The following is a 144,179-nucleotide window of genomic DNA, read 5'->3' on the forward strand; positions in this document are numbered from 1 at the left end:
TAGAATATAGGTTTTTCTTATGCAGGTTTTGCCAAATATTTGCTATGCACTATAAAATTCTTGTGGATTTTGACACAAATGAGTGGTATAAATACATTTATAGATCAATAGGTTCTCTTAATTCAAATTTTTATTTAGTAGCAAAGTCTCAATTTCTCATAGTGCCAAGATCATTGTCGGGCGAGTTGTAAGTGTGACAACTACATTTTAGCGAAGGGTAAGTAACTTAGACCCTTATCTATCTATTATATATAATTTTAGTTTGTTCTTATATGTAGTATATACAAGTTAGACTATTAGTGGTCAAATATCAATTGGGACCAATACAGTAACCAGGGAGACTTAGGACATCTATATTTTAATGTGTAGGTCATGCAACCAATGAACACTATTTAGATAAATATATGTAATAACTTATAGTCAATTGTCAATTTTTGAATAACATGAATTTTATTGAAGCCTATATTTCTTTGGAGATGTCGAACATGAACAAGGGTAAGAGTCCTACATGTGGTGGAAGTCAAAAAAGGCCAGCCAAGTGCACTCTCACCTTGGCATCATATTTTGGTGGCAAAAATTAGGAAACAACATCATCACAAGTGCATTTACAATATTCTCAACCACTACCACTACCAATTTCACTAGCACATATTGAAGAAGTTGGAAAACCTAATATATCTAATCATGATTAACTTGATGAAGATATTTAGATAAATAGCCACAATAGCCAACATCTATAGGTGAATACCAAAAGTAGCCAAAATAATATAATAGACTTTGATGATAATTCCAAAGATGGTGATGGTGCATGGCCAAGGGAGGGAAAAAGGAAATACAATGCAAAAACTAGTGTGAAATTCAACAAAAATTGGCATTTGGATATATCAGTCAAGAATTTTCAAATAGAACAGGCCTCAAAGTATCCATTCATTGAACTTGTAGGCAATCCAAAAGAAGGTGATCCTCCAGTAGAATGTAGATGTACAATATGCTCAAGGATAGATAAAAAAGAAAAGAGGTTGCATCTAAAAATTGACACCATAGAAAAGCATATGGGTAAATTCTATGAGAAGCATTGAATCATAGATGGAATGGAAAAATTAGTTATGAGATGGAAAACCAAGGAGGAATGTCAACATAGTAAGAATGAAAAAATCTTAGAATTCAGGAGAAAATACAAAAAAAACCTATTGAAGTAAAAGGATCAATGGAATCTCTTATTGGAAAATAAATGGAAGTTTAACAAATGGGTGAAGTTTTTTAGTTAAGTGTTGTCTTCTATATTTTAAGAAAAGGATGTGTCATGATAGACTACCCATCATTGAGTAATTTATTACACTTTGCAAAAGTTTGTTATTATGTGAGGAGTCACTAGTTAGTAAACAATAGATGGGAATGGGCAAGTTATCTTGCTGAGGTTGAAAAGGAAGATATCAAAACAAAAATTAAAGAGTCAAATTTCATTGCATTATCTTTAGATGAGGTGACAACAATAGACAATACCTCCTAGGTATGCATGCATGTTTATGTTGTACACAATTTTGTCTGCCAACCCAACAAGTAAGTGAAGGATAATTCAATGGTGGAAAACATATTTGAACTAATAAAGAGTTCCCTAATTGAATATGGAGGTATAGATGAAATGATGATTTCCCAAAAGTTGGTGTATGTTGGAGCAGATGGAGCTTTAGTAATGCAAGGCCACAAGAATGGTATTGTCACAAAGTTAAAAGAATTTTTTGCATGTTATGTTGTTGGCATTTACTACATGGCCCATAGAATGAATCTATCTTTTGGAATTGTCTACAACTCTCGACAAATATACAGAGTTGAATTTTTAGTCAAAGATAGCTATAAGCACTTTTGTCAAAGTCCTTAACAATTTAGGAAATTTCAAAATTTTTTTGAGGGCCTAACTAATGGAAGAAATCTTCTTAAGGATAATGAGACTTGATGGATCTCATTGGATGGACCATCTCATCGAGTTTTTTTTGAATATCCATCATTGCTTGGTACAATGGAATCAACTAATGATGATCATGGAGGTCAACAAAAATATGGTGATCTACTTGAAAGGTTAAGTAATGTAGAGATAATCTTAACATTAGCAGCCATTCTCCTCATGCTAGAGGAAATGATAAATATAGTGAAGAAGATCCAACAAAGATATATGTATATTGCATAGTATAATATGCTATGTAAAATGACATGCACAACCCTCAATAATCTCCATAGAAATTCAGATTCATTTTCTATGGATGAAAAACTTTTAGTGTGGATGAGAATCATAGATTTGGATAATCCTGATAATACTTTAAAGATTGATGCAAAGGGGGAATTATGTGCCAATATATGGGGTTTTTAGATACCAATGCATTACTATGAAATGCCCATGTCCATGAGAAAAGGAAAGAAACTCAGACAACAAAAAATAACTATTACAAAGGAAGTGTTTGAACAGATTGTTGAGTCTGTAATGAACTCTATGAAGGATATTTCTTATAATCTTTCCTCAAAAATTATAGAAATATTTCCTCAACACAAATTTCTCGAATCAATGTGTGTTTTGTTTCCCCATTACTAGAGTTTAAGAAGTGCTAAAGATTTTGTAGATAAGTTAATGGTTTTATTAGATCAATTTTGCAAAAGAAAAGAACTCAATGGGGTCACAATAAATGGAGTTTTAGATGAATCTCATTTGAGAGAGCAGTTGAATAATTTTTCATATACAATGATGGAACCATATGATCTTATGTGGAACCATAGAGAATAAGGATTAGTAACCAAACTTTAGACAAATCTATCTCAGAGCGAAGTGTTTTGATTAAGTAAAAATAGGTTTTAAAGGACCCAAAACCTTTACATCAATATAAGTCTAAGAGAAAATAACATCAAAGAAAGGAAGCACATAACAACATCAAATAGACCTCAAAAAAAAACATTCATGAGGTCACACAAGACAGAGCTAGAAAAAATAGCAAAAGAACAACAACTAACCAGCTAAGAAGTCTTTATCAGGTCAACAACCTGATCCACCAGAGTTTGCATATTTTTAGTAGCAACCTTTACCTTTTCCTTCTTACTGACTTCCTCATTCTTTTTAGAGTGAGAATGGGTACATTTTATTGTTCCTTGAGTCTTTACCCCCAATGGGGAGTCCTGGCCCTGATCACACTCATTCCTCTTCAAGAGGTTACTCACATTGTCTACCAACTATTTGAACAGTTTATCCAAATTACCCAGCTTGGTTTCCAATTTTGACACTTTCTCCTGGATGCTCCTAATATCTTTATCCATGACCCTTTGTTTTGCTTCAAGCATTGGTATCTTATGCATGAGATTTTTAATTCTTATGCATTCTCACTAACCTTCAAAAGTTTGTCAATATGTTGGCCCAATGTTCACTCCCCTTTGGAAGTTTTTCTGAGTTGCTCCATTTCCTTACCTAGTAGCTGCATTTGTAACTTGAGGATACCAATCTCCTTTAGAATTGAACTTGGGTTGAAAAATAAGACCTTGGAAGACCCAAGCCCACCTTCGGCTTTATCACCCAAATCTAACATATGCCCCTATTCTCTATCATCCTCATTGTCTGATTCCCCATCCTTCTTAGTTTTATAACCATCTTCTTGCCACCTTAAGAATTTTCTTTTCCTCTCCAACCATTGAGCTAGAGGTTCATCATTAGGAGGATAGACCTGATCTTCATGATAGCCTTTACTCTTTCCTTTGCCTCCACTCCTCTTATTGTAATGGTCTCTCACAATTTCCTCCATGAAGTCACTTTTTCAGTCCCGGTTAGAGTCATCTCAGAGTGAAGTGTTACAAGATTCAATATCAAAGTTTTTCAAGCTTTCTAAATTATGTTTGACCATGATATTGGGGTATATGGAGGATGAGAGATTTTTCAATTCTTTGGGGTTCCTAAAATTAAAGATAAAAAATAAACTAGACAAGAATTTGGAAAATTTTCTAAGCTTATATATATCTAGATATGAAATCAATACTTTTATTTATGAAAGGGCACTAAAATTGTGGATGAAGAAATGCCAAAGAAGAGGTTTGGGAAACATTTCAAACAATGAGATTGGTAAGTGGTGTTGGTAGTGGTAGAATTGATGTTGAAGCTGAGGATTGCCATCAGGATGATAAACATATACCTGTTGGAGAAAACATGGAGCATGATGGACTATTTGAAGTTGATGCCAATGAATCAAAAGATTCAGATGATGAGATGATTTAGCAAGTTTAATAGTTATAGTGTGATGTGTCAATTCTAAATTATTATCTGAATCTAATCATGACTCATCTATCATGCATAATAAGTTATATCATTTTTTAAATGTCTAATGTCAAACAAACAAGTATATTTTAAGTTAGATGATGTCATGGTTCATGAATCAAGATTCATTCAAATTTTCTAGTACTATTATTTTTTATTTGCAACATTATGCTTGAATATGATATGTTGTTATGGTACAATGAAAATCCTTGATGATTTTTGTGAAAATAAAGCAATTCAAATGATAAAATTCAGTGAATTCAATTTGAAAAAGTTAATTTTGAATGCCCAATTTCATAATCATGAGTTAAAAGTACTAAATTTACAACTATAAGATTTAGAAAATGAACTTGAATTCCCTTCTATACAAACATAGAAATAAGGGAGCAACAACAACTTCAAGTTGTTTTGCCTCATGGGAAGAGTCTTAGACTAGCATCAAATTCAATATTAGAAACATTTTTTGCCTTTGCATTTGATAGCCCTGGCAAGCAAAATAACATTTTAATTTTTCTACATTTATCTTGTTCAAGAAATAAAATTCAAACTTTAAAATCATATCAAACAATTACAAATAGAAATAGAGTAAATACTAAAAAAGATGATTAAAATCACTTTCCAAGTGTCACATACTTTGATGCCTGATGGATGTCTTATAATATGAGTAAAGATTTGGTCAATTCTTTTAGGATGTTGAAATCTACTTTGTTTGGTGTTTTAACATTTGTTATGTTATAGTAGGGGTAAAAGCACAAACCTATGTCACCCTTTTGTAAAGGAAAAGACTAACAAAAGTATTAGTCTTCACCTTTAATGACATAAAACTAGTATTATTATTTAATTTTGAAAATGAAGTAAACTAATTAAATGTGTAGAAATGGATGAAGCTTACGATCATAATTTTTAATAATTATTTGGAATAAGAATTGATATATTTTCCTAATTTTTATAGATAATTTTTTAGTTGCTGAAAAATGTTGAAAATTAGGGGTTTAGTTCCCACCACAAAATTATATGGAAATAAACTTATTTCTATTTGAACTCAAACTATGTTATAGATAACATATATAGCTAGAAGAAAAAAAAAGAAAATGACTTTATACATATATTTTCTTTGTTATAATGATTCAAATTTCAACTCACCTAAAATCAATAGTTTTCATCTCCCATCACATTTTTCAAAAAAAATCTACTCTAACTAGAAGAAAAATTATACATTCTAGAAGAGGATTCTCTCCTCTAGAACATCATTAGTTTTTAAATTTTTTGATATGATTTAATATTGTTTGCTTTCTCAAAATTGATATCTTTTTGAGTGTTAAAATACGTGTTTGTAGAATCTTTTAATTAAAATACACTATATCTAACTAAAACACTATAATTCTATATGAGAATATTCTTGACTTTGAGCTATATAAAATGGTGCTTATATCATACTAAAATAATATCATAAAAAATAGTAAGAGTTATTGAAATGTCAATTTTTTGAAATAGTTTAAATTCTTTAGTAATTGGATACAAACTAGCATAAAACATGCATTTAATAGACATTTTCAATTGGAAAAGTGTGAGACCATATATAACTTAGCTAGAATAAATTTATCTAGATCAAATGTTTTAACAAAATAAATTTTTGGATAGAAATACTCAAATTCAGTCATTCTAATATGATAGCCTAAAAGGTGATATAGCTTTGTACTTTTACTCATAGATGACCTTTAACTTCGTCAAACTTCCATATTTGGAAGATTTAATTGAAAGCAATGCTATATCCAATAGTGCATTCAGATTCACCAATCTTGAGGAAACTTGACTACTTCAGACATCATTTTGGCCTCCAACTCTTTTTGGTAAGCTTCCCTACCAATGAATGTCATTGATGAATTACTAGAGCAAGGAGTAGGTGAACAAGACTTATCATTGTTTTTTCTCTATCACCCATCTTGGTGATTTTTCTCCCAATTGAGTTCAAATATTCCTCTCCTTCCCTTATACTCTAATATTTTTGAATGATAGCTAATGACTTTACTGATGCATTAATACAATAATGAACTCCTTGGCTACCCAAATACCTGTCACTTGTGTGCTGATTATGTGTATAATCTATCTTGTAGTCCTCTCAAGCTTAAAAAGGTCATTGTTCTTCTCAATCTGCTCTTTGATACTCCCACAAACAACTCAAAAACTTTGATGCAATTCAAACCAATCACACAACCTATCAGTATTTGCCATAATTTACCTCCACAATTATTCTTTAATTTGCTTGACTGAATTTTTTTTTATTATTATTTGAGTCAAACAAGTTTTTCTTGAAGGTTTTGATTGTTTTATTAGCCTTTTGTACCTCTTGCACCATTTGTGACAACTAATTTTCACTTTGTTTCTTTATTTCCTCTGCTTTCTCTTCCCACTATTTTTCTTTTTCCTTCTCATTGTCCGATTCCTTATTTATGTTACTAATTTTATGTCCACTAGACTCCAACCTTTTGAAAATATCTACTATAGATTCTCTTTCATCATCAAGTTTTTTATTTGGTTCTTGCAATTTTTCCATGAGTTCTTGGAGTTTTTCATTGACTTCCATACTAACATGGTTCAGAGTATCAATAAGTTTTTTATTGCTCTATTCCAATTATTACTTCAACATCTATAGTTTTGCTTCTCTCTCTACATTTACATTAGATAGCTTTTTATTTCTTTCTTCCAATTGTTCCTTCAGAATTTTTATTGTTGCCTCCATATTTTTTGGCTGAGATTGTGCACTTAGTCTTTGAGAGGAAGCACTTGTAATCCTTTTCTCTATTTATTTGTACCATCTATCTAGTGCTTTCTCCTTTTCCTTTTCATTTCTCAAGTCTACTTTTAACATTTCAATTGCCTTCTCCAACCCTTTTTTCTCTCTCTCCACCTTGAATAGTGAACTATAGACCACAAAGTTGGTCTTTTTTGCCACACTCACTTTGTCCACATTTTGTACTTAGGAGAAGTCCATAGATAGTGTGCTAACATGAAAATATGATGGCTTTATCTCATCCTATAGTGGATTATTATCTAGTTGTGGGGGAAAAATAATCATAAACTCCGTCATTTCTTTATTGGTGTTATATGTTGTAAATATCCTACTCAATGCATGTTCTTGAGAATGAACCACCTCTAGTACATCCTTCTTGAATGCCTAATTTTTTTTATTCATCTTTGTGGTTTCTTGAAAATTTGATACAAAATTATTGAATTCAAAATTTGGGTCTACTGATAAAATATGATGCTTGAAAGGAGAAAGAGTACTTGCAACATTGTACTTGTCTTGAGACTCTCCACCAATGCCTGAGTTTGTAATAATTGCACTTTGAGGATTACCAATACCAACAGCATCACCCCTTCTTAAACCTACCCCACTACCACTAACAAGTGGAGTTTTTGGACTATTCTAAAGGTTTTTTGTTAAGGGAGTTGAGACTGACATTGTATCAGTATCAATGTCTAAAACCTTTTGCTTCTTTGCTCCATGACCTTCAACTCTAAGGGTAGGGATCTTGTCAAATTTCAGTTGCATCATAACTTTTCTAGAGGAAACAAATTGGGAGGTTATATATCCACCTTGGATGAAAAATTTCTTGGGTTCACCTTTTTTGAACTTGATGGGTCATCTGACTCATCTTCAAATTTTGGTTTATGATCATGTTTTGGTACATCTAGTACTAGGAGTGGATACCAATTTCCTTGATTTGTTATGCCAAGCACACCATCACCTAGATAACTCAATTCTCTATCAAATTTTCCCATACGCCATATTTTTCCCTTGTCTATTGATTAAGTACAACATATTCTCCAATTTAATTAAATGTACTACTACTTGGAGGAGTGGATTTAGTGGAACCAGTGGCAATAGATATGGTTATGGATGAAGGATCCTTACAAACCTCATACTGATTGAGGGGTAAAAGTACAAATTTGTGTCACCTTTCAAGTTGACTTATCAAAACAACTAAATTTTAGTATTTCTATCTAGAAATATATTTTCTTCAAACATATAATCTTGATAAATTTATCATAATTAAGCTATATATGGTCTCACACTTTTCCAATTGGAAATGTCTATTAAATGTATGTTTTATACTAGTTAGTATCCAATTACTAAAGAAATAAAATTATTTTAAAAAACTAGCATTTCAATAACTCTTATTGTTTTTATGATAGATTTTTAATAACATACAAACCCCATTTTATAGAGCTCAAATTCAAGAATATTCTTTAATAGAGTTCATAGAGTTTTAAATAGATATAGTATATTGTAATTAAAAAATTCTACAAGTATGTATTTTAATACTTGAGAAGATGCCAATTTTGAGAAAGAAAAAAATATTATATCAAATTAAAAAAATGTAAAAATTATCTAGGATGTTCTAGTGGAGAGAATCCTCTTCTAGAATGTATAATTTTTCTTTTGGTTGGAATAGATTTAATTTTAAAAGTGTGGTGGGAGATGAAAACTATTGATTTGAGGTGAGTTCAAAATTGAATCATTATAGAAGAAAAAATATAGGTTTAAAGCCTATTTTTTAAATTTTTTTGCTAGATACATATGTTATCTATAACATTATCTAAGATCTAAGGGAAATAAGTTTGTTGCCATGTAGTTTTGTGGCGGGAACTAGACCCCTAATTTTCAGCATTTTTTATCAACAATAAAATTATTTTTTAAAAATAAGAAATTATATCATTTCTAATTCCAAATGATTATTAAAAATTATAATCCCAAACTTCATCCATTTCTACACATTTCATTAATTTACTTCATTTTCAAATTCTAAATAATAATACCAATTTTATGACATTGAAGGTGAACAGTTATACTTTTGTTAGCATTTTCCTTTGTAATAGGGTGATATAGGTTTGTGCTTTTACCCTAGCATCTTCATCAGTTGCATCACATTGTGTGACTTCTACATCTGGATGTCGATTATCCCATAATTTGCTAAATGTTTCATCTATTGGAATGTTCAAAATGGGAAGAGTACTTTTGAGGGGGGGTGGAGGGGTGGGGGGAGAGGGGGTGAATCAAAAGTATCTGGTTTTTCCTTTTTAAACCCTCATTAACACATAACTGAAAGTAAATTACATGCATGTAATAATATAAGCAAACATGAAATGAAAGCATGCATCAACACATGACACAAGAGATTCGGTAACCCAGAAACCCTCTAGGATTAAGAAGGTAAAATTGGGCAGGGGATGACACCTACAAAAATTACTATAGCAATAAATGTTCAACCACTTTTGATGGTTTTCCCTGTTAAAGACCTGCCCTATTAAAGGCTTTACACTGTGCCAATAGTGACCTGATTAGAGGATTTACAAACACTTTACATGAAGTGCCACCCTGTTAAAGGATTTATAATAGGTTGTTAAACCAACCTAATTCAATAGGATTTTCATCGCCTTCTCCAAAGGTTTTCCCACCTAGCTATTAAGCTAACCTATCAATATAGGATTTTCATCATCTAATACAATGGTAAGAAAGTATTAGAACATTTGACGCGATAGAGTGCAATCTTTATTTGTTGGGTTTAGGTACTAGATCTACTCTTCTTTTTCTAATCCTTGCTTGATCTGATCTCTGTATGTGTCCCCTATTCTATTCTAATCAACTAGATATGTAATTTCTTCTCATTTCACTAAGTCCTTTACACCCCTACTAATTGCTCTATTCTACAACAATCTCTTGGCAACTTGATAACTTCAACAACCTCAACATTATGGTGTCCAAGTATTCTTATAAAGACATTGTGGACTTAGGGATAGGTATGGATCTACGATCCATATTAAATCTCAAATTCCAACTCATACCTTGCATTTTTCTCATTGGTAGCATGCCTTCTCAATTTTTCTGATTGACTGCATGCAGATCAAATAGGGAATGTAATAGATTCATCCTTATCCTTTTTCTCATTCAAAATCTCTCTATGTCGCCTCAAAAAATTGTTTACATCTAAGTTTATGAGGGCACAAACTCATATGTTGATTCTGTGTTACTCAACACATATTATATTACTAGTGCTTGGCACATGAATTTTCTTGTATTGCTTGACACATGTTACATTTTTTGATTTCTCAACACCTATTACACTTTGTGTTGCTTGGCATCTATTACATGTTTGGTAAGCACTTGTTAAGATTCTAACTCAAAAACTACTATAACTCACTTGGCATACATAGTGTACTTGGCATGTATGGTGGAATTGGTTAAGTGTGTTGACACTCGAATGTCAAGACCATACTAAGACCAACAATCTCCCCCTTTGACATGAGTGTCAAAAACACTTAGCTATGCATTAATGAACTTATCTGATTGAGTACATTCTTTATTCTTGCTTGGCATACATGCAAAATTTCAGCAACAATATACCTTATGACTCCCCCTAAGTTGATTTTTCTTAGTCCATTCTTGAAACTAAAATTTTGTGATAATGTGCATGATTCTCTTTTTCCTTTCTATTCATGTTCCCTATGCCTATATACTATATCTAATCTACTTTCCACATGCTTGAAAAAAATTTGCATCTCCCCCTCACTTTATCTTATTTCTTGTCTCCCCCTTTTTGGCTATCTACAAATTTTCCACTTTATTATAAAAATGAATGAAAGAATGTAATCAAAATTATCAAAATTTTGTATTCTCCATGTTTCTTCATATATCTCCATATATCTCCATATATCTCCACATAATGTATATATCTCCCATATATACATATCTCCCCCTAATGTATATATTTTCCCCTTTTTGATACCAATGTCAAAGGGTTCTACGGACTAATACCATACTTAGCCAAAGATGTACTATTTACCTCCAGGAGTATCTTCAAAGCTACATCCCAATTCTCCAATGCAATGTTCAGTGACTTGTGTTGGATGGTAGTCTCTGCAGCAAGGTGTACAAGTCCATCTAGGGTAAAAAGATTTGGATCTTTCTTTAGGATTGTTTCTACATATGCTTGCTCCTTGTGGAGGACCTCTAAGTGTGGGGTTATGGACGACTAGATTTCCATCAATTTTTCCTTTTTCTTTTCCTCCTCTACTATTAATATAGCTAATTCCCTTTGTGTGTGAAGCATCTATGCAAAATGCTTCTCAATCTAGGCTAGTTTTTTTGGAAGTTGCATGCTAGAAATCTTGAGATTTCTTTCCAAGCTCATTATTCTTTGGCTAGTCTCTTGTGTGAAGTTGGAAAAATCACACAATTTGTTGTATAATGAGAAAATGTTCCCAAGTACAATTTTCACTCTTTCTAGTTTCTTAGCCAATTCAACTTGTGCTAATGCTATATCATTTAATATTTTCTCATTTACTTTTTCTTGGAATTTTCTTTCTAAATATTCCATTAATTTTAAATTTGTATCATGGTCTACATTAGCCACTTGGTCAACTATATCTAATAGTTGTTCTATTATAGGCCTTGTTTCATCTAGTGACTACAAAATGAAGGCATCCATGAAGATGTCCTTTATCTTGTTCAATGCTTGCCTATACCCATATTCTCTTCTCAATACTTCTTGTTTCTTTATCCTATCCAGTGCACCTTATATTTTATTTATCATTTCTATGGTGAGGGTGTTGGATTCATAGGAGGGAATGATGATCTCTTCATCAAGTTAAGGATCTACATAGTGAAGTATCCTAGCTACATTTCTAGAGCTTGAGCCTACTGTTTGAACTTGTATTGATATCATATTAGTGCTCAGCTTCTGAAGAGTCTGATTGGGAGTACTAGTTTTTGGTAATTCAACTAATCTTTGTATTGTAGGTTCCTCCTCATCTCTTGTTTCTTCCTTCTTTTCTTCTAATTTCCCTTTATCACTAACAATTGATGGGGGTGAACCTATTGACTATTCTTTTTTTTTTTTAATCTTCTCCTATTGCTACACTCAACATCTAAAGTGCATCACTTGGTGGAGATGGTGGTGGAAGTAGTAGGATTTTAGTATCATCAAAGGTTGAAGATGGTTCTTGTGTTTTCACCTTGACTTCTTTGGGATCTAATACTACCTTGTTTAACTCATCAACACTGATCAACACTAGTTTTGTACATAGGTGATCTTGTTGTGTAGATTGATCAAGGATCTTTGAAAGATCCTCTGTAGTTAAAGGATTAATGTTTTGACATGAAGTGTCAATAACATCCTTTATTTTTATGATCACTGTAGGTGTGATGGTGGCATGAGGAGGGCTAGGAGGTGGCATTTGTGTGTCTTGCACACTTTTTTCTTCCTATTAATCTAATGCCTTTTCCTCTCCTTTAGCTGTATTCTCTTCTTCTTCCTCCTTATTTACTTCCTCTTCTACTCTTCCTTCCTCACCTTTCTTGTCCTCTTCATCTTTCTTCTCTTCTACTTTCTCTATTGTCTCTTTTGCTTCTTTTCTCCTTGAGCTAGCCTCTACCTTATATTCCTCATCAAATACATCATCAATTGACTTGTATATTGACTTCCACAATTTTGTGCAATTATTTACAACATCCTCTATTTTATTTTGGAGGATGCAAAATGCTCTATTTTTAAGAGAAATTTTGTTATTATGACTTTTATATGCCTTAGATATTTGACCTTTAGTTAGGTCTAGAAGCACTCTAGCTAGGGTTGATTCTCTTATCTCCTTTTTAATTTGTAAACAAAAATGCCACTTATCTTCAACTATCTTGTATAGCTCCTAAGGCATTGTACTATCTAATTCTAGAGGTGTGTGTTTGTATTCGACCATCATTACATACACTAATTCCTCTATTTTATTTTGCTCTTCTTTTCAGAGCTTATTAAAGTCTATAGTCTTTAAACCATTCAAGTTTTCTTTTCTAATATTTACACATAACTTGTCAATGGCAGACTTGGAGGGATGACTTACCACTCTAAACTAGCTCTTGACATCTAACTCTATTCTTTCTTCATCTGAATCTAGATGGGAAACATATTTCCTTCTCTTCCTTGGTTCTTCACTAGTCTTCTTTGTGACTTTATTCTTCTCTTTGGCTTCATCTTTTTCCTTTTGCATTGTAGCCTTGGTGGTAGCCCTTGTAGTAGCCTTCTTTGTTTTGACTACAATGGACTTTTTCCCTTTCTTTACTTGGGTTGGGATGTAGGTTGAGTTTTGACTTTCCTTTTGGTGTCTTTGGCTAGAATGGGTGCTTCCTCAACACCTTCTTCTTTGTCCTCTCCTAAGCTCTGTGTCAATTCTAATGGCCCTTGCCTTGGTTCATCTTCTTCTTGTTCACTCTCATCTTCATTTTCATCTACTTCTTCTTCTACTGTAGTGCTTGTTGCTTCTATATCAGCTCCAAGTCTTTTCTTGAGCTTTCTTATCATTTTGTCCTTCTTCTTCATTGTAGAGGCTGTCTTCAAATCATTTACCACCTTGGATTTTACAATATCATAAGTCCCAAAGGGTTTTGTAGCCTTGTCTATCTCCTCTACAAGTAAAGTAGTGATTACAACTAAATATTGGTCTACATCAAGCTCATATCCAAGTGGCCTAAGCCATCTTAATATGGGTACCACGGCTTGGATATAGGTGTAATCTATGTCAACCAAGAAACAAATGTCATTTACACGCTTTTCAACCAGTGATACTGGTATCCTCATCCTTTGTTTCATGGACTTCTTGAAGTCCTCAAAGTACCTTGTCATCTAAGCATCAAAATTATCTCTCATCTACTCAATAAACTCATTGACTTGTGTGACAATTGTCTTGGTAGGTTCTCAATTTACCTTTCCAACTGATGGAAATTCTTTCATGACATAGAAAAATATGCAAACCAACACTAATCCAATTTTGCATTGAGCTCCTTTAGATTTACTTATGGCTCACAAATTTTCATTGATTTATTGTAGCATGAGCTTTACTAAATCATAAGTGTGGTCCTTCTTCACAAGTTTGTATGCAACATCTACTAATATACATGGCACACTATTCAATCTACTTGATTGATAGAATTTGTGAGATATGACTCTAATGGTGAAATCAAGTAGGGGTTTAGTGATGGTGTCAATGGTCATTCCCCTATTGTTCCATTTGGCACTAGTGTTTTTCTCTATGGCCTCCCTTTTGTCACTTCTCAGGGTCTTAGGTCAATCTAGGATTGGGAATCTAGTAATCCTATGAACAATTTTCTTTGTGATCTTTACTGGCCCTATCTTTAACCACAATGATCCATCATGAATTTGGATCAACACTATATGAATCCATTTAGTCTTAAATATAATGGGGAAAACTAGGGCTTTAGTTAAACCCTTCTTCTCAACTACTAAGAACTCATCCTTGAATATACCTTTGTCACACATCTTTTCAAAGACATTAAAAATTTATAGGTCACCTATTGCTCCAATCTTTTAGTTATAACATTTCTTGACATCTTGGACCATTACTACTTTGTTTGGAATGACTGACAAAGCACTAGCTGGGTCATTTTTATACATGACCTCAGGAATGGAATTAAATTTTGGTTGCTTAACCTCATTACTGACAAATTGAACTTCATGCCTATCCTTTCCCTTTGTGGTTTTAGACCCAAATGCCATCTTAATCAAAATAGGGTTTAATATTTAAAAAAAAATTCAAATACTGTGTAGCTCAGAACTTGATGAAATACCATTGAATCAAAGAGTTCGAGTTGAATTTTTGTTGAGATTAGTGCAAATCACTACTAAATCATTGTTTGATTGCTTCTTCACTCTTCTCATTTTTTCTTTGTGTTTGAATGGATTGAAAATGAGTGATTTTCAACTTTATTAGGCTCAAAACCTAGCATTTATTGCTAGTACTCATAGTTATAAACTCAACATCCACTATGTTATGTTTACTCAGCAACCACTAACATATCTCATTCAACATCAACTAGACTTTCCAGCTCAACATATACTGGAGTTTCACTCAGCATCCAAGATTTTCAATTTTTAACTTGACATCTTTTCTCATGTAGATTTCTTCTTGGTAGCACTTCTTTGTTCTTTTGGTTGATGTATGATACATCTTTATATATAGTAGCCCTGTGTACTTGTCTTGTGCTTAATTAGATGAGTTGTGATCACTTGACCTCTTGGGTGAAGTGGTCTCTCCATTGGATGTACTTGATCCATCTCTTCTTTGCCATATCTTTTTCATTTCTACCCTAATGTGTTCCACATCAACTTTTTATTTACCCTTGTTGACTTTTGACTTGGGTGCCTTGGCCTTTGTTGGGCAATACCTACTGACATGTCTTGTCTTCAAGCAACTAAAACATGTGGTTTGTCTTAACCACCTACTATAATTTCCCTTGAAGTGTGTTCTTATGCAATTTTGAGGAACACAACCATATTCCTAATAGTAGTTACAACTTTTCTTGGTATTGTAATCCCAATTGTAGTGGTGTGTATAGTTGTTTCTCCTTGTAGGCTAATTAGGTGTCCACATAGGCTTTGATCTACACTCAAAAGCTCTATGTCCATACTTTTTATAGTTGTAGCAATGACCATCAAATCTTGGTGTCCTCATGGTCTTGGTTCTGTAATCTTGTGTTGAGTGTCCTTGCATGTTATACTTGTGACAAAAACCTTTATTTTTGGATATACCCTATTGATTGGTCTTTCTACTCCTACAAACATTAGCAGTGTGCCCCTTTTTATTACAGAAATGACAAGTGGGTTTATAGTTCTTACCTTTTTCACTCCCGTGCTTAGCACTCTTTGATGTTTTACCTTCCTTAGTACTGGTGAATCCTAGTCCTGAAATGTCATTGCTTGATCTAGTGGTTTTAGCAACTTCTCAAAGTGTTGGATGGCTTCACTTGACTTGTTCAAGCTCTTTTCTATCTCTTTTTCTCTTTTCAAATTATTTTTCAATTATTCATTCTACATTTTCAAGGTGGAGATCTCAATGTCCTTCATGTTTAGCTCATGATGAGTATTCATCATTTCACTAAGTGTATTTAGTTGCATGTTGGAGATATTTGTGATTTCTATGGACTTCTCCTCAAGTCTACTTTCAAGGTTTCTTTTGTCATCCTCAAGCATGGCTCTATCCTTAATTGCTCTCTTCTTTTGTTCAATTATTTCAGATAGCACCATGGCTTGTGATTCTTGTCTCTTCTGCTTGAGCTCTATTTTTTTTCCATCAATTATGCTATTGCTGCATCAAAATCCTTGGAATCTCCATTGACAAACACTTGTGCCATATCAATCTCCTTTTAGTGTGTGTCATTCTCAGTTATAGCTATGTCCTTTCCTCTTTTCAAGGATTTTCTTAGTTCTTCTCTGGCTTCCTCTACCTTGTGTGGAGTGATGTGCACATCAATCACTTGATTTTCAATAATCTTCTTGAGTTTGAAGACTTCCATCTTTAGACCTTTTCTCTAAGTTGTTAGGCTTCTCCTTGTGAGAACCAAAAGCTCTGATACCAATTGTTGGAATGTTCAAAATGGGAAGAGTACTTCTAAGGGGTGGGTGACTTAGAAGTATCTAGTTTTTCCTTTTTAAACCCTCATTAACACATAACTAAAAGTAAAGTACATGCATGTAAACATATAAGAAAACATGAAATGAAGGCATGCACCAACACATGACACAAGAGATTTGGTAACCCAAAAGCCCTCCAGGAATAAGAAGGTAAAATTAGGGTGGGGATGACACCCACAAAAATTACTGTATCAATAAATTTTCAACCACTTCTGATGGTCTGCCCTGTTAAAGAGTTTCCCTATTAAAGGCTTTACACTATGTCAATAGTGACTTGGTTAGAGGATTTACAAACACTTTACATGAAATGTCACCCTATTAAATGATTTACAATAGTTTTTTAAACCCATCTAATTCAATAGGATTTTCATCACCTTCTCCAAAGGTTTTCCCACCAAGATATTAAGCTAACCTACCAATATAGGATTTTCATCATCTAATACAATGGTAAGAAAGTATTAGAACATTTGATTTGATAGAGTACAATCTTCAATTGTTGGGTTTAGGTACTAGATCTACTCTTCCTATTCTAATCCTTGCTTGATTTGATCTTTGTATGTGTCCCTTCTTCTTTTCTAATCAACTGGATATGTAATTACTAGTCCTTTCACTAAGTCCTTGAAAACCCTTGCTGATTTCTCTATTCTACAACAATCTCTTGGCAACTTGATAACTTCAACAACCTTGACATTATGGTGTCCAAGTCTCCTTATAAATACATTGTTGAATTAGGGTTATGTATGGATCTACAATCCATATTGAATCTCAAATTCTCGCTCATACCTTGCATTTTTCTCATTGGTTGCATACCTTCTCCATTTTTCTAATTGGTTGCATTTAGATAAAATAGGGAATGTAAAATATTCATCCTTATCCTTTTTCTCCTTTAAAATCTCTCTATGCTGGCTCCAAAAACTATTTACATATGAGTTTTTGAGGGTACAAACTCATATTCTGATTCTGTGTTACTCAGCACATATTATATTACTAGTGCTCGACACATGAATATTCCTATATTGCTTGGCACATGTTACATTTCTAGATTTCTTAGCACCTATTACACTCTATGTTGTTTGGCATCTATTACTTGCTCAACATCTATTACTTTCTCAGCACCTGAAGTCACTCAGCACTTGTTAAGATTTTGACTCGACAACAACTATAATGCACTCGGCATACATAATGTACTTGGAATATATGGTGGAATTGGTTAAGTGTGTTGACACTCGAATGTCAAGACAATTCTATGATCAACATCATCCTTAACCAATTCTTCAAAATTTGTAGATGTGTTTGGTTCATTGAGATTCTTCCTCATCTACCAAATGCATTATCTTTTGATTGATATCAATTTCCAACTACACAATAATGATTTATGACATTTGGAAGATGCTTTTTACTTGGATGATCTACTTTCTAGTAGAAATTGTAGGATGTCACAAGTCGCACTTTTTCTTTCTATTTGTGCAATTCTTTAATTTGTGCTAACAACTCTTGTATTGAAATATTTTTTTTTACTAGAGCATTTTTCCATCTCTATTTTGACCTCTTCCGTTGAGTCCATATTTTTAAATCCTTTAGTCAATGGCACACTCTCATGTTGAAATTTTCTTGTGGAGTTCCCTTTATGTACAAACTTTATACAAATTATGTTTAGTGGGTCATACTACTAGTGCTTGGAAACATCAAATTTAAATATTGCAAAAAAATATTGTACCACATTGAATGCTTTTCTCTTAAATGTGAACCCTTTGCATCTGACAAGCAAGGAAGGAAAAATGGTTTTCTTTTGCTAACCATGAAATAATACATTTGTGGTTTCCATCTATCATACATATTGCAATGTAAATACCCTCTCTATCACATGTGTAGGAATTTTTTAGGGTTCTACAACTAAACCATAAAATATTAATACAATGTACTCTTTCGTAAGGTACTAATCAACCAATTAAATTTGACTTCCCAGTTGAATTAATCATTTACAAGACACAAACAATATTGACATTGAAGTGGCTCTAATTTTATGATAAATTTATTCCAAAAAGTGTTGGTCCTTAAATAGTTTTGACATTTGAGTGTGAACACACTTAATCACTTTCTACATTAAAGCCAAGTACACTATGTATGCTAAGCCACAGTGTGAGCCGAGTCAATATTTCAACAAGTTCTAAGTGACTTCAAGTACTAAGAAGTAAATAAGTACCAAGTGACATGTAGGTGCTGAGTAAGTCAAAATGTTTCATAAGCTAAGTGAACCAGAATCATATATGTGCCAAGTGAGATAGAGTGTAATTGGTGCCAAGCAATCCATGATAGTATATGTATTGAGTATCAGTAGTCCAGTATGTGTCGAGTAATACAAAAACAACATATGAGTTTGTGCCCTCACAAACTCAGATGTAAACCATTTTTCAAATAACATAGAAGGATTGTGAAGGAGAAAAAGGATAAGATTAAACCTTTTATGTTTCTTATGTGATCAACATGCATCTAATTAGAAAAATGGAGAAGGCATGCAACCAATGATAAAAATGCAAGGAATGAGCGGGAACTTGAGATTCAATATGGATTGTAGATCCATACCTAACCATAAGTCTTCACAAATATTTAAAAGGAGATCAAAAACCCATTGCAAATGTGGATGAGAATAGCGTATGGGAGATTATAGTGAAATTTAGTGTGAAGAAAGAAAGACTTAGAGGAATAGAGCAACAATAGCATACTCAATTGATTAGAATAGCACAAGGAACAAGGGACGTGACCAAGATATCAGATCTCAAAGGATCGAGGTTGGAGAGAGCAGATCAAGTGCCTAAATCTAGAAATAAAAGATTGCATACTATTAGGTTCATTGTTTTAATACTTTCTTGCCATTGTATTAGAAGCTTAAAATCCTATGTAGATAGGTTAGCTTAATAGCTAGGTAGGAGAACCTTTGGAGAAGGTGATTGAAAATCCTATTGTATAAGGTGGGTATAATAGACTATTGCAAATCCTTTAATATGGTGAAACTTCATGTAAAGTGTTTGTAAATCCTCTAATCAAGTCATTATTGATATAGTGTAAAGCCTTTAATAAGGTTGGCCTTTCACAGGGTAGACCATTAGAAGTGGTTGAACATTTATTTTTGTAGTAATTTTTGTTGGTATCATCCCCACCCCAATATTTTCTTCTCATTCCTGAAGGGTTTTTGGGTTAACAAATCTGGTGTTATGTGTTATTGCATGTGATTTACTTCATGTTTCTTTATATGTTTACTTGCATGCAATTTTCTTTTCATTTATATGTTTAAATTGTTGAAAATAGTTAAAAGTGTGGTACTTTTGATTCACCCCACCCTCTCAGAAGTACTCTTCCCATTTTGGACATTCCAACAATTGGTATCAAAGTGATTGCTTCTCACAAGGAGAAGCCTAATAGCTTAGAGAAAATATTTGGAGATGGAAGTCTTCAAGCTTGGGAAGGTCATAGACAATCAGGTGATTGATGTGCACCTAGCTCTACACAAAGTGGAAGAAACTAGAGAAGAATTGAGAAAGTCCTTAAAAAGAAGAAAGGAGATAGCCATAGCTGAAAATGACATACACTACAAGGATATTGATACCACACAAGTTCTTTCCAATGGAGATTCTAAAGAATTTGATGCAACAATACTAGAAGTAATGGAGAAAAATAGAGCACAAGTTGAAGAAATTGGATTACTCAAGCTTGAACAAGAATCACAAGCCATAATGCTTTGTGAAGTGACTAAAAAAAAGAAGAGAGCCATTGATAACAAGGCCAGGATAGAAGATGACAAGAGAAATCTTACCAATAGATAGGAAGAGAAGACAATTGAGTTTGAAAAGATCTCAAACATGCAGCTAGACATCTTAAGTCAGATGATGAATGCTCATCATGAGCTAAACATGAAGGACATTAAGATCTCCACTTTGATGATGCAAAATGAACAATTGTAGAATGAATTTAAAAGAGAAAAGGAGATATTAGAAAGCTACAACAAACCTAATGAGGCTATAAAGTACTTTGAGCAACTACTAAAATCACCAAGGGCTAGTAATGATACTTTAGGACTTGGCTACACTAGCACTAAACAAGGAGAATCATCCAAGACTGCAGAAGAAATGACTAACAAGGGTAAGAACACTAAACCTACTTGTCATTTCTATGGTAAAAAGGGACATAGCTCTAATGTGTGTAGGAGCAAGAATAATCATTGGCATGATAAGCCTACAAATGCAAGTTTTTGTCACAAGTGCAAAAAGCAAGGACATCAAGCACATGAATGTAGAATCAAGACTATAAGGACATCAAAATTCAAAGGTCACTACTACAACTGCAAAAAGTATGGACATAGAGCATTTGAATGCAAATCAAAGCCTATATGGGCACCTAATCAGCCTGCAAGAGGAAACAACCATGGTCATCACTATAACTAGGATTACAATACTAGATATAGCTATCACTATTGTTAGGAGTATGGACAGATTCTTAAAAATTACATAAGGACACATTTTAAAGGAAGTTACAATAGATAGTTAAGTCAAACTACATGTTTCAATTGCTTGATGACTAGTCATATCAGTAGGAATTGCCCAACAAAGTCAAAATTACCCAAGATAGAAGTCAACAAAGGAAAAGAGAAGGTTGATGTTGAACAAATAAGAGGGTAAATGAATAAAACTTGGAAGAAGAAAGATGAGTGCAACACATCTAATGGAGGGACCACTTCACCCAAAAGGTCAAGTGATCACACCTCCTCCAACTAAGGAAAAATAGATGTATGTAACTGATATACAAAGTTATATCATACATCAGCCCCAAAGAAAAAAAGAGTACTACAAAGAAGAAATTAGCACGAAAAAAAGATGCTAAGTAAAATTTTTAAGAAGCTGCCAAGTTACCCTTATATGCCGAGTAAAATTCCAATGGATGCCAAGCTAATAGTTGAAGCTGAATGAAGTAGAAGTCTAGTGGAGGCTGAGTAAATGAATTACAATCGGAGCTGAGTCATGTTGATTCCTTCAAATGATGAGTTTATAGTTGTATGCATGAGACATTTAATGCTAGGTGTTTGATATGTATAAGGTCAAATTTTGTTCATTTTCATGCCATTTGAACACTGAGAAAAGATGATAAGAGTGAAGAAGTGATCAAGCAGCAACCTAATAGCCATTTGCATGGATTTTAAAAGCAATTCAACATGAACTCGTCGATTTAAAGGTATTTTTCTAGTGCCAAGCTAAGAAAAAGTTAAAATTTTAGTACATTTAAAATTCTAGTTCGATAAAATGGCCTCTAGCTCAAGAAACCCCAAAGGAAAAGAGAGTCATGAGATTTAGTTAGTCAGCAACGAAGTAAAGCAACCTAAATTTAGGCCAATCCCTAAAGTTTCCTATAGAAACAACCCAGCTAGTGCATTATCCATTACTCCACCTAACATAGTCATGGTTCAAGATGTGAGACATTGCTACAACTACAAAATTAGTGTCATAGGTGACTTTGAAATATTCCAAGCTTATGACAAACTATGTGAGAACAAGATTCTGAAGGAGTTTGAGATAGTTGAGAAAAAGGGTTTAACCAATGCCCTAGTCTACCCTATAGGATTCAAAACTGAATGGATTTACATTTTTGTGAGTCAAATTCATGATGGGCGTCTATGGCTAGAGATAGGACCTGTCAATATAACAAAGAGAATAGTTCATAGGGTTATGGGATTACCAACCCTAGATCAGCCAAAGACCTTAAGAAGTGACAAAAAGGAGGTTATTGAGAAGAATACAGGAGCAAGATGGAACAATAAGGGAATGATCATTGATACAATAACTGATCCACTTCTAGACTTTCCTATGAGAATTATATCTCACAAATTCTAGCAATCTATTAGAATAAAGAATGTGCCACGTCTAGCAGTTGATGTAGCCTACAAACTAGTGAAGAAAGATGATACCTATGATCTCACAAAACTAATGTTGTAGAAAATTAATGAGAACCTAGGAGCAATAAGGAGATCAAAAAGTACTCAGTGCAAATTTGGCTCAGTTCTTATGTGTATATTCTTTTATGTGATGGATGAATTCCCTTCAATAGGAAAGGTAAATTGGAACCCCAACAAAACTGCTATTACACAAATCAATGAGTTCATTAATCAGATGGGAGACAATTTTGATTCTCAGATGACAAGTTATTTTGAAGACTATTAGAAGTCTATGAAGAAAAGAATGACAATACCAATTTCACTATTAGAGAAACATGTCAATGACATGTTTCTTGGTTGACATTGACTACACCTATATTCAAGTTGCAATACCAAGAGTAACATGGCTAAGGCCATTAGGATATGAGCTTGATATAGATGAAGCCTCTGTAGTAATCACATTGCTAGCAGAAGAAATTGATAAGGCAGGTCCTCACTTTGGGACATATGATGTTGTTAAGTCCAAAGTTGAGACTAAATTGAAAACTTGTTCTATTATCAAAAAGAAAGATAAAATGGTAAAGAAGATAAAGAAAACATTTGGATCAAACATTGAAGGAGAAGTAGGTGAAGAAGAAGTAGAAGAAGTAGAAGGAGATAGCGAGGAAGAAGGTGAGTAAGGGAAAGGCCAAGTTGAGCTGACATAAGGACAAGGAGAAGACAAGCAAGAAGGTACAGAAGGAGAAGAAAAAAAGGAAGCATCTACACCTACCAAGTAAAAGAAGATAAAGGTAAAAACACAACCTTTAGCTTAGCCCAAGCCTAAAATGGTCACCAAGATAGCTCAAACCAAACCAACTCCAACTAAGCAAGCAACAATAAGGGCCACTACAAGGGAAACCACTCAAAAGGCCAAAGAGGCATCAAAGGAGAAGAAGAAAGCCAATGATAATCCTACTAAAGATCCCAAGAAGAGAAGAAGGTATGTGGCACAGCCAAATACAGATGATGAAGAGAGAACAAAATCTAATGACATCGGCCAATTTAAAGTTTTAAGCCATCCTCCAAAATTTGCAATTGATAAACTTTGTAATAAGATTAAAAAATGTAGATTTGAATGATTTAAAGTCTCTTAATTTTAATAATCTCATTAGGGAAGAGTAGAATAAAGTAGAGGAATTTTTGTATGCCATGATGGCAGAGTTTAAAACCACACCTCTAGAGCTTGAAAATACTATGCCCAAGGAACTTTATGAAATAGTTGAGAATAAGTGGCATTATTGTCTAAAGGTGGAGAGGGATATTATAGAGTCTACCCTAGCACAAGTAAAGCCTGACATGACAAAGACTCAAATAACAAAGGAAAACAAGAAACATAGTGGCAAGTTTGCACCCAAGTACAAAGCATTTTGAATCCTTCAAAACAAGATTGAGGATGTTGTAAATAAATCCACACAATTGTGGATAACAATTTATAAAATTACTGATGATAAAGTAGAGGAGACTAATAAGGCATAAACTAGTGCCAAAGAGAAGGTAGAGGAAAAGAAGGTAGAAGAGCATAAAGGAGAGGTAGAAGTAAAGGTAACTGAGAAAAAGGAAGAAGAAAAAAAAGAGGAGGAAAAGAAAGATGAGGAAGAAAGAAGAGAGGAAGAGAATAAGGAAAAAGAAGAAGAAGAATTAGCTAAAGGAGAAGAAATGGAAATAGTTGATCAGCAAAAAGAACAAGATGAATAGAGTGTGCAAGACATAGAATTGCCACCTCTTAGCCCTCCTCATACAACCATCACACCTGCAGAGACAATAATCATCAAGGATGTTACTAACAAGTCATATCAGAACATCAATCCCCATACTATGGAGGATCTATCCAAAATCCTTTACCAATCCACTCTATAGGCATAGTTGTGTACAAGCCCTATATTGGTGAGTGTTGATGAATTACAAAAAGTAGTTGTAGCACCACAAAGAGAAAAGGTGAAGCCAAAGGATCCACTTTTCACATATGCAACTACTTGGACTAATTTTTTTATGCTTCCACCAACACCTCCACCAAATGAAACAAGTGATAATGATTAGATGTTGAGTGTAGAAGAAAGGAAGTTAAATGAAAAAGAGGATACAACAAAAGAAAATGAGTAGGCCACCATTTAGACATTGGTAGAATTACCAAAGACTAGCACTCCTACCAAGACCATTTAGAAGCCAAGCACTGAAGCCATCCCATTGTAATTCTCAACTCCAAGCTCAAGTTTAACAAGAGTGGCCAGGGTACTTCACTATGGAACCCTAAATTAGATGAAGATATTATGATTCCTTCCTATGATTCCGAGACTATAACAATGGCACAAATGATTGAAATGAAAAATGCATTAGATAGAAGGATGAGGTAGGAAATACTAAGGAAAGAGTTTAAACATAAGCAATCACTTCATGAAATCAAGGACATCTTCATGGATGCCTTCAACTTGTAGTCACCAGATGAAGGCAAGGCAATAATTGAGCAACTATCAAACATAGTTGACTAGGGGACAAATGAAGATCAGGATACCAATGTCAAACTCATGGAATGGTCAGAGAGAAAGTTTCAAGGAAAATTGAATTAGAAGATATCAAGTGGAATTGCACTTGAACAAGTTGAATTGGCCAAGAAAATAGATAAGGTCAAAATTATCCTTGAAATTTTTTTTTCATTATATAGGAAGTTGTGTGATTTTTCCAATTTCACACAAAAAACAAATCAAAGAATAATGAGCTTGGAAGGAAAATTGAAAATCTCTAGCATGCAATTACCTAGAGATCCAGCTCAAAGTGAGAAGCATTTTGCACAATCACTTCACCCACAAAGGGAGTTAGTTGTACTTACAATAGAGGAGGCTAATATTAAGGCTAAACTAATGCAAATCTAGTCCTCCATAACCCCTCATCTAGAAGTCCTCCACAAGGCGCAAGTGTATGCTGAAGTAGTTTTGAAGAAAGATCCAAATCTTTTGACACTTAATGGACTTGTACACCTTGTTGTAGAGACTCTCATCTAGCACAAGTCACTTAACATAGCTTTGGAGAATTAGGATGCAGCTTTGAAAATAATAATGGAGGTAAATAGTAATTTTGTGGCTAAGTATGGTATTACTCCTTAGAATCCTTTAACATAAGTGTCAAAAAGGGGGATCTAATGAGATAGGAGATACAAGAAATAATAATAAGGAAAGAGGGAGATATATGTTTTGGGGGAGATATAAAATTTTGGCAATCATATGGAAAGTTTCTTTGATGAAAAATTTAGAAACTCTATAAGCTCTAATAGATCAGATATAGAGACATAGGTACAAAATACAGGTATAGGGTAAAGACAAAGAGTATCAGGCACATTTAGCAAATAATTTTGGTTGTAGGAATGACAAGGCACAAATAGCTTAGGGGGAGTTAAGGTATTTTTGAACAAATTTTGTGGATAAGGTACTCATAAGGATAGATTAGTGATGTTTAGTTAAGTGTTATTGACACTCATGTCAAAGGGGAAGATTGTTGGTCCTTAGATAGTTTTGACATTTGAGTGTCAACGCACCTAATCACTTTCTACATTGAAGCTAAGTACACTATGTATGTCGATCCACAATGTGAGCCAAGTCAGTATTTCAACAGGTGCCAAGTGACTTCAGGTGTCAAGCAATATATAAGTGCTCAGTGACATGTAGGTGTTGAGTAAGTCAAAATGCTTCATATGTCAAGTGAACTAGAATCATATATGTGTTGAGCAAGACAAAGTGTAATTGGTGCCAAGCAATCCAAGATAGTATATGTGTCGAGCATTAGTAGTCCAGTATGTGTTGAGTAACAAAAAATCAGCATATGAGTTTCTGCCCTCACAAACTCAGATGTAAATCATTTTTTGAGCTAACATAGAAGGATTTTGAAGGAGAAAAAGGATAAGATCAAATATTTTATGTTTCCTATGTGATCAACATGCAGCCAATTAGAAAAATAGAGAAGGCATGCAACCAATGATAAAAATGGAAGGAATAAACAAGAACTTGAGATTCAATATGGATCATAGATCCATACCTAACCATAATTCTTCACAAATATTTAAAAGGAGATTAAAAACCCATTGCATATGTGGATGAGAATAGTGTATGGGGAGACTATAGTGAAATTTAGTGTGAAGAAAGAAATACTTAGATGAATAGAGCAACACTCTCATACTCAGTTGATTAGAACAGCACAAGGAACAAGGGACATGACCAAGATATCAGATCTTAGACAATAAAGGTTAGAGAGAGAAAATCAAGTACTTAAATCTAGAAATAAAAAGACTTCATACTATTAGGTTCATTGTTCTAATACTTTCTTTCCATTTTATTAAAAGCTAAAAATCCTATGTAGATAGGTTAGCTTAACAACTAGGTAGGAGAACCTTTGGAGAAGGTCATTGAAAATCCTATTGTATTAGGTGGGTTTAACAGACTTTTGTAAATCCTTTAATAGGGTGACACTTCATGTAAAGTGTTTTTAAATCCTCTAATCAAGTCACTATTGACATAGTGTAAAGCCTTTAATAGGGCAAGCCTTTCATAGGGAAGACCATCAGAAGTGGTTGAACATTTATTGCTGCAATAATTTTTGTGGGTATCATCCACACCCCAGTTTTACCTTCTTATTCTTGGAGGATTTCTAGGTTACCAAATTTGGTGTTGTGTGTTATTGCATGTGATTTACTTCATGTTTCTTTATATGTTTACTTGCATGCAATTTTCTTTTTAGTTATATGTTTAAATTGTTGAAAATAGTTAAAAGTGTGGTACTTCTGATTCACCCCCCCTTCTCAGAAGTACTCTTCCCATTTTGGAAATTCCAAAAAAAGAAGTCTACAAAGTGGTTGTGGTTCCCTTGGGGATCACCCATCTTAATCACATATTTCCATTCCAATATTGGTTTACCAAAATTAAGCTGGAGCTTTTTTTTTCAAATATTTGATGATGCTTTGATAACAAAAGATAGCACAAGAAGGTCATGCATCTACATTTCTTCTGTGATAGTGGTTTTGCCCCTCTTCTAATCATTAATAATTGTTCATTCATGTGATGTACATTGTGCCCAATATAATTATATCTTACGGGCTATTTTAGACAATGAATATTGAAAATCATTTCCAAAATGTTGGTACCCACTTTTTCTTTACTTTCCAAATCTAAACATAATGATAGTTGAGATACAGTATCCTGAACCCACTGTGAAAAATTATCTAATTCATAAGGAGGGTTATGATCACAAGGCATATTGAATGCATCTACTAGCCATTTGATATAACAATTTTTTTTTATCTAAACCTAACTTGTCAAATGTTTCTGCCAATTTTTTTGAGTCAACTATAGGTTGGGTTTTGTTCTTCAAACCCTAGGCCCAATAGTCTACCAAATTCACTCTATGTGATAGACAAAATGACCTCCTATGTATTTTGATTCACAATTGCCTTTCTATTTTCATTATAGTTTTCAGCACAAACTATTACAAATTATGGACAAGGGAATACTTGAGGGAACCCTAAGTAGGCAATTCCACCAGTCCATGTTTCAACCTTATTTACAATAGTCCCTATCATAGTGTTTGATTTAATATATTTTGATTCTTTTTGTGCATCATTCCACTTATCTTCAATTACATATATGATCTCCTTAATACTCCTTCCATAGATAATAGGATCCAAAATATCATGGAATTCATCAGTAAAACCTAGTGCTTTAACAAGTTTGTGCATGTGAAAAACTAGTTTCTGGGCCCCCTTTATTTTCTTTTGGGTTGTCATCCACTGCTAATGCCACTCCTTTTGTATGTTTTTGTCATCATTGAAAAATTTATAGAACTATACACAAACAACAATTATAATTTATAGACATGAATAACATTTAAACCCTAAATTATATTTTTAATTTTTAACTTTTCAAGTTACCTAGCCACTAAAAAGTAAACAATTTAGGCTTACTGTAAAGGATAAATTGGAAATTAAACCCTAAATTTTATAGTTGATACTAGTTACTAAACTATTAGTAAAAAATGTGTTCAATAATTAGGATCTTACCCAAAAAGTTGAAACTCTAATTGATAACTATTTTCTATGATGTTGTGAGTTGTCTAAGAAGACTAAGTTTTTGATGCTTGCAGCTCCACTACTTTTATTGAATATTGGTCCTTGGATTGGTAATTTTTGCACACTATAGAAATCCAAGGTTGAATAATGAAAACTAAACCTTACAGTATGCACAAAAGAAAATTACTCAAGCATGTGTTTGATATTAATTCTAACATGCATTGTATAGTGGACAACTAGTATTATAATTATTCATGAAACCATAAATGTACAATGTTATAGTATAATTCAGGATTAACTCTAATATTTATCACTAATTTATGAAGACTTCTTGCTGAAGACTTCATTTCAGGGGAAATTTTGATATAAAATTGAAGGTAGCCAAATTTGACTCGAAATAAATCTCAAGCCATTGATCTTTGATGCTCTAATGGTGTTAGCTATCGATCTTTACATGTTAGTTCCTACACCATGGTCTATGTCATTGCCACATGTCTTCTTTCATGACATTTGAGAAAGCGAGACTACTCTAGCTGAAATCAACCTTAGATATGGCTAGGTTCATTCGATCTTTTTTGATTAAATGGTGTGTAATGTTGTAAAGGATGCAAATGTTGCAATAGATGTTATGTCAAGTATGCCACATGTCCACTTCCTAGGCAATATGTGAATACAAGTTGACTGTTGCAAAAATTGGCCAAAAATTCATTTGGACATTGATCTAAGTTGATCGAATGGTGGTCAGCTTGATTCCTTGTCTCACATGTTAGTATGATAACCATTGTCCATGTCAAAATGGTTATTGAATACTCATTGGTATTACATGTATGCCAAGTGTCTTCTCTCTAGAGTGATTTGGGAAAATGAGTTGAGTGCTACCCAAATTGGCCCAAAATACATCTTGAGCCGTCGATCCTTGCTCATCCAACAGTAGTGGTGGCATCCCCTTTATTATATTAAAAGTTGTTAGTTTCTTGGAAAATTTGTGAGTTGGCCAGAAATTTGTCAATTTGACTAGAAAATTATAAATCCTTCTCATTCATTATTTACAAGCCAATTTTTATCTCACTCCACTTTTAACTGTTGTTTTGATATTTATTAGTTGTTATATGCACTTTTAACTATAGTTTTTTTCGTCTTCTACTTATTTAAAAAATTAATTACTTGTGATCTCCAATTAGCTTGTGATCTCTACTTTTTAAATTTTTTATTTTTAAAATTGATTTAGATTTTAGTTTTAAAATTATTTTAATTTATTATTTATATTAGTTTAGTTCTTTAAATATTATCTTTTAGTTTCTATAATTTATTTAACCAATAGAATAATTTTTTAGAGACATTGCTATTTTTTCCATATTTCTCTTATTAATTTTTCATAATAGATTTTTTGATGGGGTTTTTTTAAATAATTTTTTTCATATTTGATAAATTAAATTAAAATAAATTTATACTTTTTAATCTATTTAAAAGATTTTAGTAAATATTATGTTATTTAAAATTGAAAATTATTTATAATCTAATTTGTTCACATAAGATTATATTTTAAATCTTCACTTTTAACTATTATTTTTCTTTTCCTATTTATTCAAAAAGTAATTACTTGTGATCTCCACATTAGCTCATGTTGTGATCTGTATTTATTTAACTTCTAATTTTTAAAATTGATTTAGGTTTTAGTTTTTAAATTATTTTAATATTAACTTTGATTTTTTTAAATATTATTTTCTAGTTTCTATAAGTTGACTAAATAAATTATAGAAACTAGATCCCCCTCATTTGGATCCTATTGATGACAATCTGATTAATGATTTTATTAGTTGTATTCCCCCTCTTATTACAGCAGATCATAATAGGATGTTGCTTGCCCCTTTCACATTGGAAGAAATTTTAAAAGTGGTATCTTCATTCCCACCTGACAAAGCCCCATGCCCTAATGGATTTACAACTCTTTTTTATCAAAAATGCTAGAATTTTATTAGTTCTAATTTATTAGCAGTGGTTGAAGAGTCAAGAAGGAATGCCAAGATGATCAAGAGTTTCAATTCAACTAATATTGCTATTATTCAAAAAGTAAAGCAACCAACTTCTTTTGCTAACTTTAGGCCTATCTCTTTATGCAACATGATTTATAAATTGATTACTAAAGCTATATACATGAGGTTGCAGCAATTTATTCCTCATATCATTTCTTTAGATCAAGGTGGTTTTGTGCCAGGAAGAGAAACATGGGAAGGTGTTGTTGTTGCACATGAGACTCTTCAATCTATCAATTCTCATAAGTTGTCTAGTTTTGTGATCAAGCTTGACATGATGAAGGCTTATGATAGGGTAAGATGGTCATTCCTCTTTAAAGTTATTTTCAAATTTGGTTTTTTAGATAAGTGGTGTAGATGGATCAAAAATTATATTTCTAGTGCCTGGTTTTCAATTATTATTAATGGAGAGTCAATTGGTTTTTTCCCTTCTTCTCAAGGGATTCATCAGGGTGATCCACTATCTCTAGTTTTATTTATACTTATGGTTGATGCTTTCAGTAGATTCATCAATAGATCTTCACAATTGGGCTTATGGCAAGGAATTTTGATTCCTCGTACATCTATTATAGTTACCCATTGCCTATTTGCTGATGATACTTTTCTTTTTGGTACATCAAATGTAAAGGAAGCTAACCATATTAAATAAGCCTTGGATCTATATTCAGAAGTTTCTGGTCAGAGAATCAATGCCAACAAATCCAAAAATTTTATTTTCAACACTAATGATGTAGTAGCTCAGAGGATTTCTTCAACTTTGGGTTTCCCGGTGGATCACCTCCCATCCATTTATCTTGGAATTCCTTTTTTTATGGAGCAAACAAGACAAATTTTTGGCTTCCTATCATTGACAGAATTAGGGCTAGGATCTCTACTTGGAAAGCTAGATGGTTATCTTTGTTAGGCCATATTTTGTTAGTTAAAGTTGTTCTAACAACTATCCCAAACTATTACCTATCAATTCTCAATGTTCCCTCTTCTACAATTTTGAAAATTCAAAAGATTATCAGAGACTTTATATGGAAAGGAAATTTGTTAGATGAAAAGAAGCTTTCTCTTGTTTCTTTGCTTGAAATGTCTCATGATAAGGCATCTGGGGGTGTGGGGTTGCATGATATTTCTAATAGAAATAAGGCTTTTGGGGGCAAGCTTGTGTGGCAAATGTATAAAAAATCTCATGTAAAATGGTGTTCAATCATGCAAGGAGAATACTTAGATTCTCCAAGTCCTTCAAAAAATTTTACTGTGTCTAATCCTCCTTTAGGTTCAGCCATATGGAATTTTATGATCTCTTCAAAGGATTTTGTTTGTAATTATGTTACTTGGGAAATTCACAGTGGAGAGAAAGTAAAGTTTTGGGAAGACTCATGGAATGGATTTCCCCCTCTATGCAGACAAGAAAAGTTGGATAAAGCATGCCAAGTCCTAAAAGCTAAGTGGGGCTCCTCTTTTTGGGACTATGTTTTGGCTATTGAAATTCATTCAAGAAGGGTTCTCTGGAAAGAACCTCTGACACATCTTCCTAGTCAGCCAAGTCTCCTTTCCTTGAGGGACTCTCTTGCTGAAAGAATTATTTTTCTTTAGATATAGTTATATGAGCCCCAGCCAAAGGTGGTCATTATTCAATCAAGGAAGGTTATTATGGTCTTCAACAAGCATATAATTCAAGCAAGAAGTGTAGAGCTTTTCGCTTTTGTTGGAACTCCACTATGTTGCCTAAGGCTGGATGTTTTCCTTGGCTAGCCCTTAGAAAAAGAATACTCAGTAGCGAATGGTTGTCCAAGCTAGGTATTGTTGAATCTTTTATTTGTAAATTATGCAACAAGGAGCTAGAATCTACAGACCATCTTCTTCTCCAGTGTCCCTTTGCTTATTAGTGTTGGGTTTTTGTGTTGAACAAGCTTCAAATGTCTTTACCTCTGCCAAATAGTCTTTGGGACCTTTTTCAATCTTGGCCAGTTCTATTCTCAAGATCTCTATTTGCTAATATTTGGAAGTGCATCCCAGCTACTATGGTGTGGGCCATCTGGTGGGAACGTAACAAGATCATTTTTTGCAATGAAAAATAAACCTAGAATCTGTTCTAGATGGGATTCAGAATGCAATTTTAGAAAGAGTAAATGCGAAAATGTTCAATTGTATGAATAATATTTCAGTTTCTACTTGGGATTATCTTCTTCTAAAACTTTGGAAACAAATTAAGTTACCTCTCGGTTTCTCTGCAAACTGGAATTCTAATCATCAATCTGATCGACTTCATGTAAAATGGTCTCCCCCTTATAGAAATTTTCTAAAGTTAAATTTTGATGGTTGCTCTCATGGGAACCCTGGTAAGTTAGGATTGGGTGCTTGTATTAGAAATTGGCAAGGTGAAGTAGTTGCAATCAAAGTAGATGTTTTACCAATTGGTACTAGCAACCTTGTAGAAGCTCAAGCCCTATTGGCTGGTCTAATTTTGGAAAAGAGATGTAATGTTTCCACCATCCATATTGAAGGTGATTCTTAGGTAATTATAAATTCTTGTCTCTCACAATCTTCTCGTACCTGGAAACTAGCCTATATCCTTCAACAATGTTGGGATTTAATTGATTCTTTTCAAGCTACTTGTTTATCTCATACTCTGAGGGAGGGCAATAAACTAGCTGATTGTCTAGCTAATCTTGGTTGTGAAGGCTCTATATTTGAATCTTGCCATTCAGAGATTATTTTTTCAAAATTCCAGTGCTTAGTAGAGTTCCATATTTGGGACACAAAGAAGATGAATGAAGTTTTATAGAAACTAGTACTATATCTGATAAACACATGGCTATTAGCTTGCACATTCTTTGTGCATTTTCACAAATGCTCCAATTAGATAGGAGGTTCAAAGCTCTCTTGATTTTAGTTAAATCTTTTAGAAGCAGAGGTTTATTGTCATAATTGGACCTTGCTCATTGTTGAGTATTGATATATATCATATTTTGGGTACTCTTGCTTACTGCAAAGAAATTGTATTTGGTTGTAGGTATGCCTAGTATGACATATCAACTTTTAACGCTTTTGTATTTCGGCAATGATTCAGAGTTTTCTTGCTAATTCTTTCTCTAATGAGCCCTTGAACTAGTTTATTAATAAATATATTATATAAGTGCTACGTCACTTTTTGATTAAAAAAATATATTTATTTATTAGAGACATCATTATTTTTTCATTTTTTTATTTTTTATTTCTCTTATTAATTTTCCATAATTGATTTTTTTGATGGGGTTTTCTTTAAATGATTTTTTATTCATATTTGATAAACCAAATTTAAATAAATAATATTTATTAATTTATATAAAATATTTTAGTTAATATTATTTTATTTAAATTGAAAATTATTAATAGTCTAATTTACATAAGGTTATATTTTTAAAAATAATTATATCATCAAGCACCTATCAACTTATTGTTGCATGCACAAAAGTGTGCAATTGCTAGTTATTATTTATTAGAGACTAGAGATGACATGTATCTTTATTCTAGTTGCATTTATAAAACTAGTTGAGTGTGGTCCACATTTGCCCAAAAAGTATCTCCAATTGTTGATCTAACTTGATCAAATGGTGCTAGTATGTGCATAGTGATTTCACACTTGGTCATGTTTGCTATGTGTCTTCTTTCTGGGGCTTTTGGAAATGCTAGTTAGTTGTTGCTGAATTCAACTCAAAAATCATTTGAAGTTGTTATCTTTGTTCATCCAATTGTCATCGTGACATGACCTTTTAACTTTATAATATTAATATTATTTTTCTTGAATATATTAGAATATTTCTAATTTTAAAAATGAAATAGTTTTTCAATGATACTTTAAATTTGATTGTAAATGTAACTATCAATTATATTCCACATATTCTATTATTTTGTACTGCTAGAGTTGAAACCAAATATTGAAGTAGGTGTCAAGTGATTTATTAATTAAATTGATTGTTCAATGTGAAACCTCAATAAGTTAATTTTAATTCAATGTTAAATGTTATATTTTGTTTCTTAACAATTTAATAAAAAAATTGGAAAATGATAAAATATTGCATAAGTAACCATAACAATGAAATACAATTTTATATGGAACTCTAGAAATTTCATTGATATTCATTATTACTTGAAAATTACAATCAAAGGTAGAGTCTAGAGACTCTAGAGGCATGTACAGTGATTTTAATTTGATGAAACAAAATAGAAAGTGAAACCAGACATCAAGGGAAAACACTAGTACTATTGTACTAATCATTGTAGAAAGCACAAGACTAAATTAAGGTTGTGAATTTTTCTAGCCATGGGTTGTCCTATGCCACTTCATCTAGGTAATACCATTTTTGGAGAAAATCCAAGCCAATTTGTTCCCATTTCTTATGGTGCTTCTACTATCTAGCAGTCAAGCCCAACAAAAGTGGTTACAAGACCACATTTTTGCCAAGTTCTAAAAGTTTGTGGATTTCACCCACCCAATGGATGCCCACCCCTAATTCTACATTAGAAACAATATCAATGTCATCGCCTGAGTATTCTTCTTTAAAATTCTTCCTTATAAGTAGAAAAATGTTGACCCTTGCTTCTCTGAGGTCAAGTAGAGAGGCTAGAAAATGGGACATAATATCAGCGTTGACATGGTACCTATTCTAATTCTCCAAAAACTAATGGCATAGAACCATTTTGACAATAGTAGTTGTAGTAGTAACAACCTCATTACAGATTGGCAAGAGGTTTTCATCAAGGACTTCAGCTAAAAGGCCTTTTGTTTCTCTTCCAATTTGCATGTCAGGTGAATTAAAGTGGCCATCTTGACTACAAAGCAAGGCCTAACACTCTACCAAACTACCATGAACTAAAGCAGACCATAATTGAATGAGGACTAAAAGTATATACCTAGTATCAGACTATTGACTACCAAAAATGAGATGATCAATGACAAAAGAAGCAATTCAATTGCCTATAAATAAGCTAAGTGGCTCAAAAATGGTCCTGACTCCCTACATATTTTTCTATTTGACTTCTAGTTCATTTCTTTAAATTATTAAATCTTCACAAATCTTCAACATAAATGAAAGTTCATGCCAAAAATATTGTTATGTGTGTGAAGTTGATGGAAGAGGGAATGCCACTAACAGTCATAAAGACATGTATATACTATCCACTACAAGTGGTACAAGCTAGAAGGAAATGTATCACCATTATGGAGACTTGAACAAGTTTGAGGCTTCATTCCAAATGTTTGGCTCGAAATAAACCTTCAACTATTCATATATTATCATCCGACAGATAATAGTCTGTAAATGGATGTTACTTGTTACACATGTATATTGGAGATATGAAATGATATTAGAAGTATTTCCCTAAATTCTATTGTTTCATACATCAATTCCTAGTTGCACACAACATGTGTAGTATGTACTATGTATTGCTACTAACCAATAAGTACTTACTAGAAAGTGAAATTATGATTCGCACAAATTTATAAAGTAAATTTAGGATTAATGTAAAATAGCTAGAGCCAAAAAAACACCATGCCCACTGAAATATCAAATATCAAATAAAAGGGTTTTACATTGTATTATATTCTTTGCATCTTCTTTACATTTCATCTTCATATATATATACATATATATATATATATAAATATATATATATATATATATATATATATATATATATATAGAGAGAGAGAGAGAGAGAGAGATAACCGTTGTGGTTTCCCTCAAAAAGAGAAGTGACAAAGGTTTGAAATATTACATTTCAAAATCATACACTTTTGATAATATGTTTTAAAAAAAAACCCTAACTAAACTGATGATTCTTCATGTAACACATCTTTTAACGTTCAAAACATCCCAAAAGCATTGAAGTTCAAATTTTTTTGTTCCATTGCATTTGCAATTTGATCTTCAAAATTAGCAAGGTCGAGACTCATTTCAACAAACATGGCTCAGAGGTTTTCCTTTTCTTGCTCCTTTTCAAGCTCTTTGCTCGCGTCACTAGGATTAGCAGAGAGAACTTATGAAGCTGAAATAAGCCCAATAGTAAGATCACTTTGTTCCATAGGCAGTCCCATTTTGTCAACCAACTACTTTTTTTATAATGGTAACCACTAAGTAGGATGTCTACAATTTAAAGAATGGTTTTTCAAACAAATTCCACCAATGGCATGATGGACCACCATCCCATAAATGCATTAGGAAATTCCACATATGTGTCATCCAGCCACATTCACCAATGCATTACATATGTTTTTTCAATAGAAAGTAAAAATCACCTAATCAAATATGTATTTTTTCCAATAAATGAGAAAATTTGCCTAATCAAATATATATTTTTTCCAACAAATGAGAAAAATTTCCTAATGTGATATATATATATATATATATATATATATATGTATATATATATATACATGTATATATATATATATATATGTATATATATATATATATATATATATATATTCCAATGAATGGTAAAATTTTCCATATATGCACTTTGTATCAAAAGGGCCAAAATTGCCTCATTTAATAAAATTGTGTAATGGTTGAAGAAAAATTGCATCTAACATTAAACTTTTCATGACATCATTAAAAAAAATTGCCAATAGAAATTAATTTCATTGCACCTAAAATTAATATTGAATTCACCATGAATTTTTATATTATTCAGGGAAGGAGTTTCTTAAAGTTATCCCTGCTTTTGTTATAGACCAGCAATCCCATTTTGCTCAAGAGACTTAGGTGTTGATAGCTATCTCTTAATACCATTTTCTCCACAAAAGGTGTTAAACTCTATTCAAATAAAATCTCCACCTCTATTTGATCTCAAACATTTTTTCTTTATTCTAGATTCATTCTCAACTCTATTCTTGAAGAACTCAAACTTTTCAAATGCCTCAGACTTTTCTCTAATACATGCTACCCACATCATTCTAGTCAAATAATCAAAAAAAATCATAAATTACCTTTTGCCATAAATCCTCTTTTTCCAGTAGGAGCACTCAAATCTATATGAACATTCTCCAATTTTGTTTTGGTAGTGAACTTCTTGCTAGTAAAAGAAACTTTCTTCTTCTTTTCCATAACACATTATTTGTAAACAACATTAGTAGATTTCACAATTTTAGGTAGATCTCTGATAGTATATGTACTACTAGCCTTTACAATGTTATCAAAGTTTATATGACAAATTATTCTATGCCATAACTAGCTAATATTAACCTTTACAATCAAACAAGTCATATATGTAGGGTTCAATTGAAATGCGGTACCTCTACATTTTGTACCAGCACCAATCAACTTACCATCTTTATCCTTGAGAGTGCATGTATTCTTTGTGAATTGCAAATAATAACCTTTATTAAACGACTATTCAACACTCAATAGGGGAGACGACCTAGTACTTGAAAATGTTCTAATAGTTGTGATGGGATTTGTTGACTTCATTCCTACATTTATTGACTTAATGTACAATTTTTGGCAATGTTGTACCAATACTTGTGACTTTAAAGTTGTTATTAAAATGTTTACTACCCAAAATTAAATGAAATGTACCCTTAATTATAAAAATTAAATACTGATGTGATGCCACATCAACTATTCAAGTATGGGTACCCTTTATGCACGACCATTATACTCACTTTTTATTTGGGTTGTTTTGAACAACTTGGCCAAAAAGCATGTCGATGTGGCCTCATAATGAGTGATGTGGACTTGAAACCTTAGTTATAAGTAGCTAACTCACCAAGTAAGTTTTTGTCAAGAAATGGGTGAGATTTAAAATTTTCATGTAGGACTTTGATATGTGTGAAGTTAAGGTGTTCATGTTGATCTCAGATTGGTTTTGATAAGTGAGAGTCAACAAACTTAAGTCATTTATTTAGTTCATTCCAAACTATAATACATGTTCAACTCAACACATAAATATTAACCATGCCAAGCTACAATGAGTGCCTAGTCACTCATTTATCTAGTCACTTAGGTGTCAAGAAAATAGACCATGCCAAGTGATTCAAGTGCCAAATAAATAGTGAATGCCAAGTAGTGCAGGGGCAAAGTTAGAACAAAAATATAGTGCATGCTGACCATCAATAACTTCATATGCTGAGTGACATAGTTCTAACATACTTGTTTGTAATAGTACAAACAACTATGTAAACCATTTTCAAGCCGACCTAAGGATAGATTATGATCTTTTGAAAATAAGGACAAATCTATATGTAGATTCCCTATGTACTTACATGTAGCCAATCAAAAAATGGGAAGGTTTAAGTAGCAAAATGGATAAATCTCAATAATAGATTCAGACCTAACCATAAGCCACCTAATTCTTCTTGAGGATGAAGCCCAAAACTCTTTACAACATGGATGGGTGATCAATTGAATTGGAAAAGCAAACAAGATAGTTTGCTAAGCATTCAAGGTGACTTAGAGGTAAGAGTGAATTGTAAAATTAGTTAAAGTTAAGAACAAATGATAGAGAAGGATACAAAATTGGTACATTAGATCATGAAGGATCAATCTGAGATTGGATAGAGATGATTTGTTATCAAGCAACCAAGTGCTAACTATAAGATCTATGCTAAGACATTTTGATAGCAATTTCAGTTAAATCTCTTAACAAAGTAGTCCTAATGGGCTATATGAAATCCTTTAATAGGGTGCTTACTTAATTGTAAGTTGAAGTCCTCTAACCAAGCACACTTCTAATAGGGTGTTGAATTCATCTAACAAGGTGGGACATAACAGTCTTTGTAAGCCTTTAATAGGGTAGGTCTTTCACAACATAGACCATAATTCATGGTCAAACCATTGTAACCTTAATTAGATACACTTTATTGTTGTAATAGTGAAGATTTGTGGCTGTCATTCCCACCCCAATTTTACCTTCTCATTTGGAGGGTTTCTGGATAATCATATCTAGTGTTAACTATGTGTTTGATTACATGTTTACATGATTGATGCATATCTTTTATATATTATTTCAGTATATTAATGCATGTAATATTTGAATGAAGAAAGTTTTATGGGTCCAAGTTTAAACTCCTAATTCACCCTCCCCCCCAGAAGTTTACTCCTTTCCACTTGTAATTCTAACATTTGGTATCAGAGCCAAGTTCTTTGAAAGAGAAGCTTTACAACTTTGAGGAATGATCTTGAAATGGAATTGTACAAATTGGGAGAGACTATTGAGAACCAAGAGATTCAAATACATCTCATACTACATCAATTGAATGAGGCAAGACTAGAGGAACTAAAGAAAACCTTAAAGAGAGGAAAGAGATTGCTATAGTAGAAAATGACACACAATACAAAGAGATAGACCCCACCAAGCTATTTGCAGATGCTAACTCTAGTGAATTTTGATGTAGCAGTTTCAATTTTAATGGAAAAGAACAGAATCAAAGCTGAGGAAATTAGAAATCTCAAGATAGAGCAAGAATCACAAGCTATACTACTATGTGAGGTGACTAAACAAAAGAAGAAAGCCATGATTGAAGAAGACAAAAGAATTCTAGCAAAAAAATTGGAAGAAAAGTCCATAGTGCTAATAAAGATCTCCAACATGCAATTGGATACTCTAAGTCAAATGATGAATGCCAACTATGAATTGAATGTCAAGGACATTGAGATAACCACATTGAAGTTATAGAATGAACAATTGTAGAGCGACCTAAAAAGAGAAAAAGAATTTGTTGAAAGTTTCAACAAGACAAATGAAGCCACCAGATACTTTGAGAAAATACTAAGATCCCCTAGGTCCAACAATGATACATCATAATTGAGCTACACAAGCACTAAAGACGGAGAATCATTAAAAGTTACTAAAGAAAGGAACACCAAAGGTAAGAAATCCAAACCTATTTGTCATTATTGTGGTAAGAAAGGACATACTACTAATATGTGTAGGAGCAAAAATAAAAACCAAAATATCAAGTCTAAGAACATGACTTATTATCACAAGTGCAACAAAAAAGGTCATCAGGAACATGAATGCAGAACCAGGGCTGTACATAAACAAAGATTTGAAGGATATTTCTATGATTGTCAAAAGTATGGTCATAGAGCATATGAATGAAAATCCAAGTCCATGTGGTCATCAAATGAGCCAGCAAAGGTAAAAATCTATGGAAATTCTTATAATTGGAAATATAATACAAGATATAGCTATGATTACTATCAAGAATATGGACGTGTTCCTAAGAATTGTATTAGAACACACTTCAGTGGTAACTACATAAGATGCTTGAGTCAAACTATATGTTTTAGCTCTTTGAAGACTAGTAATTGGTATGTGCAGGATCATGGTGTGCCAAAAAGTGGCGATCGAAAAAATCTGTAGTTCTGAAATATCTCAAACTACTTCAAAATCTATTCCAACTTTTTTCCCACCCACCCCAATACTAAATGAAAACAATTAATATCTTTATAAGGTCTATTTTTTTGATACCAAACCTATATGTTCAACTTTAAAAAATCCTAAAAATGTGCTTCTGGCCTATTTTTATATGATTTTTAATTCAAACATGTAGCTAACGACTTTTTTTCACTAAAATTTGATGAAATGAAAAGGGTTTATTAAGAATGTTCTTATCTTTCCATAAATGTAAGGTTTGTCAAATTATGAGTTTAGTAAGTAATTATTACTTATTTTCTAATGGAGTTACATATAAAGTGTTGACTGACACACTACTTGAAAAACAACTATAACTTTCAAATGGTACAACATTTTTTAAATCCAAAAGATGCATCACATTTTATGTTTCTTTTACTATAAGGAAAAGAAATGAAAAATTGAAATTTGCAAAGTTTTTAATTAGTTAAGGTGGTTAGACACGAGAGGTTTTTTATTCCAAAAATGCTAAAGTCAAAAATTAATTAATTAATATTTATTTAGAATAAAAATACCCAAAAATATGTGTCACATCCAAGCATGAGTCTACTACTTATATCTAGAATATTATTAAACAATTTATTCTCATTTCATTTTGATTAAGGTGGTTAGACATACATCTACTTCTTATTTTTTTTCTAAAAATTTTGTAATATTGCATTAAAATTCAAAAATTTGACCAATCAAATCTTATTTTTTTGAGATAAGTCCTAGTATTTTAGAAACTAGATCCAATTTCTTAGAAATTATTTTCTCTCAACTTTTTGATGTAAAGTTAATAACAAGTAGAAAATTGCACATCAAGTTGATGTTACCCTGATTTTCTAATTTTTTATTGCCACTTATCAGCATAGTTTGGTTGATCATGATCTTACACATACCCTTATATCAATAAACATTGTCTAACTAGGTCAAAGGCACCAAGTTGTGAATTTGAAAAAGGAAAAGGAAAGACAAATGTTGAACACATTAGAGATAATATGAATAAGAAATGGAAAAATAAATAAAATTGCAGCACATCAACTGTAGATGAGATCACTTCACCCAATGGGTCAAGTTATCACACCTCATCAAATTGAACAAAAAAGAGGTATGTGAGATTGATATTCAAGTGTAACATCATACATCAGTTCCAAAAATTAGATAGTGCTAAAAAGTATACATTAGAATGAATAAAGATGCAAGATGTGTCAGAAATATAAGAGGAGTAATTGAGAGGTGAGGGGTGAATCAGTTACTACTAAAATAAATCCTAGATCCCTTAGATGTCAAGTAAAATTTGGATTGATAGACTAATTAGTACTGATACTTGGTAAGCATACAAAAATTGTTGTAACTTGGTAAATACAAACTGTGTATTATATAGAAAATCTTAAGATGTTATCAATAATTTATTTGCAAGCATAAAAGAAATAACATGAGCACATAAGCCACCAAGATTTAACGTGGAAACTCAATTTGGAAAAAATTACCAAATGCAACTAGTTACTATTTTTCATTCTTCTAAAGTGAACCTTATTAGGAGCCAACCCTATTAAAGGTTACAAAACACATTGTTAAGTGTGACCCTATTAAAGGATTTAATCACCCTATTAGGAGTGGCCTTGTAAGAGGTCTTGAAATAGCTCAATATAATTGCCACCTTGTTAGAGGATTTACAAATGGCTATTAAACCAACTCTGTTAAGAGATTTTAGATCACTGCTACAATGGTTAGAGAGTAACAATGAAATGGCTTGATTGTGATGCACCTAATTGCTCATTATAGATCTCTATTCTAGCTTTATAATTGATCCTTCCTAATAGAATAATAGTTTTCTATTCCACAAGGATACCTACTTATCCTTCAAGTTTGCTTCCTTTATCTTTATCTTTTTAAACTTATTCAACTTGCATATCACACTTTGAAATCACAACTTGACCTTTTACTTATACCTTCTAGATTGTCAAGTTGGCTCAAATATAAATTAAAATTACCAATATTCATTACTTTAGTCAGCTAGAATCAATAGGAAAAATAATTAATCTTTACATGCCAAAATAAGAAAATCCTTTGGTATCCGACCCAACTCGATAGAAACTGATTCTAAAGCGATTTCCTGTATTAACTAGCATGAGCTCAGATAACACTATGAACTTACAAAATCCCTTTGGTAATCAAGTTAACTCAGTTAATACTAACTTTGTTCAACTTTTCCTTCATTAACTAAGTGAGCTTGGTTAACACTCTTTTCTGCATAAATTCCATCGACACTCGAGTGAGCTCAGTAGATACTACCTTTGGTACAGAAAAATCTCAAGAATGCTCACTAGACTAGGAAAACTATCTTCACTGACCAAGGGAGCTTGGCATGCATTGACTGTCAACTGATATGACATTTTTGTAACATCAAAGACAACACACAATTAATCAATTGTATCCAACAATCTCCCTCTTTGGCATTGATGGAAACACAACATATCATAGCACAATGAAATTTTGAGAATAAGACTAAATTTTCTCCCTCTTTGATTATACATAGAAAATTTCTCCTATAGTATTCTCCCTTTGTGAATGAACTACTTAACTTCTCCCTCTACAAAATTTTAGAAAAATATGATAGTAAACATCTCCCTCTTTGACAACACATGCCAAAGACAATTTTGAATAGTACAATGTACCTTGAGTACAGATTCATCTGCAATATGTCCTTGTCAATATTGCATCAACTAATTAATCTTCTACTTAGTTCTTATTAATGCATCACTAAACTTTATTTAGTGAGCTACAGATAGGGGGATGACCCCTAGCTTACCTCTTATATACAAAAATGCATCCTTACATAATGGCTTTGTGAACATATCTACAATTCGGTCTTTTGTATGCACATATTCCAATCTAATTTCTTTGTCTTGTATTAATTCTATTACAAAGTGATATTTTATAGCAAGGTGTTTTATATTGGAATCCATCACTAGATTATTTGATATATTGTTTGCACTAGTGTTATCACAATACATGACTATTAGCTCTTTGATTTCAACCTTAATTCTTTCCAAAAATTGTTTGAACCAAACAATGTTAGAGAAATTTACTATTGCTACCACATATTCTACTTCTATTGTGGATTGAGATATGCAGTTTTGTTTCTTGCTTGTCTAAGATACTAGTCTTTTACCAAGAAAGAATGCTCCACCACTAGTGCATTTTCTGTAATCAAGATTTCCTACCCAGTCAACATCAATAAATACTTTTAGGTCAAGGTTGCCTCCAATTTTGTACCACAAGCCATAGTCTTCAATACCTTTTAGATATCTCAAGATTATTTTTATTGCCATCATGTGGTTTTCTTTGGGTTTATCTAAGAATATTGCCACTATCCCAACTACTAAGGCAGTATTAGACCTTTTATGTACTATATACTATAATTTCCCAATCATTGATCTGTATAAGGTCTAATCTACTTCTTTGGAGTCATCATCTTTGGTATGCATAAGTCTAGTATACATGAGGGTTCCAATTGGTTTTGAATTTTCCATTCCAAATTTCTTGAGTATCTCTTTGATATACTTAGATTGAGTGATATAGATATCATTTTTGTTTTGTTGTATCTACAATCCAACAAAGAATTTTATTTCACCAAACATGGACATTTCAAATTCTTTATTCATTTGTTCTGAAAATGTTTTGCATAAGTCATCATTTCCTATGAATAGAGTATCATCCACAAATATTTCTACCAACACAATCTTCTTATCTAGTCATTGATATACAAGCTACTATTATCATGTGTTCTTTCAAAACCAATCTACATCAAATAGTTACGTAATCTTTTATACCAGGCTCTAGAAGCTTGTTCTTTGTATAATTTATAGACTATGTCCCTTTTTTCTAGATCAACAAAACTTTCTGGTTGTTCAATGTAGACTTTCTCATCAAGAATGTAGATTTAACATCCATCTAATATACTTTGAATCCTCTATGAGCTACATAAGCCAATAAAGTCCTAACACCTTCTAATCTTGCAATAGGGGCAAAAGTTACACCATAATCAATACATTCTTCTTGAGAATAGCCTTTACATACCAACCTTTCTTTGTTTCTTGATACTTTTCCACCTTCATTCAGCTTATTTTTGAATACCCATTTTGTACCAATCACAATTTTATCTTTGGGCCTAGGTACAAGAGTCCAAGTTTTATTCTTTTCTATTTCTTCATTCATAGCCTTAATCCAACTTTAATCTTCCAATGCATCCTTAACACTTCTAGATTCAAATTCAACAAGTAAACATGTACCTTTTAGTTTTCTTCTTGTCATTGTTCCATCTAATTTGTCACTAATGATCTGATTAGGTGCATGATACCTTCTGACATATTTAGCCAATACAAATTCTTTGAATTTTGAATGAATTGAGCTATCTTCATTTTGAATCTCAACTTTAGACTTGGTTCCTTTTATCTATGGCTTGGGTTCTTTAGACTCGGTATGCACTAACTTGATAGCCTGATCTAAATGTGACTCGGGTCCCTGTGACTTGGTTTGCACTTCCTACAACTTGTTAACTATTGGAGACTTGGAGAGCTTGTGATATGAAGTCTCCTTTTTATCAAATGTGTTTGGAAATGTATCAGGTTCATAGTAGACAAATCTTTTGTAATCTTCTTGCTTCTTTTTGCTTTCTTCTTCACTCTTTTCTACAAACTCATCAATTCTCACATGTGCACTTTCTATGATTTTGTGAGTGGACAAATTCAGACATTTGTATGATTTACTTATGTAGGAATATCCTAGAAATATACCTTAATCACCTTTTACATCAAGTTTTCCTTTTCTAGATTCTTTCAAGATATAATATTTGCTACCAAATACTTTCAAGTAACTTAAATTGAGTTTTTAGCCATACCATAGTTCATAGTTAAATTGGGTTTGTAGCCATACCATAGTTCACCTTTTACATCAAGTTTTCCTTCTCTAGATTCTTTCAAGATATAACATTTGTTGCCAAATACTTTCAAGTAACTTAAATTGGGTTTGTAGCTATACCATATTTCATAGGGAGTTTTTTTTGAGTCCTTCAACTAAACTTGGTTCAAAGTATGAACTATAATTTTGATAGCTTCCTTCCAGTATTTGATAGCAACATTCTTCTTAATCGTTAGTGTTCTTGCACAATCCATGATGGATTTGTTTCTTCTTTTAGCTATTCCATTCTGCTTAGGAGTACTAGGGGCTAGTACTTGTCTTTTGATTCCTCTTTTAATGTAGAAATTGTTGGATTCATTTGAGATGAATTCACCACCTCTATCTGATCTTAAGCACTTTAATCTTTTTCCAATTTTTTTTCCTACTATAGCTAGATACCATTTGAATTTTTCAAAAGCTTCTAATTTTTCTTTCAGATACATAATAGTCATAATTCTAGAATAATCATAAACAAAAAGAATGAAAGTTTTTTCTCCACTATAAGTTTCTATTCCAATGGGTCCACACACATTAGTATGCATAATTTCCAAGAGATCTTCTAATTGATAGTTTTTTCTCTTAAAACTAGTCTTTCCCATTTTACCAATTTGGAAATTTTTGCATAATCCAACATTAGGTTTCTTCAAACTAGGAAGACCTCTTAATCTTTTAAGTTTTCTTATCTTGACCATATTAAAAAAGTTTAAGTGGTATAGTCTTCTATGCCATGGCCAACTTTCTTTTAATTAAGCAATAAAGCATGAACAATTACCAAGATCAAGATAAAATAGGTTACCTTTTGTTTTCCTACCTAATACATTTAAATTTTCTTGGTTATCTAGTAAGCTTGCCTTCCAATTCATGAATTCTACCTTGAATCCAGTGTTGTTCAACTGTGCCACACTTAGTAAATTATGTTTTAATCCTTCAACCCAATAAGCATTGTCACATACAAGTTCATTGGTTAATGAGATGCAACCTTTTCCTTTTATGCAACAAGGTTCATTTTTTCCAAATCCTACACTACCTCCATCATAGTGCTCAAAATATTCAAACTTAGTTTTATCTCGAGTCATATGGTGAGAATATTCACTATCTATGATCCATGTGTTATTTTTGCTAACACGAGAGATGGGTACCATCTTATCTCCTTCATCATTAGATTCATCTTTTAAAACAATATGCATTATTTCATCTTTACTATTATCAAAATCTTTAGCCATAAAACAAGTCTTCTTACCTTTGTCTTTGTAGGATTTGTAACCTCTGAATTCCTTCTTGCTTTTGTACTTGTGACTTTTCTTCTCTTCCTTTCCTTCTTTATTGGACACCTAGTAGGAATATGACCAATTTCTTCACAAGAAAAATAGATTAGAGGGATTTTCCATATATACTTTCCTTTGCTCCTAGAATACTTCCTTGCAAGTAGGGCTTCAACAATTTCAATATCACTATCAGAACTTTCTTCAATTTCTTCCTCACTTTCTAATTGATTATATTTTATTTTCTTTCCTTTTTCTTTGAGTGAGAGTTTAGCTTCAAATGTAGATTCAATATTCTTGGAAGCGAGAGCATAGTTGTCAAAGTTGTCTAGTTCAAAAGCTATTGATCTTTCTAGTAGGACATCCAAGCCTATCTTGTTATTTGGATCACATCTCTTTTCTTGAATAGCAGATAATCTGATTGCATAGATGGGAAGTAGAGTTCTGAGTATTTTACTTACAATAGTTTCTTCTTTGATTTCTCCTCCAGATGCTTTGATTGCACTAACACTGGCCTTAATTCTTTCCACATATTTTGCAATGTTTTCATCTTCTCTCATTCTCATTTGATCAAATTGTCCTCTAAGACTTTCTACTTTGGCTCTTCTTACAATTTCATCTCCTCCATAGATTTTTTTCAGTTTGTTCCACATATCAAAAGTAGTTTTATATTCTTTAACCTCATCAAATTCAACATAACTAAGAGCAGATGCAATATCAATCATTATGATGTTATGGTTCTTCTTCTTAGCAATATCTTCACCTGACAATGTTCTAGTGGTAGTTTTATATTCTTCATCAAGGTATTTGCATCCTAAGTCAATGATAGTAGCCAGATGAAGCCTCATAAGTCCTTTTCATGCTACAAAGTTGTATCTATTTAGTTTTGGAATCTCTTTTTTGTAAGATATCCTAATCTTTAGCTTAGGTCCTTTAAACCTTCTTTGCAATAGCTCTAATACCAATTGTTGGAAATATAAGAGGAGTAACTAAGAGGGAAGGAGTGAATCAGTTACTACTAAAATAAATCCTAGATCCCTTAGATGTCAAGTAAAATTTAGACTGATAAAACTTATTAATGTTGATACTCAATAAGCATACAAAAATTGATGTAACTTGGTAAATGTAGAGTGTGTATTATTTAGTAGATCTTAAGATTTTATTAGTAGTTTACTTGCAAGCATAAAAAAATAACATGAACACATAAGACACCAAGATTTAATGTGGAAAACCAATTTGGGAAAAAGCATGAAATGCAACTAGTTACTATTTTTCACTCTTTTGAAGTGAGCCCTATTAGGAGCCAACCCTATTAAAGGATAAAAAACACATTGTTAGGTGTGACCCTATTAAAGGATTTAATCACCCTATTAGGAGTGGCCTTGTAAGACATCTTTAAACAATTCAATGGAATTTCCACCTTATTAGAGGATTTACAAATGGTTGTTAAACCAACTTTGTTAAGTGATTTTAGATCACTACTACAATGGTTAGAGAGTAACAATGAAATGACCTAATTGTGATGCAACTAAATTTTTGATTATAGATCTCTATTTGGGCTTTATACTTGATCCTTCCTAATTGAATAATACTTTTTTGCTCCATAAGGATACCTGCTAATCCTTCAAGTTCACTTCCTTTCTCTTTATCTCTTTCAACTCGATCAACTTGCATATCACACTTTGAAATCACAACTTGACCTTTTACTTATACCTTCCAAATTGTCAAGTCAACTCAAATATAATTTAGAATAACCAATATTCATTACCTCAATTGGCTAGAATCAATAGGTAAAATAATTAATCTTTACATACCAAAATAAGAAATCCTTTGGTAGCTGACCTAGCTCGATAGAAATTGATTCTCAAGCAATTTCTTATATTAACCAATAGGAGCTCGGTTAATGCTGGAAACTTACAAAATCCCTTTGGTAATTGAGTTAACTCGGTTAATACTAACTCTATTCAACTTTCTCTTTGTTAAATGAGTGAGCTTGATTAATTCTCTTTTCTGTATAAATTACATCGATGCTTGAGTGAGCTTGGTAGATATTACCTTCTATATAGAATAGTCTTAGGAACACTCGATAGACTAGGAAAACTATCTTCACTGACCAAGTGAGCTTGGCATGCACTGACTATCAATTGATATGACATTTTTGTAACATCAAAGACAACACACAGTTAATCAATTGTATCCAACAAGATGTTGTAAATCCAAGTTAAATCATTAACATTTTTCATGTTGTTGCCAAGCATGAAATGTTTTCTATGTATGCCAAGTGGAATACTAGTTAATGTCAAGCTACCAGGCTAGCTATTTGATGTTGAGTCTGTAGTAGCTACCAAGCGATGGAAATATCAATGGATGTCAAATGATTCTGAAATTGTGTTGATGCCAAGTTTATAGATGTACAAGCACTAAGCATTAAATGCAAGGTTTTGAAGGATATATGATAGATTTTTGCCCTTTTTTTTCATTTATAATACAAGCAAAGAAATAGCAGAGTGAAAAAAAATTTAGAAACGTATTTATGATATATATAGAGAATTTGACAATGATCTCACATCAAGACTTCAGATTTTACAAGGTATTTATCATAAGCCAAGCTACTTAGTCTTATTTTGCCTAAACCCTAGTTTGACAAATGACATCTAGTTCAAAGTATGTAGAAGGGAAAGAGGTTTTAAAAATTTAGCTTATCATTAATGAAGTGAAACAACCTATATTTAAGGCTATCCCTGACATAGAATATAAACAAGATCCTTCTGGTGCTCTTTCAATGATCCCACTCAATGTCATTATGGTTCAAGGCATTAGGAAATGTTATAATAGAAAGATTGGTAGCATTGGAGACTTAGAAATTAGAGAAGCATATGATAGATTATGTGAAAATGGTGTTCTAAAGGAAGAGTATAAAATTGTTGAGAGAAAGGGTTTGATTGGCACCCTAGATTTTCTTAGTGTTTTCAAGATTGAATGGATTAGAATTGTGTTAAGTCGTATACATGATGGATTCTTATAGCTGAAAGGTGGACCAATTAAGATCACCTAGAGGATAATTCATAGGGTTACTAGCTATCCAACCCTAGATCAGTCGAAGACTTTGCAGAGTGCTTCGAAGGAAGTGATAGAGGAAAACACAAGGGCAAAATGGAACAAAAGAAGCATGAAAATTAATACTATCACTGATCCACTACTAGAATTTTCTATAAGGGTAATCTCACCCAAATTCTATCAATCTAGTAGATTGAATATTGTACCATGTATTGCAGTGGATGTTGGTTACAAGATTATTAAGAAAGATCATACTTATGATCTGGATGAGCTACAGTTACAACAACTAATGGAAAATCTTAGAGCTATCAAAAAATCCAAGAGTGCATATTGCAAGTTTAGTGCAATACTAGTCTATATATTCTTTTATGTGCAAAATACATTTTCATCTTTTGGTACTATAGGATGGAAGACAAATAGGTTAGCTGTGGTGCAAATCAATGAGTTCATTGAGCAGATGGGTGAAAATTTTGAAACATTGATGACTAGCTACTTTGAAGATTTAAAGAAATCAATGAAGCAAAGAATGAGGATATTAGTTTCATTGGTTGATCAAAATTACAATTATATATGTTTTCTTGTTGATTTTGACTAAACATTTGTGCAAGCTACCACAGCAAGGGTCAGATGGTTAAGGCTACTTGGGTAAGAAACTAATGTTGATGAAGCATCAACAACCATAATTACACTCCTAGCAGAGGAAATTGACAAAAGTGCAAAGATATTTGGTGACTATGAAATGGTAAAATCAAATATTACCATGGAGTTGAAAACTACCTCCACACTCAAGAAGAAAGATAAGTTGCTCAAAAGGCTTAAAGCTAAACTTGGTGAGAGTGCAAATGAGGAAGAGGAAGAAGATGAAGAGGAAGAGCAAGAACAAACTCAAGGACCTCTTACATTGACTCAAGGCATGGGAGAGGATAAGGAAGTAGAAGAAACATAAGGTGGTGAGGGAGAAGAAGTTGAGGAAGTAGCTACACATGCCAAGCTAAAGAAGAGGAAGGCTAAGGCACAACCTGTGGCTAAGGCAAAGAAAGTTGTCAAACCTAGCCCAACCAACCCTATTGCTCCTACCACTAGAGCAAGAACATGTTCAAAAACATAGAAGAACAAGGAGAAGACTAAGGCTATAGATCAAGGAGGCCAAGTGGAGAAGAAGCAAAGAAAAAAATATGTTGCACAACCTGATTCAAATGAAGAAGGAACTAAATCAGATGATATAAGCCAATTCAAAGTGGTAAGTCACAAACCACTTTTTGATCTTGAAAATATGTGCGAAAATGTCAAGAATAGTGAAAATTTATTTGGTTTAAAGAATATTGACTTTGAAAAATAGGAAAGAGATGAAAAGAGTCAAGTGGAAGAGGCATTATATGTCATGATGTCTATATTTAATAATGCTCCACTAGTGTTTTCCAACACTATACCAAAAGGATTATATGATATTGTTGAGAAAAAGTGGAATTACTATTTAAATTTGAAGCAAATTAGAGAAACAACATTAGCTCAAGTAATGCCTAAGCTAACAAAGGGAAAAATTGCTAAGGCTGTGAAGAGATATGTTGTTAGGTTCACACCTAAGTATAGAGCATTCAACATTCTTCAAAATGATATTGAAGATGTCATTAAGAAATCAACCTACATATGGAAACTAATCTATGTGTTAACCACTATAAAGCAAAGAGAAGTTGATCCATATAGAGATAAAAAAGATGACAAAGTGAGGATAAACAAGATAGTAAATATGATGACAAGGATGATGATGACATGCAAAAATATGATAAGATAGATAATACTATTGGGGAAGAAAAATAACAACAAACTAATGACAAGGAAACAACTGAACAACAACAAGATGAACAGAGTATGTAGGACACACAAGTGCCAAGTGGTAGTCCCCCACATGACATAGTCAAGTCAACTAAAACTATTTTTATTAAGGATTTTCCTAATGCTTAAGCTCAGAAAATTAATCCATTGACTACAAATGACTTAAAAAAGATATTGGACCAATGTACACTACAAGAAAAGTTATGTGAAAATCCAATTTTGGTTAGTGTAGATGAGCTCCAAAAAGTAGTAATTGATATCACAAGGGACAAGGTGAATCCACAAGAACAACCTTTGACCATCCATTTAGTTACTCAACTGCAACCTTTGACTTGAAGAATAGTAGATACATCTACTAAGGTTGACACAAGTGATAAAGTTGTTACTATTGAGAAGAAACAGGTAGAAGATGAAGAAAAAAATAGGATAGATAGATGCAATTGTACCTAAAGTACAAGCACAAAGTGCTATTCAAATCATAAAGAAGATGATAAAACACCTAAGGTAAAGGAAAAAGAAGCTATATAGGCATTGGTAACTTTATCAACATCTAGCACTTCTCCTACAATAGTTCTTTTGAAGCCAATCATAGAAGCTATACCATTGCAGATCTCAATGCCAGGCTCCAGCTCTTCTAAAGTTGAAAAAGTAACTCACTATGGAGACATTTCTCTTGATGAAGAGAGAGTTATACTTAAGTTTGATTATGATACAATGACACTAGATCAAATAGGTGTTTTTCAACAAGCCTTAGAAAAGAAAAAGCATCAAGAAATGTTCAGGAGAGAATTCAGGTAGAAACAAGCTCTTCAAGATATTAAAGACATCTTTTTAGATGCATTTAGCCTACCAACTCCTAAAGAGACCAATAAAATAATTGAAAAACTCATAGATATAGTGGAAAAGGTTAGAAATAAATACCTTGGTACTACTACAAAACTTTTAGAATGGTCTGAGAAGAAGTCAATGAAAAGATATCTGGTGAGATGGAACTCACTCAAGTTGCATTGGAAACAAACCTTGAGGATGTGAATAAGGTACTTGAGAATATATTCCCATTGTACACCAAATTTTGTGACCCTACACTCTTCACCCAAGAGTCCAGACAACACATTCTGAGCCTAGAGAGAAATCTCAACATATCAGGTACCAGCTTATCTCAGAACCTAGCTTAGAATGAGAAGCATTTTAATACATTGCTTTAGTCACAAAGTCAATTAGCTATATTAACAATAGAAGAGGCTAGTATAAGAGCCAAATTGACATGTATATAGGTGTCTCTCACCCCTCATATGGAGATACTACACAAGGAGCTAGGTTATGAAGAAACTTTAGTAAAGAAAGACCCCAATCTTTCTACTCTAGATGGCCTAGCACACCTTAATGTCAAGCTTTCCATCCAACTCAAGTCGCTAGATGTTGCATGTGACAACTGGGATGTAGCTCTCAAGATAATATTGAACATCCATAAATCATTTTTAGACAAACACACTATATATATATATATATATATATATATATATATATATATATATTCCATTTGACATAAGTGTCAAAAAGGGGGAGATAGAGAAGGGGGAAGAATATCTTATGGGGGAGAATAAAGAAAGTGGGAGAATTACAATGCAAAGATAGAAATAGAGAAACATAAAAGAGTATAAGTGCATTGAATTAAAAATGTATCAATAGAAACAAAACTACTCAAAATGGAGCACAAATTTTGGATATAGAATAGACACATTAACATAGGGGGAGTTATAAATTTTGAGGTATATAAGTTATTGCAAAATTTTGAAATTTGTAAGTTTTCTATATGAGTCAAGTCATGGATATGTTATGCTTGAAGAGGTTAAGTAGAATATTGTATATTTAAGTGTTTTTGACACTGATGTCAAAGGGGGAGATTGTTGATCTCAAATTGGTTTTGACGAGTATCAACACACTTAAGTCATTTATTTAGTTCATAGCAAACTAGTAATAAATGCCAAGCTCAACATGTAAATATTAGACCATGCCAAGCTATAGTCAGTGTCGAGTCACTCACGTGCCAAGAAAATAGAGCATGCCAACTGATTCAAGTGTCAATTAAATAGTGGATGCCAAGAAATGCAAATGTTGGGTCAGAATAGAAGTATAATGCATGTTGAGCATTAGTAACTTCATATGCTGAGTGACACACTTTTGATGTATTTTTTTGTAATGGCACAAACAACTATGTAAACCATTTTCAAGCTGACCTAAGGATAGATTATGATATTTTAAATATAATGACAAATCTATATGAGGATTCCCTATGTAATTACATGCAGCCAATCAAAAAATGGGAAGGTTTAAGCATAAAAATGGATGAATTTATGCCATAGATTCATACCTAACCATAAGCCACCTAAGTCTTCTTAAGAAGGATAAAGTCCAAAAATCTTTATAACATGGATGGGTGATTCATTGAATTGCAGAAGAAAACAAGATAGTTTATAAAGCATTCAAGGTGACTTAGAAGTAAGAGTGAATTGTAGAATCAGATAAAGTGAAGAATAGAGGATAGAAAAGGATACAAAATTGACACATAAGATCATGAAGGATCAATCAGAGATTGGATAGAGGTGATTTGTTATTATGAAAGAAAGTGCCAACTGCAAGATCTATGCTGAGACATTTTGACAGGTGATTTCATTTAAATCTCTTAACAGAATAGTCCTAATAGGCTATATGAAATCCTTTAACAGGGTGCTTACTTAATTGTAAGTTGAAGTCCTCTAACCAGACATACTTCTAATAGGGTGTTGAAATCCTCTAACAAGGTGGAACTTAATAGTCTTTATAAGCCTTTAACAGGGTAGGCCTTTCATAGGGTAGACCATGATTCATGGTCAAACCATTGTAACCTTAATTAGATACACTTTATTGCTATAGTAGTGAAGATTCATAGGTTTCATCCCCACCCTAGTTTTGCCTTCTCATTTGGAGGGTTTCTGGGTGATCATATTTGGTGTTAAGTGTGTGTGTTTGATTACATGTTTACATGATTAATGCATATACTTGCTCTGTTATTTTGGTATATTAATGCATGTAATGTATGATTGAAGAAAGTTTTATGGGTCCTAGTTTAAACTCCAAATTTGCCCCCCCTCTAAAAAATTTATTCCTTTCAACCTACAATTCCAATAGTTCAAGCACTAGATCCTATTCCCTTGATATGACAAGCTGCATTATTACCAACTCTGACAATTCCTCCATCATGATCACTAAACTTAACAAACTTATTCATTTCTCTAGTCATATGATGTGAACATCCATTATATCTATAATATGTTATAAATAAGGTGTCTCAACCTTGTATAATTCCTATTCTTATTATTTGTTTTGTAAAATGTATTTCTTGCAAATAATGTTGATGTGTCGACATCTTGAATTGTGTGTAAGGAGATCATGGCTAAAATGGCTATGAAAGATTCTTATGACACGTAAGAGCTATGTTAGGAAGATTCAATGACAGGTAAAGATGTGGCAACTATGATATTTGAGTACTGTACACTCTACCCCAATATTATGATATTTGAGTACAGTACACTCTACCCTAATACAGTTTACCTTTGGGAGTAGCCCTAAAGTGAAGTGCATGTTATAAGCATTTTTAGGTTTTCGAAGAGAGATGATGTGTAAGGGTGTATTGTTGGTTCTATGAGTTGCTATTGGAGTCTTTTGTTGTCGATGTTGAACTTGCATTGCAAGTGTATTGTAACCTTATGTTGAAGATAATACATTGTGCAGGTTCTGAAGGGGTGGGGTTGTTTTACCGAAAGGTTTTTCCCCACCGACAAATCTTTGTGTTATATGTTTCTTTCTCTGTCTACTTTCTGTATTCATGGTTGGCTGCAATATTATTGTTTACAGGATATTGAATCTGTGAGTGTAGAAGATTTTAATAGGATTTGCATCATACTTTCCTCATGAGATTAGTGTAGGAAGTTGTTTCCGCACCTGAGTTTCCTTACAAGTGGTGTCAAAGCTTGATCAACTTTTGATCCTAGTTGTTGGGTAGGGTTTTTTGAGCTAATCTCAAGTCGAGTGGGAGTCTTGTGTAGAGCATCTTGAATCTTATTTGCAGATTGAGATGGCGAGTTCATCATATGGAAAAATGGAGGTGGAGAAATTTAATGGCACTAATTTCAAGTTGTGGAAACTCAAGATAGAAGACATGTTGGAAGATCGTGATCTATGGGAAGCGACTACAAGTGCTACAAGACCAGCAACTATAGCTCAAGAAAATTGGGATATCAAAGACCGTAAAGCTAAGGGTCTCATAAGACTCTGTTTAACCGATGCAGTTCTTCTGAATGTTCTAGATGAAAAAACCGCATATAGTTTGTGGGAGAGACTTGGGGCCATGTATCAGGCCAAATCTTTGATGAACAAGTTTTTCCTGAGGAATAAGTTGTATTCTCTGTGAATGGAGGAAGGTGGATCCTTAACGGATTATTTAAATGCATTTAATTTGTTGGCTACATAGTTGACATCAGCTAGTGTCAAGTTAGAGGAGGAGGATCGTTGCTACACACTTTTGTTTTCTTTATTGGATTCATGGGACCATCTTGTGATGGCTCTCAGAAGCACATTAGTCACCTTCAAAATGGATGATGTGGTGTCTTCACTGCTATCAAAGGAGATGCGGAGAAAGGCTTCTATTTCAGAAAAAGAAGCCCTTACTATTCGTGGGAGATCCACGGAAAGAGGGAAGAAAAATGACAATAAGTCTGACAATAAGGGTAGATCCAAATCCCGTGGGAAGTCAAAGACTTCCAATAAGTCCACGGAAAAATGTTGGAACTATAATAAGATTGGGCACTTCCATAAAGACTATAAAGAGCCTAAGAAGAAGAAGAAAGCCTCAAATTCTGGTTCTAAAAAAATTGAAGAAGATGGCGATGCATTCATCGTAGTTTTGGCAGCCCATGCATCTGATGATGTGTGGTTGGTTGACTCGGGTGCATCTTTTCACATGACATCTCATCGAAACTAGTTCTCAAGATATGAAGAGTTCAATGGTGGAAAGGTGTACTTGGGTGATGATTCTCACCTAAAGATAGTTGGACGCAGAAGGGTCACTATCAAATTTCCTGATGGATGAGTAAAGGGAATCAATGGAGTTATGCATATTCCAGGTTTGGCACAAAACCTATTATCTATAAGTATGCTAAATGATGTAGGTGTGCAAGTTGTTTTTTTGAAAGAAGGATGCAAGATGATGAGAGGATCGATAGTGCTTGCAAGGGGTACTAGGAGAGGTACCTTATTTTAGCTAGATGCATGTATTCCTCTATGTAATAGTTCTTCATCCTCACCATCTGAATGAGCAGTAAAGAATACTGTGGTTATTGGTTCTAATGGCAATGCAAACACTTTGGAAGGTAAGCTTCCTGCAGAAAAGACAATGTTATGGCATTTGAGATTTGGTCACATTGGTGAAAAGGGTCTCAGAACCTGAAAAATAAAAATCTTGTTGAGGGGTTAAATGATTGCAATCTCGAGTTTGCTTTTGTGAACACTATGTTCAGTTTTACTCTAGTTCTCACAAATCTTCTAATGTATTTGGTCCTGTAAAAGTTCCTTCAATCTCCAAGTCTATATTTTTTGTATCTTTCATAGATGATTACAATAGAAGGAAATGGATTTATTTCCTTAAAAGTAATACAGAAGTCTTTAGTCAATTCAAGGGATTTAAAGCCCTTGTAGAGAATCAGACTAGTAAGAAGATTAAGTGTGTGAGAACTGACAATGGTGGTGAGTTTTGCTCAGCAGAGTTTGAAAAATTCTATAAAGAACAAGGTATCAAGAGGCATAAGACAACTCCTTATACCCCAGAGCAAAATGGAGTTGCAGAGAGAATGAATAGGACAGTGATGGAGAAGGCTAGGAGTATGCTTAGTGGAGCTGGTTTAGAACAAAGGTTCTAGGATGAAGCTATGGCCACTACTTGCTATCTAGTTAACAGATCTCCTACATCAACCCTTGCTGGTAAGACACCCATGGAGGTGTGGTCTGGTAAGAAGCCTTCAATTAGACATCTTCGTGTTTTTGGTTGTGAAGCTTATGCACATGTTCCAAAGGAGAAAAGATCTAAGTTGGAAAACAAAGCTGTTAAATGTATTTTCATCGGATACAGTGCTGGTGTGAAGGATACAAGCTTTGGGATCCTATGACTAGTAAGGTGTTGTATAGAAAAAATTTTATTTTTAGAGAGCTAACATCTTCTCGTATTGTGCTACAAATAGATGAAAAAGAAAAGGAAAAAGATGTTGTTTAGTTGCCTCCTACCCTTGAGAAGACTGAATAGAGAGACCATGTTGGGTCTAATAATGAGGAGAGCTCTAGAAACTCTGACAGTTTAGAAGAAGAGGAAGAACAACCTCAACCTCAACCCTTGAGGAGATCCACGAGGGAAAGAAAGCAACCAGAAAGGTTTGGTTATTCTATGTTAGATTGTAGTTGTGCTTTTGCTTTGATTACTAACATTGATGAGCCTAGATCTGTAAAAGAGGCTTTGGGCATGAAAGATGTAGGTTCCTGGATTGAGGCTATGGATGATGAGATGGCTTCTTTAGAGAAAAAAAAAACTTGGGACCTTGTACCTTTGCCTAAAGGGAGAAAATCTATTGGCTGTAAATGGGTGTTCAATAAGAAATTTTGTGTAGATGGCAGTGTTGAAAGGTACAAAGGTAGATTGGTTGCAAAGGGGTATTCACAAGTAGAGGGAATAGATTATGGTGAAATATTTTCTCCTGTTGCAAAGTTGACATCCATTAGATTTTTGTTATCTCTTGCTACATCATATGATTTAGAGATAGAATAGATGGATGTGAAGACAACTTTCCTTCATGGTGATTTGGAGGAAGAGATTTATATGTCACAGCCTGAGCACTACACTGTTAAAGGTAAAGAATCCTTTGTTTGTAGATTAAAGAAATCTCTATATGGTTTGAAGCAATCTCCTAGGATGTGGTACCTTAAGTTTGATGCCTTTGTGTTGTCAATTGGATTTGTAAGATTGAAATTAGATCATTGTGTTTATTTCAGAGTTGAAAATGATTGCCTTCTTATTGTTGCATTATATGTTGATGATATATTGTTGTTTGGGAAGGGTAAGGGTATGATTTTTGATTTTAAATCTCAGTTATCAGCACAATTTGAGATGAAAGATCTTGGGGCAGCTAGGTACATCTTGGGTATGGAAATCAATAGAGACAGGTCTAATAGAAAACTTTGGTTGAGTCAGAGTAAGTATGTGAAGTCTGTGTTGGACAGGTTCAGCATGGCAAACTGTAGACCACTATGTGTTCCTATTCCTGTGGGAAAAAAGTTATCTATAGATGATTGTCCAAAATCTCCTAGTGAAATGGAGGACATGAGTAGAGTACCTTATGCTAGTGTAGTTGGTAGTCTTATGTATGCTATGGTCTGTACTAGACTAGACATTGCCCAAGCGGTGGGAGTCCTGAGTCAGTTTATGGCTAACCGTGGACAGGTACATTGGGATGTAGTTAAGTGAGTATTCAGATATTTGAGGGGTACATTAGATTACTCCATATGTTATCATGGTAACTCTTTTGGATCTTCGCATTCAGTTTGTATTCATGGGTTTGTGGATTTAGATTGGGCAGGTGATATTGACCACAGGAGATCCACCAGTGGTTATGTGTTCACTATGTTTGGTGGTGCCATCAATTGGATGAGCAAGTGACAACCTGTGGTTGCTTTGTCCACTACAGAAGCTGAGTACATGGCTGCTACTCATGCTTGTAAGGAAGCCATTTGGCTTAAGAGATTGTGTTCTGATGTTGGTGTTGATGTAGAAAAGATTACTATTTGGTGCAATAGTCAGAGTGCTATTTGCCTTGCAAAGAATCCAACTTTCCATGCTAGAACGAAGCACATTGATGTGCAGTTTCACTTTGTGAGAGATATGGTGGAAGATGGAAAGGTAAATTTGGAAAAGGTAGATACTGTGAAGAATATTGTACATGCATTAACAAAACTAGTGGGCACTGAGAAGTTCAAATGGTGTTCAGAGTCTATGGGCCTTTCAGCCTATAGTGGTTAGTTCCTGTTATGTTCCTTTTGCTCTTACAAGGTGTTCAACAAGTGGGAGAATGTTAGGAATAAGGTGTATCAACCTTGTATAATTCCTATTCTTATTATTTGTTTTGTAAAATGTATTTCTTGCAAATAATTTTGATGTGTCAACATCTTGAATTATGTGTAAGGAGATCATGGCTAAAATGGCTATGACGAATTCCTATGACACGTAAGAGCTATATTAGGAAGATTCAATGATAGGTGAAGACATGTGGCAACTACAATATTTGAGTACTCCTAATATAGAGTACTAATATGGTAAAACCCTAATACAGTTTACCTTTGGGAGTAGCCCTAAAGTGAAGCACATGTTATAAGCATTTTTAGGTTTGCGAAGAGAGATGATGCGTAAGGGTGTATTGTTGGTACTGCAAGTTGCTACTGGAGTCTTCTGTTGTCGATGTTGAACTTGCATTGCAAGTGTATTGTAACCTTGTGTTGAAGATAATACATTGTGCAGGTTTTGAAGGGGTGGGGTTGTTTTACCAAAAGGTTCTTCTCCATCGAAAAATCTTTGTGTTATATGTTCCTTTCTCTGTCTACTTTCTGTATGCATGGTTGGCTGCAATATTGTTGTTTACATGATATTGAATCTGTAAGTGTAGAAGATTTTAATAGGATTTGTATCATACTTTCCTCATGAGATTAGTGTAGGAAGCTGTTTTCACACCTGATTTTTCTCACATAATACAATTAGGTTTATTTTCAACTTGTGAAACTAGGGCTTTTTCTTCTCTAATTTCTTGGGATTTTCTTCTTTTATATGTATAAATCCTAATTCATCACCACTTTCACACTAAACTATTTCTTCAGACTCATGGTTGAGATAATGGTTGTTGTAGACATTGCATAATATTGTTATATTGTATTATTTTATTTTATTACGTAATGTTTCACCTAGATGGATGTGCAACATGTACAAAGATTCCCATGGGATATACTTGAGGAGTTCTATTTTAACATTCTGATAATATATGTAATTATTTAATATTGGGGAAAAGAATTAAAATTCTAATATTATATGTGGGGTCAATGGGTTAAGTAGCACATGGTTTAAATGTAATACGACTTGGTGATTTTGCAAAGCTTCATACTATATAAGCAACCACAAGGGTAGTTGTAGAGACAAGTGAGAAGTAAAAAGGCAAAAAGGGAAAGATTCCAGTGAGACAAGGCTTGATAGGTTAGCCAAGACAGCATTTGTGAATGTTGAAAGCATGGCATTGGATGTATGGATTCATGCTTGTTTACATAGATTTCTTGGTAGTGGCTATGGCTTTGAAGACTTCTATGGTTGTATTGCAATGGTGTTTTTGCTAAATAATACATGGTGACAGATGCTTTTGGAGGCTAGGTTTGTCCCTTAATGAGGGTTTCCTAGGGTATATCTTGTGTCACATTTTTGTGGTTATGTTGTCTATTCTCTTGCATGTGGATTTTAATTGCATATTTATTTCAAATGTATTATGGGCTATGTGGAAATAGTTATATTCTTTCTTGCAAGTTTCCTTACAAGTGGTATCAAAGATATGGTTTTATTATTGTAACCCTAGATTGAATCCATGGTAATGCATGAGAGGATAAAAGAGATGACAAGATATATGAGTTATTTATTGTAGATTCTAGACTTTTAAATTTTTTTTAGATTACGGTAAAAGAAAGTTTTGAAGGTACCCCAAAACCCTTTAATAGCAAGAGAAAAGATATAACAATAATAAGCATTAGGAAAAACAATCCTAAAACCTACTGAAAAACAACATCAAAATTAGATTTTACAGGGACCTGAAACCACAAACATAGTCCAGTAAAAGTATCCAGGTTTTACAAGGACCTAGAACCTCAAATATAGCTTAGACCAAAATTGAGTAAATAGGACCAAAAAAAGAACCATTTACTACAACCAAAAAATAGGACCAAAATAGGAACAAAACCAAAGAACAAGACCCAAAGCTACTATTGTAGCTCTATAATCATCTTGAAAACCTCCTTACCAATCGTAGCACTATCCTGGATGAAGTCAGTAGCTAAAGCAGCAACAGCTTTCAGGGCTATCTTCTTCAAGCTTTGCCTTGTTCTCTTGGTTGGACCCTCAAAAGATATAATTTCTTCATTAGCTCTTTTTACAAGGCTTGTAGCAGCAACATAGATACTAGATGCAACCTGTTCCATCTTTGTTCCACTTTCCTTGATAAGCATTCTGAGATTTTTCTCATAGTCTTTAAGTTTATTTGGGATATCTCCCATTTGCACCTCTAATTGGCTGATTTTGGCTTGATCAGTTTCCTAGATAAGTTGCAGAGTTTCCACTTTCTTCTTTAGCCCCATCAATTCATTATAAATCCATGAATCAACTTGTAGAATGGTGTCAAATTTGAGATTGGCAAAATGTAGGAAGGAAAGATTGAATTCCCTCTACAGAGAGTCATTGGTGTCTTCGACAATCTCATGAGGGGAACCAACCTTGTTGATATGTGCCTCCCTTTCCATCTGTTCTTCCTCCCTAGTCTAAATAGGGTCGTCATTATGAACAAGGTTCTCCTTATCTTGTCCCTCAATCTCCCTATCAGGTGAGATAGGATTAACCCTATGCTCCTCCTTTCTCATATCAATAGGATGCTCAACTAATTTTTCTTTGTCCTTATCATCTCCATCAAAAATAGTTTGATTTCCCTCATTATCAGAGTTACTCTGTTCTGAGTTTCCTTCACTTTTGTCTTCCTCATTCCCTTTCTCATTTTTCCCTTTGGTCTCTAGATACCCTTCCAAATTGGAGCTTAACTCCCCAACATCTATACCTTCCTCTTCCTTAGGGATATCATTCTTAGGGATTTTAGTATTCTAAGACTCAGAATCCTCTTCCACAATTTGTTTTTGAGAATTAGAGGGTTTAAGTTTAAGAACCTCCTCTTTTCCTTTAACATTGTCCTCCTCCTTACTTTTTTTAGAGTGAGAAACCTTATGTTTGTAGAAGGAGTGGAGGCTATGGATTTATTTTTATAGTAACCCTCTATGAGAAGAATCAGACCTTCGTGCAAAATAGGATGAGATTCCTTCTTCCTATGAGCATGTAAGGGATATAGCATATCACATTCTACCAAATTTATTTTATTTGTTCCACATCAAAGAAATCTCCATTCTTTTCCAGTCATTTTTCCTTAGCATCCATCTTTTGGAATTTTTTGTAGGCAGCATTAGAGATATTGGTTTGTTTGGTGAACTTAATACTAGCCATGGGGAGCCCCATCATCTCATTTATGAAGTCCTCCATTAATTTCATAGTGAATCCATGAAGATTGAACCTATCATTAGACCAATTTTTAAAAGAGGTAGTCATGACATGAGGTTTAAAACCATGTAGATGCTCCAGGTAACTGATCACCTTCCCTTTCTATAAAATCTTCCAAACATCCTTCTGAGCCTTCCAATCATCACACTTTCTAGGTTCTTTCTTCAGTGGTTCACCCCCCATTTGCAGAGAATAGAAAGAGCCTAAAACTAGAAACAACCAAGCCTAGAGAGCAAAAAGATTAAAATGAAACTAGGTTTTCATCACTTCAAATGAATCTCACTTTTTTGATGATACATGCAAAAGCCACATTACATTCACATGAATGTACTTCCTTGGGGAAGGTAATCTAATAGCCATAAGGCCACTCCATCAAATCATTAAATTTCTAATCCTGGAAAATCTTTCCCACTTTCAAATGAATGGCATCATAATTAATAATATCTTTAAGATCAATGTGCTTATTTAATTCATCAAGCCACCTCACCTTATACCCTTCCTGAACAACATGGTTGGCTATCCAATCAGCAACTCCATTGGCCTCTTGATATGTATTGGATATGACCACTTTTTCAAATTTATGAATTAGGGATTTGATCTCCTTAACTATAGCCTCTATCAACCATGAAATAGAGTTTTTATTATTTCGAGTATTAATAATATTCAATGAGTCACCTTCCAAACATAATTTAGGATTACCCAAATCAACAACTAGCTGCATAATATAGAGGGTAGTTGTAGCTTTAGCAATATGGCTATTAGAATGACCTATACAGATTGTGATAGCATCAATAACATCTCCCACATGATTTCTCAAGACACCTCCACATCTCGCTCTTTCTGGATTGCCCTTAGTAGCTCCATCAAAGTTCCCTTTAATCCATCCATTAGGAGGAACGTTCCATTTTATGATCGATCTTAGATTATTAGTTTTCAAGTTAGAACCTTTAGATTGCAAAGGATTATCAATTTTAAAGGTTTGATCAATTTTCCTCTAAGTTTAAAATTATCCTTAATGGCTCTAATAATATTCTGACCAAGCGCCCATCTTGGTAATTCTTTATTTCTAAATATTCTATTATTTCTTTCTTTCTAGATCCCAACCAGAGATGAGGAAGAGTTAATTTCCAAAGAAATTGAACTTTCAGGTCCTTAGAAGGACATTTCCAACTTTTAAAAGAGAATTCAACATTGTTTTGATGGACCCAAGTCATACCCCAAAAATTAAGAATCTCAGTCCAAACTTGTTGGGTATAAGAGCAATTCAAAAACAAATGATCTCTATCTTCAAATCCATTTTTGCATAAAGTACACCTATTAACCACATTAGTACCTCTTTTTTGCAAATTGTCTAGGGTCAAAATTTTATTTTGAATCAGAATCCAATAGAAGATATTAATTTTGGGAATGAGACCCTTAATCCAACAATAAGACCAAAAGGGTTGGTTACCCTTTTCCTTAGAGATGAAGATAGTGGAGACTTTAAATTGGCCACTAGGATCAGCATGCCAAATAATCTCATACTCAAGAGAAGGATAAAGAGAGACATCATTGAGAGATAATTGGATGTTATTAAAACCTTGATCAATGTCAGTCAAGTTCACCCAAGAATCATTCTGCCAATAATGACTAACTAATATGCCATATCTCTACTTGCATAAGTCAACTTGAGCTTTGTCTTGAAAATATTCAATCAAGGGATGATCCTTTAACCAGACATCTTCCCAAAATCTCACCTAAATCCCATTTCCAATTTTCCAGGACCACCCTTTTCCAAGAGTTTTCTTAGTCCCCTGAACAACTCCCCATATGGAAGAAGGATTAATAACATCAGAAGAAGAAAGGAAATCAGGAAGATATTTAGCATTGAAAATGTATTTATGTTTCCATATGGTACTCCACTCTTTGTTATCATGGTAAACTCTCCATCCTTGTTTGGCTAAGAGAGCTTTATTCATAATTTTGATATTCCCGATTCCCAATCCACCTTCACTAATAGGTTTGCAAACTTGATCCCAAGCATTTAAAGACATTCTCTATTTTTCCTCAGTGCCAGTCCATAAAAAATTCCTTTGAATTTTATCAATAGACTCAGCAAATTTTATTGGAATTCTAAAAAGACTTAAAGCATAAGTTGGTATGCTTTGAAGATAGGCTTTGAGGAGGATTAATTTACTTGCCTGGCTTAAAAGATTCCCTTTCCATCTTGCCAACTTCTTGCTAAATTTATTAATAAGATCTTCCCAAAAGGAATCAGGAGCATGATGAGATGTTGGTAGATTTTGGGCATGTGAAATTGTTGGACAAAAGGGTTTTTCAGATGTTTTCATTTAAATGAGAGTTTTAGGGTGGAGCTTGCAGAAATGACCTCCTAAGTAAAAAGAAACCTCACCATTGGATCAGGGTTGATGTTTCCATAAATTTTGATACATAATAGGCCCTAGTTTGGTCATTTTCAAAGGAAATGAAAGAATTTTTAGTTTCAACCAGTAATGGCCATCCAATTTAATCCCATCACAATTTTTGTCACAAAATATAAAAATATAAAAATTGCAGCGAAAATGGTAAAAAGACTATCTTAGTAACACATCCATAATTTTCTCTCAGGATATTAGATTTCAGACTTCTTATAGGTGTTAAAAATCTAATTTAGAGTACTAAAACTTGGTGTAGGTTTGGTTCCGTGATTTTGACATTTTGTCAAGTTGTAACAAACTAAAATTTAGATATTGTTTATTTTGAGAACAGATTAGGGCATAACATGGGCATACAAAGTTGGATTTTGGACTTCGAGTAGTAAAAAAAGCTCTTGGAGAGCTCTACACATTGGCTCAAATTTGGTGCAAGTTTGGCATGATTTATTTGGTGATATATTAATCTGAATAGTTTATGGTATATATTGACTATGGTAACATTGTATGTTTGGAGATTTAAGATTTGATATCATTGTATACTCAGTTTATATTTTAGATTGGTCTCATGATGATATGGTTATTAGGTTTTAGTTTGGATATGTATGATGACTTGTTGGGTCTACAAATTGTGCAATGTTGTAAGTGATCTATACTTACAGGTTGCATTTATGGCTTGATTATGGGTTGTCTTTTCCCATTAATCATTCATTATCGATACATATTCAGATTGGTGGCTTGGATTTTGGTTGTTCATGCCCAAAGTCAAATGATTTTCTGATTTTGTCTTCATGTAGAAGGGATGAGATATTGTTACTAGGTATATTCATGATGGAGGATTGTGATTGACTATTTTATGTTGACAAGTTGGACATATTGAGAGTCAGATGCTTTATTCATGGATGTGATTGTGGTGCCATAGATTTTGGCATGACATCATTAAATATATAGGTACATCCTTGATGTTCATTGGTTTGGATTCTTGATTTGGTTATGGTAGTATATCTTCTTGGATAAGGATCATGGTTATTTGGTTTCTTTTGAGGATCTCATGATGTGCACTTTGTGTTCTTTGATGGTTTGATTCCTTAGTTGATTCTCATGGTTAGAGGATTTTTTTTCTTTACCATGATGTCATGGATAGCTTGGATACATGATTTAGTGGGAGCTTGTGACAATGATGAGGTGATAGTGTAAGATTAGTTCCTGGTTTGGTTTGTATCTTCTTGGTTTGGAGATCTTGGTTTCACTTGGTACTAACCCTTTTGTTGTGTGAGTATAAACCTAGAGGATCTTCATGTAGGAGATAGATTTTATGACACCATGGGTGACTTGGTACAATAATTGAGGGGAGAATTTTTTCAGCATTGATATATTTATTGAGTGTTTGTAGATGTTGGGGATTCATCTTAGATCATATTGTCGCAAAAGCATCTTTGAAATTTGCATGGTGCACTTGGTTATCTTCATGATATGTGAAGACGGTTAGATCTTGAGGACTCATGGGGTTCTTGGTTATCTTCATGGTGTGTGGAGATGGTTCTTCATGGTATGTGGAGATCTTTTTCTTCATGGTGTGTGGAGATGGTTGCATCTTGAGGACTCACATGGTTCTTGGTAAAGGTGTGGTCTATTCTTTCATTTGACATGTTATCCTTGGTGTTAAGATGGTTTCATTTTTATGTCATGACATACTCTTGATACGTGTTTGGTGTTATTGACATGTTATAGTATGTTCATATGGAGCATCTTATCTCTTTAGTTTGGATGGTTTAGATCATGTTGTCATGTTTATGTTCCTAAGGCCATGGCTAGATCTTTGACAATGATCCTGGTTTAGTTTCTTGGTATTTAGTACATTGATCATAAGATGGATACTTTATGATATTTCTATGTTTAATTTGGACTTGGCATGGATTGATTGGTTATAGGTGCTCATAGATACTTAATGACGATGGTGATGCTGATTTCTCTTGGATTAGAGAAGTATTCATGGGGATGGTTGATGGTTTTAGCAAGAAATCCAAGGGGCATTAAATTTATATGGACTTGAGAGTAAATTGTTCTTAGATAAGTCTCGGTTGGAGACTTGGATATCTTGATGAGAATTCTCATTCCTTACTCTTGGTCTACTCGATAGTTTACTACTTGAGAGGTATAGCCCTTTGTTTTTCTCAAGTGTGTTATATTTATGTTTATCTTTCATGGTTATGGATCTTGAGCTATGGTACATGAGTTAGTTCTAGAGGGTTCATTTGAGAGATGGTTTAGTATTGGTTATCTCTATTTTCATATGTTTTTATGTTGGTTGAGTTTTGGAAATGATTTTATATCAAGGGCATATTCCTTGGATTAGGAATGGTTTATGAGTTTGATCTTCTTGTGAGAGGCTTACATCCATGATTATTTATACGGTATGGTTTGGGTGTTGTTGAGGCTTCTTGGTTGGGATTTTTTGGAGGAGATCATACTTGCATAGTTTACATCTAGAGGTGTGTGTAGAAGGACATTATATAGGATATGATTTGCATGGTTTCTCTTTGGTCTTGGTTATCTTCTTGGATGTTCAGTTTCACTTACATTGGATTTGATATTTTTTAGAGATTGTGATCACTAGTGTGTGCTCATGTATGTCATGTGAGAGATGACATGGTTATTTCTTTACCTCTCTCCTCTATTGGTTGTGGAGAACTTGGGAGATCATTGGAGATTAGTTATGAAAGTTATTCTTGTAGGTTATTGGCTAATGTATTATGGATGTCCTTGAGACTACACAAATTCAGTTCTTTGAGATGTTGTGAGTGTATTGGTTATAGATTTGACATTACCTTTTGCAATGGGAGCTTCTTGATATATGTGTGGCAGATATTTCTCTTAAGGCTTGTGATTGCAGGTTATAGATTGGATATGTTGATGATGTGAGATTCACTTGGTATAACTTTGGAGGTATGGATAGTTGGATGAGTTTGGCAATTGCTATGGGTGCTATTTCTGCTATGGATATTTTGAAAACTATGGATACATGTGACTACCTTTAGATCAGGCTTTTGTTCATTTCAATTGGTACAAGATTTTATTATCTTCTAACATGAAAAGTTGGGTGACTTTCTCTTTGGATGGCTTTTATGTATGTCTAGTGGAAGCTGCATAATAGGATGTGGCTTCTTTCATATTTGAGATGCTAGATAATTTGATTTTTTTGTGGGTACTAGGATAGAGCACATGGTGTACTTTGATCCATGATGGTGGATGTGCTAGGAGGGATTATTTCCTTGTTCATTTATGCACCTATGGATTGACCCTATGCAATTTATACAACAAGTGGGAGATTGTTGAGATAATAGGTGTTGTAGACATTGCATAATATTGTTATATTGTATTATTTAATTTTATTATTGTTTTACCTAGATAGATGTGCAACATGTAAATAATCCCATGGGATATACTTGATGAGTCATATTGTAACATTGTGATAATATTTCATGTAACTATTTAATATTGGGAAAAATAATTAAAATTGTAATATTATATGTAGGGTCAATGGGTTAGGTAGCACACAGTTTTAGCACATGGTTTATGTAATACCACTTGGTGGTTTTGTGGGACTTGCTACTATATAAGTAGCCACGATGGTAGTTGAAGAGATAAGTGAGAAGAGAAAAGGAAAAAAAAGGAAAGAGTTGAGTTGGACAAGGCTTGACAGGTTAGCCAATTGAGCATTTGTGAAGGTTAGAAGCATGGCATGGGATGTATGAATTCATGCTTGTTCACATAGATTTCTTGGTAGTGGCAATAAATTTGAAGGCTTCCATGGTTGTATTGCAATGGTGTTTTTCTGAATAATACATAGTGATGGATGCTTTTGGAGGCTAGGTTTTTTCCTCAATGAGGGTTTCCCATGGTATATCTTGTGTCACATTTTTGTGGGTATGTTGTCTATTCTCTTGCATGTGGATTTTAATTGCATATTTATTTTAGATCTATTATGGGTTATGTGGAAACATTTATATTCTTTCTTGCAAGTTTCTTTACACTCATCATCTTTATTTGCATACAAACAATCTCCATGCCTTCTAGACTTGAAATTCTTCTTATATTTTTTCTCCCTTTAAGGATACTTAGAGGCATAATCACCAAGTTCATTGCAAGTTCAACATTTGAAGATTCTCTTACCATTAGGTTCTCATCATTCAAGTAATGCAATTCCTTCTTCAATTCTTCTATCCTCCTTGATCTAGATCTATTTCTTCTAGCATAGTCATGGTGTATACTATTGTGTTGACCCATTCTCTCTGAAATGTCTTGGATACATCATTCTCAAACAAAATTCTTTTGTTTCTTTTGTTATAGACTTATTTCTTCTTTCAAAAATCCCATTTTTTTTGAGGAGACTTAGGTGTTGATAGCTGTCCCTTAATACCATTTTGTTCACAAAAGTCTCCTTAGCCTTTCCTTTAAGAAATGCTACTCACATCATTCCAATAAAATCATCAACAAAAGTTATAAAGTACATTTGAGCATAGAATCCTCTTGTTCTAGCAGCAACACTCAAACCTGTATGAAAAGTCTCCAATTTTGTTGTGCTAGTGAACTTCTTGCTAAGAAAAGAAGCTTTCTTCTTCTTTTCCATAACACATTATTTGCAAACAACATTAGTAGATTTCACAAAATTAGGTAGATCTTTGACAAAAAAATGTACTACTAGTCTTCACAATGTTATCTAAGTTTATATGAAAAAATATTCTATAAAATAACCAACTATTATTAACCTTTGCAACCAAACAAGTCATATCTGTAGGGTTCAATTGAAACACACCTCTAGATCTTGTATCAGTGCCAATAAACTTACCATCTTTATCCTTGATACTGCATGTCTTCTTTGTGAATTGCAACTAATAACATTTATTAACCAACTATGCAACACTCAATAGGGGAGAGAACATAGTACTTGAATATGTTCCAATAGTTGTTATGGGAGTTGTTGACTTCATACCTACATTTATTAACTCAATGTATAATTTTTTTGATAATGTTGTACCAATACTTGTGATTTTAAAGTTGTTAGTATAGTACTAACTACCCAAAATTGAATAAAATGTGCCCTTAGTTATAAAAATTAACCAATGATGTGATGCCACATCATCTATTCAATTATGGGTACCCTTTATGCATGACCATTGGTCTCACTTTTTATTTGGGTTGTTTTGACCAACTTGGCAAAAAGCATGGTGATGTGGCCTCATGATGGGTGATGTAGACTTGAAACCTTAGTTATAAGTAGTTGACTCACCATGTAAGATTTTATCAAAAAAATGGGAGTGATTTGAAATTTTCATGTAGGACTTTGGTACATGTGAAGTTAAGATGTTCAAGTATTGGATCCTCTCCCATAGGTTATGCTTTAATCCATCAATAAAATAGACATCATTACTATTAGTCTTTCAATAAGCAGTAATAGATCCTATTCCCTCATATGAAAAGCCACATTATTACCAAATTTGACAATTCCTCCATCATGATTACTAAACTTAATAAACTTATTCTTTTCTCTAGTCATATGATGTGAACATCCACTATTGATAATCCAATCAAGTTTATTTTCAACTTGTGAAACTATGGCTTTTTCTTCTCTAATTTCTTTTTTGGGATTTTTTTCTTTTATATCTATAAATCCTAATTCATCATCACTTTCACTTTGAACTCTTTCTTTAGACTCATCATCTTCATTTGCATACAAATAATCCCTAGGCCTTCTAGACTTTAAATTCTTCTTATTCTTTTTCTCTCTTCAAGGACACTTAGAGGCATGATGACCAAATTCATTGCAAGTCTAACATTTAAAGTTTCTCTTACCATCAAGTTCTCTTCATACAAGTAAGGCAATCCCTTCATCAATTCTTCTATCCCCCTCAGATTTGGATCTATTGGCTGCTAGCATAGTCTCCATTGGTGCTTGCACCTCTTGATAAAGAAGGACAAACACTTAATGCGCTAAAAAAAAAATTCCACTCTAGGAAAATCTTTTAATTTTTTTAGGCTCACTTTTGTTGCTTCCAATCATCCAAGTAAAGTTTCTTTATTAAACTTCTCATGACAAGGTATCACTTGTTCAATCATATGCATTGTCTGTTTGAATGGTGGTGTAAAAGTTTTCAAGATATTCCATACAATCTCATCTTCTCTTTTAATCCTTGATAAGACATAATTCCTTCAACAATGTCTAGTATTCTACCAATATATCTTCTCATAGATTTGTCTTCCATCTTTTTAGGATCTTGAAACAAACATATCTAATTCTTTAGTCTAATTATTTTAGTATGTGTATCACTCTCAAAAGTAGATTCTAAGGATTTCCAAATTTCATGAGTTGTCTCTAAGAATTTTACTTGACTATAATTATTCTCAAGAAGAGATGAAAATAATGCTTCTTTGGCAAGCATATTATACATAACAATATCTCTTTCACCTTCATTCTATTCCTCAAGTTTTCTTTCTTCCACAATCTCCTATTTTACTTTTTTGTCATGAGCCAATACCTTTGACCCATACATAGAAAATGATTCTTCATCTTCTCCTTCCAATTTTCATAGTTAACTCCATCAAATTTAGGAATTTCTTTTCTAAAGTAACATGTCATTGATATCCTTAAGCTGTTAAGATTTTTCTTCAATGACTTGATGCTTTGATACCAATTGTTAGAAAGTAAAGTCCACCAAGGTAACTAAGAGGATGGAGGTGAATCAGTTATCCAACTATTAAAATATTTATTAACCTTATAATCCTTAACCATGTGAACAATATTGTTAGCAACCATAAGAAGATATACATACACAATAACACCAATTTTTTTAACTAGGGAAATCCTTGATCAGACCTGGAAAACCCTAGTGGGGATGGTACCCAAAAAATGATGTACTAATATAAATGTTCCTTATAAGAGGATGAACTTTGTTAGGAGCCAATTAAATACATTTAGTACATAGATCAATCCTTGTTAGGATATTTCAACCCTGTTAAGAGTTGTAGAAGGCAAATAGACCCACTGTCTAAATAGCTTTAGTGGCAAGACCACCAAACTCACTTTCTAACTGGCCTCTATATTATTCCTTGCAGAATAATGAAAGAGCCTTGGCTACTTTTTCCTCCTGACTAGACCAAACATCTTCTGGTCTCAAAACCATATCACAATCTTCACATACAAATAATCCCTTGGATTACTTATACACATTTACCACCTTCTCATATCACTTGTAGAATTCTAAATTCATAAATCAATCACATTCACACTTTACAACAAGGAAAAGAACTTTCTTTTATACCATATCCTTAAAATAATTCTTTGAATTGGCCTTGAGGCTTTCGCAATTAATTATAATAGGACCTCATTATGACATTACATCTTTTCACAATTACAAGTCACTTTTGGCTCACTATCTTTACAAATTATCACATGTGTGATCTTTGACCTTGTGTAGTCATTGATGTCATCATCAGGTTATCTACTATCACTATCTAACTGCACTCATAATGATTCTATCCTAGTTAAGAGATACAAATCAATCATTAGAAACCACTTATTAGGTACTCTGTCTACTCACTGTCTTCCGTAATTCATGAATAACATGTGTATGTCTTCAACTCATCGTACGTGCAATTGTCACTTCATCAAGACACTATGTAGAATACATCATTCACTGTGCTTGACCTAATCATTAATACATAGTCTATACAAACTTGTTCTCTATTGCTAGTCTGGTAGTCTTCACAGGAACAATACTATGTTGACATCAATAACAAACATGGTCATGAATGCAACATGTCACTCATGTAAATAGTCTCTCCAATTCTTATGATACTCTTCCAAAGGAATACCATTAGCATTCATGCTAACAAGAACCACTTCCAAAGAAATTTAGCCAACTTTGATCACTAATAAAAGGGTTATGTCTCACATAGAGCCCTGAGATTTCCATTGTAGTACCCTACATATGGGACACGTGTCACTTGAGTAGAGACCTTAGTAGATCAAAGTGAAGGTGACAACCCAAATGCATGTTGATCTGACATATGGCACGAAGCAAAGCTTTCAAATGCATGATAGAATGTGCTGGCATGAAAATTTACTTGACATTGTAAATTTTAACTGACAATAATACTATCAAAATATTATATATTTAATAAATATAAATGATTAATGTAGATTTTTAAAAAAGCTTAACTATAATTTAAATATTAAAATTTACTAAAAGATTATTATACACACACATACAGATATGTGCATATGTATATGTATATGTATATGTATACATATATGTATTATATACATATATGTATATATATACATATATGTACATACATACAGATATGTATCTATAGATGTGTGTGTATGTATTTAGACTGTTTGCCACATTTGCATATATATATGCTTGTTTGTAATATTTAACAGTTTGATTCCTTTGCTCAAGTTGACTGTATTTCTGTTGATTCCCTTACGCGATTAGATATTATTATTATTTTATTTTTGTCTTTTGATGATTTTAAACGTGATAATTAAGACTGAAACATTTTGATTGTAGTAAACATAGCTAACATAAAAGATTGTCCATATAAATGATAGCCCAATGGCATAATTAAACCAAATTAAATAAGCATATATATAATGGTCCAATCTCCATTAAATAACGACTGGACAACGTATTTATACCACCAAGAAAGCATAATTCTTAACTATGCCAACATTCTGACAGTCGACCTAAATTATAGGCTTCATTTCTCAGATTTAGATGGATCCAAGAACGATATGGCAATACTAAATGCATAACAATATTCTTTTTGTCTTGGTTTAGTGCTTCTTCATAACTGCAATTGAACTGAAGTCATGTGGTATTATTTACTGTTTTTGGAACTTGGTTTTGTCCAAAGAGTTTATTTGAATTTTTTCCTTCACATTGGTATTAATCTCTTGATTAAATGTGGGGATGCTTAGAAGTTGATATGTTATTATCATGGCTTTAGTGTATTTTATTTCATTAAGATTTTTTGTGGGTGTGTTTGTTTCATTTATTTGGCATTATTGTTGTCTTTTGTTAAATTTTTTTGGTCTTTTATATTCTTGATTTTTATATAATGCAAGGTATACTTTTGTTGGTAAATTCTATGTTTCTATTAGAAGTATTTTGTATGATATTAATACTTTAATCTTAAATTTGTTTGTAAACATATTTTATTATTTTAAATTTGTTAACATTAGATTTATTATATAGCTTATCTAAATTTCATACTAGTAAACTACCCTCCTAACACTATTAGTGGCCAAGCAATACTTAGATATTTTTCCCATGTCTATTTGTACTTATTTTGTAGAGAGAATGATGCTTCCCACCTTCAAAAGATTTTCTTTATTTTTCAAGTTTTTCAATTTATCTAATTAGTAAAATCAATTACTTTCTATCTATAATTACTATTATGTAATTATAGAACCAAACAATCTTCTAGACCCAATAACATGAAAATTTCTTTAAAAATTACATATCAAATGCTAACAATAATGATGTTGTATTAGTCATCAAAATATGTCCTCAAAGACTTGTAAATACATTATGAAAAAGCAATCCGATCAGAATTGCTATAAGCCTAGGATGGATGATAACATTTTTTCTATGTTCTCCATTTTTTCAACCATTTTCTTCATTAATCAAAATGGAGTAACTCTTCACTCTTGTATGAAGAATATTCTTTGTCAATAAAAATTATAATATGTTCTCTTTCTATTTAATTATATATAAACAAGAATTTAGAAAATAAAATTAGACGAAAGCTCTCAAATCCATGCAACAATTTATGTGTAATTCTTTACTTAAAATATAATTTTGATCATATAAAAAGATAAGTAGAATAATAAGAGAATGAACTAGAATGAGATCATCATGAAGAAAGGAACAAGGAAGAGTGGATGAGAGATTTCTTGCAAAAAAATTCAAACAAAGGATATTTTATAAATAATTTAATTAGAATGGTTTTTGGTATTGTATTTTAATATTGTTAAAAATTAAATACAAAAATGTTAAAGAATTTGTTTTCTATTAATTTTCTTGTTTATTACAACTAAATCAAATAATATATTAAAACATATGAAGTATTGAAAATAGTAACAAAAGAACTATTATTTTATTATAAACATAAATCTCTCTCAAATAAAAGAAACATAATAATAATAATAAAATAAAATAACATGTATCATAGTAATTGAATAAATAATTAAGAAATTTATTTATGTTGAATGCCACAAGATAATTTTTATAAATAATATTTTTTTAAAATAGATTATCCACCAATTTTTTAATTTTTAACAATTATTTATAGTTAAAATATTAAAAAAAGTGATTATTTATAGTTCAACTAAAACAATGTGCAAGATTATTTGGTGAAATTTTATAGTAACATTCAAGAAAAAAAAGTGTTTAGATGTTTAGATAATGTTTGGGTGGAGCAAAAGTTATTTTTATACTTCAAATATTAGGGTAATTGCATACAAAGTGAATGGGAGTGTGGGAAAATGGTAAGAATAAGGAAGGGAGATAGTGGAAGAGGGTAATTAGAGGGAAATATATTTTATAGAGAGTCTCAAGAAATGATGAGAGGGTGGGAGACATGATAGATAGTAATTTAATAAGTTCATCACCTTATGTTATTAATTATTTGCCGATACAAATATAGATAGATACATAGATTATTATTATTCAAAATTTTAACTAAATTAAAACTTAGTTGGGATTTAATTCTAATGCTAAATTAAGTTGAAACCTAAATTTAATTATAACCCTAACTCTAATCCTAGTTAAATATTATTTATTATTTATTTAACATATTAGTTATTACAATTCATTTGTGAGTGTCAACATTATAGGTACTAAACATAATACTAACCATATCCTTGGCCCTAGCATTGATGTGAACCCTAACTCCAATCCTATATGTAACCATGTCTTTAACCTTAACTCTAAGTTCAAACATAGTGTAATGTAACCCTTTCCCTAATCATATTTTATAAGTCTTAAATCTAACCATAACACAATCATTATAGGTCCTAACCCTAACTTTAACCATCCCTAACCTTAACCTTGACCATAACCCTAACCCTAACTCTAACACTAATTTTAATCCTAACTCTAACCCTAACCCTAATGCTAACCCTAACTCAAACCATAATCATAACTCTAGTCCTAGGTGTGACATTTTATGTTGGAATATCCTTAAAATAAAAATAAAAGTTAAAATTATGTAAATTAGACACCATATGTAGAATTAAAAAATAAAACTAATCAAAATACTTCATGTTGTAGTGTGACTATATATATATATATATACCTACAATTTTGTTATATCTTCATGTTCAAGACATTACAATCTAGGCTCATGTTAATTGCAATATCATTACCTTACTCATATTTATATCATGATCATTTGAATCATTGAAAATAAGAAAATACAAATATAAATTATTTTGAAATTAAAATTTAAAGAATAGAAAATTTTAAAGAGATTTTCAACATCTATAATTAGATACAATAATATTAATTCAAGAAAAAATTTCTAATAATTTTCTATAATAAATATATATTATATTTAATGTTTTAAAAAATTACTATTATATTGTAGAATGGTTGAATTTTGTCAAACTAATATATTTATGAAAATATTTGAAACTGTTTTTTCTTAAAGAATAAATAGAAAAAAATTAGACAAAACAATTATTTGAACACCTAACTTTCAAAAACAAATATTGAATTATTATTTTATATACATATTCTTATCAAACTTCTTTTCCTTAACATTTTTTTTCAAACTTCACCTACTACTATTAATGATTTGGCTACTACAGTTTGCTTCGAGGACTTCTTGTTGTTGCCATAGATTGTGTTTGTGCTCACCTTCTTCAAGACTCGAGCGGTTGTGTTGTTGATTGCCCTTCTTATGTCTCCTTTGTTGGGGATTCCAAGGATTGCATACATTTGTAGCAAATGGAGGAAGGATCTCATGTTCTCTATCTCTTGTGGTGAGAGTTTGACCTTTTTTTGTGGGCTTTCCCTTTGTGTCCTCATCTACCTTCAGTTAAGGTGTGAGTTTTGGCAACACTATCTTACAATTTTTTTTTTTTGAAAAATAAATTCCTATCTTTATATCTATTATAAAAATTAAATACAATAGTACTATCTTTTCAAAATTATTAACTACTATGTATATTCTAACTTCTATACAAGAATTATTTAATTATATATTGCTACTTCTTAATTTGGGTAGTCTATATAAATATACTTCAATACAAAATATATAAATGAAACATATTTATTCTTTGTAAAAGTATGGTACCATTGTAGAAGCACAAATCAACATAATTCAATTTCACATCTTTCTACAATTTTTAATTCTTCCCTTTCCTAATTAATTATTATTTTTTTGATTATTTATTTTTTAAATCTTTTCTTTTCTACCTTTATGTTTACTTAGACATCTTCATCTTTCTGTTAAACTCTTATTATATGATCCAAGTTTGTGACTTATTTTTACATCTCCTATGAACATTTTCAGTTTGATAATGAATCACAATAGAATTTTTTTAATGTTAGAAGATCAAAACTAAAACTTGAACATAGATTGTAGAAATCTTATAGCACAATTCATTGAAATTTTACATTTTTATAACATTATAAAGATCAATTATAAGAACCAAACCAATAAAAATAACATGAATAAACAAAGACATTCAAATAAGAACCAAACCAACAAAACTAATATGAATAAACAAAGACACTCAAATACATTATGATTTTATTTCTCCTCATTATAGGTAGCTTACATCATCATATACCCAACACAAAATAATGGATGGATAGTTGTCATAATCAACCCGGATGCACTTAGTTGATATATACTATATGAAGCAAAGAAGCCTATAAAGAGAGAATGAAAATGAGTGGAATTGGCAGGCTTTACACTTGATTTGAGCTATATTTGAGCCATACCAAATTTAGGCAATTTTATTATTATTTTGTTGCCGGCTTTACAATTGGGATTTGTGGATGTTGAGCATGCACCAAATTTTGGTTGGAAATAGGTGGGATTAGGTCTTCAAAGTCCCATCAATCTCTTTCAATGTCTGAACACACAAAGTCAATCTCTCTTGGTAGGGTCTCAATAGAATACAATACCTAGTGTTAAGTACAAGCAGTGAATTAATTCAACCCGTTATATTCCATCCAGCAGGCAAGCATAACAAGAAAATAAAATAAGATCTAGTGCTGATAGAGAAAGAGAGAAAAGAGATGCCATCTTAATCAGAAAATGCATATATTCCGATTGTGAAGAAAAAAGTAAGCATAAACATTGCTGGGCTTTTGGAGACTGCCTTATCGTTATCATCCAAAGGCCTTTTAGAGCAATTACATCACAGATAGCTCTACTTAAAAAGCATGCTTCTTTTTAAAATGGCCAAGAGAAGATATGCGTAGATACAGACAACATTGTTTTTAATGCATCTTAATTGATCCGTAACCTTTGAGTCAGCCCATTATTGTCAACTTTTGAACATTTGAAACAAATTGAATTTTTATATTGATTGCATAAGAGAATGTGGCACATGAGCCAATGGGAAACCCCACCATTTTGCTGGAAACAGCTGTGAAAACATTAGATTTTGAATATTTGCATGGAATAAATGGGCCCAAAGACATTGATTTTCTATTTGTGAGCAAATGGGCCTCATCTAGTCTCCATCAATAATGAGTAATGGAGAGGAATAATAGTTTTAATAGGCATTAAAATATTAGTGTTGGAATAGGCACCTCCATTGAAATGCTCACTAGCTTGGATTATCACTTCAATGCATTCTCACTAGAGACAACTGTATATCTCGGAAAGGGAATGAATGAGTGCAAGTGACAAGAAAAGTTGATACTTTATGACATTTGTTTACTATTGGGAAGTGGAAGCTTTAACACTATTTTTCGGTAGTTAGGCTTTGAAATTTTGATGGTGTTTAGGGAACGGCTTAAACATCACACACTAAGCTTAATTCCTAGACCAAAAGTGCTAAATAGTCAAAGTTGACTATTTTTTCCCAAGCTTAATTCTTCCCTTAGTGTGTGATGTTTAAGGGTAGTCGGTGTTTAGTAGTGTGTTAATATCTTTGGCCATCGCATTTAACAATTTTGTGAAATTTTTGATATCTTTGAACTTGAATATTTTTATTTTATTTTTTATGGTATTTAATAAAAGTACTAGAAAAAATGAGTGTTGATTTGAAGTATAGATTTACAACAAACTAGAATCTAATTAATATCATTTTTTATTTTTTTTAAAGAGGGGTAAACGCTTTGACCTGGAGCTATGAACCAGTTAATTGACAAGTAGAAGATATAAAGCTCCTATAGCCTACCTCTATCAAATCTATAATAAAAAAATTAACAATCCAACTGCTAGAATTAAATAACTAGTCAATAGCAAAGTCTTACAATAAGTCTTAAACATAATGTTTAAACTATGTCATACAGAACAACTTAGCAGAATATCAGAGTTAGGGTTCTTTTCTTTATGGTTAGGCTTTGTGAATTATAAAAAAATATTTTCTTTCTTCATTCACTTTTTCCTTTTGAAATATTGATGATGTACGATTGCATTCAGTTTCGCTGAATTAATCAATAACAATTAGGTGTTTGTATTTTTTAAGGGTTTGATTATTACTAAAATTTTAATAAATATTTCTTAATTTAAAAATTGATATAACTGATTTAATTCACTTACAACTAGGAATATTTTTATCAAGAACAAATAGGCCCATACAACTATTATATTTTTAAGTCTTGAATGGTATTAAACAACTAATTTAATTTTTTTTATAAAAAGATAATTGAGAATTGATGACAATTCATATATTCATGATGGAAATATTGCTCATTGTACCTTATTTATGGGTATATTATTAAAATTTAATGATATTGATAATGTGTACATTTTAAAATACTATATTACTTTTATTAATTATTTTGATTTTCTTCTTAACATTATTTACACTTTCTATTCTTATTATAATTTATGGCAAGTACAAACCACAATGTGGCACTTGTTAACATTTTGAATTTTGGTTGTACTTCAAAATTATAGTGTGTTCATATTTTCGGTCATTCTAGTGTTAATTTTTCTATTTTTGAATTTGATTGTGTGTGAAAGGAGGAAAACAAAAAAAATGATAATAAAAAAATTTCAAAATGAAATCTCTAAACAGTTAACAAAAAATAACAGATTGTGAAAATCTAATATGATTAACTGATTTTTGTTATAAAAAATTTTATTTTATTTTTTAAATATACAAATTTATTGAAATTCTCATAACAGATCTTATAAATTTATTCATAATAGACAAGCAAAAAAAACATTAAGTTCTACAATTTCAAAACAACAACATTAATTGAAAAACATATATAAATAAATTGAAAAAAATTATTGGCAGCATTTCTTAAAAATTAGATAAGTAACATTTATAATTTCACAATGTTGGTGAGGACAACTTTGGACTCAACCTAAAAAGACCCAATTGAATTTAAAATTTATTAACAGTTTGAGGTTTGGGTTAAGTGTAAAATTGTTGTGTTTTGATATATTTGTCCAGTTTGTTGGGGTTTATTTGAATTACTCAGAAGTGCTTTTTAGATATTAGTCGTATGGAGGGAGATTTAAGAGTTCTACAGATGTACAGATGTTCTTATGAAGTTCTTCTTTATAATAGACGACAAATTTTTGACAGGTAATTGGTATTTTATGACTTTTTTCAGATGTCTTCTCTTTTAAATCGCATATGTAGGTTTTGCAGGTTTTGCACAATAAGAATGTAAATTTTAACACATAAGTTTAAGCACATAAAAAATTAAGTTATCAGATTTCAGACTTGCAATTATTTATTAATTGTAAATGTAGCAAATTATCATTCTCAGTCATTCCTTGACTTAGTTGTACATCTGTTAGTGTGTTCCTTAGCTTCATTGTTGTATATGCATTGACTCTATTAAAAAATATATCTAGTTTGAAAATTTAATGTGTTAGGGAAAAATTTACTATTTCGTGAGTTAGTTTAAAGAAGTGTGATAGTATTTTTAGATAAATAGATATTAATTAAATATTAAATATTTATGTTCAATACAAGATTTTTCTGTAAGTTCATTTGGCACATAGTTGGATAAGATAACTATTCATCAAAAAAAACATTAACATGATAAATATAGTCTTCAGGCTGCAAGAGCAATGCTAGCCAAGGGAGGGTCTTTTTCATCAAAACCTTGGTAGAAGGCTGAAAGAAAGTCCAACCATCAATAGGGGTGGCAGCAACATCATCTGTCTCTTTCACTCCCTCCAGGCCTGAGTGAGAGATGGCTAAATCCAGGTGCAGGAAGGCTCATTTAGGGTCTCTATGTAGAAGGCCAACCCATATCAGGGGTAGCAAGAGAAGCCACTAGGGACTAGCCCAAACCCATCCTCCATGGAGCCGAAGCCGAGTGAGGTTGACCATCAAAACTGCCACTAGGAGAGTGGCAAGAAGGTTGCGACCTAGGAGTATGCAAGCGGCGTGCTGAATTGCTTTGGCCTCTCTAACAACCACGAGGAGAAGTATGATCATTGCATAAGGTATCTAATGGAACTTGAGCGACTGTACAAGGGGCATTACCCAATGAGCTAAAAGATCCTACAAGTAACCTACCTCTAGCACTACCTTATCTATCTATACTTGAATCTGCATTATGACATTATTACAAATGCATGCCTTAGACTACATAGAAGCATGTATTGTTAGGATTAAACCACAGACATAAAATAACAATTACATGCAAGTATAACCAATAAAAAAAATAGTAGATCACACAGAAAAGAATACAAGACACCAAGATTTAATGTGGTTCACCCAATCCTTGGGCTATGTGCACCAAACAGCAAGTCCAATATTAATATGATCTAATAATTACAACCTAATTACAATATGTAATCCCTTACAGCTCAATACCATCGCAAGAACCAATTTCACATCACCACTATGAAACAATCCCTAACCCTAAGCTCTTTCTATATAAGTATTTTTACCACTTTAGGGTTATAATTAATAATTATATGTCGGCCAAAAATTAGTCACCACAATCTAACAATCTCTCACTTAGGGACTACTCAGGCTTCACACTAAACAACAATCTCCCACTTGGAGACTGATCTGATAGCTATGCCACTACTCCATGAGGCTCCCACTAGATCAAACCAACCTAGACATTGCTATTCTTTTATTCATGTTCAGTCTAGAAGACCAACCGAAGCTGAAAAGGATTTTAGCTTCTCCCTTGTTACTACCTTTGTCAACATATCTATTGGATTGTCATCTATATGTATCTTATCCAGCTTTAACTGCCCATCCTCCAAAACTAACCGAATGAAATGGTACCGCAATTGTATGTGTTTGATCTTTGAATGCAAAGCTAAATTCTTTGCAAGATGAATGGCACTCTGACTATCTGTGAACAAATAAGTATCCTTTTGAGGATGTCCCAATTCTTTTAAGAAGAATTGAAGCCATATCATCTCCTTGGCTACCTTTGTAGTGGCTACATATTCTACGTCTATAATGGATAAAGCATTAACCTTTTGTAACCTAGAAACCCAGCTCATGGTTGACCCACCAATAGTAAAGACATAACCTGTAGTACTCCATATGGTATCAATATCCCTAGCCAAATCTGAGTCAACATAGCCCTGTAAATTAGTAGTAGAGCCCTCAAAGTGTAAACACTTATTGGATGTTCCTCTCAAATATCTGAGAATCGATTTGAATGCATTCCAATGCTCAATTCCTAGATGACTCATATACCTACTAACAACTCCCACTACATGTGCAATATCTGGCCTAATACATACCAAGGCATATATCAAGCTTTCTACAGCTGAAGCATAGGGTACCTTGGACATCTTATCCTCCTCTTCTTGTGTCTTGGGACACATCTCCTTAGTCTACTTCAAATGACTAGGTAAAGGTGTGCTTACAGCTTTAGAATTCTCCATAGGGAAACATTGCAACACCTTCTCCACATAATCAGCCTGAGATAGCATCAATGTTTTGTTCTTCCTATCTTTGTAAATCTGCATACCAAGGATTTGTTTTGCCGCCCCCAAATCCTTCATAGCAAATGCATGTGCTAACTGGCATTTCAACCCCTTAATATGATCCATGTTAGACCCAACTACAAGCATATCATCAACATATAAACATAAAATAATGTAGCTATCATCATCCAACCTCTTAAAGTAAACACAATGATCTGAATGACACCTATTGTAACCATGCTCATGCATAAAACTATCAAATTTCAGATACCATTGTCGAGGTGCTTGCTTCAAACCATATAAACTTTTATTCAATTTTCACACTAAGTTCTCCTTACCTTTGACCTCAAATCCCTGTGGCTAAGCTATATATATCTCTTCATCCAAATCACCATGAAGAATAGTTGTTTTAACATCAAGCTGCTCTAAATACAAATCTTTAGCAACCACAATACTTAAAACAATACAAATAGAAGTCATCTTAACAATAGGAAAAAATATCTCATCAAAATGGATTCCTTTTTTCGGTGCATATCCTTTTACAATTAACCTAGCTTTAAATCTTTTCTTACCTCCTTCCTCTACTTTCAACCTGTAAACCCACTTATTCTATAAAGCATTTTTACCTGTAGGAAACTTACATAAATTCCAAGTTTTATTTTTCAGCAAAGAGTCCATTTCATCTTTAATGACAAACTCCCACTAAATCTCAGTATCCACCTGCACAACTTCATCATAACATTAAGGTTCACTGGCATCAGTAAGTAAAATTGAATACAAAGAGGGAGAGAATCTTTCTGAAGGTCTAATTTGCCTTGTTGACCATCTAACATTCCCTAGTGTGTGTGGTATTTTTTGTTGTTGTTGTTGCACACCATGAGGAATGGCTGGAACATCAACTTTTGGAGTATCATCTAGCACTACATAATCATCTTCTTTTTTCTCATGTTGCTACAATAGATCTTTGTACAACACTTTCTCATTGAATATGACATCCCTGCTTCTTACAATTTTTTGATTTTCAAAATCCCAAAGCCTATAACCAAATTTGTTAATGCCATATCCAAAAAATACACATTTTTTTGACTTAGTTTCTAGCTTGGTGCTATTTTCAGAATCTATGTGAGAAAATGCTTCACAACTGAAAGTTTTGAGAAAAAGAATAACTCACCTTCTTACCAGTCCATGCTTCCTCTAAAATACCACAATCCAAAAGATTAGAGGGACCTCTATTAATCAAATACATAGCAGTATTGACAGCCTCCACTCACATCTGTAAGGGCAACCCAACATACAACCTCATGCTCCTTGCGCACTCCATTATAGTCAGGTTCATATGTTCTACCACTCCATTTTACTGTAGAGTCCTTGGAATAGTTTTCTATCTACAAATACCATTAGTGGAGCAATAATCTTCAAATTCATGATTGCAATACTCGCCACCATTATCAAATTTGAGATATTTTAATTTTTTAACAATCTCATTTTCAACTAAGCATTTACATTTCTTAAAAGTTTGAAATATATCAGATTTCTGTCTAAGGAAATAAACCCATACTTTTCTTGTTGCATCATCAATAAATGTAACATAATAATGAGAGCCTCCAAGGGAAGATACCTGAGCCAATCCCCCATACATCGGTATGCACAAGCTCTAATTTTTCCTTTTTGTTTTCCTTCCTAGTCTTCACAAAACTCACTCTCTTTTGTTTTCCATACACACAACTTTCACAGAAATCCATATTAACACATTTTATACCTAGTAAAACTTTCTTTGAATGAAATACTATCATAAATTTCTCACTCATATGCCCAAGTCTATTGTGCCATGGTGCTATATCAGAATTTATAGCAGCTATTTGTTCTCCCTACTCAACTACAGCAATTGTTCTTGAACATTCATTTTTCTCTTAAACAATTAAAGTAGAAGGAACAATATGACTTGTACAAAGATATAAGGTGCCTACTTTCACACCTTTTCCTACTACAATGGAACCTTTTGAAACCTTCCAATTTTTATCATTAAATGTAACTACACAACTCTTATCATTGAGTTGCCCTACTAAAATTAAATTCCTACTCAGCCTTGGAACATGTCTTACCTCGTGTAGTAGCCAATGATTCTTATTTTGCAACTTAATCTTAACTTTTCCCTTTCCAACAATCTGATAGGGTTCATTATCCCCCAAATAAACAAGTCCAAAATCCCCTTGTACATAATCAATGAAATAACCTTTATGAGGTGTAGCATGAAATGAAGCATTAGAATCTAAAACCCATGAATCATCAACACTTTCTAAAGACAGAAGCAAAGCATCCTCTTTGAATTTGTTACTTACCACATTTGCCTCCTTGTCTACATCTAGTTTATCTCCTTCATTTTTCTTTCAATTTCAACAATCTTTCTTTTTGTGCCCTAGTTTCCCATAGTACCAACAGTCATTCAGTCATCTCGATTGAGACCTCCTCCCCTTTGACTTTCCTCTTAATTTTACATGATTTCTAGAGTTACTTCCTCTCTCAATCGGTCTACCCCTACTTTGTGCATTCAAAGCACTTCTTGATGTAGATCCACCTGAGGATTTCTTATGAGTTTCTTCACTCAAAACAACACCGATCACATCATCATATTTTAGGGTACTAGATCTAGGAATATAATTACTCAAAGTCATTACCAAGCCATTCTACCTTTCAAGAAAAGAATGCAAAATCAAGAGAGCCCTAATTTTTTCATCAAAATTGATAACCACAGAAGATAATTGACTGGTAATAGTATTAAACTCATCTAAATGATCTACAATAGATCTAGCTTCTGCCATTTTCATATTAAATAAATGCTTCATGAGAAACACCTTGTTTGAAGTGGAGGGATTTTCATACAGTTTCGCTAGGGTTTTCTGTTGAAATTTCTTAATGGGAAGAGATCTTCTGAGAGAGAGGAGGTGAATCAGAAGTACTGGCCTTCTAACCACTTTTAAACCCTTAATAACATATAACTGAAATTAACATGCATTCATATAAACATTAAACAATCATGAGAGACAAATATGCATCACCACATAACACATAAGATTTTGGTGACCCAAAAACCCTCCAGGAATAAGATGGTAAAACTGGGGTGGGGATGATACCCACAAAATTATAGCATCAATTGATTTCAACTACTTATGATGGTTTGTCTTGTTAAAGGCTACAACACACTGTTAATATGTGACCCTATTAAAGGATTTCTACACCCTTTTAGGAGTGTGCCTTGTTAGAGGACTTAAGAACATTCAACTTAGAATGCCACCCTATTAAAGGATTTACATAAGGCTGTTAAACCCACCTAACTCAAAAGGATTCCCAAATTCCTAATACAATTGTGAGAGAGTATTAGAATAATACATCTGAACTAATGCAATCTCTAATGTTGATCTTAGGCTCTTGATCTACTCATCTATCCTTGATCTCTGCTAGATTTGATCTGTTGATTGTGTTCCTTGTTTTGTTCTAATCAACTAGATGTGTAAATGATGTCTTTTCCACTAAATCTTTGACACCAATTCTTTGCAACGACCTCAATAAAAGGCTCTATTGTTCCTTCTTCTCTCCAACTCTAGTTCAATGGCATCAGGATTCCCTTATAAAGATTAGTGGATTGTTATGCATCCTTGGATAAAATGTTTCCCCTCAAAACCTTCAAATTCACCCATTGGCTGCATGCAATTCCAATTTTTTGATTGGCTGCATGAGGATCACATAGGTGGATGGGAGGATTTGATTTTATCTCCTTATCCTATCATGAGTCATGCATAACCATTTTACATCTTGGTTTGTATTGGCACAAACTCTTATACTAATCCTGCATTGCTCGGCACATGAAGTAATACTAATGCACAACACCATCTATTCTGGATTGCTCGACATCCACTATGTTTCTTGCGTTACTCAGCTCCTGTTAGTTTTCCTACATTGCTTAGCTTCTACTAATTCCTGAATCACTTGGCTCCTATTAACTTTGCAATGCTTAGCGCACACTATCTTCTTATCTACTCAATACATGTTGAATTCTATATAGCTCGGCATATATAGTAATGTGCTCTGCTCAGCATCAACTGTAGTTTTCTCGGTACTATCTATGACTCGGTATATAAAGAAATTCTAGCTTGGCTTCCATTGTGTACTCGGCATGTATACTAAAATGGTTAAGTGTGTTGACACTCATTTGTCAATCTTATTTATTTGATCAACAATCTCCCTCTTTGACATGAGTGTCAAAAACGCTTAACTAATCATTCATGATCTAAACCTTATGTGTAAATTCTTCACTTTCAAAATTTCAAAAAGATATTGTGAACAACAATATACCTTGTGACTTCCCCTGAGTTGATTATGTCTTGTCATGTCATTAATTTTGATGTCTTGTGCCATTGTGCCTAATGTTCTCTGTTTCTGATCCTGTTATCTTCTTATCTTCTCCTTTAATATATTTCTCACCTTATAATATTATCTCCCCCTTAGAATATTAATGTTATTTCCCCCTTTTTGATACTGATGTCAAAGCATCGTAAATTATAATGTCATGCTTGGCCAAAAGTGTCTTATTTACCTCAAGGAGTATTTTGAGAGCTGCATCCCAGTTATTCAATCCAATATCCAATGACTTGTTTTGGATTGCAACCTCTGTTGCTAGATCAACAAGTCCTTCATGAGTAGAAATATTTGGATCTTTCTTCAAGACTATTTCTACATAAATTTTCTCCTTATGTAATATCTCCAAGTGAGGAGTGATAGAGGCTTGTATTTGCATCAGCTTTTCTTTAATAGTGGCCACTTCTACTGATAATGCAGCTAATTTTCTCTGAGTGTGAAGTGTTTGAGCAAATTGTTTTTCACTTTGTGTAGGATTAGAGGGTAGTTGCATGCTGGAGAGCTTATGTTTTCTCTCAAGGTTCAAAACTTTTAGATTTATTTCTTGTATGAACTTGGAAAAATCACACAATTTGTTATAAAGGGAAAAGATATTTTGTAATACAATCTTTACATTATCTAGTTTCTTAGCTAGGTCAACATGTCCCAAAATTATGTTATTAGCTATCTTTTGGTTGACCTTGCCTTCAAACTTTTTTTCTAACCATTCCATGAGTTTTACATTTGTATCATGGTCTTCATTATTCACTTGGTCAACTATATCCAATAGTTGCTCAAAGATTGGCCTGCTTGAATCTGGAGGTTGTAGGCTGAAGGCATCCATGAATATATTTTTGATCTCATTCATTGCCTGCTTGTATTTGTGGTCTTTCCTCATTGCCTCTTGCCTCTTTCTTTTATCCAATGCACTTTGTATCTCATTCATCTTTTCTTTAGTTAAAGTGCTTGAATCATAATAGGGTATTTTAATTTCTTCATCAAGCTCAGGAATGCCATAATGAACAGTCCTAGCTACCCTAGTAGAACTTGAGCTTGGTTTACTAAAATGTAATATCATCATTTCAGTACTCGGCTTCTGTCATGTCCCCTTTTCAAATAATAAAATAATAATAATCTTTGCTAAGGCAGGCAGGCCCAAGAAAGTGAAGTTTCAGAAAAAGGGGGTTAATCTTTGGAAACCGTTGGATTAATAAATGAAAATTATTATTAAAATATGTTTCATTAACCTCTCTTGGACATGAGTTACAGTTATTCCCTCTTTTAAGGGGTTTTGGAGGCATTTTGGGCTCATTCCAGAACTTGATTTTGCTGATTTCTTTGTTATTCTTCAGAGGCTGCCAAACCTGTGGAGAAGGAGACCCAAGAACGGGAGTTTGCAGGTTTCCAGGGAGACCCAAGAATGGGAGTTTGCAAGTTTCTAGGAAGGCTAAGGATAGGATTTTGAAGTCATTCCATGTGCATGCTCATACAGAGTTTGCCTTTGTGCTGAACAGTGTAGATTTGTGGGTTTTTGGGTGTGTTTTTGCATGAGTTTGGTGTTTTCAGTTGAGCATTTCATATCAGTTTTGATTGCTGTTGTATTTCAGACTTTAAGCTGTTAAAATAGAGCTTGGGATGTGATTAAACTTTTGAGATAGTTTATTAGTGTTGTGTGGTGTTTTCGGGCATTTTTGTGTTAATTTCGGGAGCCCGATGAGCATAGTTTTTGTCCTACATTTGAGAACTGTTGTGTAAAGGTTATACGGATCTGAAAATATCATTTTGTAGGCTGTTATGCTGCTGAAATTTCTATAAAAATTTCCACTTTCAGATTTATTAATAATTGGTGAAGCTGTGAAGCTTTTGGCACAATTTCTGGCATACCCGATTTGGGGTTTCTTGAGAAATTTGGAGGATCTTTGTGATATCAGTTGTTTGATTTTGAAAATCTGATTAGAGGTGTGAAATACCATATAAAATCAGAAAAGGGGACATTTCAGTGGTATCAGAGCCATGATCTTGCCAGCCTGAGGGTTTGTAGAAATTGCAGGTCAGTTTTGACAACTACCCAGATCTTGCATGTCAGTTTTGACAACTACCCAGATTTTGCATGTCATAATTTATGGTTGCATGTTTCTTCTAATCAGATGCATGTTAAAATTTATGGTTACATTCTTCTTCTAATCATTTTCATGTTAGTTCTTGGTGAATTTGGTGGTTGTAGAAGTTTGCATTTCAGTTTTGACAAGTACCCAGATCTTGCATGTCAGTTTTGACAACTACCCAGATCTTGCATGTCATAATTTGGTGGTTGCATGTTGCTTCTAATCAGTTGCATGTCCAAATCTATGGTTTCATGCTACTTCTAATCATTTGCATGTTAGTTCTTGGTGAATTTGATGGTTGTAGAAGTTTGCATGTCAGTTTTGACAACTACCCAGATCTTGCATGTCATAATTTGGTGGTTGCATGTTGCTTCTAATCAGTTGCATGTCCAAATCTATGGTTGCATGCTACTTCTAATCATTTGCATGTTAGTTCTTGGTGTTTGAAGAAGTTATATCCTATTGGGGTTACACTCTACTTTATCTAGAATGGACAGGTATAGTACAGAGTCTCAGAGGGAACGATCTTGGACAATTGATAGCCAGAGTCAAAATAGTAGAAAGGATGGTTATTTAGACATTCGAGATAAACTTATGAAAATAAGCCATGACATGTCTAAACAATTGGTTGAGCACCACCGTATAAATGACATGTTATCTGACCCAGCTAAGGTGGATAAGTTGACTGGATTTCTATTTGGCAGATTTTCTCACAGGACAGATGACACAATTCCCAAGAACTTGCATGAGGAGTTTGAGAAACTAGCTGATAGCCAGGTAGAGGTCTCAGATTCTACTCTGCCACAGGAGGTGGTGGGAAAGGATATCACACAGATTGATAGTAACAGTCAACTTGATACTCAAATTGAGACAATTGTTTACAGGTCGTCAAAGGGTGATGCCACAGGTATTCAAGATGGTATAGTTACAACAGGCAGTGACTACAGTGTAGTGGGTTCAGATGATGGTTATGAGGATGTTGTTGTGCAGGATGGTGAGATACCTGGTAGAGATGAGCAGACATTGAACATTCATGACTTTGCTGAGAAAGAGTACCAAGCACAGTTAGATGCTTCATCACATGAGGTTGAGGCTGGTAGTACTTCACAGGATTTGTCCAGCCAGCTAAAGGTGAACAAAGATAGTATTGTGACTTCATTATCTCATCATGACAGGTATGTGGAGTTAGTTGGTATTGGTCATATTACTCAGATGAGGAGTTTGCTTGAGTTACCAGCTGATTCTAGTTTACAGATATGGACTCAAGATTGTTATATTGGCATTTGGGATTCAGTTGACAGGAGATCTTTAACACTTTTTGGTAGCAGTGTTTGTTTGGATGCTATCATGGATTTATTGCACGGTGTTGTCTTTTCTTGTGCTAGCAGCTTGTCCAATGTTGGTATTAGTTTTTATACACCGATGTTGGGCTTTGTTCATATATGTAGTCGACCATACTTGCTGGAATGTGTTGATGATATTTCATATTTGGCAGTGTGTATAGATGAGTCCCAAGATCATATTGGCATTGATGACATCCAAGAGGATGCAGTGGGTAGTTTTGAAGACTTAGTTTCCTTGGGTATAGAGGAGTTGGACAGCAATGCTAATGTTTTTGATACTCCGTATGTTGATATGAGCTTTAGATTTGATTCACAGGATATGGATGGTAATACTCTAGAGACTAGTAACTTTGAGGACACTCCTTCAGACAGTGCATCAGAGGAGGTTTGTAGAGGACAGTCAAGCCAGTGCCATCATGTGTCTAATCAGTTGAGAGTTAGTGACCAAGACATTGCTATCACTTGCCAACATTTCGATGCTGCTCATCAGTTGTTAGCAGTTTATGGATGGGGTTCTCCTACTAGTGATGAGCAGGGAGGAAGTTATCTTTCCTTGACAAAGATCCACTCTTTATGGGAGGCTATTCAGATTTTGAGACAAAATTATATGCAGTTGGTAGCCGACAGAGATTATCTTATGGAGTGGGGCAGTATAGCATATGATGCATTGTTGGCCAAGGAAGATGAGGTGAGTGAGCTTACTGAGCAGCTTGAGGTGACTTCTGAGATTCTTGAGAGTACACAATTGGCTTTCAAGGAGTCATAGTTTCATTTGGCTAAGGTGACCATGGAGTTAGAGCGACTACAGTCTTTACCTAATTCTATACAGTCACAAGCTATGGTGTTTGGTGATTCGAGGATGTCCATGGCCGAGATTGTCAGAGACAGTGGAGATGGGGATGCATCCATTCTTGATACTAACATTGGCATATCAGGTTCATTCCCACTAGAGTCAAGTTCAGTTGAGTTGGGTGTTGTAGCAGATTTTTGTATGCCTAACATGGTGGTGTCCTCTAGTATTGATGGCACAGAGACTAGAGATGTATCAAAGATCATGTGTGATGTTGGTGAGTCGACAGTTGGCATGGTTCTTGCTAGTGATACTACTCCCTTGGTGATATCTTTGGAGGTAGTAGTCAGTTCCAACATGGTTAATGATCAATTGCAATTAGTTTCATCTGGATTACAGTCTGAGCCACTGACTGAGATTGGCACATTCTATCGGCATTACACTATGAGGTACGCTCATCAATCTACCTTTGATGACCATGTTGATGAGATAATGATACAGAGATGTACTTTGGTTCCTAGTGCTTATCATCAGTTATGGGGCAATTTGATGCCTCAAGATGAGAGTTGTGATGGGCATGACATGGTGATAGGTTCTGCAGTTGATAGCGTGATAATATGTGACTTAGAGTAGGAGTTTGGGAGTGATGCTTCAGTGGGTGTTGTTATTGATTCTACTCCTTTGGCTATGACATCTCCTAACTTAACTAGTGATCAGTCACAATGGGTTGTATCACTTGTTCATGGTGAGCTGTTGACTGAGGTTGGTTTTTTTAATCAACATTATATTGCAAGGTATGAATAGCAGTTAGCATTTGATCCTTGTTTTGAGGAGTTGATGGCAGGAAAATTTGGTTTGGATTCCATTTCTTACTCTTTATCTTGTAATTTCTTTTCACCATCAGCAGTGCATGGGAGTTATGGTTATGAGATAGTGGTCGATGATTTGCAGAGTTGTGTTAACTGCAAGAGTTGTACAGCGTGTGGATTCTCCATACTTGGTACAGTTTCATTCGAGAGCATTCACCATTGTTGCAGAGTTGGATTGTACATTCCGTATAGGCCAGTGGGATGTGTTGATGGTATTTACTGTGTTGGTAGTTTGATTTGTCCACTTTACTTGGGTTCTGATGTTCTAAGAGTTTGTGTCTCATGGGTTTTTGACTATGGTAGTGGTGATTTTGGAATTTGGTTGAGCTATAATTGTCATTTTGATTATGGATTCCTCTTGGTCATATTGCAAAGGATATTGCAGGAGCCTGTGTTAATTGGTAGTAGTATAGTTCATGACTACATTTGGGATCCAGGTGGATTGATTGGTTTATTGTTCAGCCATTGCTTGAGGACAAGCAATGTTTGGGAGGGGAGGACTTGTCATGTCCCCTTTTCAAATAATAAAAAAATAATAATCTTTGCTAAGGCAGGCAGGCCCAAGAAAGTGAAGTTTCGGAAAAAGGGGGTTAATCTTTGGAAACCGTTGGATTAATAAATGAAAATTATTATTAAAATATGTTTCATTAACCTCTCTTGGATGTGAGTTACAGTTATGCCCTCTTTTAAGGGGTTTTGGAGGCATTTTGGGCTCATTCCAGAACTTGATTTTGCTGATTTCTTTGTTATTCTTCAGAGGCTGCCAAACCTATGGAGAAGGAGACCCAAGAACGGGAGTTTGCAGGTTTCCAGGGAGACCCAAGCACGAGAGTTTGCAGGTTTCCAAGAAGGCTAAGGATGGGAGTTTGAAGCCATTCCATGTGCATGCTCATACAGAGTTTGCCTTTGTGCTGAACAGTGTAGATTTGTGGGTTTTTGGGTGTGTTTTTGCATGAGTTTGGTGTTTTCAGTTGAGCATTTCATATCAGTTTTGTTTGCTGCTGTATTTTAGACTTTAAGCTGTTAAAATAGAGCTGAATATATGTATTGGGACGTGATTAAACTTCTGAGATAGTTTATTAGTGTTGTGTGGTGTTTTCGGGCATTTTTGTGTTAATTTCGGGAGCCCGATGAGCATAGTTTTTGTCCTACATTTGAGAACTGTTGTGTAAAGGTTATAGGGATCTGGAAATATCATTTTTTAGGCTGTTATGCTGCTGAAATTTCTGTAAAAATTTCCACTTTCAGATTTATTAATAATTGGTGAAGCTGTGAAGCTTTTGGCACAATTTCTAGCATACCCGATTTGGGGTTTCTTGAGAAATTTCGAGGATCTTTGTGATATCAGTTGTTTGATTTTGAAAATCTGATTAGAGGTGTGAAATACCATATCAAATCAGAAAAGGGGACATTTCATCTTCTGAATGGGTTTGGTAGGAGTACCCATTTTTGGCAATTCAACCAAAGTTTGTATTGTTGACTCCTCCTTATCCTATGTTTCTTCCCTATCTTCTTCTTGTACCACTACTGTTGGAGGTGTACTTGCTATCTGTACTATTATACTTGTGGCTTGCTCTATTGTTGCACTCAGCTCCTAATGAGCTTTTATGGCTATTCTTGGTGATGATGGAGGTGGTAGAAATGAAAGTCCAGTAGTTTGAGTGATTTGAGGTGGTTCTTGTGGTGATACCTTGGCTTCTTTGAGTTTATCTACTGACTTTTGGAGATCATCTACACTGACCAATATGTGACTTGTACACAATTGTGCTTGAAGATTTTTTTGGTCAAGGATCTTAGTAAGATCCTCTATAGTTAATAGATTGATGTTTTGACATAAGTTGTCAACAACATCCTTAATCTTTATGATTTCTGCAGGTGTGGTAGTAGAGTGAGGAGGACTAGGAGGTGGAAGTTGTGTGTCTTGCACACTTTGCTTCTTATCAGTACCCTTGTCTTCATCTTTTCCTTCCTCCTCTCTTTCTTCCTTGTTTTCCTCTTCTTCAACCTTTTTCTCTACTTATGTCTTCTCTTCTCTACTCTTCCTTCTTTCCTCTGGTTTAGCAACAGCTTCTTCTTTGTACTCCTCTTCAAGGACATCTTCAATTTTCTTATATAAATTCTTCCATGCTCTTGTGGTTCTCTATACAACTTCTTCAATTTTGTTTTGGAGAATGGAGAATGCCCTATACTTAGGTGTAAACCTATTGTTATGCCTTTTGACTGCTTGAATTACCTGTTCCTTTGTCAAATCAGGCAGTATGCTTGCTAGGGTTGATTCCCTCATCTCTTTTTCCATCATTAGATAGAAATGCCATCTATCTTCTACAATTTTAGACAATTCATTTGGCAATTTTCCATCTAGTTGAAGAGGTGTGTACTTGAATTGTGCCATTAATGCATAGACTAATTCTTCTATGCTATTCTGTTCCTCTTTACTGAACTTATTGAAATCAATCTTTTTCATGTTACTTAAGTCTCCATTCCTAATATTTTCAATTAATATATCAGCTGAAGACTTAGGAGGATGACTTACCTTTTCAATTTGATCTTCCTCATCAGTATCAGGTTGAGCCACATTTCTTTTCCTTTTTCTTGGCTCTTCCTGTTCCTTCTTGACTATCTTTTTCTTCTCTGTAGCTTCCTCTTTGGCCTTTTGTGTAGAGGCCCTTGTTGTAGCTCTGGTTGTTGACTTCTTGGATGTTGGTGTGGCAACTTTCTTTGGTGAAGGTTGAGAAGTAGGAGGTGTCTTTGCCTTCTTTTTTATGACTCTGCCTTTGATGGGTGCTTCCTTGGTTTCTTCTTCCTCGACACTCTCATCTTTGTCTTCACCTTGGCCTTGTGACAATTCAAGTGGCCCTTGTTCTGGCTCATCCTCATCTTTCTCATCACCACCTTCTTCTTCTCCTTCACTAATCTCCTTTGCTTCACCTATTGCACTTATTTCTCCAACATCAAACTTCTTCTTTATTTTCTTTACTAACTTTTCCTTTTTCTTTACTGTTGTGGTTGTCTTGAGTTCGGTAACCACTCTTGATTTGACAATGTCATATGTCCCAAATGCCTTTTTAGATTTTTCCATTTCCTCTACAAGTAATGTTGTGATGGTTGTAGAAGCTTGGTCAACATCAACCTCATATCCTAATGGTCTAAGCCATCTTGCTCTTGGGAGGACTGCTTGAATGTAAGTATAATCAATGCCAACTAGAAAGCATATGTCATTTACATGCTTTTCCACCAGTCAAACTAGTATCCTCATTCTTTTCTTCATTGAATTTTTTAAATCATCAAAATAGATAGACATTTGATCATCAAAGCTATCTCCCATTTGTGCAATGAAATCATTTATTTGGTCAATAATGGTTTTATTCTGACTCTAGTTGACTTTACCAAATGAAGGGAATTCCTGTATCACATAGAAGAACATACAAACTAGCACTGAACCAAATTTGCATTGTGCTCCTTTAGACTTTCTAATAGCTCCAAGATTTTCATTAATCTATTGCAACATGAGCTCTACAAGGTCATAGGTGTGGTCTTTCTTTACAAGCTTATATGCCACATCCACTGCTATGCAGGGTACACTATTCAACCTGTGGACTGATAAAATTTGTGTGATATGATTCTTACAACAAAGTCTAATAGGGGGTCTTTTACTATGTCAATTGCCATTCCCCTGTTATTCAATTTTTCACTTGTGTTCTTCTCTATTGTTTCCTTCTTTTCACTTCTCAGTGTCTTGGGTCGATCTAGGGTTGGAAATCCTGTAACCCTATGAACCATCTTCTTGGTAATCTTGAGTGGTCCTTGCTCTAGCCAGAATGATCCATCATGGATTCTGCTAAGTATTATGCGTATCCACTTAGTTTTGAATATGATTGGAAAAATTAGGGCTTTGGTTAAACCCTTCTTCTCTATGATAGAAAACTCATCTTTCAATATACCATTATCACAGAGTTTGTCAAAGGCATTAAAGATTTCCAAGTCTCCTATGGCTCCTATTTTGTAGTTATAACACTTTTGCACATCCTGAACCATAACAACTTTTTCAAGGATGGCGGATAGGGCACCAATGAGATCATTTTTATATGCAACTTCTGGTATGGGCCTAAACTCAGGTTCCTTAACCTCATTGCTGACAAGTTGAATCTCATGGCTCTCTTTCCCTTGGGTTGTCTTTGAACTAGACATCATTTTTAACTAAACTAGGGTTTGATGATTAAAGCAAACTTCACAAACCATAAAAATTGACACCTGAATGAAATACCTAGTTAAATTCTTAGATGACTTGGGTAGATGCTAAATTGCTACAAATCATTGGTTGAAAGCTTGAAAATTGCTCAGTCGTGCTCCTAGTAATAGCTCTTCATTTGAATGGCTCAAAAATGAATCAATTTTCACCTTTAAGCGACTCAAAAACCTTTCATTTAATGCATTTTGTACCTTTACTTGTCACTTGGCTTCCAAAACTTTTTCAACTCGGCATCCACTCGGCAACTATTCTCACTCGGCATCTACTAACTTTGTTAATAACTCAGCCACCACTGCAGTTTCACTCGGCTTCCACTTGACTTCTTAACTTGGCATCCAAAGCAGTTTGACATCATCATTCAATTTTTTTGTCTTAGCATCTTGTCTCATGCAGATTTATACTTTGCAATGCTTCTTCATAGTTTAGGACTGATGTATGATTCTTCCTTATATGTATCAGCCTTGTAGGCTCATCTTGTGATTAATTGGATGAGAAATGATCACTTGACCTCATGGGTGAAGTGACCCTTCCATTGGATGTACTTGATCCATCCTTTTTCTACCATGTCTTCTTCATGTCTATTCTAATGTGTTCCACATCAATCTTTTCTTTACCCTTATTTACTTCAATCTTAGGTGCATTGGCCTTTGTTGGACAATTCCTACTGACATGTCCAATTTTCAAGCAACTAAAGCAAGTAGTTTGGTTCAACCATCTTTATAGTTTCTCTTGAAATGTGCTCTTATGTAGTTCTGGGGTATATGTCCATATTCTTGACAATAGTGACAACTTTTCCTTGTATTGTAGTCCCAATTGTAATGGTGTTCATAGTTGTCCCTTCTTACATGTTGATTTGGTGTCCACATAGGATTTGATATGCATTCAAAGGCTCTATGTCCATACCTTTTTCAATTATGGCAATGTCCATAAAATCTTTGTGTCCTTGTGACTTTAGACCTACAGTCTTGTGGCATATGTCCTTGCATGTTGCACTTGTGACAATAACCCTTGCTTTTGGGTGTGTTTGGCTGATTGATCCTTCTACTCTTGCAAACATTAGCAGTATGACCCTTTTTATTATAGTAATGACAAGTGAGTTTAGAATCCTTACCTTTTTCACTCCTTTTCTCAGCATTCTTTGATGATTCCCCAACTTCAGTGCTGTTGTATCCAAGTCTTGGTGTATCATGGGCTGATCTTGGGGATTTTAGCAACTGTTCAAAGTACTTGATGACTTCACTTGACTTGTTGAGATTCTTTGCTATTTATTTTTCTCTATTCAATTTATTCTGTAGTTGTTCATTCTGCATCCTCAAAGTAGACATCTCAATATCTTTCATATTGAGTTCATGATGAAAGTTCATCATTTGGGCAAGTGTATACATCTGCATGTTTGAGATCCTTGTTAATTCAGTAGATTTTTCTTCAAGTCTGTTTGCAAGATTTCTTTTGTCATCTTCCATAATGACTCTATCCTCAACTGCTCTTTTCTTTTGTTTAGTGATTTCACAAAGAATCATGGCCTGTGATTCATGCTCTATCTTAAGAGTCCGTACCTCTTCTGCTTTAGCTCTATTTTTCTCTATCATTTTTGCTATTGCTCCATCAAATTTTTTGGAATCTCCTTTGGCAAATACTTGTGTGGTGTTAATCTCCTTGTAGTGAATATCATTTTTGGCTATAGCTATTTCCTTCCTTCTTTTAAAGGATTTTCTTAATTCCTCTCTAGCTTCCTCTACCTTATGTAGAGCGAGATGCACATCTATCACCTGGTTTTCAATGATCTTCCCAAGTTTGAAGACTTCCATCTTCAAATCTTTTTCTCCAATCTGTTAGACTTCTTCTCTAGAGAACTTAGCTCTAATACCAATTGTTGGAATTTCTTAATGGTAAGAGATCTTCTAGGTGGGGGGGTGTGAATCAGAAGTACTGGCCTTTTAACCACTTTTAAACCCTTAATAACATATAACTGAAATTATCATTCATGCATATAAACATTAAACAATCATGAGAGACTAATATGCATCACCACATAACACATGAGATTTTGGTGACCCAAAAACCCTCCAGTAATAAGAAGGTAAAACTGGGGTGGTATACCCATGAAATTACTGCAGCAATTGATTTCAACCACTTCTGATGGTTTTCCCTATTAAAGGCTTGCCCTATTAAAGGCTACTACGCATTGTTAATATGTGACCCTGTTAAAGAATTTCTACACCCTATTAGGAGTGTACCTTGTTAGAGGACTTAAGAACATTCAACTTAGAATGCCACCCTATTAAAAGATTTACATAAGGCTGTTAAACCCACCTAACTCAATAGGATTTCTAAATTCCTAATACAATTGTGAGAGAGTATTAGAATAATACACCTGAACTAATGCAATCTCTAATGTTAATCTTAGGCTCTTGATCTTCTCATCTATCCCTAATATCTACTAGATCTTATCTGATGATTATGTTCCTTGTTCTGTTATGATCAACTAGATGTGTAAATTTTGTCCTTTCCACTAAATCTTTGACACCAATGCTCTGCAATGACCTCAATAAAAGGCTCTGTTGTTCCTTCTTCTCTCCAACTCTAGTTCAATGGTGGCAAGATTCCCTTATAAAGATTAGTGGATCATTATGCATCCTTGGATAAAATGTTCCCACTCAAACCCTTCAAATTCACCCATTGGCTGCATGCAATTCCAATTTTTTTATTGGTTGCATGAGGATCGCATAGGTGGATGGGAGTATTTGATCTTATCTCCTTATCCTATCATGAGTCATGCATAACCGTTTTACATCTTGGTTTGTATTGGCACAAACTCTTATGCTAATCCTGCATTGCTCGGCACATGAAGTAATATTGATGCTCGGCACCATCTATTCTAGATTGCTCGGCATCCACTATATTTCTTGTGTTACTCAGCTCCTGTTAGTTTTCCTACATTACTTAGCTTCTATTGATTCCTAAATCACTCAGCTCCTATTAACTTTGCAATGCTCAGCGCACACTTTCTTCTTATCTACTCGGTACATGTTGAATTCTATATAGATCAGCATATATAGTAATGTGTTTTGCTCAGCATCAATTATAGTTTTCTTGACACTATCTGTGACTCGGCATATAAAGAAATTCTAGCTTGGTTTCCATTGTGTACTCGGCATGTATAGTAAAAATGGTTAAGTGTGTTGACACTCATTTGTCAATCTTATATATTTGATCAACATTTTCATCAACTCTTATGTTGTCTGCGGTTTTGTAATATTAAATGCCACCAATGGTGAAAGGCATAATCGAATGCTTCCAAGTGCCTTTCTATCTAAAATATCACAATCATCAATTGACATAGATCCTTGATTCTTTCTTTTTCCTTCCAATAGCTTCCATAAATCCTTCTGATAAAGATAGTCTTCCATTTGCATCTTCCATAACTGGAAGTTCTATCCATTAAACCTGTCAACCCTTAGCTTACCCTCATCTACCATCATTCCCACTCAACCATGAGACTCCCACTCAACTGTAAGACTTTTCTACAAAGGATAAATAAAAAAACAACCTTGCTTTGATACCACTTGTTAGGATTAAATCACGAATAGAAAATAACAATTACATGCAATTATAACCAATAACAGAAAATAGTAGATCAGATAGAAAACAATATAAGACACTAAGATTTAATGTGGTTCACCCAATCCCTAGGCTACATCCACCAAATAGAAAGTCCAATATTAATACAATCCAATAATTACAATTTGTAATCCCTTACAGCTCAATACTGCTGCAAGAACCAATTTTGCATCACCACTATGAAATAATCCCTAACCCTAAGCTCTTTTTATACAACTAGTTTTACTTCTTTAGGCTTATAATTAATAATTACATGTCAACCCAAAATCTTGATAAAATAGGGCCCAAAAGAAATAATTGGTGAGCCCCAAATAATTTTTGATGTATAATACTTTCTTGATCAGTCACCATAATCTAACATGTATATCAAGAAAGTTGTGAGAGAATAAAACAACATTGTTGTCCTTCCAAATAGTAAATAAAATCTCTATTTTGAAAGCATGTCATATCTGGGAATACTTAAAAGAAAGTCTAGTCAAATCTCCCAGCACAACCATATGCCAAAAAAAGGCCTCTAGGTGAAAAGGCTTTAAAAATTCATTAATCTAGAGCCAATAATTCTGGGCTCAGCTACAAAACAAAAAATATGTAGGAAACTTTCCAACTAGCCACAAAAATAACATCTAAGGTCAGGGCCACCCAAATATCACATCTGAGGGCCTAATGACAACCCTTGAAAAAAATACACCAAGAAAAGTGAGCTATTTTAAGCTCCATGATAGTTTTCCAAACTATGGAAAATATAAGGCTCCAAGTCCTACAAGAGGACTACAAATACCAACACTAGTTAAGAGTGTCAACCATCAGAAGGTGGGGAATCAACCACAGATAGCCCAACTTGGGATTATAACTGGTCAAAAGAGTGGCAGGATACCACTTCTAATCTTTCCACCTAGGGCGAGATCAGTGAATATCAAACTTGTGCAAAAGATAGGAAGACACCATAAAAACTAGAAGACCAACTATCTGTCGATCTGGATGGATAAGCTTGAACTGCACCTACAAGTCCACCTATGAGAGAAGGTTCATAGAAAACTTGGAAAAGAGATCTTTGGGTGTCTTGATTCCTATTTTCATAAAAGCTTACATCCTTCTACAAAGTCTTACCTAAGGATAGCCTCATGAAACATGGAAACAACCTCTAAGTAGTGGGACTTGAACTATGAGGTTGAGTCTCTAGAGTAGGCCACCTTCCTCTACTATTAGGATGCACTTAAACTATTCTTGAAGAGAAAAGGGAGAAGGAATACATGAAAGAAACTACCTAATCTATTCTAAGGAGGTGATGCACCAAATAGGGTGTTTAGACTAGTCCTTGCCCATACATGCACAATGTTATTATAATGATAGTCCAAAGATATATAGATTCAAACTTTTCTTTAATCTATAAAATACACAAGAATAGACAACCATATGAGTGACACAAGGAAAATTATTTACTTCTTATCATTCACAAGCCAAAGAGATACAAATAATGTAGATTATAGATATTCATAGTATGTCAAAGAAAGGAAAACAAGCTTACATAGTATGACGACAATTGAAAGAGATAAGGAAAAAAGTCGTATAACTCAAAGGAAAAAAAGAATTTATAGTAGCATGCTAAGGCAGTACTAGAGAAAAAAGAGAAGATTTTACCCTTAGGAATATTACAATATCTTCCTTTATAGTGCCAGTATAACTTGGATGACTTCCCTCATGAGACAAAAAGTCAACCACTAAAATCAAATCTCTAGAGAATAGTTACTGCAAAGCTTTAAAAAATTGGCTATTGAGTAAATCCACACATGAGAGGATCACTTCCACACCAAAAAAATCTTTGAGAGGTTGGGAGTGATGGTTATTTAATCTCTTACTAAATGAATGGATCAACCAATAGTGGTGGAGTACCTCTTTTGCATTTATCAAGCCTAGGGATTGATAAGAGTACCTACTTCTACTACCATCAATATCCATCTCGATCATGACCCTTAGTCAACCAATCTTTAACCATAAGTCTTGCTACATGGACCAAACATCTCTCACTATCATGCTACCCTATTAGCAGTCCAATCCTTATGCCTTGTATTCAATCACCCACAATTGCAACCTTGCCATCACCTTCCTTTAATAACTATCTCTACTTACAAAACTATGATCCACTAATCATCACTATCTTGCAACCTCCACTTGGAATTCTTTACTAACCACTTTGACCTTACAAAATTTGAGGTTAGACCATATCCGCACCATCACCTTCTTATACTGATGTTACTGTCTGACCTTTGTGATCAAGTGAAACAAAGGAACCACTACTTTGCAATTCAAATCTTAACCATATCTTGACTCATAGAGATTATGCTCTAGCCATAGATTTGGATGATCTAATAGTGTAGGATATGTCTTAAAACACTGAAGTTTTTCCTATTCTGCACCATTGTAACCTAAACCATAGCATGTCAATATAACCATGCGATCAAGAAAAATCAAAACAAAGCACACCTTTGCCATCTTGACCTTAGTTAGCACTTAACCAAACACAACCATGCGAATTTCATGATCGTGACTTAAAATATCTGAAGGCATAATATGAAAAAATAATATGGCCAATGCTAAGTCATTACATAAGAAACCCTAGGTGACCGTTGGGTGAATTATCATTTAAATTTGATTTTCTAGTGGGAAGGTATAAATGTTAACAATACCTTCATCACTTCTTGGACCAAACTTACCAATGTCATCATCTCTCTTAATGTAACATTTTATTTTAAATATTCTAAAATACTTAACTAATGGTGAATGACCAAACCATAGTTCACAAGGTGTCTTTTTCAAAACATTTTTGATTTGTACTTTGTTTAGAGTATATATTAGTGTATTGACTACTTATCTCCAAAATGTCTTAGAAACATCATTCTCAAACAACATCACTCTTGCTACTTCTACTACTGAATTATTCCTTCTTTCAACAATCCCATTTTTCTTAGGTGTTCTAGATGAGGATAGCATCCTTTTGATTCCATTCTCTTCACAAAAAATGTTAAACTCTCTAGAGGTGAATTCTACTCCTCTATCTGATCTCAAATAGTTTATCTTAACACGAGATTCATTCTCTATCTATTATCAAGTATCTTAAACTTCTCAAAACTTTTATATTTTTCTTTAAGAAATGCTACCCACATCATTCTAGTGAAATCATCAACAAAAATTATAAAATACCTTTCACCATAAAATCCTCTTGTTCTAGAGGGATTACTAAGATTTGTGTGAATGATCCCCTACTTCTCTTTAGTAGTAAACTTTTTGCTAGCAAATTGTAAGAATTTGGTATAGCTCTGATACCATGTAAGAATTTGCCTAAGGGAAAAATTCACCCAAGAACTAAGAACTCAAACACAAGCACAACTGTAGACTAAAAATAGATATGTTCAATTAATCAAAGTATGTCTTAATAAATTGCTCTGTTCAGTATATGATGTATATGATGTACAAACACACTGGAAGTGCCTGTATATAAAGGCCTCTTAGGAAACATCTAATATCTCTAGAAAGAACTGAGAGATAAGATAAGCATCGTGACAACTAAGCACATGCATTATCCATCATTCTAGATGAGTGGATAAGAATGACAAGGTTGTAGACACCATGTGCTTAATTAGTGTGCTAATTACTATGTTGTGGACAACATGTGCATAAAAGAGGTGCAAACTCTTTTGTTGTCAACATGACAACTCACAAGAGTATGCATACTCATAGGTGGCTAATAAATAAATAATAAATAATATTTATTAACCTAAGTAAACTTAAGTAAGTGTAAATAGTAAATACATATTTACACCAACACCCCCCTTTAAGTGCAACTTAGGGGAATGCCCTTAAGCTTATGAAAACTAGGATGAAGTGCATGATGGGTCCTAGCTACTAGGCCATGTTAGGTACCCATGTACATATGATATGAAAATCTCTCATAAAGCAGGCAAAAAGGGAAAACCTCATGAGAAAAACCCCCCTCCAAAAAGAGAGATAAATAGGGATGCATGGATGGATGGAGTAATCAAGACCCCCCTATTATGACATACATCAAGTATATAAAATAGAAAAATAGAGAAGGACAAAACCCCCTAAGAGGAAAAAGTTCCCCCCAAAAAAGAGCAGAAAGAGATGAGGTAGTTGGCCCCACTAAAGGTAGTGTGCCAATTAGTGAGAAATGCTCTGACGTAGAAGCTAATCCATGACCTCTAAATGATGTTCCTCCCTTTTGGAAGAAACAAATGCAAGTGTAAAAAGGAGATGTGTCCCCTATATGGAGAAGGAATCTCTAAGATGAATGGTGTCTCTGAAACCTATTCAAGTGTCCTTGTGTCGATGCTGATGATGGCTTCCTCCAAAACTACTGAAAAAAAGTGCAAATCGAACAAGGATTGATGTAGAACCTATTTCAAAAAACCAATAGTCTTCTCAAATGAAAAAGAGACCTCCTGAATATGTTGTACATAAGTATCCACAATCATATCAACCAGTAAAGACTAATCATGTAGAGAATGTACATGAGGGTCTGAGTGAGCCCTCATAACAACTACAGAAGGATCACCCTCAACAAAGAGAAGTGATAGATCATCAAAGAAGTCTTCCAAATCTACTGTGTGAGACTCCAACAATAGAGTTGAAATGTCTAGCAAGAATTCATCACCTAAGGCTGAAACACCATGTGTACCCTACTGTGCTAAAGTACATGAATTTTTCCTTGTAGAAATGAATAAATTATTCACCTCAAAGAGAAGATGAATATCATCAATAATGTCTCCCACATCTTCAATCTAAGACTCCATGAACAAGCCTGTAATGCAATGGTGGAAAGGAAGTTGTTGCATGAAGGTAGAGTAGAAAGACATAAAGGGTCCTATTGTACTAAATCTTAAGCATCTATGGCTGGAATAGGATTAGTAGGAGCAATAGGAGCTGGAGGTGTGATCTTATCTAAAGAGGATGCAACAACAACTAGAGTTAAGATATCTTCTAGAAATGGAGGAATGTTTGGATCTCCATACTAAGATACATCCAATAATCATGTGGAAGCCATATCTTGGCAACCAGCTTATGATAATTAGAAGAAGAGAGACTGGTAAGAATGATACAAATCAGTCTACCAACAGGTTCCTTTGATTCACCAATGATCAAGTCATCGATACATAAATAAAGAAATACTTCCTTATGCTCTCTTTTGATATGATCAAGAAGTGTATCCCTCCATGTGTAATAGTTGTAGCTTGTCAACTTGGGTCTAATTCCATTCCAACATGTCAAACAATGCTCTTCTTCCATGATGGACCAGTCAATGTAACCTCCAAAGAATCAAAAGAAATCAAAGAACCTCCCCTAATGTATGATTTAGGCACTTGATAGCCACTTGCCAATTTAGGGCCTATTTTTGAAAGTAGTATTTTTGTCCATAGAACCTATAATATAATTGTAGATCTAGAAAGTAGACAAAAAAAATGAACTTTCAAAAAAAAAAGAACCTGATTTGGAGACCAGATGAGCTCGTACTAAGCATTTTAAGTGGCAAAAATTGAGATTTGTAAGTTACAAAAAAATTCAAGAATAGAGATCTCAAACCACCTACACCAATGTATAGATCATGAAATTCTACCCCAAAATAAATAAAAAATTGCTCACAAAAAGGAGTCCATATGAGGGAGATATCGTTGTTTGAAAATTGCTACTGCTATTATTTTTTCTGAATCACCACTGCACCTCCAAAAAACAAATGGCTCTAGATTTTTCCTTAGATGTCCAATTTGGATGAAACAAAATCTGATCTAGGGGTTTTTGAACCTTCTAAATGTGATGCAAATATCTGATTTGCACCAACAAGCTCCAATCTTTCAAAAAAAAAATCTCTTGTATGGCCCAATGGCCAAAAAAAAATTAGAAAATAATGTAGATCTGAAAAAAATAGCAGACATGTAGATGAGAAAAAATGCAGATCTAAAAATTAAATGTACAGATTTGAAATGATCATACCAATTCTGCAAATCGGTCCTTTAGGTGCTGATTTGCAAAAAAAATTGCCTCACAATCAATTTTGGCTTAGGGTAGGAAACCTTATACCAATTTTCATTGAATCAATGTTTGAGATGTAATGGCAATGTCAAATCTAGCTCTAGATACTCCCAATTCCTACAATACTTTGGAGTTGGGTTGCAATGCTAAAGCAAGAAGAGGGTCTTGAATAGTTTTGTGAAGAGGAATTCTCCAAGAGCTCTAATACCATGTAAGAATTTGGTATAGCTCTAATACCATGTAAGAATTTTTCTAAGGGAAAAATTCACCTAAGAACTAAGAACTCAAACACAAGCACAACTATAGACCAAAAATGGATATGATCAATTAATCAAAGTATGTCCTAATACATTGCTCTATTCAGTATGTGATATATATGATATGCAAACACACTAGGAGTGCCTATATATAAAGGCCTCTTAGGAAGCACCTAGAATGTCTCCAGAAAGAATCAGGAGATAAGATAAGCATCATGACAACTAAGCACATGCCTTATCCATCATGCTAGATGAGTGGATAAAAATGACAAGGTTGTAGACACCATGTGCTTAATTAGTATGCTAACTCCTACTTTGTAGACAACATGTGCATAAAAGAGGTGCAGACTCATGTGTTGTCAACATGACAACTCACAAGAGTATGCATACTCTTAGGTGGCTAATAAATAAATAATAAAAAATATGAAATAACCTAAGTAAACTTAAGTAAGTGTAAATAGTAAATATGTATTTACACCAACAGAAATTATACTTTCTTCTTCTTAGCCAAAATGCATTCTTTACACACAATATTAGTAAGCTTAGCAATCTTAGACAAGTCTCTAACTGCAAAAGTGCTACTAATTTTCACAATATTATCGAAATTTATGTGATAGAATATTCTATACCATAGCTAACTATTATCTAGTTTAGCTACCAAACATGTCATTTAAGTAAGATTCAATTGAAATGCATTACCTCTAGATCTAGTTTCAATTCCAATTAGCTTACCATATTTGTCTTTGATAATGCATGTCTTCTCAACGAACTCTAACTCATAACCATTGTCCACCAACTTTCTAACACTGAACAAGTTATGCTTCAATCCATCAATAAAATTAATATCATTGGTGCTAGTTTTTGTTGGAAATATAAGAGGAGTAACTAAGAGGGGAGGGGTGAATCAATTATTTAAAAAATATTTCCCAAATCCCTTAGATGTCAGTACAAAATAAACTCTAAGAACTAAACTCTCCTAATGCTTGGTAAACACACTGAAAATGTTGCAACTCAGTAAATACTAAAAAAACTTAACATGAAAATCTTAAGATGTTATATGTGATTAACTATTACTTTAATTTAGTTGCAAACACATAAAATAAATAACATGAACACATTTGTCACCAAGATTTAATATGGAAACCCAATTTGGCAAAAACCACCAATTGCAACTAGTTACTATTTTTTCAGTCTTCTGAAGTGAGCCATGTTATGAGCCAACCATGTTAAAGGTTACAAAACACACTATTAGGTGTAACTCTATTAGAAGATTTAACCACTCTATTAGGAGTGTCCTTGTTAGAGCTCTTTAGATACTTCACTAGAAATTTCATCTTGTTAGAGGATTTACTAATAGCTAGTAAGCTAACTCTGTTAAGATATTTAGATCACTACTACAATGGTTAGAGAGTTATAATGACATGATCTAATTTAGATGCAACTAAATTTTTATTACAAATCTCAATTCTAGCTTATACTTGATCCTTTTTAATTGAATATATCTTTTTAGCATCTCAAGGATTTTCTACTTATCCTTCTTGATTCGCTTCCTCTTAGCATCATTGAATCTTCAACTATCTTCCATGCATTTACACTTCACACTTTCTAACCCTCAACCTGACCTTTTATTTATATCTTTGATATTGTCAAGTTGGCTCAAATACAACTTAGACTAATTAATATTCATCTTCTCATTCAGCTAGAACCAATAGGTAAATAAATTGAACTCAATATGCCAAAACAAGAAAATCCTTTGTTAGTCAACCCTGCTCAGTAGACACTAACTTAGAAATGATTTTCCTATGTTAATCAAGTGAGCTTGGTTAAAATTGGTTCTATCCAACATTTCCTTCATTTACCAAGTGAGTTCAGTTAACACTCATCATCCATAGACTTTCCTTTGGCACCTGAGTGAACTTGGTAGATACTATCTTTTGAACTAGACAAACTCTAGAACACTTGGTAGCCACATAAACTATCTCCAATGCTCGAGTAAGCTTGGTATTCATTAATTGATAATAATATGACATTTTTTGTAATATCAAAGACAATACACAATTAATCATTTTTTTAAAAAAAATTACCATCAAGAGTAATGGATCCAATTAATATTATATGACAGGTTGCATTATTACCAACTCTAACAATACTTCCATCATTATTCTTGAACTTAACAAACTTATTCATATCACTAGTAATATAATGTGAACTACCACTATCAATTATCCAATCAAATTTTTTTTCACTTGGGAAATTAGATCTCTTTCTTCTCTAATTCCTCTATCAAGATCATCTTCCTTAATAGCCACAAATCACAATTCATCATCATTTTCACTTTGACCTTTCTCATAAGACTCTTCATCTTCATTTACATACAAACAGTTTCTATCTCCATCTCTTCTATGCTTAAACTTCCCATATAGTTTTTTTTCTCTTTTAGGACATTTAGATGCATAATGACCGAATTCATCACAAGTCCAACATTTATAGATTTTCTTACCATATTTTTCTCTTCTCACAAGAAGGAATATTTTTTCCTCAATATCCTTCTCTTTATCAGATTTACTGCTACTAGTGAAATCTCCACATGTTCTTGCACTCCTAATCAAATTAGGTCAAATGTTTAGGGCACTAAAAAATATTTAAACTATTGCTAGATCTCCATATTATCTCAAATCTACTTCTGCTAGTTTCAATCTTCCAAGAAATGTTTCCTTTGTGAAATCCTTAGTGTAGGGCATTACTACTTGAATCATCTAAGCTACTTGCTTAAATGGTGGTGTCAAAATCTTCAAGATCTTCCATATAACTTCTTCTTCTTTAGTTCCACCATGAGACTGAATTCCTACAATAATTTATGATATTTTGCCAATATAACTTCTTACACATTCATATTCCATCATTTTAGCATATTGAAATGCACATATCCAATTATGTAATCTCATTCTCTTTTCATGATCATCACCTTCAAAAGTGGATTCTAATACTTTTCAAATTTCATAAGATGTTCCAAGTGATTTTACCTAATTGTATTCATTATCTAGAAGAGTAGTAAGTAAAGCTTCTCTTACTCTCATGTTGCACATGAATAGATCTCTTTCATCTTCACTGCATCCTTCTAGATTTTCTTCTTCAATGATTGTCTTCTTACTCTTTGACAAAATCCAATATCCTAGACCCATGAACAATAGATGAGTTATCCAACTATTATCACAATTATCAACCTTAAACAAACTTAACCATATGAATAATATAAATTGAAACCACAACAAGATACTCATACAAAATAACACCAAATATATGAACTAGGGAAACCCTTGATTAGAGAAGAAACCCCAATGAAGATGCTACCCACAAGATGGTGTACTAATATAAATGTTCCTTGTTATAGGATGGACCCTATTAGGAGTCTATGAATAAATTCAGTACATATGAGTCCCTATTAGGAGTTGTGGAAGAAATTTTGACCCAATGCGCAAATAGTGTTAAGGGAAAGACCAATGAACCCACTATCAAAATGATGTTTGTGTTATTCCTTATAGAACAATAAAATTGCATTTTATTGTTCCTTCCTCTTTCTCTGTCCTATCAACTAGAATTCTACTCCTTTTGATTTTGTAACTAGATCATAAATCTCACATTTAGTAATACCTTGGATCACTTAGATGCATTTAGTAAGAACTCTACTCCTTTTTGCACATTTTACTTCATACAATGATCACAACACATTAGAAAAAAGGAAAATATCTTTCCTTTATACCATATCTTCAAAAATAATTTCTTGAGTCAACCTTCAAGCTTCCTTAATTAATTGTATTAAAATAATTAATTAATTACAATTACAATAACACTATTAGCTCATAGTCTATGCCAAAATTCACATGTGCGATACTAGCACTCATGCACTCGCTGACATCACCAACTAACTATCCTCTATTACTACTAGACTATGCATCTTCTTACTACATCTTAGATGTAATCTAACTAACAAAAATTAGGAACTACTTTCCTAATACTCTATCTCTAAACTACTCTCTATAAATCAAGTATAACCATGATATTTCTTTGACTTAGACTCTGTGCACTTAACCACATCATCAAAACATTATACCAAAAAAATCCATAATTGTGCATCACTAGAAAATTAAGCCATTATCTGTACCACGAAGATTTTTTTTTTTTACTCAACTAATCTTTATAGAAACCATGCTAAGTTGACATCAATCACAAACATAGTCATGAATGCAACATGTCAATACTCGCCAATGCGTAGGATACTCCCCAAAGTAGTATCATCAACATTCATGCTAACATTTACTACACCCATAGTTAAAGGATACTACTATAACTGTCAGAAGTATGGGCACAGAGAACGTGAACATAGTTCTTAGACAAAATCTTATAGGACAAATCAAAGGAAGAATAATGCTCAAGCTGGAGTAGTACTAGGATGTGTGACCTCCTAGGAAGTCCCAACACCACATCCATATAAGCATCACCTAGATCCACTAAGTGCTAAGTGTTCCATTTATTCTCATGAGAGATGGATTTATGTTGAATCACTACTCATGAAATATGGGTCAATGAATTTAATTCAAAATCACATAGTTAAATATTGATAGCAATATCACAAGGTTGAATAATATATCATGTATGGTAGTGGATCAAGCATGGAAGATAGTGATGAAAGATCATGACTATCATCTTGCCAAGCTACAAAGGCTACAACTAGTTGAGAATCTATCATCTCTAAGAAAAGAAAAGAATTCAATGTGTAAATTTGGATCCATTATAGTATGTATTTTCTTTTATATCCAGAAGTATTTTTCTGGTGTTGGTAATTTTGTTTGAGAATAGGACAAATCAATGACTAGACAAATAAATAAATACATTACTTAATTGGGAGAAAATTGTGAGAATGTAATGGATGCTTATTTTGAGGAATTTAAGCAAAGACTAAAAATGAGAATGAGGATATTGGTAGAATTGGTCACAAGGTATTATAGTGACATATGTTTTCTTGTAGATATAGAAAACACATTTGTGTAGGTAGTGAAGCCAATGAAGACCCAACTACAAAGTGTTGACTATGAAATTGATAATGATCTAATAATTGCAAACATGTTTGCACTATTAAAAGAAGAGAGAGATGTTAAGGCTGAACCTTTTGGAAAATATGATGAAGCTAAAGCAAGAATAATAGTAAATATGAAGATAGATTCTAAGGAGAAGAAAGGGAAGAAAATGATGGAAGACCTAGAAGAAAAACTTGGCACCCTAGGCAAGGGAAAGAAACCATTATAGTTAACACAAGGTCTTGGAGAGGATGAAGAAAAAGATAGTGGTGATGAGGAAGAGGAAGAAATAGAAGGAGACAAGGGTAAATCCCTAGTTGTTTTTAGTCCACCAAGAAAGAAGGCTCAAGGAACCAAGTAGAAGCCAGTAGTTACACCCCTGCCTCCTCCACCTCCAAAGAAGCCAAGAACTAGGACAACTAGTAGTGTTGAGAAGACTATAGAACATAGAGTGGTAGAGACTACAGATCCTTGTGCCCCTAAAACTAAGAGAAGGAGCTTGGTTAAAGGACCACCTAAAGGGCTATATAAGTCTATTGAAGAGGTATGTGCAGATCTAAGAAGATATTCAAGATTATCAAGCTTTAGATTTGTAAAGTATGATACATTGGATAATCTTGACCAAACCAAAATTAATAAAGCTATGGTTGATATGATTTCCAATCATAAGCTTTCTCCTAGTGAAATTGAGAAGAAGATATCTAAGGATATACATGAGAGATTACAAAGAAGATGACATCAGGTAGAGGAAGAAGAGAAAAGAATAAGATCTGACACATTAGTCAGAGTCATGCCTGATCTATCCCAGGAGAAAGAGGACACATTTTTGGTAAAGTATAGTAGCAAATTTGTTCCTAAGTATAGAATTTTTTTGATCTTATGAAATAAAATGCAAGTTGCAACACAATAGGATGAATTTCTTTGGAAAAGCATTTTTGAATTATAAACCAAGGGAATTGAGATAGAGAAAGAAACTATAAACATCAAAGATAATTATAGTAGTGGAGAAAGTTCAAGTGCATCAAGTCCAAAAGGAAACATATTACTAATACGTGCTGACACTCCTGACACTCTAGAGGACAATCAATCAAGGATCATAGATATAGAGGTAGGAACTGAGGTAAAAGAAACAAGTGTAGATAGTAAGATTTTTTCAGTACCTTACATTCAGGAAAACAAAGGAATAAGAAAAGATAAACCAAGTGTGACCATTTTTGTCTCGAGCATCGATGCACCAACATGATCGAGTCTTGCAACTCCTTCAACACCTCCTAAAGTAGTGTTGAGTAGCAACACTCCTTCAATGAGTAGAAAAGGAAAATCAATAAAGAATACCTCACTAGATATTGAAGTTATTCTAGATTAAACAATTGAGATGCCAAAATTAGACTTGGAAAATCTCAACTTGGAGCAAACAATTTTTCTACAAGAGGTTTTTGTGAAGAAGAAATGACAAGAAGTGTTAAGAAGAGAACATAATAAAAAGTATGTATTGTATAATGTCAAAAATATTTTTATTGATTCTTTTGACATTTAAAATTTTGATGAAGAAGTTGCAATCATTACCCAGCTTGTAAATATTGTTGAACAAGTCAATGCTAGCAATATGGAGTCAAATGAAAAATTGATAGATTGGTCTACAAGAACATTCATGAATTAGGTTGTGGAAAAATTTTCCATAACCATTGTCAACCAAAAAGAGCAATTGCAAGAGAAAATATAGGTTGTGACAAAACTCATACAAAATGTACAACATTTGTACAATTTTTTTTAGATGTGCCAAGATTCACAAGTGATCTTCAAGCACAAATAAATTAGACTCAAGCTAAGATGAAGATATCCAACAATATTATTTCACTGTCAGTAGGATCTAGCATAGGTCATTACAAAAATTTACTAAATGCTCAAGGCACATTGGTTGAGCTTTAGTTAGCTGACAACAACATGAGATCTAAATTGATTTTTACTCAAGCAATGTTGATACCTCATTTGTAGGTCATGCAAAGGGAGTTGAAATCATCCCAGGATCTTATCACAAAAGATCATAATATTTTAGTGGTTGATAAATTAATTGATTTAGCTACAAGATTACAATTACAAAATTACATTCAAGAAGTAGCAAGAACCACATGAGATCATGCATTTTCCATGGTCACCCAAATTCATACACCATTCATTGACAAATATTGTTTTCTTCCACCCATTTAACCCCAAAATTTGTTACATAAGTGTTTTAAAAAAGGGGGAAAATAGACTTAAAAGGGGGAAATGAATTTGTTATCATATTCATTTTACTTTTTTTATTCATTATTCATTTTTGACATAAGTTATAAGACTTAAGGGGGAGCTTATATCAGATTGTATTTGTAATGATGTAAATATGACAAAATCTTTTTTCCACTAATGTCAAAGGGGGAGATTGTTTGTATCTCTAACTATTATTATCTATTAGTGTCAAACACTTAATCTTTTACTAGGTAGAGTTAGACGATCATCACTTTGACTGAGCTACTCTATATAGGTTGAGTCCTGTACATAACAAAGTATATACTAAGCTCTATAGGAGATGAGTAAGTCTATCTATATGAGTCGAGCTCAACATTGATGGATTAGTATCAAGCATACAAGTGTCAATTTATACAGTATGTGTCAAGCACAATATAGTTCAAGCAACAACAATGACAAGTGTCAGAAAATAGTAAACACTGAGTAATGCAAAGTTTACATAAAACTTAAGAATGGAATAGATTTTTAATTAAATAATTTTCAAGATGACATGGAAGTTTTTGGTCTCAAATTGGTTTTGACAATTGAGTTTCAACACACTTAACCAATTTCAAAGATGATGCCGATTATGATACAAATGCCAAGCTATAGTATGTGCTAAGCCAAAGATTCAACAGGTGCTAAGTGAACTTCAAGTGCCGAGTGATAAGTGATGCTGAGTCACTATAGGTGTCGAGCGAAGAATAGATGTCGAGTGAGATAGAGTTGCTATAGGAGCTAATCGAGATAGAATTCCTATATGTGCCAAGCACTAGCAATCAGTAAGTGTCAAGTAACACAAAATTAGTATATGAGTCTGTGCCTTCACAAACTCAAATGTAAACCATTTTTGAGCTGACCTAAGATGAATCTTGAAGGATCTTAAAGATAAGAATGAATCTTTTACATTCCCTATGTGATCAGCATGCAGCCAATTAGAAAAATGGAGAAAGCATATAGCCAATAAAAAAATTATAAATATTTGAATGAGAAAAGAAGGAAAAATATTGATCATAGATTCATACCTAACCCTAAGTCTTTGAAGCCTTTATAAGGAGGTCGATATCCCATAATTCATGCATGTATGAGAGTTGTATGGGAAAATGCTAGCAAAGTTTAGAGGGGTATAAAGACTTAGAGAAGGAAGAGTAGCATTGCAAAATTTAGTTGGTTTAGAACAGAGCATTAGCACTTCAAAAAAAAAACATATCAGATTAGGAAGGATCAGATTAGATTGATCAAAACAAGGATCTAGAATTAGCAATTGAAGATTGTAAGTTAATAGCTCAACACATTCTAATACTTTCTAGCCATTGTATTAGGAATGAAAATCCTATGGAGATAGGTTGGTTTAGCAACCATGTTGTAAACCTTTAACAAGGTGATAAATCCCTTAATAGGGTAACATTCCAAGTGAGTGTTTGTAAATCCTTTAACCAGGTCACTTTTAACAGGGTGAAAAGCCTTTAACAGGGTAGGCCTTTCATAGGGAAAACCATTGGAAGTGGTCAAACTTTTAACTTTAAATAGTTACATATTGCTACAGTCATAATTTGTGGGTGTCATCCCCACCCTAGTTTTACCTTCTCATTTTGGAGGGTTTCTAGGTGACCAAAATCTTGTGTTATCTATTTGCATGCATGTCTTTTCTTTTATATTAGTTTGATATGGTAGATGCATGTGAATTATTTTAGTTAAAAGTTTTAGAGGTTAAATTTTGTTACTTCTGATTCACCCCCCCCTCCCCTCTCTCAAAAGTAAATCTTCCCACTTGTATATTCCAACAATTTGTATCAAAGCTAAGTTCTCACAAGAAGAAGCCTCACAACTTGGAGAAAATATTTTGAAATGGAAGTCTACAAATTTGGGAAGATCATAGAGAATCAGGTGATTGATATACAACTCATTCTACACTATTTGGAAGAAGCCAGAGTAAAAATGAGAAAATCCTTAAAGAGAAGAGAGATTTCCATAGCAATAGTAGATTCTAAAGAATTTGATGCAGCAATAGTAGATCTAATGGAGAAGAATAGAGCCCAAGTAGAAGAGATTAGAACTCTCAAGCTTGAACAAGAATCACAAGCCATGATGCTTTCTGAAGTGACTGAATAGAAGAAAAGAGCCATTGAAGATAAGGTTGTGATAGAATAAGACAAGAGAAACCTTGCCAATAGATTGGAAGAAAAATCAATTGAACTTGCAATAATTTCCAACATGCAACTAGACACCATAAGTCAGATGATGAATTCACATCATGAATTGAATGTCAAGGACATTGAGATCTCCACACTAAAGATGGAGAATGAAATGCTGCAAAATGACCTAAAAAGAGAGAAGAAGATTTCAAAGAGCTTCAACAAACCTAATGAGGCCATCAAGTACTTTGAATAGCTACTGAAATCACCAAGAGCTAGCAATGATACTTCAAGACTAGGATACACTAGCACTAGAAAAGGAGAGTTATCCAAAACTACAAAAGAAAGAAGTGATAAAGGTAAGAACACTAAACCCACTTGTCATTTTTGTGGTAAAAAGGGACATACTTCTAATGTGCGCAAGAGTAAGAATGCCAATGAGCATGACAAACCTAAGAGTATAGGTCACTGTCACGAGTGCAACAAGCAAGGACATCAAGCACATGACTGCAAAACAAAAACTATCAAGACACCAAGATTTCAAGGTCACTGCTACAATTGCAAGAAGTATGGACATAGATCTTTTGAGTGCAGATCAAAGCCTATGTGGACACCTAATCAACTAGCAAGAGAAAATAATCATGGACATCACTATAATTGGAACTACAATACCAGGCTAAGTTGTCACTACTGTCAATGGACACATTCCACAAAATTGCATAAGAACACATTTTAGTGGAAACTAAAGTAGATGGCTCAACCAAACTACATGATTCAATTGTTTGAAAACTAGTCATATTAGCAAAAATTGCCCAAAAAGGCCAAAGGCACCCAACTTAGAGCTCAACAAAGGAAAAGAGAAGGTAGATGTCAAAGACATTAGAGGAGAAATGAGCAAAACATGGATGAAGAAAGATGGAAGTAGCACATCAAATAAAGGGATCACTTCACCCAAAAGGTCAAGTGGTCACACTTCATCCAAATAAGCAAAAGAAGGTATATGGGATTGATATACAAAGCTTTATCATACATCAATTCCAAAACAAGCAAGTACTGAAAAGAAGAGATCAGCATGAATAGAGATGCAAAGGTAAAACTTCAAGTTTTCACAAGTGTTGTCAAATTGTTTGCCAAAGTCAGTGGAAGTCAAGTGGTTAGTTGCAGCTGAGTTGGTAATGTTTGTCAAGTGAAGGGAAATTTTAGTTGAAGTTGAGTAAGGGAAATCTAGTGTATACTGAGTGTTTGTAAACTAATGGAAGCTGAGTAATGTAGAAGAGCTTAAGAAGCTAAGTGGATAGCTATAAATGCACTAAGCATTAAATGTTTTAAAATAAGGGTATATTATTGTATTTTTTGAATCATTTTCTTCATCATGAACAAAGAGCAGAGGTGAAGAAGAGTGCAAAATGATTTTTGGGCAGAGAATCCAACGTTTGAGCAGATTTCTATGCAAATTTCACATAGTTTCATCAATTTCAAGGTATTTATACTAGTGTCATGTAGTGCCTACCCTTGTTCACATCTTTTCTGGACATATTGTTGCTATTATTATCAAACTATGATGGACTAGTTTTATGTTGATGAATTAATGGTATTGCTTTGAGACTATCAGACATTATATTATGGATTCAGAGATTATGTGATGAGATCATTTAGACTTTACATTTCATGCATACATGATGATCATTATATTTTTTTCAGCTATGGTTGATGTTTAGTTGATGGTTATTATCTCATGTGTTTCATTATGGATACTTACCCCGTACTTGCATGTGTATGGTGTGTGTGTTTTCTTATTGTATGGCATTTCTGATGTGGTTAAGGAAGGAAGTCATAGTCACCTGCTTAGTCAGGATCTACACGATGCACCACTTCCTGCCATTGTCTATTTAGCTTAGCATTATATATTGTATGTACATGCATGGTTTTTCTACAGGTTGCAGGTACTAATTATCGACTTCCTTGAATTGCCAGGATGAGCGTACCCTATTACACTATCTCAATGATAAGAGAAGGGAGATAAATTCTCAAGTCCAAATCCCAAACCCTTAAGCCAATTTTCCTAGTGAGGTAGGACAAGTATTTGGATATTTTACCCACCGAATGTGTCGGATGACATGATTCATGATTTTTAACCCTTTAGACTAATTTTGAGTGATTTGCTGTATGATGGGTTTTCATATTTTATCTTGGAGGTCTATGGTGAATTTTATATTAATTAAGTCTTAATAAATAGATTAATTAATAAATTAATTATTTGAGGAAATTAATATAAAATATCATGTTATTTGATATTTTGATTATAATTAATTAAATGTGAATTATTGAGAAAAAATGAATTAAATAAAAGAAAATTAGAAAATTAAAATTAATAATAATTATAAAATAATAATAAAAGTAATAAATAAATAAAATAATAAAAGTTACCAAAATTAAAATGAAAGTTATAAAGATTAAAATGGAAGTTATAAATATTTAAAAAGAAATTATATAAAAAGTAAATTGGAGTTATAAGCTTGCATGGGAATTAACACACTTTTCTATTTCTCATGTGTCAACAACACGGGGGTTAGTGCATCAATTAAGCACATGGTGTCTACAATCCTATGGCTCATCTTGAAGGTTGGAAAAGACCCATGCTTAGTTGGTGACACCTTTTAGCTGTTTCTAGAAGCATTATAGATGTTTCCTGAAAGCTCTTTATATTCAGGCATTCTTAGAAGCTTAGAGAGAGCATTGGGAGTGCAATTGGAGCATTGGAGGACTCAAAAATTCTGAAGAAGGGAGGAGCTTGCTCTGCGGATTTTCTGAGGAAGAGCGATTTAACATCAAAATCCGAGTAGATTCTTGTGATTTTATTTATGCTATTTCCGCATCACGCATTCCCTGTCTTCTTCGTGTCTTCCATATGTCTTCTAAGAAGTTTCATATTTTTATGCATTCTCAATATGGGTAGATTAATTTATTTGAGAATTTTATATGCATAGATCTGAAAGATCACGAGGCTAGGGTTTTAATTTATAGCCAAATCGATTAGAAAATTAATTGAGTGAATCTATAATGCAAATATTTTAAAATTCTTAAATTGTAGATATAATCTTTGTGGAAAAAAAACATGCATGTTTATGTATTCAGATTTGCATATATATATATATATATATATATATATATATATATATATATATATATATTTATATATATTTATATATATGTATATGTATACATTTATTATGAATCTAATACAAAATTTGAATATATATATATATATAGATACATATATATATATAGATACATATATATATATAGATACATATATATATATATATACATATATATATATATACATATATATATATATATATACATATATATATATATATATATATACATATATATATATATATATACATACATATATATATATATATATATATATACATATATATATATATACTGATATATATATACGTATATATATATATAATACACCAAATGAGCAATTGATAAATTGCAGAGGGGAAAACTTAATTAACCGCCTCGCGATTTATATTACTTGGTTACATTGTTAAAAAATGAATATATTAAATGCCGTGGGCACGATTTGTACCCCGTGCCTGTGAAAGGCAGAGGCCTACCGTCACAGGTCTGTGGCAACGAGGGTACTACGTACCTGCTGTCGACGTAATGCCTGTGACTGCAGGTACTGCGTACCGCAGCAAGAGTGGGGGGGATAATTAATAATATTGTTATGTATAAACGTTTATGTTAAAACGTTTGAAGCAAACGTTATACAAAATTGATTCTCATATGATATATGGTGTAAATCAAAAATTGTTAATTCGATTTTATGAAACGTAATAACAATTTATATATTTACATATGTATGTATGTATATATATATTCATATATATATATATATATATATATATATATATATATATATATATATATATATATATATATATATATATATATATATATATATGTAATATGTAAATATGTTATTAATAAATTTAAGTTATTATTATTTGATAAAAGATTTATATTGAAGGTTTATTTTCATAATGGTGACTCTTTAATAATTTTCAACTAATTAAGATTTAATTGTTTTAAATTATTAAGTAAATAGTCGATAGTATGGTGGGGAATGTATCAAACAAATATTATAATTGGAAAGTGGATTTCTAGTTCTTTTAAGGAAAAATTTTATTTATCCAAAACAATACATGTGTTCCTCTATTCATTCTTCAAACTTGGAAACATAAACTGAGATCTTTACATTTGAATTCAAGTTGTAAATTTGACAAAACCAAAACATGTGTTTGCATTGTGTATTCTTTATGCTATTTTTTTGGGTTTTGGGTCAACTAGTGTTGACCAGTATAGGATGTCTACCAAAGGCTTGGGGGTTATATGTTTGTGAAGTCATGATGATGTTTTGATCTTGATCTTTATAAACCCAACCATGGTTATGTGATGGAATGCTCTATGTATTGTTTGTAATTATTGATTGTTATAGTTGAGATTCTTATGTATGAGATACTTGACTTAACCATTATTTTTGGTCATCGATCAGTTAACCTTGGTTATTTTCTAGTCACCATGATGGGACTATGATGTGAATTTATTCTTGATGATGTCATGATGTGACATGTTTGACTCAACCATTTTTGGAGTCTTCGATCAGTATGATTGAGATATATATTTTGGTTATTGAGAACCATTGGATACTTTGATTATCAGTGATACTTCAGCTGCCAATAGAGAGCTGTTGTGTTCATGATTTTCTATGGATGTTTGCTCATGGAGATTTGATGCTTTTATGCATATTTGATGATTTTTTTATGGATTACCTTTTGTGATTTTGATATTTATGAGTCCATGAGCATTAGGGTAGGATATCTGAATGTAGTGATGAGAAGTGGCTTGCAATGGGGGCCGGGGCCCTAAGAGGTTGCCAGGGTTACTCATTGTAAATTGGATTAATAAGTGATAACATTCACACCTAAGACTAACTGAATGAACCTAAAAAGATAAGTGTTTTGTTCTCACCCATGCCTTGAGTGCTTGTACAGGCTAGGATGGGAGTAGTAAGATGCTTGGTTGCGACCTTGCATTCTATAGTATGCCTTGTCAATATGAGAGGATACTAGTGATCGCATGAAATCAGTATGGACCCATGGAGTTTAGCTAACTGCCAGGATAACTTGTACATGATAATTGCGATGACACTTTCCCGCTTGCATAGTAGGTTCCTACATGTCATTGTTTGCCTCTGGGAATTAGATGTCGGATTTTGTGTTAGAACCTTTGAGTTAGTATACTTTTAGGATTCCTAGACTTATAGAGATTTTTGCTATGTGATTTTGATAGCCTGTTTGGGACTTGAGAGTATCTCCTTAGCACGGTGGGAGTGGACCACTTAAGTACCACGTGGTCAGGTGGTAGTGTATTTTCCACTCTCATCATTTTGAGATTCATTGAGACATTGTGGCTAAAGCGTCCTTCATGATGGTATATATGTATCCTTTTCATTGATGATTAGCATATGTTAGATGATGTTATCTTAAGCTTTCATTTGCATGTTAGATTACTTTCTACATATGATGTTGTATATATTAGGAGTGAAATTCCTATTATGTTAGTACTGATGATCTCTTCGGTAGTTTGAAATGTTACGCATGGAGGGATGGCTAGGATCCACGATGGTCTAATGATGCTATTAACAGTTGGGAGTAACCGTGCACTTAGTTTATTATGTTTGATCTTTATGATGGATGTATATGACTTCTATGATAATGTAACATATATCTACTTTGATGTATCATGGATTAGAATAGGATGATGTACCTTATTTTATGTATGTATATTCTTTGAGCTTGTCATACCCTGTGACATGTACAGTGGATGATTGAGCATTTTGAAATGCAATGTATAAACATTGGACTTATCATTATTGTTTCATATGGATGTTGTACTAGATGGATTCATGTATGTAATTCAACATTAAGGGATCTTTAAAGAATGTAATCTTTTATGTATGTTATGTTTACTTTTAGATGGGCATTGCTATTGCTTCCGTAATTGTGCATAAGTTAGACGTGGTATTTACTTTCATGGAAAAAAAAAATGCTACCAAACTTAGTGAAATTCTAGGTTAATTCTTTGGATCCCTTGGCGGGGCATTACATTTGGTATTAGAGCCCAAGTTTCTACATTGGGAGCTCTGGGTATTTTGGAACAACTAGAACTTTGAACTATTAAGTGTATCTTTACGAACTTGAACTAGGTGAACTGAAATAGAACTTGAACTGTTATTTGAATATTTTTCATATTTCAACACTTAGTTTCAAAACTGGAAATTTTACTTAAACCTAAACATAGAATTGAACTTAGTACCTTGTACTATTGTAGGATGGTATCTGGGACTAGGTCTTCTATTAGAGGTCATGGTAGAGGCCGAGGTAGAGGCTGCGGTTGTGGTAGAGCTATCAGTGTCCATGAGTCTGCCCATGAAGGATCGGCTCATGTAGAGAGCAGAGAAGAGCACTCTAGTAGGCAGCAGGAAGAGAGCCGTAGAGAGGACCAAGCTGAGTCTGAAGAGGGCAGTTTGAGGCAGATGATACAGACTATTCTAGAATGTCTACCTCCTATTCAAGAATAGCCCAAAGTGCACCAGACAGAACAAGAGCATAGACCCAGATCTAGAAGTCCTCAGAAGGATCGTCAGAGGTCCATTGTGTCCACTCAGATGAAGGATCTTTCAAAATCCAAGGTTAAGCCTTTCAATGGGCAAGGTTCTGGTTATGTGGCCGAGCAGTGGCTTATTTCTCTCGACAGGATTTTTGCCATGCAGGAGTTCAACAGTAATGTTAAGGCAAGATTTGCGATCACTAATCTAGAGAATTTTGGGGCCACTTGGTGGACGATAGAGGAGAAGAAGTTGGGAATCGATATGATCAGTGTTACATGGGAGTTATTCCTAGAGAGTTTTTGTGAATGATTCCTACCAGTGGAATGGAAATAGCAAAGGGCAGATGAATTTCATAATCTCAGACAATACACTCTGTCAGTGACCGAGTATGAGCGTAAGTTTTATGAGCTCATGTCTCTTTCAGGGTTCAGTGAAAATTCAGCTCAGTTGACACAACATTTTATTAGGGGTTTGAATAACCGTATTATTGGGGGAGTTAAGGTATTTGAGCCAAAAACCCTCAAGGATGCGGTACATCAAGCTATCCTTGTTTAGCAAAGTGTTAACCTTGGTCAAGGTGGTTTTGTAGGAGTGCCAGCAGCATCAAGATCTAAAAGCAACTACAATTTAGGTGGTAACAAGAAGTTTTCTTTCTCTAAGGGGAAACAATATTAGCCATAGTCTCAGCAGACACAGCAATAGAAGGGCTCAAATTATCAAGCTCAAGGCAGTGGCAAAGGTTCTAACACCAAGAACAACCGCAATGCTCAATGCAATAAATAGAATCAGTCCAATTAGCAAGCTCAAAGTAGTCAGTCTTTTGTGAGTAGGAACAATCGTCAGCAATCAAATGTACCATCTATAGGAAGAGGTTCTAGCAGAAATATGAAATGTTTTTCATGTGGTCAGATTGGACATTATGCAGCTTAGTGTCCTCAGTGAGCACCTCAGTTTTCAAGACCTAGATCTACAGTTTCAGAGCCTATAGTTGGTGATGCAGGTAGAGCTCATGGAGTCTTTGTAGCAGTTGATCAGCATTAGGTAGATCATTAGGGAATAGAGGTTGAGACCACAGGTTCTATTAGAGGTATATCTCTTTCAATATTGTTTGATTCAGGAGCTACAGATTCATTTATTTTAGCATCTATAGTTTCTAAGTGTAAGTTGGATGCGGTGAAGAAAGATCGTGGTTGGCAAGTGGAACTAGCCTTAGGCATTAAGGACTCCACAGATTCTATAGTTCATAAGTGTGAGCTTAGCTTAGGAAGCTTTGTTATGGCAGTGGATCTTTGAATCATACCCCTTGGTTCCTATGATGTGGTTTTAGGCATGGACTGGCTTGGATCTCGTAGAGCCAGTATAGATTGTAGGAAGAATATTATTATGTGCCAAGATGACCAAGGGAATGATGTGTAGATAGTTGGGATACCGAGGCCTATATCTCTGTGGATGATTTTTGCTATGCAATTGAAGAGAAGTTTCTGTAAGGGATGTCAAATATTTTTTGTTATGGTAAATGATCTTGATGAGGAAGATCCCATGAGGAAGACTTTAGATCACCCAATTTGGCAGGAGTACACAGATTTTTTTCCAAGTGAGATTCTAGGCATGCCTCCAAAAAGGGATATTGACTTTAGTATTGATCTGATTCCTAGAGCGGAGCCTATCTCTAAAGCTCCTTATCACATGATGACACAGGAATTGGATGAACTACATCTTTAGTTAGAGGAACTTCTGGCCAAAGGGAGCATTCGACCTAGTGTATCACCATGGGGAGCTCTAGTGCTCTTTGTGAAGAAGAAAGATGGTTCTTTGCGCCTTTGTATTGACTACAGATAGTTGAATAAGGTGACTATTAAGAACAGGTATCCTTTACCTAGGATTGATGACTTATTCAATCAGATCAAGGGAGCTACAGTATTCTCTAAGATTGATCTTAAGTCAGGATACCACCAGGTTTGCATTAAGGAAGCAAATATTCACAAGACGGCATTTCGAACGCGCTATGGGCATTATGAGTTCACAGTGGTACCTTTTGGGTTGACTAATGCTCCATTGATTTTCATGAGTTTGATGAATGGTGTGTTCCAATCTTATTTGGACAGGTTTGTACTCATGTTTCTTGATGACATATTGATATATTCTAAGACTTAGAAGGAGCATGAGGAACACCTACGGTTGGTTTTGCACTGTTTGAGGGACAATTAGCTTTATGCCAATGCAGTTAAGTGTGAATTCTTCAAATCAAAGATTTAGTATTTAGGGCATGTTATTTCAGGTGATGGTATTTTAGTGGATCCTACAAAGATTCAAGCGATAATAGAATGGCCTACACCGACTAATGTGTCAAAAATTCATAGCTTCATGGGTTTAGCCAGTTATTTTCTTAGATTTGTCCAAAACTTCTCTAGGATAGCACATCCTATCACTTCTCTTCAGAGGAAAGGAAAGAAGTTTGTATGGAAAGAGAAATGTGAGGAAGCTTTCTAGAAGCTCAAGGAGCTTTTGACCAGTGCACCGATTCTAGCAGTACCTAATCCAGAAGGTGATTTCATGGTATGTACAGATGCTTCGCTTGAAGGGATTGGGGCAATGTTGATGAAAAATGGATGGGTGATTGCGTATGAATCGCGCAAGATCAAGGATCATGAGTTAAATTATCCTACACATGATCTTGAGTTAGCAGCAATAGTTCATGCTTTGACTAGATGGAGACATTTCTTGTTGGGGCACAGATTTGAGCTACACAGCGATCATCGTAGTATTCAGTACATTTTTATTCAACCTAATTTGAATGCTCGCCAAAAGCGAAAGATGGAGTTTCTGTGTGAGTATGCTTTTGAGGTTAAGTACATTCAAGGTAAGGAGAATGTGGTGGCAGATGCTTTGAGTCACAGGAGACATGTGGTATCATCGATGACCCTTAGTGTGGATTTGAGGAGTCGGATTCTTCAGGCACTTCTTACAGATTCCTAGTATCAAGAAGTGTGCAGAGAGATTGATTCAGGAAGATCTCTAGAAGGTAAGTTTGCAGGTTACGTTCGAGAGTCAGATGGTCTTTTGAGACATTTGGGGAGGATTTATGTGCCATTTTCAGATGAGTTTCGCACCTTGATACTGGTAGAAGCCCATCGTACACCTTACTCAGCACATCCAAGTGTCAAGAAGATACATACTAATTTGAGACATTTTTTCTTTTGGTCTGGGATGAAGCGAGATATTGTAGATTTTGTGGCTAGGTGCCTTGAGTGTCAGAGAGTTAAGGCAGAACATCAGCACCCAGCTGGAATTTTGCAGCCTAATCTCATTCCTTCTTGGAAGTGGGATATCATCTCCATGGATTTTATAGTAGGATTACCTATGACTATTCGGCGTCATGATGCTATCATGGTCACCGTTGATCGATTGACTAAGGTGGTACATTTTTCACTGATTAGATCTTCCTACACAATAGCTTCTGTAGCTAATATCTTCTTGCGTGACATTGTGAGATTACATGGTATTCCTAGAAAGATCATTTTTGATAGGGATCCTATATTCACATCTGCATTCTAGACATCACTGTAGCATGACCGTGGAGCACAGTTAAACTTCAGTTCAGCATAACATCCAGAGATTGATGGTCAAATAGAGAGGGTAAATCAAGTTTTGGAGGATATGTTACAGATGAATGTTATAGATAGGCAAACACATTAGGAGGACTATCTCTACCTAGTGGAGCTTTCTTACAACAACGGGTATCATAGTTCTATTGGCATGGCACCATTTTAGCCATTATATGGACGTCCTTGTCATACACCATTGAGTTGGGACAGTCTTGAGGATTGCATCCTGTTGGGTCCTGAGATGCTTTGTGATATGGAATAACAGGTAGTGCGTATCCATGAGCACTTGACTACGGCATAGGATAGGAAGAAGAAGTATGCTGATGCTCATAGGACTGATAAGCAGTTTGCTGTGGGAGCTAAGGTTTTCTTGAGAGTGCGACCGTGGAAGATACCAATCCAGTACAAAAAGGGTTCTAAGCTAGCACCTCGCTTTGTGGGACCATTCAAGATTCTAGAGAGGATTGGCTCAGTTGCTTACCACCTGTTAGAATCTGAAAAGATTAACAACCCAGAAAACTAGTGCAAAGAGTAAATATCTAAACTATGAATGCAAATGATACAAAATCAAAATAGCATCATAGAGTTAGTCTCCAAGAGAGTAATGCAAATGCTGGAAGCAAAATAGCATTAAGAGGGTGTAAAAACAAGAGATACAAATACAAGCTAGGTAGCATGCTTATATAGGCTAGGAAGAGGGAGGAGGTGGCAACACCAACCAATGAGGAGCAACCATCTATCGGACTAAAGATAGCAAATTATCTTCCCAAGATAGCTAATGGATGCTCACATGTAGGAAGGTGACACCTCACAACCATTCACCTAATAAGACATGCTTTATTAACCTAAGCAAGATTATTAAAAAGTGTAGGAAAAACCTAGCAAAATAGGAAAAATAAAAAACTACACTAACACCCCTCCATAAGTGAAGCTTAGGTGGATGTAGAAATGGGTCTCGTCAAGTCAAGCCTGATGAGGTACCCATGTACGTAAGATTTCTCAAAATAGAGAGAAAGGAGAGCCCCCCACAAATAAGTCAAGACTTCGAGTGAGAGGAAGAGGCCCCCCCAAAAGATGAAGCATCCTGCACCCCCAATAAAGCTCGCAAATGAAGGAACTTGCTCTCAGTAAAGGGTTTGGTGAAGATATCAGCAACTTGCTCAAAATTCGAATAATAGAGAAGGTCAATGACATGATCATGGATGAGCTCTCGGATGTAGTGCATGTGGACCTCTATGTTTTTGGTCCGTTGATGATGAACTAGATTCTGTGAGATCTGAATGGCACTCTGGTTGTCACAAAATATGGCTGATGGCTGTCTAATCTGGATACCAAACTTAGTGAGAAGATGTTGAATCCAAATGGCCTCAGTAATGGCATTTACAACCCCCTAATACTCAGCCTCAGTAGAAGACAGAGCAATAGCAGACTACTTTTTGCTCGACCAACAAACAGGACCAGACCCAAGTGAGAAGCTATACCCTGAAGTAGACTTACAATCCTCAGAATCACCTGCCCAATCTAAATCTGTGTAGCCCACCAAATCAACATCAATACCTGCTGCGTAGTGAATCCCACAACTATGAGAACCCTGAATGTAGTGAAGGATCCGCTTGGCTGCTTTCCAGTGTAACTCATGGGGCTCCTGCATGAATCGAGAGACCATGCCTATAGCATAGGAGATGTCAGGTCTCGTATGAGTCAGATAAATGAGACTCCCAAAAAGTTGGCGGTACAAAGTGCCATCAACAAGTGGAGAAGAACATTGAGCCTCAAGTTTGACTCCAAAAAGGAAGGGAGTCAGAGCAGGCTTACAGTCAGCCATATGAAACCTCGAGAGTAAATCTAGAGCATACTTGGATTGTGTGATGGTGATCCCAGAAGGAGACTGAAGGATCTCAATCAAGAGAAAGTAATGCAACAAGCCCAAGTCAGTCATCAAAAAACTGTCTTGAAGGGCCACTTTGATAGTCTTAATGGTGGGTGAAGAACTTCCTGTGATCAGCAAGTCATCAACATACAAAACCAAAAATAGAAGTGAATCACCCTGTTGCAAAGTGTACACATTAGGATCAGAATGGTGCCGAGTGAACCCAACTGATAGAAGGAAGGAGTCCATCTTGGCATACTAGGCCCGAGGAGCCTGTTGAGGTAATAGGTGTTGCACACATTGCATAATATTGTTATTTTATTATTTTATTTTATGTTGTACCTAGATGGACGTGCAACATGTAAAGATTCCCATAGAATATTCTTGATAAGTTGTATTGTAACATTGTGATAATATTTCATGTAATTATTTAGTATTGGGGAAAAGAATTAAATGCCCAATATTAAATGTGGGGTCAGTGGGTTAGGTAGCACATGGTTTTAGCACATGGTTTATGTAATACCACTTGGTGGTTTTGTGGGACTTGCTACTATATAAGAAGCCACAAGGGTAGTTGTTGTAGAGAGAGAGAAAGAGTGACAAGGAGAAGACAAAAGGCAAGAGTCGAGCGGGACAAGGCTTGATAGGTTAGCCAAGGGAGCATTTGTGAAGGTTGGAAGCATGGCATGGGATGTGTAGATTCATGTTTGTTCACATAGTTTGCTCGGTTGTGGCTATGGCCATGAAGGCTTCCATGGTTGTGGTATTTTTGCTAAATAATACATGGTGATGGATGCTTTTGGAGGTTGGGTTTTTTCCCTCAATGAGGGTTTCCCAGGGTATATCTTGTGTCACATTTTGTGGGTATGTTTTCTATTCTCTTGCATGTGGATTTTAATTCCGTGTTTATTTTAGATTTATCATGGGTTATGTGGAAACGGTTATATTCTTTATTGCCAAGTTTCCTTACAAAGCCTATTTGAGGCCATAGAGAGACTTTCGAAGATGACACACAAGTGAAGAATCCTGAAGGAAGCCCTGTGGCTGCTCCATGTAGATCTCCTCATGAAGGTCACCATGAAGAAAAGCACTCTTCACATCCATATGATGTACTTCCCAATGATTAGTTGCAGCAATGGCAAGAACAATTAGAATGGAATTCATTCGAGCAACTGGCGCAAAAGTCTCAAAGTAGTCAATCCCAGGAACCTGGGAGAATCCTTTGGTGACCAAGCGAGCCTTGTGTTTGTCAACTGACCCATCTGCTGCAAATTTTGTTCGATAGATCCACTTACATCGAATAATTTTTCTTCCTTTAGGAAGAGGGACAAGATCCCAAGTGTGATTCCTCATCAAGGAACTATACTCTTCCTGCATAGCTGTATCCCACTCAGAAATACCAGAAGCCTCATGAAAGGACTATGGATCTGAGGTAGTACCAATGAAGACATGTGGAGCATCCTGAAATTGTGAACAAGTTTGCCTGGTGTCTGATGGATTCCCAACCCAATCACCTGCAGACTGCAAGGTCTATCTTGCCCAAAGTGGGCAAGAAGATGGAGAATCTGGAGGGGAATTGTTAACCTCTGAATGATGACTAGGAGAGGAATAAGGTGAGTTCTCTGAATCACTTTCTACATCATAAGTAGAGGTAGAAGACTATTCAGGTGAATCTGACTTATCAGAAGATCTGTCATGTATTCCAAGTGACTCTAATGTCAAGGTAGAAGGAGTCGGAGAAGTGATAGAAAGTGAGCTTGAAGATCCCTCCTCAAACTAAACACTCCTCTCAATGAATAACTCATGTGTAGTAGGGTGGAGCAACCGATAACCCTTCACACCATTAGGATAACCTACAAATATGCAAGGTTTGCTTTGCAGATCCAAGGCCTTACGTTTCTCTATAGGAATGTGGGCCCATGCAGGGGAGCCAAAAACTTGAAAGTGCTTAACTGATGGTTTTTGACTGCTCCAAGCTTCAAAAGGAGTACTTCCCTTCAAGGCTTGATGAGGAACATGGTTCTGGATATAACAAGCATAGTTAATGGCTTCTGCCCAATACTGTGGTGCAAGAGATCTAGAGTGAATCATATAGTTTGCCATTTCCTTCAAGGATCTATTCTTCCGTTCTGCAACACCATTTTGCTGAGGATTGTATGGAACTGAATTTTGTAAATCAATCCCCTCTGAAGTGCAAAATCTTTCAAACTGATGGTTGACATACTCACCACCATTGTCTATGTGCAAAACCTTGATGGCTTTACCAGATTGCTTTTCTACAAAAATTTTGAAGTCTTGAAAATGATCAAATACCTCTGACTTCTATTTGAGAAAGTACACCCATGTATATCGAGAAAGGTCATCAATGAATGTGAGGACATATCGGGCCCTGCTGAAAGAAGGATGTTTAAATGGACCAGCCAAATCACTGTGAACTAACTCTAGTATCTGTGAAGCTCTCCATGCCTTACTTTTGTCAAACTTTTCCTTAGGATGCTTACCAAGAATGCAACCTTGGCAAACACCTCTTAAGAATTGAACCGAAGGCAACCCTGTGACCATGCTCTGCTGGTTGAGCTAATGCAAATAATGAAAGTTAAGATGGCCAAACCGCTCATGCCATAATTTACTCACATCATTAGAGTGGGTGAGTAAAACAGATGAAGGAGGATCAGGAACAAAGTGAGAAAATAGATAGAGTTGTGACTGATGATCTGCTCTCCCAACTGCAACTACAGAATCACTATGCAACTCACGTATCTCCACTAAATCAGGAGTGAACTCAACCCGCTTTCCTAAACCTGTGTGAGTGATTTGGTCTATTGATAGGAGATTAGTTGATAATGAGGGTACACAAAGAACATCATGGAATGTGCCATCCCCCACATCAACAGACCCTCTCCCACACACCTCAATAGGAGTGTCATCACCCATCAAAATAGAAGGCATAGCACATGGCTCCAAGGATGAAAGTTCTTCCTTAGATGAAGCCATGTGGTGTGAAGCACTCAAATCAAGAACCCAAGTGGATGGTGAGGAAGCAACTGCAACAAGAGCTTTTCCCTTTCCTTTCCCCTTGTTTTCTTTTGCCTTGTTAGACTCTTCATTAGAACTTTGTTTGATAGACTCGGGAACACTAATATTATTCTTCTCAAGAATGTATGTCAAGTGATCAATTTGTTTCTTCAAACATTTATGTTCATCATGACCGGGTCTTTTACAATAGGCACATTTAACCTTTTCTTTCTTAGGCTTATCGCCCTTAGAGGATGAGGTATCAATAGTTGCTTTTGAAGCAATTGGTATATGATCCTTCTTTTCCTCACTATTATTTTGTTTCTCATCCTTACTATTGTTGTTACAACTTTGTCCTTTTTGTTCTTTTGTGCCTTGGTTGGTTGCTAAGGCATGTGACTTAGAGGACTTAAGAGTACCCATCTGGATTATCTTGTCCTGTTCTCAAGTGAGACTGACAGCAAAATCATCTAGAGATGGCATGGTGAATTGAGTACAAAGTGCACCCTTAGTAGCATAGAAGTTAGAGACAAACACGGAATATTCTAAACTTAGCTTAGAGAGAATACTGAGAATCAGTTGTTCATCTTTCTTTTCAATTCCACATTGTTTTAACTACAGCCTTAGTGATTTCAATTTGGTAAAAAAATCTTGGATTGTGTTGAAATTGCCTGGACTCAAACTAATTAATTCATTTTCCAACATATGACCCCTCATTGAATCTTGTGTGCCAAATAATGTTTCTAACTTTTTCCATACTTCATTTGGTGTATCCAAAGACTTAATGTGAAATAGCAAGTCAGGAGAAATAGACAAACACAATGTTCCATATGCCTCATCACATTTTTTAAACCACTTAGGCTTGTCTTCATCTTTAGCAGGTTTAGTTTCAAGTCCCATAGTTATCCTATTTAATCCAGCTTTCCTTAAGTGAATTATCATGCGTGATTTCCACTCAAAGTAATTGTATGGAGTTAGGATGGGCATATTTTTTTGATGCATGATGTAGAAATGCAAAGAAATGCTAAAAAAAAGAGAACCCAGCCATGACAATGCCCCACCCTTTTTACTCAATCAAAGAAGGAAACTAAAATCTACTCTTGCACATAGAAAAGCTCTAATACCATGTTAGAATCTGACAAGATTAACAACCCAGAAAACTAGTGCAAAGAGTAAATATCTAAACTATGAATGCAAATGATACAAAATCAAAATAACATCATAGAGTTAGTCTCCAAGAGAGTAATGCAAATGTTGGAAGAAAAATAGCATTAAGAGGGTCCAAAAACAAGAGATGCAAATACAAGCCAGGTAGCATGCTTATATAGGCTAGGAAGAGGGAGGAGGTGGCAAGACCAACCAATGAGGAGCAACCATCTATCAGACTAAAGATAGCAAAGTATCTTCCCAAGATAGCTAATGGATGCTCACATGTAGGAAGGTGACACCTCACAACCATTCACCTAATAAGACATGCTTTATTAACCTAAGCAAAATTATTAAAAAGTGTAGGAAAAAACTAGCAAAATAGGAAAAATAAAAAACTACACTAACACCACCTTGCTCTACCACCCAGCCTATCTCACATTCATGATGTTTTCCATGTTTCAGTACTTCGGCAGTATATTCCTAATATTGTACATGTTCTTGATTGGAATGCGTTGTAGGTAGAGGACGGCCAGCAAGCTTTGGAGCCGGTTCCTATTTTGGAGCAGTGGGAGTTGACCCTCACGGGTCAAACCATCGAGCAGGTAAGGGTCCAATGGGACCCTACTGATGATTCTTTAGCTACTTGGGAGGATGCAGCTAGACTAAGGGAGTTATATCCCTACTTGTTTGTAGGCTTTCAGGAGTAAGCCTAACCCAAGGGCAGGTGGATGCAGTGCCTACCCTCATTCACATCTTTTCTGGACATGTTGTTGCTATTATTATCAGACTATGGTGGACTAGTTTTATGTTGATGAATTAATGGTATTGGTTTGAGACTATCAGACATTATATTATGGATTTAGAGATTATGTGATGAGATCATTTAGACTTCACATTTCATGCATACATGATGATCATTATATTGTTTTCAGCTATGGTTGATGATTAGTTGATGGTTATTATCTCATGTGTTTTATTATGGATACTTACCCCATACTTGCATGTGTATGGTGTGCGTGTTTTCTTATTGTATGGCATTTTTGATGTGGTTAAGGAAGGGAGTCGTAGTCACCTGCTTAGTCAGGATCTACACGATGCACCACTTCTTGCCATTCTCTGTTTAGCTTAGCATTATATATTGTATGTACATGCATGGTTTTTCTATAGGTTGCAAGTACCAGGTATCGACTTCCCTGAATTGCCTGGATGAGCATACCCTATTACACTATCTCAATGATAAAAGAAGGGAGATAAATTCTCAAGTCCAAATCCCAAACCCTTAAGCCAATTGTCCTAGTGAGGTAGGACAAGTATCTGGATATTTTACCCACCAAATGTGTCGGATGACATGATTCATGATTTTTAACCCTTTAGACTAATTTTGAGTGATTTGCTCTATGATGGGTTTTCATATTTTATCTTGGAGGTCTATGGTGAATTTTCTATTAATTAAGTCTTAATAAATAGATTAATTAATAAATTAATTATTTGAGGAAATTAATATAAAATATCATGTTATTTGATATTTTGATTATAATTAATTAAATGTGAATTATTGAGAAAAAATGAATTAAATAAAAGAAAATTAGAAAGTTAAAATTAATAATAATTATAAAATAATAATAAAAGTAATAAATAAATAAAACAATAAAAGTTACAAAAATTAAAATGAAAGTTATAAAGATTAAAATGGAAGTTATAAATATTTAAAAAGAAATTATATAAAAAGTAAATTGGAGTTATAAGCTTGCATGGGAATTAACATACTTTTCTATTTCTCATGTGTCAACAACACGGGGGTTAGTGCATCAATTAAGCACATGGTGTCTACAACCCTATGGCTCATCTTGAAGGTTGGAAAAGACCCATGCTTAGTTGGTGACACCTTCTAGTTGTTTCTAGAAGCATTCTAGATGTTTCCTGAAAGCTCTTTATATTCAGGCATTCTTAGAAGCTTAGAGAGAGCGTTGGGAGTGCAATTGGAGCATTGGAGGACTCAAAAATTCTGAAGAAGGGAGGAGCTTGCTCTGCGGATTTTCTGAGGAAGAGCGATTTAGCATCAGAATTCGGGTAGATTCTTGTGATTTTATTTATGCTATTTCCGCATCACGCATTCCTCATCTTCTTTGTGTCTTCCATATGTCTTCTGAGAAGTTTCAAATTTTTATGCATTCTCAATATGGGTAGATTAATTTATTTGAGAATTTTATATGCATAGATCTGAAAGATCACGGGGCTAGGGTTTTAATTTATAGCCAAATCCATTAAAAAATTAATTGAGGGAATCTATAATGCAAATATTTTAAAATTCTTAAATTGTAGATATAATCTTTGTGGAAAAAAAAACATACATGTTTATGTATTCAGATCTGCATACATACATACATATATATATATATATATATATATATATATATATATATATATATATATATATATATATATATTTATTTATTTATTTATTTGTTTATTATAAATCTAATACAAAATTTGAATATATATATATACATACATATATATATACATACATATATATATATATATATACATACATACATATATATATATACGTATATATATATATATAATACACCGAATGAGCGATTGATAAATCGTAGAGGGGAAAACTTAATAAACCGCATCATGATTTATATTGCGTGGTTACATTGTTAAAAAATGAATATATTAAATGTTGTTGGCATGATTTGTACCCCGTGCCTGCAGAAGGAAGAGGCCTGTCGTCGTAGCTCTACGGCGACAGGGGTACTATGTACCCACAATCAACGCAGTGCCTGTGACCGCAGGTACTACGTACCGCAGCAAGAGTGGGGGGGATACTCCAATGGATTGTGGAAATCTAATAAGATTGATTGATACCCTTCATGGGAGGGAACTATGTTACAAAGCCAAGCAACTAGAGATGCTAAGAATCAGACTTATGAAGAAAATTGCAGATCTGGCCTTCCTTAAATGCTGTAGAGACGCTCAGTTGATTCCTTGTTTTGTAAAAATCTGCCACCACTTGTGGAGCGTGCATACTAAACCTATATTCCTGCGAGCTGGCCTCTCCCTCCTCAGATCAGTCATCCAGTCCACTAGGAGAGCCATTGACTATCTCAATGCAAGGTTGATGCGACTCCATCTAGAGTTGGCCACCCTTCTACATCCTAACCTTTGGGTACGTTTGGACACCTCCTCTTACAATCGTGCCATGGGACGTCAAATGGTTTGCATCCGAAGACAGAAGTTGAAGTTCTGTTCTCTTCTTAGGCAATCCCGTGGTGAGTGTTGGAATTCTTCTTCTCCATCTTTCATCGTGCCTCAGCAGCTATCCATATCTCAGCAAGGATTTGCACCTTATGCCAGCAGAGTCTTATCAGGCAATATCACTGCAGTCGAAGCTCTGCCTATTCCACCATTGTCCATCCCAAACTTGGCTCCTGTTCTCACGTCCTCCTCACCTATTCCTGCGCTTTCTAACTCGCAGCAGACCTCGATAATCACTCCTTCGCATCCTGCGGACCAACCAGTAAGGGAAGGAGCTAGTTGTCCTCGTCCGCAAGCTTGCCGTTCTTCAGTGTCTCGAGCCCATGATGTGTTGCCTGCGCTGGAGCACCAGGTTTGATCTGCATCCTGCCTCAACGTCAACTTTTCCCAACGGTCATCTTCACCCAGCGGCTTCATCTTGGATGGTTCAGGTACGTCCACCAACCGCTCTGACTTTCCTGACGTCCATTATAAATTTGATGGCTTTTCTCATTATTACTCTTCTGCTGTTGCATCCCATCGTGACCCCAACGCTTTTAATTCAAGTCTTGTCACCTTGAACATATGTGAGCCCGTGTCTAGCGTGCAGGCCCCTAACCCGATAAATTTTATTGTTGCTCCTTCGTCCAACGCTCCTTCTCAGCCAGATGGTTTCTCGCATTGTAATTCTTCTGTTGTTGCATCCCATCGTGCCCCTCTCTCTTTTAATACGAGTCTTGTCACCCTGCAAGCCAGTGTCCCATCATCCAACGTGCAGGCCTCGCTCTTGGATAATGTGGTTCCTGCTCCTACGTCCCCCACTTTGATGATGTCTAAGTTGGAGCCTCCACATCTTCCTTGCGGCTCTGTTGCTTTCCCTCCTTTCGTCAATCTTATGGGTCATCCCATGAACCTTGTTACCAACTCTAGTAGTGACCGTGCTAGTCTCCCGCCTCACCCTTCTCCCTCTTACCACGCCATGCGCAATTGGGAGGATAAGCTTGTGGTCAACTTATCTCATGCTATTATTGATCGTCCTTCTTTTAATTTTTTGAAGCGTGGTCTTAACTTCGCTTGTGCTCCTAGATCTATTCCTCACTTTAAATTTCTTGTTGAGATCGAGCAAGCTATCCACTCCCTCTCCTCTGATTTGGCAGAAGAGGTTAGGCAGGACTGTGCGGTCGCCCTTAGGCGTGCCAAGCCGCCTAGACTCAACTTCCCCATAGCTGAGTTGCGGGCCTTCAAAAATTTAGTTGCCAAAAACGATATTGTCATCACCAAGGCTGATAAAGGTAATGCCACTATTGTCATGAACAGGCATGATTATGTCGCCAAAATGCGGGTTTTGCTTGCTAATTCAAATAGCTACAGGCCCCTTCCTCGTAACCCTTGTTCGAAACCCTTGTTCGAGGCCACTAAGAGAAAATTGTTGCCATCCAAAGAAGTAACCCCTCGCATCTATGGGGTTCCAAAAATTCATAAAGATGGCATCCCGCTTCGACCTATTGTTGACACCATTGGGTCACCAACCTATTGGTTGGCATCTCATCTTGCCAAGCTTATCTCCCCGTTAGTGGGAAATTCTGACTCTTTTATCAAAGATTCTAGCCACTTCGTCCAATTCACCAAAGATGTCAGGTTGGAGCAAAATGACGTCTTGGTGAGTTTCGATGTGGTTTCTCTCTTCACCAATGTGCCTATTCCTGCCTCCATTGACATCATTAAGGGAAAGATGGGTGAAGAAATTGCCTCCTTAGTAGATTTATGTCTGAGGTCCACTTTCTTTTCCTTCCAAGGTGTCTTTTATGAGCAGGTTGACGGGGTGGCTATGGGTTCTCCCCTCTCTCCGGTCATTGCCAACCTTTATATGGAGCGCTTTGAGGAATTGGCCCTCCACTCTTTTCCTCTTAAACCCAGATGGTGGAAGCGATATGTGGATGACACAAATGTGTGCTGGCCACATGGTCAGGACAAGCTTGTGGAGTTCCACAAGCACATCAACAACTTATCCACTAACATCTCCTTCACGATGGAACTTGAGTCGAACAACCATTTACCTTTCCTCGATGTTCTTCTCATCAAGAAGGTAGATGGAACCCTCGGCCGAAGTGTGTATCGCAAGTCCACCCACACTGAGTTATACCTCCACTCTTCTTCTCACCATCACCCCAGCCAAAAAGTTGGCATCCTCAAGACCCTCGCCCTTAGAGCCTTTAGAATTTGCGATGATGACAACTTAAACCATGAGTTGACCCATCTCCGCCAAGTCTTCAAGCTTAATGGATACTCGCATAAGCAAATTTCTAAGGTGCTTAACCAAGCCAAGTCTTTCTTTCTCTCGGCTGCCAACCCTAAACCTCTTTTGTCTCCTCCTCCCCTAATTGTCACCATTCCTTTTGTTGATGGCATATCCCAAAAGATTGCCAAAATCCTGTCCAAAAAGGGCCTTAGAGTTGCCTTCAAGCCCCTGTCCAGGATTCGCAACTTTGTTCCCCCTCTTAAAGACTCCAAGGATGCTCTTCTTGACTCAGGAGTCTACAAGATTGTTTGCTCTTGTGGTGTGGCCTACATAGGATAAACAGGTCGCTCATTCCAGACTAGAATTAGGGAGCATAGTGCAGACATCAAACATGAAAGAGTCCAAAAATCTGCTCTAGCAGAGCACTCATCTGCCACCAAACACCATATCTGTCTGGAGAGCACCCAAATCCTTGTCAAGGAAGATAACTATTTCAAGAGGAAGTTAATGGAAGCCATCAAAATAAACCACCATCCCCTTAATCTCAATCGAGACGATGGGTGGTCCTTGAGCCAGTCTTGGCAACCATTATTATGTTCACTGGAGAGTGATCACCGTCCTTGAGCTTCCCCCTCCCCGTCCTTTTTTCCTCTCCCTCCTCTTCGTCCTTGGTCTTGCTCGCTCCTAGGCCTCTCGTTGTTTCCTTTCCTTTCTTGGTTCCTTGGTTTCGTCTTCCTTTCTCGCTCTTTCTTCTTTTTTCTTCTTTGTTAGCTGTTTTCTTGATGAACAAACTTCTTTTTGCTTAGCTCTACTCCATTTTGTGTGTGTGTGTGTGTGTTATTTTAGTTTTTATTCTAGAGCGCTCTGTTTTTTAATTTTTAATTATTTTTTAATTTGTAATTTTTATTTATTTTTATAGCTTAGGACTATTATATTTCTTTATGTATACAGACACGCAGTTATATACATATATATGCCTCCGTTTTGTTTATAGAGTTCTATTTTTATTTATTTTTATAGCTTAGGACTATTATATTTCTTTATGTATACAGACACGCAGTTATATACATATATATGCCTCCGTTTTGTTTATAGAGTTCTATTTTCAGTTATATATATATATATATATATATATATATATATATATAACTTCGTATTCTTTCGGGGGTGTTCTTATTCTTTTTATTCTTATTTTTAGTGTTTTTTATTTTTATTTTTATTTTCATTTTTATTTAACTTCTAATTTTTAATTTTTATTATTTTTATTTTTATTTTTCAGCTTCTCCTTTATATTCTTTCTTTCTTTCTTTTTATTCTCCCCCCTTTTTCCCAATGGTTGGGGCGTCTTGACCCCCACCCACTTTCTCCCTGCTTTGTTCTTTTATATTATTAATTATTAATTTTCTTTTTTAATTTTTTCTTCTTTTGGGTTCTGTAATCCCTAGGGGTAGTGTCTATCTTTCCTTTTTCTTATTTTCTCCTTCTTTTTTCTCTTTCTTAGGTCCAATCCCTCCCCCCCATCCCCCATTTTTCATTTTTATGTTTATTCTTTTTCTCCTCAAGCCACCTCGCTTTCCGCACCCCTCCTCTTTTTTCCCTTTATTAACCCCTGAACTGGCTAGATCTGCTCACTTTTTCATTCTGGCATTCTCTCATCCTGATGATGGATCACAGAGTGTGATCCGAAACGTTGATGCTAAAAAATTTTGACACAATCAAATCCAGAAGCACAAATTATACTCCAATGGATTGTGGAAATCTAATAAGATTAAATAATAATATTGTTATGTATAAAGGTTTATGTTAAAACATTTGAATCAAATGTTATACGAAATCAATTCTCATACGATATATGGTGTAAATTGAAAATTGTTAATTCAATTTTATGAAATGTAATAACTATTTATATATTTACATATGTATGTATGTATGTCTATATTCAAATGTGTGTGTGTGTGTGTGTGTGTGTGTGTGTGTGTGTGTGTGTGTGTGTGTGTGTGTGTGTGTGTGTGTAAATATATTATTAGTAAATTTAAGTTATTATTATTTGATAAAAGATTTATATTGAAGGTTTATTTTCATAATGGTGACTCTTTAATAATTTTCAACTAATTAAGATTTAATTGTTTTAAATTATTAAGTAAATAGTCGATAGTATGGTGGGGAATGTATCAAACAAATATTATAATTGGAAAGTGGATTTCTAGTTCTTTTAAGGAAAACTTTTATTTATCCAAAACAATACATGTGTTCCTCTATTCATTCTTCAAACTTGGAAACATAAACTGAGATCTTTACATTTAAATTCAAGTTGTAAATTTGACAAAACTAAAACATGTGTTTGCATCGTGTATTCTTTATGTTATTATTTTGGGTTTTGGGTTGACTAGTGTTGACCAATATAGGACGTCTACCAGAGGCTTGGGGGTTATGTGTTTGTGAAGTCATGATGATGTTTTAATCTCGATCTTTATAAACCCAACCATGGTTATGTGATGGAATGCTCTATGTATTGTTTGTAATTATTGATTGTTATAGTTGAGATTCTTATGTATGAGATACTTGACTTAACCATTATTTTTGGTCATCGATCAGTTAACCTTGGTTATTTTCTAGTCGCCATGATGGGACTATGATGTGGATTTATTCTTGATGATGTCATGATGTGACATGTTTGACTCAACCATTTTTGGAGTCTTCGATCAGTATGATTGAGATATATATTTTGGTTATTGAGAACCATTGGATACTTTGATTATCAGTTATACTTCAGCTGCCAATAGAGAGCTGTTGTGTTCATGATTTTCTATGGATGTTTGCTCATGGAGATTTGATGCTTTTATGCATATTTGATGATTTTTTTATGGATTACCTTTTGTGATTTTGATATTTATGAGTCCATGAGCATTAGGGTAGGATATCTAAATGTAGTGATGAGAAGTGGCTTGCAATGGGGGCCGGGGCCCTAAGAGGTTGCCAGGGTAACTCATTGTAAATTGGATTAATAAGTGATAACATTCACACCTAATACTAACTGAATGAACCTAAAAAGATAAGTGTTTTGTTCTCACCCATGCCTTGAGTGCTTGTACAGGCTAGGATGGGAGTAGTAAGATGCTTGGTTGCGACCTTGCATTCTATAGTATGCCTTGTCAATATGAGAGGATACTAGTGACCGCATGAAATCAGTATGGACCCATGGAGTTTAGCTAACTGCCAGGATAACTTGTACATGATAATTGCGATGACACTTTCCCACTTGCATAGTAGGTTCCTACATGTCATTGTGTGCCTCTAGGAATTAGATGTCAGATTTTGTGTTGGAACCTTTGAGTTAGTATACTTTTAGGATTCCTGGACTTATAGAGATTTGTGCTATGTGATTTTGATAGCCTGTTTGGGACTTGAGATTATCTCCTTAGCACGGTGGGAGTGGACCACTTATGTACCACGCGGTTGGGTGGTAGTGTATTTTCCACTCTCATCATTTTGAGATTCATTGAGACATTGTGGCTAAAGCGTCCTTCATGATGGTATATATGTATCCTTTTCATTGATGATTAGCATATGTTAGATGATGTTATCTTAAGCTTTCATTTGCATGTTAGATTACTTTCTACATATGATGTTGTATATATTAGGAGTGAAATTCCTATTATGTTAGTACTGATGATCTCTTCGGTAGTTTGAAATGTTACGCATGGACGGATGGCTAGGATCCACGATGGTCTAATGATGCTATTAACAGTTGGGAGGAACCGTGCACTTAGTTTATTATGTTTGATCTTTATGATGGATGTATATGACTTCTATGATGATGTAACGTATCTCTACTTTGATGTATCATGGATTAGAATAGGATGATGTACCTTATTCTATGTATGTATATTCTTTGAGCTTGTCATACCCTGTGAAATGTATAGTGGATGATTGAGCATTTTGAAATGCAATGTATAAACATTGGACTTATCATTATTGTTTCATATGGATGTTGTACTAGATGGATTCATGTATGTAATTCAACATTAAGGGATCTTTAAAGAATTTAATCTATTATGTATGTTATGTTTACTTTTAGATGGACATTTCTATTGCTTCCGTTATTATGCATAAGTTATACGTGGTATTTACTTTCATGGAAAAAAGAAAAAAAATGCTACCAAACTTAGTGAAATTCTAGGTTAATTCTTTGGATCCCTTGGTGGGGCATTACATGTCAATCTATGTAGTTTCAAATTTCTTCATGTTTAAACCCTAGATTGCACAAATGGCCTCTAGTTCTTGGAAACCTCATGAGAAAGCGTCGTTTGAGGTACAATTAGTGTCAAATCAAGTTAAGCAATCAAATTTTTGGCCTATTGTTGAAGTTGCATACAAAAATGACCTAGCCAAAGCCCTATCTGTAATTCCTCCTAAGGTAGTAATGGTCTAGGATGATAGGAGATATTATAATTGTAAGATTGGTGCTATTGGAGACTTGGATATGAGAGAAGCTTATGATAGGATATGTGAAAATGGATTCTTAAAGGAAAAATTTCAAAACATTGAGAATAAGGGTTTAACCTGTGCCCTAGAGTTCCCCACTATCTTTAAAACTGAGTGGATTAGAATAGTTTTGAGCAAGATTCATGATAGAAGTTTATGGTTGGAAGATGGCCCAGTCAAGATATCAAAGATGATTGTTCATAGGGTAACAGGGTATCCAACCCTAGATCAGCTTAAGACCCTCAGAAGTGTCTCAAAGGAAGAAATTAAGAAGAATATAGGAGCCAAGTAGATCAAGAGAAGCATGACCATAGATACCATTTAGGATCCTCTTGTTGATTTTTCTATTAGAGTCATTTCCCACAAGTTCTATCAATCTATCAAACTCAACAGTGTTCCATGCATTGTAGTAGATGTTAGCTACAAACTAGTTAAATAGGATCATACCTATGACCTAGCAGAATTGAAATTGCAACAAATCAATGAG

This window comes from Cupressus sempervirens, chromosome 11 (assembly GCF_028749045.1).
Source record: "Cupressus sempervirens isolate cs-2001-9-10 chromosome 11, ASM2874904v1, whole genome shotgun sequence".
Taxonomy (NCBI): domain Eukaryota; kingdom Viridiplantae; phylum Streptophyta; class Pinopsida; order Cupressales; family Cupressaceae; genus Cupressus; species Cupressus sempervirens.